This window comes from Capricornis sumatraensis, chromosome 16 (assembly GCF_032405125.1).
Source record: "Capricornis sumatraensis isolate serow.1 chromosome 16, serow.2, whole genome shotgun sequence".
NCBI classification, from domain to species: domain Eukaryota; kingdom Metazoa; phylum Chordata; class Mammalia; order Artiodactyla; family Bovidae; genus Capricornis; species Capricornis sumatraensis.
Window position 1 is genome coordinate 56,769,213 of NC_091084.1, and position 121,896 is coordinate 56,891,108.

Consider the following 121,896-nt stretch of genomic DNA (forward strand, 5'->3'; position numbering starts at 1 on the left):
AGAGGCAGCACCTGTGCCCTCTGGCCTCTGCAGAATGCCTGTGGCTCCAGTGGAAGGGAGTGAGGAGCAGCACGTTACAGTACAATGTACTTGCTGCCCCTTACCAGGCATCCCCGATGGCTCAGCAGTAAAGAACCTGCCTCAGTGCAGGAGACTGAAGAGATCCAGGTTCAGTCCCTGGGTCGAGAAGATCCCCTGGAGGAGGGCATGGTAACCCACTCCAGTATTCTTGCCTGGAGAATGCTATGGACAGAGGAGCCTAGCGGGCTATAGTCCATGGGGTTGCAAAGAGTCGGACATGACTGAAGTGACTTATCACCCACTCACTATTATTCCCTGGTGGCTCAGATGGTGAAGAATCTGTCTACAATGCAGGAAACCCAGGTTCAATCCTTGGGTGGGAAAGATCCCCTGGAGGAGGGCATGGCAACCCACTCCAGTATTCTTGCCTGGAGAATCCCATGCACAGGGGAGCCTGGTGCAGTCCATAGCGTTGCAAAGAGTTGGACATGACTGAAGCGACTGAGCACAGCACAGCACCCTCCTACCTCACCTGCGTTGCCCTCAGAGAAGGCTGTGGGATCGCGGAGGACAGAGGACAAAGGGAAGAGCCCAACTGCAAGGCAGGCACCAGCTCTCCAAGAATTTGCTTCTTTTGACCTCCTAAAATGCGATGTGTAAATTCCTCATCTGCAGAAATAGTCTGACTGGTGACAAACACCCAGTGATATTTATCAACCTATCACCTTGGGCTTCCTTGGCAGCTCAGATGGTAAAGAGTCTGCCTGCAATGCAGGAGACCTAGGTTTGACCCCTGGGTGGGGAAGATACCCTGGAGAAGGAAATGGCAACAGAGGGCATGGCAACAACCCACTCCAGTATTCTTGCCTGGAGAATTCGGTGGCAGAGGAGCCTGGCCAGCTACAGTCCATGGGGTCGCAAAGAGTGGGACACTGAGCGACTAACACTTTCACTTCACCTCTAACCGGCTCAGAATGGGAAGAGTCTCCATGCTTGGTGACAAGAGGGAGGTTGAGCCAATCGTGGTGCCCACATGCTGCAATCCCGATGCTATAAGAATGAGTGTGTATGTAAAGTGCTCTGAATAATACAGTAGGGCGCTCAGGACGCTGAGCAGAGAACACAGACCAGAATGAGAAGTTATGGAGACAGAATGATCTCATTCATGAAAAACCTCCCAGAAACAGGCTGGCAGGAACCACACTGAAGTACTAACAGCAGCTGTCTCTCAGGAGTGGAAAGACGGAGATTATTTAGTCATGAAACAATCCTGTATTTTCCAAGTTTTCCACACTAGGCAGGTAATACCTTTATAATTAGAAAAATAACAAGTGTCAAATTTCAAACAAAAGAGGCCAAGCTTTGGGGGGAAATTCCTCTTACTCACCCTGGTTTGATGTCCAGAGGTGTGGGGAGGGTCTGGGGAAGCCCGCCTGCCCCACCAGCCCTTCCCCTGGAAGAGAGAGGAAAGAAGCTTAGCAGACCTCCTCAAGCAGAGAGCAAGGGCAGAGGCGTGATTCCCACTGCTGGGAGAGCAGCCTAGAGCCTGGAGGCAGACTGTCTGGGTCCAAATCCTAGCTCTGTCACCTGCTAGCTGTGTGACTTTGACCAACTTACACTCACCTCTTTGTGCCTCCATTTCCTAAATACTTTACAGAGTTGTTGTGAGGATTCAATGAATTTATGTTTATCCACTAGATAAGTAAATAAATCATGAAATTTGAATTCTATAACCAGCAGACATGGAATGCTAAGATCCCAGGATTCTGTGATCTATGAGTCTCTCGAACAGCCAAAGTTTCCGGTGATCTTCCCTGGGGTGGGGGTGCAGCTGCCTGGAGGTTAGGAGTGGAGGGGCCATGAGGGGTACAGGGATCAGGGCTGGCTGTCCTAGAAGTTTCATATCCCGCCTGGCCCAGGGATGGGTATAGACCCCTGGATCCCTCAGGTCAGGCCGCAGAACCTGAGGTTGGCATGCTGCCCTCCCCAGTCCCACTCTGTGTCCCCTCCTGTCATCAGAATCCTCCGCTCCTCAGGACTTCTAGCACCCACTCCCCTGAACAAGACATGCCTGCCCTTACTCCAGCTCACTGTCTCATAACCTCAGCCTCCAGAGCAAAGTGTTCCACTCACACTGGCCCTCTCAGGCTACGTGACCCAGGGCAAGTTACTGTTCATCTCTGAGCTGCCCTCTCCTGCTCTGACATCTCACTGTGTAATGAAGTCAGTCCCATGGGGCACCCAATTGCTGGGGCCCAGTCTCAGCCCTCAGCCTTTAAAGGCCTTGGCTGCTTCAGTCACTCAGTAGGCCCGGCTCTACCTGACGAACTGGGGAAATGAAAGGGGATAGGGTAGGAAGAAAAGTCATTCACAGGGTGGTACCATTATTGAATGTGAATATTAAAAAAAAAAGAATACAGAGGTGACAGACCAATCCCTGCCTTTTCAGAGCTGATGGGCAGGGACAACCCAGCATCACTCTACAACATCAGAGGGTCAGCCGGGGACTGGTGGGCGCACAGAGAAGACAGGATAGTTATTGTTGGGGGAAAGGAAGAAGAAGAGTATTCCTCGGTCAGGGCAGGCTTCAGTGAGAGCTGAGGTCTGTGCTCAGGTTCTGAAGGATGAGTAGGAGCCCAACAGTGCTATGGAGAAGGCACAGGCTTTGGAGCCACCAGATCTAAGATCAACTCTGTGACTTTGGACAAATCTCTTTGCATCTCTAATTTAATTTCCTCAACTATACAGTAGGGACATGGATCCTTCTTTCATCATTCCTGTGGTAATAAATATGTTAATATCTGTTGGGCATCAGTATGCTGCCCAGGTAGGCCATCAGTAGAAGTAACTTCTCTGCCCTGGCACTTCTCCTCATGAGGAGCCACATGAGGGTGGCTCCCAGGAAGAAACGTTTCCGCAGAACTAGGGGAGTCAGAAGGACACGGAAGGCGATCAGCTCCCAGGCTGGCCTTGCTTCAGCGACATCAGTCAGGTGAGAATCTCTCCCACTGCCCACAGAAACTGGACCTCTAGAGACATTTCCAATCAATCCCAGGAAAGAAAGTCTCTCATCTTTATCTCAGTCTGCCCTCTGATGTCAATTTTGTAGCCTTCATCAAGGCTGAGCAGTGCCTCGAAGGTGCTTCTGCTGACATGAATTCTGTATGCAGAGGAGAAAGGTAATAGTCAAGTTACTACCTGGTGAGAGCATACCTAGAGTTTGGTAAAATCACCGAGCGCCTGTAACGGCCCCCAGTTCCAGCCAGCAAAGCACACAGTTCTGATTCATGCAATGCCCTTTGCCTGGCCCTCTTGTCCCCCAGTAGATTGTTGGGCACTAAAGCAGCAGTCTCATGGAAAAGCAAATTACGTGCATTGAGGTTAAGAAGAACACAAGCTGAAGTCAAAACACAAGCTGAAGTCGGGACATAATCTCTTCTTGTAGGGAAGTCTTTGAAGGCTGAACAGTGCAGATAAGCAGTTATTTCACTTTTAAGGGCAGGACTCCCTACTAAGGCCACCACATCTGGTTAAGCGAGATGCGTATGGAACGACATCAGAGCGCACACAGTCTATGCGGCCAGAGCAGAGGCTGGGCTTTTTCACTGGTATAATCAGCCATCAGAGTGGCTCCTGATGCCAGAAGCGGCTAAAATGGCATCTCAAAAAATCGAAAGGGGTCCACTCACTGCGTGTGTGTGTGTGTGTGTGTGTGTGTGTGTGTGTGTGGTTTCTGACTCTACGCGACGCTATGGGCTGTACCCTCCTGGCTCCCCTGTCCGTGGGATTTTCCAGGTAAGAATACTGGAGTGGGTTGCCATTTCCTTCTCCAGGGGATCTTCTTGATCCCTGGATCTAACCCACATCTCCTGCAGTGCAGGCAGATTCTTTACCACTGAGCCACCTGGGAAGCCCATTCATTTTAAAGATGGGGAAACCAAGACCTAGAGGAAGAGCATTTTGGATCAAGGACACTGTGCATGCTGGGTCCAGCGGAGGACCCAGGTTTCCTGCCCCTCACGTCATTATTTTCCCTGCTAATTCTCTCATGAGATCATCACAAAAGCCCTGTGCTAAGTTTAAAAAAAAAAAAAGTAAGCGACATACATCATCTCCTTATACCATAGTGGCTTTACTGGTAACTAGGGTACGCTGCCATCCGGTGGTGGGTTGGTTACTAAGCACTGGTTCAAACAGCCAGGCTGTAGCTGGAGAAGGCAATGGCACCCCACTCCAGTACTCTTGCCTGGAAAATCCCATGGATGGAGGAGCCTAGTAGGCTGCAGTCCATGGGGTCGCTAAGAGTCGGACACGACTGAGCAACTTCAATTTCACTTTTCACTTTCATGCATTGGAGAGGGAAATGGCAACCCACTCCAGTGTTCTTGCCTGGAGAATCCCAGGGACGGGGGAGCCTGGTGGGCTTCCGTCTCTGGGGTCACACAGAGTCGGACACGACTGAAGCGACTTAGCAGCAGAAGCAGCGGTTATTGAGAGAGTTCCTCCCTGGACAGAATAGAAGTATGAGACACTCACGCAGCCCTGTAGACTCCATCCGGGATGTGGTGTTAAGAGTGTCCTCAAAGAGGCAATACCGAGGCATGGTGACACCCACGACCCCTGCCACGCAGGGCCCTGAAACTCAAATGTGCCCAGTGAGCTCCTAGACCCAAGAGAAGTCCCTGCAACAGTGTAGTCCTTCTCACCCTTCCCCCTAAACTGCTGTCCCCAGCCTACATTTTGGGCCCCAGCTACAGGGTGAGGATGAAGCTGTGTGGCGTCTCCAGCAACACCAAGAGAAGAGGTGACATCTGTGCCTGGCTCTGGGCTGGGGGTAAGAGGACACAGAAGAATCTAGGCTCTGCTCTTAGGGAGCCCTCAGCCTGGCAGGGGGAGATGTGTAAACTATAACCAATGTCATGAAGAGCGAAGCACCAGAGCTGTGCCAGTCCAGAAAGGGGACTCTGACCCAACCCTGAAGACTTCCTGGAGGAGGAGGTATATCAACTGAGTCTTGAAGGATAAGAAAATGAGTGGGCAGGGAACAGCAGGTGCAAAGCCACAGAAGCAGAGAGCCCACATGCCTGTGGGAAATTGCAAGTGGCTGAGTATAGATGGAATACCAAGTGGGACATGAGGCTGCAGAGATTAGCAAGGGTCTTGGAGGCTGTGTGGAGAGTTTGGACTTTATGGGGTAGGGGCATGAAAAGGATATACTATAGTAAAGACCCTGAGGCATCTCCTAGTCCCCACCCCACAGATATTTAGTTGTCTGCTTGACCACAGAAGGTCTCTGTCCTGCCTCTTCTATCAGCTTCTCACCAGGGACTTAGATGCCCTTGACAGATGCTGAGACCGAAAAAAAAAAAAGTGAATCTAAGCAAAACAGATTCTTTGATTTATAATATCTTAGAAGCTTAAAATAATAGAAGAAAATTATTTTAAAAAATTATATTATGGAGTTTTAGAATCTCAGAATTTCATAACCCATTGGGTTGCCCCAGCCAGTGCCTCAGGCAGGGCTGGGAGGCTCCCACAGCCCCAAGCCCTTACCTGAGTGAGGGCCAGCCCTGATGCAAATCAGCACAGTTGGCACACGCCTCATCAGGAAGTCACCCACAGAGCTGAGGGTGTCCAGGGCCATGTTGGCGATCTCAGCCGCGTGCCGGCTCCCGTTGCACCTGGACAGTCCCAAGGCCACCACGTAAGCATCCCCGATGGTCTCCACCTGGAAGTCACAGCCTTCATGCTCCAGTACAAGCACTCCCCTCCCTGGACTGATCCATGTGCCACACAAGGCCGCCTCTCGGGAACCCCTGGCCCACCCCTCGAGTCTCTGGCCCACAGTGGCATCTTTCCCAGCCTCTCTGGCAATGATTAAATCTGCATGTTTAAGATCACCTTTGTCTGAATTGAAGGTAACCATGCCTGTCTCATCTTCTTTGAGCCCAGGCCATGAGCATCTTGGCAGCAGAGCTGGGTGTCCCAACTGCACAATGCTGCAGCAGCAGACCAGGGCTTCATCTGGAGAGAAGCGCACGTATATTGGCTACATAGCCTCCTTCCCCAACCCTTGATCTTCCAAGGTGTACTCCAAGAATGTGGAGTTTGAAATCCAATAGATGGATATACACCCTGGGTCTGCCATTTACCTGAGTCTGGCCGCTTCACTTGTGTGAGCCTCTGTTCCTCTTATAGGAAATGCATATTAAAGATAAAGTAGTAAGGGGGCAGTTTCATCATAGATGTTCAATAAGCAGAGACTTCAGTCTTTACCATCATCACCATCACCACCATCACCATCACCACCACCATCATCTCCTGCACTAACAGTTTTGGAGACAACAGAATCCCAGAGTCTTGGAACCAGGAGGGGCTTTAAAAGGCCACCCATCTGCCTCCCCAGTGGCTGTCTGGGCCTGTTCACATCTCCTTCTTGAGGTGGCTGCTTCTCCTTCTGCTGCTGCTGCTGCTAAGTCGCTTCAGTCGAGTCCAACTCTGTGCGACCCCATAGACGGCGCAACTCTAATTTACAAAAGTTGAGTTGAATGGCAACTACCTTTCCCCTGCTGGCTCCAGCTCTACCTTCGGAACTCAAGCCACAAACCTTTCCTATTCTCAAGCTCCTTCTCTATTCTGAAGATATCGTTTCAGTTCACATGGCACACAGATGTGTGCCATGGCCTTCTCCCCTGTCACAGGCCAGGCCAGCCAAGCTTGAAGGTAGCCACTCTACTTCTTGAATCTTCCCATTTGCAAGTTAAAGAGCCCCGCTCCTGCACTGCCCCTCCTTCAGCGGGCACCTGCCAGCATCACGGGACCTGAAGAGCAGAGCCTTCTCTCCAGTCAAGCACGTGCACTCTCCCTTAACACCTGGAACATGGAATAACAGACTGGTTCCAAATCAGGAAAGGAGTACATCAAGGCTGTACATTGTCGCCAGGCTTATTTAACTTATATGCAGAGTACATCATGTGAAACACTGGGCTGGATGAAGCACAAGCTGGAGTCAAGATTGCCGGCAGAAATATCAATGACCTCAGATATGCTCATGACACCACCCTTATGGCAGAAAGTAAAGAAGAACTAAAGAGCCACTTGATAAAAGTCAAAGAGGAGAGTGAAAAAGCTGGCTTAAAACTCAACATTCAGAAAACTGAGATCATAGCATCCAGTCCCATCACTTCATGGCAAATAGGTGGGGAAACAATGGAAACAGTGAGAGGCTTTACTTTTGGGGGCTCCAAAATCACTGCAAATGGTGGCTGCAGCTGTGAAATTAAAAGACGCTTGCTCCTTGGAAGAAAAATTATGACCAACCTAGATAGCATATTAAAAAGCAGAGATGTTCCTTTGCCAACAAAAGTCCATCTAATCAAAGCTATGGTTTCTCCAATAGTCATGTATGGATATGAGAGTTGGACTATAAAGAAAGCTAAGCACCAAAGAATTGATGCTTTTGAGCTGTGATGTTGGAGAAGACTCTTGAGAGTCCCTTGGACTGCAAAGAGATCCAACCAGTCCATCCTAAAGGAAATCAGTCCTGAATATTCTCTGGAAGGACTGATGCTAAAGCTGAAACTCCAATACTTTGGCCACCTGATGTGAAGAGCTGACTCAGTGGAAAAGACCCTGATGCTAGGAAAGATTGAGGGCAGGAGGAGAAGGGGATGACAGAGGATGAGATGGTTGGATGGCATCATTGGCTCGATGGACATGGGTTTTGGTGGACTCCGGGAGTTGGTGATGTATGGGGAGGCCTAGTGTGCTGCAGTCCATGGGGTCACAAAGAGTCGGACACACCTGAGCGACTGAACTGAACCGAACTGAGACAGTGATAATAATGATGATGCTTCTCATGCCCACAGGGGGTGCTGTAACTCAGTACATCTCCTTCCCCATCATTAGCCGTGGACCCACTCCAGTACTGTTGCCTGGAAAATCCCATGGACAGAGGAACCTGGTAGGCTGCAGTCCATGGGGTCGCTAAGAGTCGGACACGACTGAGCAACTTCACTTTCACTTTTCACTTTCATGCATTGGAGAAGGAAATGGCAACCCACTCCAGTGTTCTTGCCTGGAGAATCCCAGGGATGGGGGAGCCTGGTTGGCTTCCGTCTATGGGGTTGCATAGAATCAGACACGACTGAAGCGACAGCAGCAGCAGCAGCAGTGCCCTCCTAGCTCTGTCCCCCAACTTTCCCTCTCCCTCACTTGGGATATCTCTGCCCCGGTACCCAGAAGTGATCTGCCCTAATCACGCCCTATTGAGCTCAGATACTTAAATTTGCTCCCTACAGCCAATGGCTTAAAATTCACTCCCCATGGAGCTAGCGAGCAGGGATTCCCATGATTTGTGGAATTCCCTGACTTACTCCCAACAATTGCTACTGGTTTTCCATGCTTCAGCCAAATGGGAACCTTTCTGCTCTCCGCAAAAACACTCAGCGCTTGCTCACCTCCAGGCCCTGATCGCCCCCGAAATGTTCTCTATCTGCTGAGATCTCTATCTGTTGAGATCTGGGCCCTCCATCAGCCCAGTTCACATCATATTGAGACCATAAAGTCTTCCTCATCATCAGCTGGGAAACATGTTTCCTTCCTTGGGGCTGTGCCCTCCATCTCCCTTCCATCATTCACTGTCGCCCAGCACTTACTTGTGGGCTGGCATGAATGCGGCAGGGACAGGACACAGCTGCCCCCCTACTGTGTACATTTCCACAGAGGAGAGCCCTCCCACCTCACAGCCCATAGGGAAGAATATGAGCAAGCCCTGGCTTTCCCTCTGCCCACACTCTTCTTCCTCACAGGAGGACGAGCGCATTATCTGACTGGCAAGATGGGAAGAAGCACTAAGTAAGTGCTCCTTTAAATACTTATACAGCAGTCATTACATGCCAGACACAATTCCAAACCCTTTACAAATATTAATGCTTTTGATCTTCACAAAAATTCTGTGAGGCAGGTACTAGTGCCATTTTGCAAACAGAAAACTGGGCCAGAGAGGTTAAGTCACTTGCCACCATCACACGGCACAGATGTGAGCGTGTGCAGTGCAAATCCAGAGCCCATGTTCTATGCTGCCTCTTGATGCACATGGCTTGGGCCCTTTCTCTCTCTCTCTTGCGGGGAGAATCTGCCTGCTATGCGGGGTTCCCTCTTTCCTGCCCTGCACATGGTTAGCACGGATGTCTGGGCCAAGTCCTGCCTCCCCGAGGCAGCCCAAGAGTCCTACTGCTCGCTGGCCCCACTCCCAGCTCACCAGGTGTGCCGGGGCAGTTCAGGAACAGTACACTCGCTCTAGGTACCCAGCGCTGCCTCAGATGGGTGACCCAAGGTCCAAACTGGCGCGGAGGAGCAGGAGAAAGCCCCGAGGTGGCCGCACATCCAGCCTACATTCTCCAAGCTGCTAAGCTGAATTCTAGCCCTCCACCTGCCTGCTACCTGAGCGAGAAGGGAGAGTTTGATGTAATTAATAACCATCGTACAACTCCAGCAGCAGAAAGGTGACCAGGCACAGGCTCTGCTCTCTAGAAGCTCAGACTCCCAAAGACGATCACCAGAGACTTCTGTTGCTGGGGGCACTCAGCTGCAACTGAGAGCTGCAGCTCCTTGTACCCAGGTGTGGTCCTTTAGCAGCGGACAGAATACAGCCAGAGGAGAGGCTTCCATACCAACAGACACAGACCTGAACTGCTGTGTGACCTTGGGTGAGTCACCTACCTCTCTGAGCCTGTATCCTTATCTGTACAGTAGGGATAATAATCCATCCCTCTGAGGGGCACTGCGAGGATTAAATGAGATATCCTGTGACAATCCCTAGGCCAGGTCAGTCCTCTGTTGATGCTTAACTTGTGCGTCTGTGTGAGTTCAGTTGCTCAGTCACGTCTGACTCTTTGCGACTCCATGGATTATAGTTCACCAATCTCCTCTGCCCATGGGATTCTCCAGGCAAGAATACTGGAGTGGGTTGCCCTGCCCTCCTCCACAAGAGCTTCCCAATCCAGGGATAGAACCCGCATCTCCTGCATGCCCTGCACTGGCAGGCAGATTCTTCGCCACTGGCGCCACCTCCCCCTATTCTGTGCTTTCAGGAGGAGGCCTCAATGCCAGAACATGCTGTGCTCGTCATCGTGTTGGCGTGAACGAGCACCTTCTCTCACATTCTGCTCGATCTGCAGGGCCACCCTAAGCCAGAGTCACTTTCACCTCTCCTTTACAAATGGAAGCTTGAGGCTCAGAGAGGTGAAGTGATGTGCTCAGAGTGACTCAGCCATGTGGGCGGGGCTAGGCTTACCCTCTGGGCGAAGGTAAAAGCTGAGGACTGGAGTAAAAGCCCTTTCCTCCCCACTCTCCCTCCATACCTCCGCGTGGAACCCCCCGCCACCCCCCAGCCACCCCACCCCCAACCCGGCAGCCCACAGGGCCCTGCTGTGGAGTTCTGTCCATGAAAGTGCTCTTTCAGTATCTGCTGGGAGGGAATCGCAGACCCCTGGGGAACCAGGAAATGATCCCCTGGCTGCCTCCCAGCCCAGACCGGATTAAAGAGCAGTAACCAGATCCTGCTGGAATGGAGGGGAATCCAAGGCAGCTGAGTGAGCGATGAGAGAGGCGCCTGCACTTGGGAAGGACCTGGCCTCCCATTTCCCCACATCTGGACGGGTGTGCAGGCCTTGTTTTATTTCATTCCGCTCTGCCAGAAAGATGCAGACCTCCTGGCCAGAGTTCAGAGCAGATCAGTAAGCGTGATTCAGAGCTGAGAGGGACGCATGTGTGAGAAAAGACTAGCAGGAGAGGAAGAGACAAGGCCAGGGGTGACTCAGGGCACATCAAAGCTGCAGGGCCCCGCAAGACGGGATGAGGAATCTTTTCCTAGGCTCTGGAGGCAAGCAGGGAACACAGCCAGCATGACAGAGAATGCCTCAGGCTCTGGGCTGGGGCAGGAACGTGGAGTCCTGAATAGGAAATGGGAGGGAAGCTGTGTGCTAGGAATGTCAGCAGCTCAGGTCTCCGCTGGCCAGTGTGGGGCAGTGGACAGATCTGGGCAGTGGAGGTGGACTTGGCAGGCTCCTGTCCGGGCTCTGTCACCTATCAGCTGTGTGATCTCGGGCAAGTCGCTTCCCTCTCTGGGCCTTAGTGAGCTCCTCATTTAGTCAACACATATTTTCTGAGGACCCACCACATGTTGGACATTGCCAAACACTGGGGACACAGTGGTTTAGGTTGGAACCGACACGTCCAGGGGTTGTTCTGCGAGCCTCACACAAGTGCTCCTAACCATGTGTGCGAGGGCAGGAAAGCTAACCTGACACCAGGAGGGAGCAGAAGGGGAGAGTGAGCAGGGTTCCAGGAGGAGGGAACAGCATGTGTGAAGACCTCGTGGCTAGAGAGAGCAAGAGAGCAAAGCCTGGGTGAGGAATGCAGAGGGCACAGAGGCAGAGAGAGAGTCGCTGGGGAGGGAGGCGGGGCCCATGCCTGGAGGGCCACCTGTGACCCTGTGGCTTTATCCTGAGGAGGTCTGGGTCCTGGGAGGACCATGAGCCCTGAGGAAGCTAGTTTTCAGGACCAGAATGTCCAAGTTCAAGTCTCAGCTTCACGTCCTGCTGAGAACAGCTGCTCAACCCCTTGTTTCTTCATCTGTAAATTAGGGGTGCTAGTACCTACCTCACAGCTTGTTATGTTGTTATGATGATCAAATGGTACAATACATATAAGGCATCTAGACTGCATACCAGTGTGTGGTATACAGTAAGCACTCAGTAAATACTGGTGACTACCGCTGCCTGGATACTGTGTGTAATGCTATCAGCAGGTTACCTGGCACCTCGAAGAGTGAGTTCTCACCTCTGAAACTTCCCACCCATGCATGCTTCCCTTCCTGGCTTCAGCTCAGCCCAGGGCCTGCCCCTCTCCAGCCCCAGTCTTCCTGGAGGGCTGTGGCAGGAAGGGGGCTGACAGGTCACAAATGAAGGCGAAGGACTGGGATCCAGGGTATGGCTGTCTCCTGGGAGCTCCCCCCCACCTCCTCCACCATGTCTGAGGCTGATCTGGGACCCCAAACAATGGGATCCGAATAGCGGCAGGGTTGGGTTGGGAAGGCCCTCGTGGCGGGCAGAGAGGACAGAAGGCTATTCACTTTCACAGGCTCACAGCTTTACACAGAATTTCTACCAGGGGGAGACAATCTGCCCATCGTCTATGAACCCCCTGGGACATGAACCATTATTCCTGTTTTATATTAATAGATAAGCAAACAGAAGCCCAGAGAGGGGAAAGTCCCTGTGTCACCAAAGTGACACAGAAGCTGGTGTCTCAAACCCAGGACTGAGAGATGACTAGATCTTGGAGGAGGTTGATGACTCTGCCAAGGCCCCTGCTGCCCCCTCCAGGGTCTCCCACCCACTTCCACTGATAGCCCACTTCATGTCCGGCCATCAAAGCCCATTTAGCGTTTCTCACACTTACTAGGGCCACCCTCTCAAGCCTCAAAATTTAGTACATTATTACCCATTGCTTGCCCTGAGCAACCACACCCAGGATGGACAATGCTAGGAAGACAGCACCTCTTCCAGGAAGCCTTCCTTGCCTTCCTTTACTCTAAACATCTACTCCTAGCTGGATTAGAGACCCTCTCAGCCTCCTCTGCCTCCCCAGATCATCAATTTCATAGTGGGTTGTCTTCCTCTTTTACCGACAGCACTGAGAGCTCCCTGTGGGCAGGCACAGAAGCTGATTCATCTGTCGACCCTCACCTGGAACAAGTAGAATTTATTTTCCTACTTCTTGAATCTGGGCTGGCCTTTTGACTTACCTTGACCAATAGAATATGTCAGAAATAATGTACCCAATTTCAGCTTAGACTTCAAGAGACTTCTGGACTTCTGCCTTCTCTCTCAGAACTCTGCCACACCTTTTAAATAATACCAACTCGCCTGTTGGAGGGTGAGGTACCATATGGACCAGAACTGAGTTGTCTCAGCCAAGGCACCCAGAGTCCAGCCAAAATCAGCAGAGCTGCCTCTCACCCACACTGACCACAGATGTGGATGTATGAGTGAGCCCAGCCGAATCCAGAGAATTTTCTAGCTGGACCTATAGACTTGTGGGCAAGAATAGATGCGTACTGTTTTACACTATTGGGTTTGGGGGTTGTTAGTTACACAGCAATAGCTTATTGATAAAAGATGCATAAGTAAATGACTGGAAATATAGGTACGATGCAAACACAGTGTAGAAGAGAGAAAGAGATGGAATGCCTGCCTCACAGTCCTCTTACTTTATACACGTCATGGTTGCCCAGAACCTCATCAAACAGTGTGTAGAGGTCATTGAGCAAGCCCACCACCTCAACGGGCTCACTCAGGGATGCGATGGTGGTAAAGCCCACGTCACTGAAGTATATGGTAACCTGATCAAAGGACTCTGGCTCCACAGCTGCCCCCATCTTCAGGGCTTCAGTCACAGACTTGAAGGGATAGAAAGGGCCAGAGTCACAAGGTGGGAGGACCCTCTTTCCACAGTTGGAAGTGAGGGAGGGATATCTGTGGGAAAGTCCTGGGATGAGTGTCAGGGGGTCTGGGACAGGTCTGCTGTGTGCTGGCTCCCCTGCCCCTCTCTGGACATTACTTCCTCTGAAGTCAGATGGGGGACACTGCACTTCGTCCTTGTTCCCAAAGGAAAGAGGCAGCAGAAGTTCAACACTCATGTGCACAGCACAGTGCCCAATGCATGCAAGGGCTCTATGAAAATATGATGGGTAAATAAACAACAAATGAACTGAATCTATTCATGGAACCCAGCTTTACTGGGTACCTGCTGTGTCCCAGCTCCCCAGGTCCCATGCTCAGAGGCACTGAGGCTAGAGGCACAATCAAGTCCACTCACAGGGGCAGCATCCGAGAGAGCAACCTTTCTATCCTCTCTCTCTCCAGCTCCAGCTCCTCAGTCCGCTCCCGGATCAGGTCCTCCAGGCTTTAGGAATACTTCTCCAGCATCTGCAGCATAGGGTCAGCAACACTGGTCTTCTTGCCTTGGTTGATGCTTATGAACTGAAAATGGAATGAAAATCCCAATTTAGTGCTCGCTTCGGCAGCACATATACTAAAATTGGAACGATACAGAGAAGATTAGCATGGCCCCTGCGCAAGGATGACACGCAAATTCGTGAAGCGTTCCATATTTTTTAAAAGCTTCTGCACAACAAAGGAAAATATACGCAAGGTGAAAAGACAGCCTTCTGAATGGGAGAAAATAATAGCAAATGAAGCAACTGACAAACAACTAATCTCAAAAATATACAAGCAACTTACGCAGCTCAATTCCAGAAAAATAAACGACCCAATCAAAAAATGGGCCAAAGAACTAAATAGACATTTCTCCAAAGAAGACATACGGATGGCTAACAAACACATGAAAAGATGCTCAACATCACTCATTATCAGAGAAATGCAAATCAAAACCACAATGAGGTACCACTTCACACCAGTCAGAATGGCTGCGATCCAAAAATCTGCAAGCAATAAATGCTGGAGAGGGTGTGGAGAAAAGGGAACCCTCCTACACTGTTGGTGGGAATGCAAACTAGTACAGCCACTATGGAGAACAGTGTGGAGATTCCTTAAAAAATTGCAAATAGAACTACCTTATGACCCAGCAATCCCACTGCTGGGTATACACACCGAGGAAACCAGAATTGAAAGAGACACATGTACCCCAATGTTCATCGCAGCACTGTTTATAATAGCCAGGACATGGAAACAACCTAGATGTCCATCAGCAGATGAATGGATAAGAAAGCTTTGGTACATGTACACAATGGAGTATTACTCAGCCGTTAAAAAGAATTCATTTGAATCAGTTCTGATGAGATGGATGAAACTGGAGCCGATTATACAGAGTGAAGTAAGCCAGAAAGAAAAACACCAATACAGTATACTAACACATATATATGGAATTTAGAAAGATGGCAATGACGACCCTGTATGCAAGACAGGAAAAAAGACACAGCTGTGTATAACGGACTTTTGGACTCAGAGAGAGAGGGAGAGGGCGGGATGATTTGGGAGACTGGCATTCTATCATGTATACTATCATGTAAGAATTGAATCGCCAGTCTATGTCTGACGCAGGATACAGCATGCTTGGGGCTGGTGCATGGGGATCACCCACAGAGATGTTATGGGGAGGGAGGTGGGAGGGGGTTTCATGTTTGGGAACACATGTAAGAATTAAAGATTTTAAAATTTAATAAAAAAAAAAAGAAAGAAAATCCCAATTTATCCATGAAGATCAGCAGAGCACTTGGCCCTCAGGTTGAGAATCTAGGCCACAGGAGTGAACCAGATATAGCCCCTTCCTGGAAGAGTTGGATGGTGGGGAGCAGGTAGGTAATAGGCAAAGAGTGGCAGCTCTGACAAGGGAAAGCAGAGACAGCAGGGAGGGAAAATGGGCTAGTTCTCTGTGAGGCAGACAGGCATGGAGAGGACTTTGCAAAGGAACCCGTGCCCAGCATTGTATCACCATTAACAAACACTTTGGTTCTTACAGAAACACTGTGGAATAGGCATTCTTTATCTCAAAGATAAGTTGGTTGGGTGAATAGATAGATGGGTAGATACATAGAAACGTTATTGTAGGTTGTTCATGTATATAATCTATTTCTACCTCTTTATTTCTGTCTTTGTTAAAAAATTTTTTTTACAAAACAAAATTATAAATATGTAGGGGCACTGAGACCAAAGGAAAGCAAAAGCTAAAGAAGTCAATCCAGGAGTGAGGTCTATATGTAAAATGCAGGCTCTCATTTGGTCACAATTTTGGATATAAGCTCCCTAGCAACAAAGAAAGGAGAAGGCAGTGGCACCCCACTCCAGTGCTCTTGCCTGGAAAATTCCATGGACGGAGGAGCCTGGTGGGCTGCAGTCCATGGGGTCACTAAGAGTCAGGTATGACTGAGCGACTTCAATTTCCCCTTTCACTTTCATGCAGTGGAGAAGGAAATGGCGACCCACTCCATTATTCTTGCCTGGAGAATCCCAGGGACGGGGGAGCCTGGTGGGCTGCCGCCTATGGGGTCGCACAGAGTCGGACACGACTGAAGTGACTTAGCAGCAGCAGCAAAGAAAAGAGGGAAACAGCGATTACATAATATATGGAGTCCATGAGACAACGGCGCATTAAACTAGTTTCCCAGAAGGAACAGAATAACTGCTGGTGCTGAGCAAAGATAAGTACCTCTCCTAGGTCTTTGTAGGATGATGTTATAAACTGTACCTTCAACAACAACTTTAGAGGAAACTTTGTTTCCTAAGGAGACTTACTACAACTTTCCCTAGTGTGGTTTGTACCTTACCAAAGTGCAATCAGTAGGAAAATCAAATTAATGATAATCAAAGTGGAAGAGTTTATTCCTGTCTAAATCCAGCATCTTGACGTGTGTGTGTGTGTGTGTGTGTGTGTGTGTGTGTGTGTAGGTGTTTATTCCAGCCTTCATTAATACTGCTTTTCTCAGGCAAATGTCTGTAAGGTGGGGAGTGTCAGCAGCCCCTGAAAAGCACATATTTTGTACTGGCCACTAGAAGCAGAGGCACAAGCTTTAGGCCGCTTGCCATGGGTGTGACAGCTGCTGACCCTGAGACAGCAACATGGACAAGAAGCTGACTGTAAGATCAACTCTGCAAGGGGGGCTCCCATTTTATAATGAAGAAACAAAGGATCTGAGAAGTACAACTTGCTGAGAACAACATAATGGTGGAACTGAGTTTCAAACAGAGGTCTGTTATATATCAATTTTATCACCAGCCACCCCACTGAATTATTTTATCCTTTGGAGTGTGTTTTCCATTGTTTCCCTTGCATTGCCCAGGAACAAAATCATAGGATATGCAAACACAGTTATTTTTTTCTTTGTTGTTGTTGTTTAGCTTCTCAGTCACGTCAGGTTCTTGTAATCCCATGGACTGTAACCCGCCAGGCTCCCCTGTCCATGGGACTTCCCAGGCAAGGGGGTTGCCATTTCCTTCTCCAAGGGATCTTCCTGACCCAGGGATCGAACCCGAGTTTCCTGCATTGGCAGGCAGATTCTTTACCACTAAACCACGAGGAAGCCCATTTTCTTCTTCCTTTACGACGTTCATTTTCTTGCTTAGTTACATTGGCTGATACTCCCAGAACACTCTTCTATGAACACGGTTTAAGTCTTTCAACTCCCAGGTCAGTGCTCTTTCTCCTCATTCTCTCCTCAGAAAAAATACATTTTTAAAATTTCTTAGTTATTTCACTTGATGGCCCCACCAGTGTGTCCAGTTGGATCAGAGTTAGTCCTTTTAGACGTCACCTAAGGAGATCTGAGGCTCAACGGTGGAATTGATTTGGCCAAGGTCAAGTAGTAGATAAGTGGAAGCACAGATCTGAATGCAGGCTCTCGCCTCCCCACAGTGTGGTATGGTTCTCATCTTCTGCGTGTGGAGTACATCCTATACCAGTCTCTGCCTTCTCTGCCGCTGAACCTGAGGCGGGCTTTCCCCACAGTCGCCCCTCTCAGGGTAAGAGCCTTCTTCCCCACCTCACTAGCCACGGCAATCTCTAACCCTGGAAAGATTCTAGGCTGGTGTTTTGAGAACTGTGCTTTTGGAATAGGTCTGCCACCCACCCTCACAGGGGCCACTGAGAGCCCATTCACTCTGAGGTCCAGATTTCCCATAGGATGCCTGTGCGCTTCTCCTGGCTTCCTATCTCTTGCTCCCTTATCACCTGTCTGGATGCCCCTCCGGCTCATTGAACCCCTCCTTGGCAAAATTCCACTGTGGCTGGGGAGCAGAGGGCAGGAAATAGGAGGCACAAAAGCTGTCACTGCAGGCTTGATGAGTTGGCCCTGTGAGAGCCATTAGCCACTCAGTCAGGTCCACACACACCATGTCCACCCAGCAAACTCCAGGCTTGCCTCACCCCTCCCGGTGCAGTCCCCAAGGCAGGTCAGGGGTAGAAGGGGCACCCCCCACCACACCTTCCACTCCCTGATGCAGGAACCAGTGCTGCCTCCGTGGCTGAAAATGGCCCCTCTGCTCTGGTGCCAGGAGGCCTGGCATGGGGTCGGGGTTCCTAGCATCAGTGCTGCAGAGACAAACGTGGGTCTATGTTCCAGCCCCACCTTTCACTTCCTTGGTTACCTTTGGCAAGTCCCATCACCTTGCCATGCCTCAGTTTCTCTCTTGTAGACCCCAGATAATAGCAATGCTTCTTTGGAGGGCTATCAGGGGGGTATAAAATATAAACACAGGACTTAGCATGGAGCTTGGGACTCAGGAAGGGAGTGTTTATGAACCCGGAGTTCTGAGAAAGATTCCCTCAGATGGTAGACCTCGGGTTCCACCCTCAGGAGTGATGATGCTGGCCCATTGCCCGCTCTATGCACAGGGTTTCCAGGCCCCGGGATAGGGGGGCCCTCACTGGGCAAAGTGAGGTGAACTGATTGGCTGTTTCTTGTGAGTAGCCAGCTCCTCTGGTGGCACTGACCTGGCTATAGATCTGGTCCAGACTGGGTCTGTCCTCTGGAGCCTCCTCCCAGCACTGCTCCATTAGCTGGATGCACTCAGGTGGCCCGTGGCCAGGGGACATCAGGGGCTGGCACAGGGGACGGGGAGATACCACCTTCCTGATGATTTCTGCAATAAACACAGACCGGCCAGTGGGGCTGAGGTCCCCAGGACGGCTGGTGGTAAGGCACTGGCCTGGGATCCTGAGATGGAGGGCAGGGTGGGCCTGTGGGGTGTGGGTATCAGGCTGTGAGAGTGTTCCTTAGCCGCTTGTTCTCTGCTCTAGGGCATGCTGGCCAGCGGTCCAGGATTGCTGTTTTCCTGGGCCCATTCCACAGTGTGGCGGGGGAGAGGGTCTCAGCTCGGAGCCTGGAGACCGGGGCTTGAATTCTGGATCCACCACCACCTCTCCATGAGATGGTGAACAACACAGCCATCTCTCTGAGCCTTGCTCTCCCCATCTATGGAGTGAGCTTAACAAACTGCCTTCGTGAGATGAGTGCTAAGGAAGGAAATGACAGGTGCTAGATATTGGGGTGCGAAGTTCACCCCAGCCCGTGAACCCTGCACGACTTGCTGCTGCTCTGATGCCAGCAATGTCCGAGAATGGTCCCGACCTGGGCACTGCACGTCTGTCTGGCAGTCCCACCACCCGGAGGCCAGCTGGGGTGGACTCTGCACGACTGTGAGGCAAGACTCTCTGCCCTGCATGTTCGCCATCATCATGACTCTTTCCCCAGGACAATCCCTGCTGTGGCTCTTCCCGTGCCCATCCCACATGATAAAGACCGCAGACTGAGTCGCGATCTGATGGATCAGCGATCCAGCTCTGTCTCTGTCACTTGCTGTCACTCTGTGCCTTGGTTTTCCCACCTCGGGCAGCCCTAAGGGTGCCTCAGGGAGCTGAGAGATTCATGGGCACACCGGGAGGAGGAGAGGCTGGGTACAAAGCTCAGGCCTTCAGCAGCACAGGAGGAGATGTCAAGATTATCCTTCTAATCCTGTGCAAGCTAAGCCATATCTCTGAACCTCAATCTCCTCACCTAATGATAATAGGACAGACCTCACAGGCCATTAGGGGTGGAACAGGGTGACCTCTGAGGAGGGCTGGGACCCTCCTCAGAGGAGGCAAAGAGGTGAGTTCCTTGGAGAGAAAGTTCCTTGGAGAGTGAAGAGAAGCTTTTCTCTGAATTTCCCTTTGCCAACCTCCTTGTTGGGGGAAGACCATGATTCACTGTCCCATTTTACAGACAGGGAAACTGAGGTTCCGAGGAGGTGGTAACATCGGTCAACTGAGCCATAGGGCCAGTAAAAAGTAGATGCTAGTACTGGGCCTGATAGCCTCCCGGCCTGCACTTTTTTCTCTGCCCAGAGGCTCCCAGTCTGCAGGCGTCAGACCCTGAGGGCCTCTCAGTAGAGGATCTAAGAAGCTGTATGTGCTTATAAAGGAGTGTGCACAGATGGAACCCATAATATCACACACACACACACACACACACATGTCCAGCTCTTTTTCAAAAGCATTCTAATGGTGTTGTGATGAATAAAATACAGATCCATTTCAAAGTGTTGCATATTTCAGAGCAGATTTTTGTTTCTGGGTATTTTCTCAGTCACCAGATACTAAAAGTCAGATAGTAGCATGTGAGGCTCCAAACTTTTTTGTCATTAAAGTGGAGTTCTCACAGGTGGTCATGTTGGGAACCCATAGGCCAAGCCAGGCCAGATCTCTTTTTTCCCTCCCCATGCTGAGCCCACTGTCCACATCCAACCCATCACTGGGATGGATCAGTCCTGCTGACAAGAGGCTGTATATCCTCCGTGGAAAAGATGCTTTCTGGATGACTCCAGGAGATTTTAGGGCAACACTGAGTGCACTGGGATCCAGACCCACAGCTTCCTGCTGGGGAGTCTTGCCCCTCTCTGAACCTCACTGCTTTCATCTCTGAAAAGAGTGCACTTACCACCTCACAGCATTGTCCATTGGCATAACACAAATGACAGTGCTTAGGAAACCACAAGTGTCCACCCCCGCCACAGAATCTTAAAAAGATGCTATTTCTGGGACTTCCTTGGTGGTCTGGTGGTTAAGAATCTGCTAGCCATTGCAGAGGACAGGGGTTCCATCCCTGGTCAGGGAAGATACCACATGCTGCAGAACAGTTAAGCCCAAGCACCACGACTGCTGAGCCCAAGCTCTAGAGCCCGTGAGTCACAATTACTGAGCACCCCAACAAAGAGTAGTCCCCCACTCACTGCAGCTAGAGACAAGCCCACTCACAGCAACGAAGACCCAGCACAGCCAAAAATATATAAATAAAAATTAATTAATCATTTTTTTTCAAAGATGCTATTTCTTAGAGCAAGGAGGTCCGCTTCTCAGTAGGAGAGTGGAAAGAACCTGGGCTCTTCCTCACTCGCATACCCCTAAAACCACCCAGGGTCTAGCATGTGCCAGGCTCTTGTCTAAAGCATTTCACTGAATCCTCACAAATACTCTTGGAGCTAGGCATCATGGTCCCTATTTTACAAATGAAAAAGACTGAAGCTCAGAGTCTGAAAGAGATTTACTCAGAGTCATGAGGTGAATTGGTGTAGAGCTGGGTTCACGTCCATGTCCCCCAGAAGCTGTGCTCTGGACATTTCACTCTCTGAGACCAGGAAAAGTGCAGCCAGGAAGCAGCAGGTCCGGGATTGACAGCCCAATGCAGGGGTGACCCTGGGGTCCCCGAAGTCTGAAGAGCACTGGCCTGAAGTGCCCTGCATGGCAGCATGACTCACAGACCCCATCTGGCTGTTCACCTTCCCACCCCCTCAGCAGGCAGATGTCAGCGAGTTGGTGGGGGCGGAGCAGCCAAGGAGAGCTGAACAAATGGTGTGATCAAGCCCTTCCCCTTCCCACTCCTCCACCCCATAAATTTGGGACCCGGAATGCTCATGATTCATGGAGCAATACTTCCGTGGAGAAAAGAAGTGAGGCCAGGCGTCCCTGTGAGGTAGATTCTCCATCTGGGGTGGGAGGAAAGTGGGCTCCATCACTCCATCACTGCCTGTGCTGCGGGCTGAAATGCAGGGTATCCGTGGGCCAGGTCCCCGGGACTGGACCGAAGCAGCTGGGGTGGAGGGGGTGCCGCAGGCTACTGAAAGAGCAGCACAGAGCCCAGGGAGCCCTGAGAGGGAGTACAGACGCAGCGTTTCTGAAGTTGGGCCCTGGCACTGGGGTCTGAAGAGGAAGGAATGTGCAAGACCAGGTGATGACGGGGAAGGTGTGAGTGATTACCCCAGAAGCACAAAGATATGTGCTGAGGGGGTGGGAAGGTGAACAGCCAGATGGGGTCTGTGAGTCATGCTGCCATGCAGGGCCCTTCAGGACGGTGCTCTTCAGACTTCGGGGACCCCAGGGTCACCCCTGCATTGGGCTGTCAATCCCGGACCTGCTGCTTCCTGGCTGCACTTTTCCTGGTCTCAGAGAGTGAAATGTCCAGAGCACAGCCTTTGGGGGACATGGACTTGAGCCCAGCTCTATACCAATTCACCTCATGACTCTGAGTAAACCTCTTTCAGACTCTGAGCTTCCCCACTCAAGCAGAAGACCAAGTCTCCAAACACCCAGCAGACTGGTGACATCAGACAAGGATTGGATGCCTGACACATTTTAAAATTGATCCCCACTCTAAAGATAGGAAAACTGGGGCTGAGAGAAGGTAAGTAACTAGTGTAAGGTCATGCAGTAACTGATCCAGGGGAAGAACTGAGGTTTCCTTAGACACAAAGTCTGTGCTGGGCAGCCGGATGGTTAGGGCATAACGACCTCTGGACATGGCAATAACATTGGGAGAGGAAGAAAGGGGTTGGGCTTTTACCCAGAAACCAATGTTTTTAGTTCTAGCGATGGTGAGCTGCCATTTTGGTAGTTGCTAAAGGCTGCTTGGCTTAAGCCAAAGAAACCCATTTCTCATCAAATCAGGCATGTGTGTCTCTGTGGTTATTTTCAGGCCCTGATTTCCTGATGCTCACAAAGCTACTCAACTATGTGAGGACTCTCCCAGAGACAGGCTGAGGAAGGAGGAGAAGGATGGTGTACGTTCTGCTGGGAGCCCCGAGGAACCGTAAGGCGGGCCTCGAGTCAGCGCCTCCTGCCGGGTAATGCCGTTGCTGAAGGCGCCTCCTCTGAAGGTGCCCCGCCTGGGTGCTCCGGGCCCCTGCAGCAGCTCTGGAGCCATCCACAGCAGCTCTGCAACCACAAGGCAGGGCCACCAAGCTGGCCAAGCTGGCTGGGTGCTTCATAAAGTTGTGTCATTGCCCTGTCCCAACAGTCCCAGAGGAGGGAGGTGCTTCTGCCCTCCCCCATTCACAGGTAAGGGTCCTGAGGCTCAGAGAGAAAAAGCCATCCACCCCAGGTCACACCACAGGAAGTGCTGGAGGACCAGGCATCTCCCCCTCTCCCCTTCCCTCCAAGCGCCTGGCTTAAACAGAGGCCTCAGCACCTACTGGCAGCCCCCTGCCCACCGGTGAGCTGACCCTCTGGGGCTGGCTGGGGCGGGGAGCCCTCTGAGCCTCCAGGAGCTCCGCATAACCGTGGTCAGTGACCTTCAGCACAAAGTGCCCATCCACCACGCAGTTTCGGGACTTGAGGCGGCCATGAGGGAAATGCTGATGGTGTAGATACCGCTCCCCCTAGTAGAGCGGAATCATGAGGGTCCCTTAGGCCTGTGGTGAATGAGAAGGACTCCTGCTTCTTTCAGAATTCCCAGGAAATCTTCCTGCGTCCCTTCACCCTTTGCCACACTGTTCAGATTTTTCTCAATAAGACTAAGTGGAAAATGAAGCCTGGGAAATGAGCCTCTCTTGTCTCCCTTCCATCCCTGTTGCCCCCACAGCTCCAGGCCTGGGAAGGGTTCTCACATGGATCAAATCCAGCAGCAGGGAGGCCTTGAAGGTCCAGTCCAGCCACAGAGCCTCATTCCTCAGCGGGTCCTCCAGGTTGCCCTGAGCGCAGTGCTCCAACACCAGAGCTCTAACCCAGCGGCCATGAAGAAGCCCCGGAAGGTGGTGATGTTCTCATGCCGCAGCTCCCGCATCTTCCAGCACAAGAGCACCTTAGCAGCCCCTGGGGACTCTCAAAGGGTGGACATCTGGCCCCTGTACTTAGAACCCAGCACAGGGCTGAACACAGAGAGGCCTCAGAAATGTTGGATGGAAGTGATGGGTGGACGGATGGATGAATGGATGGGGTAGATAAAGGATGAGTGGATGGATGGGTGGATGATGGATGGACAGATGGATGAGCCAGTGAAATGAGGGCATGGAAGCATCATGGATGAATAACTCAATACACCACAGAATATGGATCTAGGCCTATTCTCCACCTGAGTGACATCATGGCCCGTAAAACTGTAAAATCTCCCCCCAAGACTCAGAGACAGATGAGGAGAAGAACCGAAGGGATCAGGAACAAGCAGAAAGCAGCCCAGCAGGTCAGAGAACTCGAGCCCCGCCAGCTAGGCTAGCATTTGCCCAAGCAGGAAAGAGGGAAACACTGTCTGGCATGGCTTTCCTCTCAGATACAGTTCAGGAGTCAGCTAAGTGAGGGAACCTGAATGCTCTCCCTACCTCCCTAGAGGTTTGCATGCTGACTAGTATATGTGGTGAGGTAAGAATGGCTTCAAATCCTTTAACCCTGCTGCCATCAAGAGGTTGGGCCTCTGACCCCTCCCTTTGAATCTGCGTTGGCCACTAGAATATGGTGGAAGTGAACTTGTGTGTTTTGGGTCCGGGTCTTAAGAGACTGACAGCTTCCATTTCCTGTTTCTTGGAGCCCTCTTTGTTGGAGGACTGAGTGTTCACAAGAAGTCCCTCCATCCCAAGTCACCCCACTGGTGAGATCATATGGAGAGGCCCTGAGACTATACTGAGTGGAGAAGCAAGTTCTGTTGAGTACACTTTTCTAACCATCCAGCCTAGGCATCAAGAACCCACTGAGTAACCCCCAGTCAAGGCCAAGTGGAACAGAAGAACAGCTTGGTTGAGCCCTGCTCAAATTTCCTACCACAAAATTGTAAGATATTATAAAATGGTTGATGTTTTAAGCCACTAATTTTGGGATAAGTTGTTACACAGTCATAGATAACCAAAACAGACTTATTAAATGTTCTGAGAAGTCCTGTGCCTAAGCCAAGCAATTTCTAAACTCATTTGACCACATATAGGACCTTCTCTTTTAAGAAGCATCTACATGTCTCAGTTGTAAGATACCCACTGGGGAATGTCTAACCTAATCTCTAATCACTTAATCTCTCTGAATCTGATTTCAGATGACATGATGTTGGAAATAATAATAAAATTCACCATTTACTAAAGGCACTCTTCTTGCCAGAGACAGTTCTAGGTTATTCTATATACTTTCTCTCTGTGTGCTAAGTCGCTTCAGTTGTATCTGACTCTTTGTGACCCCAAGGACTGTAGCCTGCCAGGCTCCACTGTCCATGGATTCTCCAGGCAAGAATATTGGAGTGGGTTGCCATTCCCTTCTCTAGGGGATCTTCTTGACCCAGGGATTGAACCTAGGACTCCTGCATTTTTTACTGTCTGAACCACCAGGGAAGCCCTCCTAACTCCCATTTCATTAGCTCCATTTTACAGGAAAACTAAGTGTCCTAGGGAGGCAGAATCCCATCTGGGATCTTCCTGACTCAAATATCATGCTCTGCCCTCCATCCCACAGTGCTTCTCAGGATGGTGATAATCTCAGAGGTGAAGGGGCTTATGTGAGTAGTGATGACAAGTGGCTGGAAGTTCCCCGAGGGAAGGGATCCTGTCTCTCTTCTCCACTGCTGTGTCCCCAAAGCCCAGAGCATAGAAGGTGCTCAAAAAACAGTGGACGGATGAACGGATGCATGGAGGGATGAAAGGTACAAGATGAGGTCCTTCAGCAGTGCTGATCGTACCCTGTGATGATAGCGGTGGAGATGTCTGTGCCCCTGGTAGTCACGGTGATGATCATATGGGGTGGGGGTATGACATGGGGGATGCTGGTGTGGGATGCTGAAGTGATGGTGCATATCTGTCATGACAACGGGCCAGTGATCATGATAATAGTAAGCCCTTCCTTTTTGGAGGCTAGAAGCTTCTGCATTGAGTAGGGACCAATCCACATTGGTAGGGGTCTCCTGACAGCACCCCTCTGCAGCCCACCCTCCATGCCCTCTGCCCTACCTTTCTCAGGACCCTAAGGCAGCTTGGCTGCAGCTCAGGGGCTGTTTCACCTTCAAATCTCTTCAGCCGCACCCACTCTCCCGGTTTAAGAAAAGACAGCAAAAGTTTATCCACTGCTGGTTCCCAGCTGGAGTCAACTCCTCCACCTCTCTCAGCCTCAGCTTCTTCCCCATACGTGTGCGCTTTCTGTGTGCTCCAAGCCAGGAAGAGCCTGGGCATCAGAAACAAAAAGTCAGACTTTGTCTCCTTCGGCTGACAGACCCGAGATCCAGTCCTTACTCCACCACTCTCTAGCTCTGTGACCTTGGACAAGGGACTTCAGTTCTCTGAGCCTCATGTTCCAGTTCTGTAAAGCCAGGATGATATTTTCACCTACATGAAGAAGGCTAACAAGATTGTGGAGAGAAAACATGTTAGCTCCTGGCCTTGGGCACCTGCAACATTCCAAACCCAGCGAAGCGAGGGGGGCTCTGTGACCCAGAGACCCTAGGGGAAGAGGGGAGGGTGAGAGAGGCAGAGCCCCTCAGGCTGGGGCTCAGTCCTCGCCCAGAACTTTCTGTAACCTCCGCCCTCTCTCCTCTCATCACTGGTGGATTCCTGCCTCCTCAGCCTGGCCCGAAGTGCTTTCCGTGGAGCAGTCCACACATGTTTTGTACATCCTGAAAGCCTCCTTTCAGCAGAAGAGAAAAAAGATGGGATTCTCCAAGGGAGAAGCTGGAAAGAAGGAGCACGAGCCTCATGTGGCTTCCTGTAGAAACTATTAACCCGCTTCATCCACCGTGAGACAGAGAACAGGAGAGTCAGAGATCAGTTAATCGCTGGATTTGAGAAGCCAGCTCTGGAGAAATCAGTGTCCTCAGCAACTTTAGTATCTGATTGGTCTCACCTCTGTCCTGTCAGCTGGTGACCCAGGCTCTGTCCAGAGGCTGTCCTGGGCCCGGGTGCTGCCCCACACTCAAGGCCTAGGGGACCCCGGACCGCACCACCCCTTTCCAAAGCCCAGTTGGCCCAGTGCTGAGAGAGGTCCCGGGCCAGACTCACACCAGCAATGCCCGGGTCCAAGTGGCCGGGGACTGGTTGTTTCCCAAGGTCAGGTCACAAAACATGGGTAACTGGGAGTTGGGAGCCTGCTTCCCACTTCTAGCGCTGCCGCGGACTTGCTGTGAGACCCAGAAAAGTCACTGTCTGTCCCTCAGCCTCAGTTTCCTATGTCATAGCAGGAGTGGGGCATACAGAGATGCTGGGTTCCCTCAGCTTCTTCCAAACTGACAAGAGCTCTCAAAACCTGGGCCTGGGGGTGGCAGAGGCCCTCACCTGGTACAGAGCCATGTTGGCAGGCTCCTGGAGGGCCGGTAGGCTCCTTGCTGACCACTGAGCCACATACCTCAGACTCCCGCCATCTGCCATATTTCTTGATTCACTCACACTGTCCATCTGCAGCCTCTGGAGGCGATAGGTGTGGTCAACAGCTAGAGCAGCTCTGTCCATGCCCTGCCCACCCCCCCAGCCTGGTGCCTGCCCCTCAACCAAGACCGGTGCCTGGCCCCCCCAGCCTGGTTCCTAGCGCCCCCCCCCCCCCAAGCTTGGTGCCTGCTGCGGCAGCCTGGTGCCTGCCTACCCACCTGTCTGCTCAGGGGCTGCTGGATGAAAGTGCAAGGCCTCCCGGTGGGGGCCCTGCACCAGCTGCAGCTGCCAGATGCTCCATCTGGAGGTAAGCAAAGTGTAGCACAGAGAAGATGGAGCTGTCGTCACTCCCCCCATCTGGCTCCTCAGAGCTGTCTCTGACCCAGAGCCCTCCTGGTCCTCCCCATTTCCCTGCCTGTCCCCCCCATCAGTCCCTACTGGGCTGAGAGGGCAACCACTGAGCACTACCCCTCGGAGCCCCTCAGTCTGGCTCTGAGCTGGATGGACCCCAGGCCTGATGTGTCTTCTGGTCCCCAGCCTCGGTGTTTCCAACCCGCCTGGGGGCAGAGGGCTGTCCCTCTTGGATGTAGCTGAGGCTCAGGGAGCACAGAGGACTTCAGACGCAGATGATCGTTTTCAAAGCTGAAGAATTCTGGGGTCATCCTGACCAAGCCCTCAATACATAGGTGTGTAGCCCAAACTTCAGGAAGGATGGAGTCTTGTCCAAGGCCCCAGGCTTCTTCCTCAGGTCTTTCTAAATCCCAAGAGGCATGCCAACTTTGACAGGGCCCTGACCGAGGCTCTAAGATGGACAGGAGGGTGGGTTGTCCTGAGGTCGGGATGAAGATTGGGATGAAGCTCCCTGCAGATGCCAGGGCTGTATACACAGCCGGGAGGCCCAGCAGGGTTGGGGGCACAGAGGGCAGAGCAAGGCTCAGGAGACCAGGATCTTACCTGGGCCCTGCCGGCCAGCCCCAGGACACAGGCCAGGGCCAGTACAAGGAGGCCTCCGGCGGGCTGCTCACCTGTGCGGGAAGCAGGGGCGGCATGAGTCCCAACAGTAATTAACAACCACACAGGCGCTCAGCCGCTTCACTCAGCTCCTGCACCTACTGGCGCATGGGGACACACTCCTGTCCAGTGCCAGCCCTCCAGGGGAAGGCAGAGAATGGCCCTGGACTGTGGCCTGGCCATCACACACGCAGTTGATTCCCAGCACTGCTCTTAGGGTTCTCACTTCAGGCTCCTGGCCGCAGGGGCCCCACAGACCCTGCACAGACCCCATGACTGTCCTACACTCTGACCCTCATCTGCCAGGATGCTGGGCTCTTCCCACTAGACAGAGCAGCTGGACAGCAAGGCCTGTTTCTTATTCAACTTGGGGCCCCTGGGCACTTTACACAGGGGCTAGACAGGCAAGATACTGAATAAAAATGGTAGATCCCTATCAATGATTACTCTGCTTCTTACATAACCCCCACCATGCGCTGCTCATTACCTATTTCAGCAGCCATGTTCAGTGTCATTCACTTTGACTTTTAGAAGAGCCTGAATCTTACACTGAATCTTAATCTCTCTAGCTCTCATATCAGGATTGGGTGTGTAAAGTCTTCTTGGGACTGCTGGGCAGGGTGGGGAGGCCCACTTGGGCAACTCCAGCATCAGCTTGGGCTGGCAAGGTGGCAAAATGCCAGGCCCTGTTCTGGAGAGAGGATAATGATCTCCACTGTCACATAAGTGGGGGACTATCTCTTCTTCCTTCCTTGCCTCCCTCCCTTCCTTCCTTTTGCTGAAGGACAGCACTGTCCGTATGCCCTCTGATGAGATGAGCCTCCTCCAGTTTTAGTCCTGATAATAATAACAGCAGCAAATAGCTTGTAGCACTTATTATTCTGTTGTCTAGTTGCTAAGTTTTGTCCAACACTTTTGCGACCCCATGGACTGTAGCCTGTCAGGCTCTTCTGTTCATGGGATTCTCCAGGCAAGAATACTGAAGTGGGTTTCCATTTCTTTGTCCAGGGGAATCTTCCTGACCCAGGGACTGAACCTGCATCTCTAGTATTTACAGGTGGATTCTTTACCACTGAGCCACCAGGGAAGCCCATTTATTATACTCCTGTGTATTATACTGCGCTAAACACCTGTTCTAAGGATGTCACATATTTCAACTCAGTTATTCTGCACAGTGACCTCTGGCAGTATGTATGGTCATGATCACAATTCCATGGAAGAGGAAATAGAAAGACAGGCAACTGTCTCTGAGTGGCAGAGCCTAGGTTCCCAACCACCATCCGTCCTGCCCCTCACCCAGGAAGGAGGCTTGACTCCTGATCTGGAGGAGGTAAGAGAGGAAGCATAGACAGGAAAGCCTTCCAGGTCTAGGGAGAAGCAAACACAAAGAAACAGGAGCGTGGCTGGTGTGTTCAATGGGAGGAAGATGGAGGGCAGGGAGCCGAGGGTGGCAAGGGTTCTGGCCATACTCTAGGCGAGGCGAGCCTCTGCAGGCTCTGAGCAGGGGAAAGCCAGATCTATTAAAATATTTTCCAAAGATCCTCCAACTGCCATTGTGAGGTCCAGAGACAAGGGCAGAAGCACAGAGGCCTGTTGGGAGGCTGCTGTGGTAATCCAGCAAGAGATGATGGGGTCTGGACCAGGGAGGAGGCAGGGGAGTGGTGAGCAGGGCTCTGCTTCTGGGCAAATCCTAAAGATGGAGCCCCCAGGGTGTTCTGCTAGGCTGGGCCTGGGGGTGGGGAGATGAGGGTACCTGAGCCTTAGGGAGGATGGGGTTGCCGTCACCTGCAGTGGGAAATGCTGGGGAGGAAAATGGGAGGAGGCTGGGGGCAGATCCGGAGTTCAGTTTCAGACAATGTCAAGTGGAAGACGCCGTCTAGGCATCCAGGCAAGAGGGGCTGCTGAGCGGTAGCAGAAACCTGAATGAAGCATCATCCCTGCCCTCCTAGAGCTGGTGTTCTTGAAGACCAGCCCCAGGCTACACTCTCCGGGGACTTCCGTCTGGTGGCAGAGACAAGGACAGCAGAGATAACACCATACAATGTGGCCAAAACTTTGACAGGGGCAGCCAGAGGCTGATGGCGATCTTCATAAACACCTCCACCAGCCCTGGCTCACAGACTTTACCCTCTGCCAGGAGTTTTCTCATTCATTCAATGAATCAATCCCTCAGCAAACATTTCTAGAGTGCTGTGTGCTGCGTTCAGTGCCAAGAACTGAAGATACAACAGCGGATAAGATCCAGAGTCACTGCCAGCACCGTGATGGAGCTTACCGTGTCCTGGGGGTGGAGGGCAGGTGCTCTAAGCCAGTGCAGGGACAATGTTTCATTCATTCCTCCTTCCCTGGGGCTGAGCACCGTGCCTGATGCCCAGTAAATCCTCAGTCAATATTTGTAGAAGAAAAGAGAGGCAAAGAAACAACTGGGTGAAAGTTTCTTTGTGTGACCTCCTATGATTAGTTTGGGGACAGATGGTACTGGTCTCCCCAACACGGGACACACACCCTAGGAAGCTATGCCCCCAGGAACTGTGGGGAGCACAGTGGTTGCACACACACCGCACCCCCTGCCCCCCTGCCCCATGGCTCAGACTGGAGAGTTATTCTGGAAGGAAAACAAGGATTTAGCCAGGCAAGGCCAGAGCATTCCAGGATGAGGAAAACACACATGCTCAGGGAGGCTGGAAAGGGTGTCATGTGTTTTGGGGGAAAGACAAAGAGGAACAGTGTCAGGAGATGGGGCAGGAAGGACAGCAGGGTCTGGGTTATGGGGTAGGGGGGTGGCTGCTGAAGGTTTGGGGCAGACAGGGATGTAAGCAAGCCTGGTTGACCTGAACTTACCCCCCAACAGCAGTCACCGCAACTAAGTGTGCATAAGGAAATGTGGGTGCATTTGGTATACATGTAGGAGTGTGCTCATCTCCACCTGTACATTTGTGTGTCAGTGTAATTTCATCAGAGATCAAAGCCTGGGTGGATGAATGTGAGAAATGAGAATGTGTGGGTCTCATGTCTCACACGCCCCAGTGGTCATAAGCTAAAGGGAATCTTGCCCTTGGAGTTGATAGACTTGGGGCCCCCCGGGTAACCTTAGGCAAGTTACCTAAACTTTCTGAGCTTCAGTTCTCCACTGGGGCCCTTAGAGGATAGTGTCCTTGTCACAAAACTGTGGTGAAGTTTAGGAGAGCTGAGAGGTGGGAACGTGCTCTATGAATGCTTTAGCTTGCTGGGCTGAGGGGTGGCCTTGCTAGGCTTCCCTGGAGCTTCACAACACCTGGTTCAGTCTTTTCAGTGGCAGGTCAAGTCTCTTCCTTGCTCCTGCTCCTCACATGACTGTCCACATGGAGAGCCTTGATGAATGATGGATGGATGGATGAGTGAATGAATGATGGATAGACAGATTATGGAGAAATGGATGAATGGATGGACAGATGGACAGATGGGTGGATGGGTGGATGGGTGGATAGGTAAATGATGAATTACCTCTTTGCATAGTGTATTAGGGTCAAACCAGCAGCTGGAGTTGCAAGCTGGAGGGGCTCCTCCTGGAAAGTGGATAGCTCTGTTCAGGGGCTTCACTTGCCATGGGTCTGTGTCCAGGATGTGGGTGGGAACCAGCTGGCTTCCCCGACCACCTGGGTCCAAAATGACGTACTGAGCCAGCCTCCTCCCCTTCTCATCTGTTCAGATCCTCTGGCTAAAGCCAGCCACATCCACAGGCCCTGTGTGGTCCCCCAAGTGGGCCCCTGAGAGTCCTGCCCCATGGCTCTCAGAGTGGCTCAGGGCGTGGGCCAGCAGGACAACAGCATCCCAGATGGTTCCAAAGAATGGGGACACCTGAGGAAGAGGGCCTTTCAGCTCCATAACCCCCGGCATAGGCTCCCAGACGTTCTGAGTCCTGGCTCTCCTGCCCTCAGTAATTGTTTGAATCGCCACCCCCTTCCCATCCACAACACAGTCCTCTCTCTTTAGTCCCATGACCTCAGTCCCCACTCAGAAGCCTCACCATCTCCACCGCCACCACCACCACCCTCGCCACTTACCTGATGCTTCTAAAACAAACTCCCAGGTCTGCAAGGTTCTTCGTGGCTCTGCTGCACCAAACCCCATTCCTCCCAAATTTGGAGAACTGGAACTACCACCTGTCCAGTTTTGCAAGCCTAGGCTTGATTCCCAGTTCCTCTCTCTCTTTCTCTTCAGTTTGTCATCGAATCTTTTTAGGTTTATATCAGAATTTGTTCCCAATCTAACTGACTTTTCACCACGTCTACTCCAGCCAGCTGGATCCAAACCCCCTTCACTGTTTACCTGAATGACACAGGAGCCTCCCAAGGGCCTCTCTGCTTCACCCAGCCCTCTTCAGACCACTCGCCACAAAGCAAGCAAACCATGTTTTTTTAAAAAAACATAAATCATTTCTTACTTAAACCTTGTTGGTTGTCTCCCATTTCACTCATGATAACTTCAGATGCCTTACCCACGTTACAAAGCCTCACATGACTGGGCCCCAAGCCCACCCCGGAGCCCTCTCCCCATCACTCATGACAGTCCCCCCACGCCACACTCCCACAGCTGTTTCCCTGGCCACTGTTGCTCACTCTGCCTCTGGGCCTTTGCACTTGCTGTTTCCCCTGCTTGGTTGCTTGCCATGCAGATCTTCACCAGGCTGTCTCCTATCATTCAAAACTCAGCTCAAGTGCCGCCTCCTCCACGTGAGCTTCTCTGCCTGTCCTGTGTCTTGTTGACACTACTCCATCCCAGTTACTCTCTGTCACTTTATCCTGTTTTACTTTCTTGATGACACAGTCACTACTTGAATTTGTTTATTAAGTTGCTTGGTTATTGTCAGTCTCACCCTAACAGAATGGAAACTTCTTGAAGGCCAAGGCTGTCTACCCATCCTCACATCCTTGATGCCTGGCACAGACCATGTGAAAGGGACTCAACCCACATTTGTCAGATGAATGACTGGTTGAATGACCCTCCCTCACCATCCGCATTCCCATCACCACCTCCAGGCACTACTGGCTTCTTATCACCAGGAAGCAGCCATCCTGGGAGAGACTCAGGCAGCTGAGTCCTGTGAATCAAAACTAGCCCGGCAGCCGCATCCCCAACCATTCATACTCTTCAGATCCACAGCAGTGACTTCAGAAAACCTTTCCGCTCTCCCATACTTTCATCACTCTCTCTTTCTGACGTCCACAGTGTGTTAAAGAAGTGTGGGGAAGGGGAGGAAGACGTGTGTGAGAAAGAGCAGATGGACTGGAGATGGGAATCAGAGGAACTGAGATGAAGACAGAAAAATGGGGGCAAGAGAGACACAAGAGAAGGAGAATCAACAAAGTGGCCGAGAGAGAGAGAGATGAGAAAGAATGAGATGGACACACACACACACACATGCTCACATACACACAAACACACACTCACACACACACGCTCACACGCTCACACACTCACACACTCACACATGCTCACACACTCACACACATGCTCACACACACACACACGCTCACACACACACATGCTCACACACTCACACACATGCTCACATACACACACACACATGTTCATACACATGCTCACACACACATGCTCACACACATACACACACACGCTCACACACTCACACACATGCTCACACACACACGCTCACACACATGCTCACACACACTCACACACATGCTCACACACACACATGCTCACACACACACGCTCACACACACATGCTCACATACACACATGCTCACACACTCACACACACATGCTCACACACACACATGCTCACACACACATGCTCACACACATGCTTACACACACACACATGCTTACACACACACACGCTCACACACTCACACCTATAAGAGAACGAGACAGACAGAGCGAGACACTTTGTCAGATAAGGGACAGGCGATGTGCCCACAGCGGAGAAAGAACTGGTTGGCCAGGCGGGTGAGGGACGTTCGCGCTGGCCTGCACCCTTGCCCCTTGGGCCCTGTGAGGCTCTGTGCCGACGCACCTGCTCTGGCTCCAGGTGCCCAGCCGCCTCTCCATCTGCCCCAGAAGCTTCAAAGGCCTTGTCTCTGAGGCTAGACTCCAAGCTGATGGGCAGCGCAGCATCGCATGCCTCCTGCAGGGGCCCGCCAGCGCCCAGGGCCCGATAGGAGCGGTCACGGGAGGGCAAGGTGAAGAGCAGCGTGTCGTAGGGCAGGAAGGCCAGCCTCCCGTCTGTCAGGCCCCGGGCCCATGGCCTGCTCAGCAGGGCGGTCTGCTTGGAGCCGCCAGGAGCGCTGAGAGCATGCACAGCACCACAACCGGGGGAGAGGCCGGGGCTCACCCTCCAGGCCTTCCCCAAGCTTCTGTGGCCCTGCCGAGCAACGGCGACGCGCAGGTCCAGCCGGCCCCCCTTGCTGTCCGTCTCTTCCTCCCACTCCCTCACTCTGGTGCTTAGTTGCTCAGTCATGTCCGACTCTGCGACCTTATGGACTGTAGCCTGCCAGGCTCCTCTGTCCATGGGGATTCTCCAGGCAACAATACTGCAGTGGGTTGCTGTGCCCTCCTCCAGGGGAATCTTCCCAACCCAGGAATCGAACCCAGGTCTCTCATATTGCAGGCGGATTCTTTACCGTCTAAGCCACCAGGGGAGCCTCAGTCTGGGCGAAAGAGGAATTTCCCCTTTATCTGATGCCCCCGCAACAATAACAGCTAAGGTTGATAAACCCAGGTTTAATCTGGTGAAAAAAAGCCCTTCAGCTGAGGATAAATTTATATTAATGTGTACCTTCCAATCTTCCCACCGAGTAATTCTGACCAAATTTTCACCCTCCCTCTGCCACTGGCTCTGAAAATTGCTAATATTTATTGACATCTTATTATGTGTTGTCCTAAAGTACTTTAAAAAACATTTACTCGTTCAGTTAACAACAATATGAAGAAGTATGTTCAGGACTCCCTGGTGGTCCAGTGCCTAAGACGCCGTGATCCCAGTTCAGGCGGCCCAGGTCCTCATAGGCCACAACTAAAGATCCCACACACCACAACTAAGACCCAGCACAGCCAAATAAATAAATAAAAATAAATATTAAAAAAAGAAGTATGTTCATCATTATCTCTACTTTCAGATGAGCAAACCAAGGCACAGAGAGGTTAAGGAGTTTCCCCAGGATACACAGCCACCAGGGTGATAGAACCAGTACTGGAACTCAGGAAGGCTGGCTCCCAACTTGTAATCTTTCTATATTTTAACATTTTCTAAAATGTTAGATAATTCATATATCATAAAATTCACCTTTTAAAAAGGGTATAACTCAGTAGTTTTATATACAAGGTTATGAAACCACTAGCACTATTTAATCCTAGAATGTTTTCATCACCCCAGAAAGAAATCCTATACCCAATACTGGTCACTCCCTATTTCTCTTTCCTCCTAACCCCAGGAAACCACTAATCTTTCTCTGTCTATGAATATGCCTCTTCTGGACATTTCGTGTAAATAGAATTGTACTATATGCAGCCTTTTATGTCTGGCCTCTTTCAGTTAGCATAATGTTTTCCAGGCTCACCCATGTAATAGCCTGTATCAGTACCTCATTCATTTTTACTGCTGCACAATATTCCATTGTATAAGCATTTTGTTTATCCATTTATCACTGGCTTGTAATCTCAACTGTGGCTCTGAGAGGCATCCTCGAGGTCTGAGCAGACATGAATACATTCCCCTTGGCCTATGTAACAGAAACAAAGCCCATGATCATAAAGCAGGCAATTCCATTCCCAAGCACCCAACAGAAGAGAATCCTGACCAAAATAAGGGCCCCACGTAACTGCTCAAGTAAAGGTTTTTGCATCTTGGATTCCTGACAAAAGTTGCAATCCCTGCCAAAAAAGGGCCACCACTTGTTTTGGCTGGGGCCAGGTTCCTACTGAAATTGCTTCTCCAGAAAAATCCAGGAATATGGAGCCATCAAAGAAGACCAAGAGTCTCCATGCTGAGGAGGGATTCCTATCCAGGAATCGGGGGGCCTTCGTAGAGAAGACAGACCAGGAACCCTGGACTCTGCTGACTCCTGGGTGGCCATAATATGCGGGCTATGGCCTCGAGCCACCCTTCTCTGCCCCTCAAATAGTGGGTAGGGCCCTGGGAGAAAGATCCACCAGGACTGAATGGAAACAAAACCGGGACTATCTTGGTCCCCTCCCCTCTGCCGTGCTTCTATTTCAGCGTCTCCTTTCTCTTGAGGCGCTTTTCTTCATTTTGGCCACAAGGGGGACCTAATCCACACAACAGGGGAGGTTAAAAAAATCTAAGTCCATGTTGATTACAGTCAAGCCCTTTATCTGCAATAGTCCATCTTATCTTCACAACCCCAAGAAGTAAGGGCTTTCATTAAAGTCATGTCACTGACAAGGAAACCACAGCACAGAGAGGTTTAGTGGCTTGCCTGAGGTCATGCAGCTGGTAGGAAATGGGTCTAGGAAAGGGATCTGAGTAATCTGATTTCAGAGAATGTGCACCTAAGTACTCTGCCTCCTGGTTACCAGCGTGGCTGGAACTCAACCCCTACAACAGGGGTGCAGCAAGAGTCCACTGAGGTTTCCCCCATCCACCTCTGCCATGCTCCAGCCACACAGAAGAGAACTTGCTCATCCTCTTAACCCTGCTACCAGGCTACCTCCATTACTCTGCCCTAGCTGGCCTCTCTGTCAGCAGTTCCTCTGCCATCAGCTTCCATTTCAGGCCCTCCCCTGGTGTCACCTCCTCTGGGAAGCCCTGCCCACACCCCTGCAGATCATTCCCCCCAGGCTCTGGGTTCCTCTGTTCCCGTATCCACATCTGTCTCCCGCCAGACTCGGCTCGCCCTGCTGGTGCCTGGCCAGTTCCTCTCTGTGTCCCCAGAGCCTAGCAAGGATCATGCTCCGTGACCGTGTAGGAATGAAGTGGATACAGAGCACTCGAGCCTGTGAACTAGGTCTCATTAGCCCATTTCCCCTCCTGCCAAACTGGGCTCAGAGAAGCCTGTCTTGAGGGGCGGTGGGCACATCTAGGCCAGGCCTCCCCCTCCACTCATCTCTAATTCACTACAGGCCTCACGAGCTCAGAGGCTGCCCACCCTGGCCCTCCTCACTGGCACTGGCCTCACATTCCAAACAGACAGAACACAGCGCTTGGTCTTTGTGGCTCTCAAACTGTTGCCAGTGCCACAGTAAGAAGCGCATTTTAGCTTGGTGTGCTCTGAAAGCTGGGTATAGCAAAGGAGTAGCCCAGGAAACTGGAAGTTTCGCAGAGTGACACTTTCCCCAGCTGTCTGCCCTCCATTCTCACCTTCACCACATTTATCCTATCCTAGTCAGTTCCGTTCTTGTCCCTCTCTTTCTATTTCAGTCGCTTCCTCTTTGTGTGTGTGTGTGTAATTTTATCTTTTTTTTTAGATTTTAATTAATTTCTATTAGATTCACTTTTATTATATTTTTTAAAATTATTTTTAAATTTTTTTGTGATGCCACATGGCCTGTGGGACTAGGGATCAAACTCGCATCCCCTGCATTGGAAGCACAATTCTTAATCACTGGACCACCAGGGAAGTCTGCAGTGCTAGGCTTGATTCACTAAATTGGTTTCTTGACCAAATAGGCCATGACCCACAGTTTGAAAAAGCTCTAGTTCAGATGAACACTAAGCATCTTCTGTCTTCCAGAGGCTGCCACTCCCCTATACCCCACCCCACCGTGACTCTCCATGCCCAGCTACTTCCTTAAAGACAGGCCAAATGCCACCTCCTCCAAGAAGCCTCCTCAGATTCCCCCAGGGCCCAGCCGCATACTCCTGTTGTTCTCCAGGCCTCCACTCCCTGGGGTGACCGTGACCTCTGTCATAATCTCCTGCTTATACACCTGTGTCTCCATCACTCTGTTGTCTCCTAGAGAAGGCACTGTCTATCCCGGTCACCAGGCAGCCCAGCTCCCAGCAGAGCAGGGACTTGATGAATGCAGGAAGTCTTCCATCAGTCAACAAATCCATGAAGGTTCTGACTCTAACTTCAAGAAACTAAGAATGGCTCTAACACCCTTCCTGGGGCTCAGGTCCTACTGCACTCTCTTTTTCTTCACTCTACCAGGGAAGAACCAAGAAAGCCCTTGGCCCCCACTCCACAATTGACACGTACACTGGGGCTCAGAATCCAGCTGTGCTGCTTGCCAGCTGTGTGACTTGGGTCTGTTACATACCTTTCCTGAGCTGCAAAGTGCAAACCACGGCAGAACTGTTAATAGCTCACAGGGCTGCTCTGGGGTGAAATGTAGGCCTGTTGTCAAGGGCTCAGCCTACTGTCTGACACAAGAAAACTCCCCATCACCAGCCATGTGAAGTCTGGGCTAGGGTAGGAGGAAGGCACCCACATACACTTACTTTTCAGGCCATCCACACTGCAAAGCTGCTTCGGGACCTCCGTGGCCCCCTGCTCCCCGGGTCCCAGAGAGGTCACCAGCCCCACAGGCAGCCCGTGTGTCCTGAGTCATGGCCACCTGCCGAGCAGTAGCCAGCCAGATGTCCTGATGGGAGGACACGATGGGCACGTGAGCCCAGCCAAAGTGTCTCATGACAGAGAGCAGCACGTGGACAGCCAAAGGCAAGGTGGGCACCAGCTCACCTCCTCCCCCTGCATCCCCACACGCCCAGGAGAAGAGGGTCTTGCCCCAGCCTAGGGCCAGCAGAGCTGCAGCTGGACAGTAACCAGGACTGACAGGACCCACGAAAGCAGCCATGGTGTTCTTGTGGGCCAGGAATGTGGCCAGGGCACTAGGGCTGTCCCAGCCCATGGGAAGAACCATGGAAGCCAGGCGTGAGCCCAGCATCAGTGAGCGGTCCTGGTTGGCCAGTCCACAGCCAGCTGGGCAGCCACACTGGGGAGGGCCTGGGCAAAGATGAGGTCACAGTCCCAGGGACCCAGCACCCCCAGAGTGAAGGTCTCTGTCCCCCAGGCCCGATCAGGGAGGGAGCCAGCCCACCGGAGAGCATCCCAAAGCAGCACAGAGAGAAGTGGCAGGGAAGGGACTGTGCTCGGAAGGCTGAGAGTGGCCCCCCACAGGGCTGGAGAGCCTTTCCATGCAGCAGCATCCGAGACTGATCTTCAGGATAAAGCTGTCCCACAGTCCTGGGAAAGAGGGGTAAGGTCAAGGCATGCTTTCCAGCATTCTCTGCCAGTGTTTCCTGCATGGCTTTGAGGCAGACAGCCCTCCTGCCCCCAGAACATCAGCCTCTTCATTGGTAAAAATGAGGGATTCAGATCCTTGATGCCCAAAGACCCCCAGATCTGGGGACCTAAACCTCCTTCCCAGAACTGGCTCACAGCCTGCAAGGCTCACACTTAGTCCTAGACTGGAGGGTGGACTCCGGAGTCAGAGCCGGCCAGACCCAGTCACTGTTTCCCATCCTTGTGGCCCTAGGCCAATCTCTGAAGTTCCTGAGCTTCATTTTTCTCTTCTGTAGAATTCAGATAATGAAACCTACCTTGTGGAGTTATTGTGATGATTAAATGACGCAAGGTGAGGCACTTAGCACAGTCCCTGGTACTTATACGTTCAATAAATCTTACCTCTTTCAACCTATTATTATTTCTTCCTTCACTCATCCTCCAAAGTGGGCCAAGTTCTCTGTCTGAACCTCCCCTGCCTCTTACCTCTCAAACCCATCCATAGCACTTAACTCTGCAGGACTCCGAGGGCCCCACAGCACAAGCAGCGCCTGGGTCTGGGTAGCATCCCCATTGTGTGTTTGTGGCTCGAGGGGCTACAGTGGGGATGGTCATTGCAGTGAGTGGGTAAGTGAGTAGGCATTTATTAAATGGAATAGTTATCATTATCACCACCACTATCATCACCATCATTGGATCTCTGAGGGGAGGCAAATGTATGGGGTAGAGAGAGTTGGACAAGTGAGTGAAGGCCTGAGTTTCAGTCCTGCCCCTGCCCCATTCAAAACCTCAGCCTCCCCATCTGTAGAAGAAGACAGTTTGCCAGGCTGGCCAGCTCTGAGCCCTTCTGGCTTGTGATGCTACATTTCTCCCATCTCAGAGGCTGGTGACTCGGGGAGGGCTGCTCATCTACCAGTCTCTGAGGGACCCTCTGTACACTCCCTCCTCTGTGATGCTCTAAGTGGTCTCTCTCCTAGCATCCTGCCCCAAGGATGAACCCATCGGAGCAGCTAGCTTGTCCTGGGCTCACAAACAGTGAATCATTTCCGGGTGGAAACATAGACATATGCTTCCAGTACTGATGACAGGCACCTCTGCCTTCAGTCTCTACCTCCCAAAGCACCTGCGATCCACTGTTTTGCCTGATACTTCTACAGGCACTGAGGAGAGATCACTTATCCTCCTTTTGGGTGGGGGTGGGGGACTGACTCTGGGCAGGGCAGCGACTTGCCCAAGTTCTCATCAAAACTTAAGGCTGAGTTGAGACTGGAGCCAGGCTCCCACCTCCCAGTCAAAGACAAAAATCATCTCTTTTATCGAACACTTAGAACATCAGAGCTCAAGAATCCTAGAGATCTAAGCATCTGAAGCAACTCCTCTGTGCACAGACAGGGAACCGGGTACAGAAGGGGTGTGGACTTCTCCATCCCACAGAGCAGCTGCAGGCTCCCCTGGCTGTTCGGCCCTGCTGGCCCTGCTCAGTGTCATGGAAATCCTGCAGCCAGTGGCCTGCAGGGGTCACTGAAGGCTTAGGTCCTTAGTGAGGCGAGCCTCTGGCCAAGGCAGAAGCTGACTTTAGCCCCAGCTCCGCCCCTGACTCATGAGACAGTATTCACATCCTTTTCTGTACCATCTGTACAGGGAGGGCTTAGTCAGATATTTAGGTCTCCAAAGATCCTTCATCGCCAATGTTTTAGTTGTCAGTAGACACCAGGAAACAGGTGACTTTCATCTCTGAAGGCGGCCGCATCCCCTCTCCAAGCTTCCCCCAGGGATGTGTGAGCTGCCAGTGCACCCACCTCTAACAATAGGTTCATGTGCCATCCTCCTAGGGGAATGTCATTTGTAGCTTTAGTCTCAAGGAAGTGGACACCAAGGATTAGCCACAGTGTGGCTCATAGAGCCAAGTATATGAAGCTAGTAAACTCCATACTACCGTAACCTAAAAAGATAAAGATACCTTTAGCTCCATTAACAGACAAGTGGCCAACATATTCCAGGGAAGAGGGGTGGGTGATTCCTGTCAGAGCCGGGGCTTCTTAGACCCCAGTATCCAAAGGTCACCCTCCTGCCTCCAACCTGGTCTTTCTTGCCTTTATTCAGGGAAACTTCCCCAAAGACCCACCTGCCATGCTGTGCTGTTGGGCATGACTCACTGTCTCTTTGCAGACCCTAAGGCTCTTGAATGAGGCCTTCAGATGTCAAGCTGTCCATGCAGGCTGTCCTAGGACACCACCCCACCCCCACCCCTCAGCCCCCCGAATCCCCTCCATTCCGACCTTGGCCTGCACGGTCACACAGTCACCACTCTTGCTTCCTTCCTGTCATCTTTCCAAGACTTCTGCCAGTGGAGAGGGTCTCATATATGGTTCATTCCTTCCTGTCCCCCTCAGGGGCTTGAAGAAGTCACTTGGAAAATTCGATCTGTTCAGACCCTAGGGCTCTGGGGAGCCAAGCACAGAAAGGAAGGAGGGAATGCAGGAGAGAGGACCTGAGGGAGGGAGGCAGGGAGGGAGGCAAGGAGGTAGGGAGGATGTCTTCAGCACTCCGGACAGCTCCACACCTGGCCGGGACTCCCAGGAGGGAAAAAGGATGGGCAAGCACTACAGAAACTGGTCTTACTGAGCATCCACCACGTGCCAAGCCCCGTGCTGGGCACTATTTGTACAACGCACTGAGACAGGTATTATCATTACTATTCCTACTTTATGTATAAGGAAAGGACAGCCTGGAGAGTTTAAGTAATTTGACCAAGGGCACAGAGCTCGTAAGTGGTAAGGCTGCCTATGGGTCCAGGTTTCTGCTCATCATAACACCTGGATTCTTTGGGAATTATAATAGAGGTTTTTCTATCTTCTCTTTTAATGTGGACCTTATGTGGAGATTCTTTACCAAGTGAGCTATCAGAGAAATCCTTGAGAATCTCCAAATAGCTTCCCTGGTGGCTCAGACGGTAAAGCGTCTGCCTGCAATGTGGGAGACCCGGGTTCGATTTCTGGGTCAGGAAGATCCCCTGGAGAAGGAAATGGCAATCCATTCCAGCACTCTTGCCTGGAAAATCCCATGGACGGAGAAGCTTGATAGGCTACAGTCCACGGGGTCGCAAAGAGTCAGACACGACTGAGCGACTTCACTTTCACTTTCTTTTCACTTTCAGATTCAGTGATGCCATCCAGCCATCTCATCCTCTGTCGTCCCCTTCTCCTGTCCCCAATCTCTCCCAGCATCAGAGTCTTTTCCAATGAGTCAATTCTTCACATGAGGTCGCCAAAGTACTGGAGTTTCAGCTTTAGCATCATTCCTTCCAAAGAAATCCCAGGGCTGATCTTCTTCAGAATGGACTGGTTGGATCTCCTTGTAGTCCAAGGGACTCTCAAGAGTCTTCTCCAACACCACAGTTCAAAAGCATCAATTCTTCGGTGCTCAGCTTTCTTCACAGTCCAACTCTCACATCCATACATGACCACTAGAAAAGCCATAGCCTTGACTTGACGGACATTTGTTGGCAAAGTAATGTCTCTGGTTTTCAATATGCTGTCTAGGTTGGTCATAACTTTCCTTCCAAGAAGTAAGCGTCTTTTAATTTCATGGCTGCAATCACCATCTGCAGTGATTTTGGAGCCCCCAAAAGTAAAGTCTGACACTGTTTCCCCATCTATTTCCCATGAAGTGATTTATTAAGAAACTGCTCCCAGGGTGACCGCTGAAAGGCTTTCATGGAGAAGAGGGAGTTTAGGTAGAGAGGGGCTGCCTCTGCTCATGAAGGAGGTTTAGGGGAGTCAGCAGATCAAAATTCCCAGCCCCACCCATGTCTCCTCGTCTCCACCTTCTGTCTTGGAGTCCCAGTCCTTCCCTATTAGTGTCCCTCCTTCAATATAAGAGATTTGGGGCAGAGATTCAGCAACCTTGCAACTTTTGCCATCAGACCCCAAGTTTGGTTCTCAGTTAGACCTTAGTACTCACAGGACAGGAGGGACTCCTTCAGGTTCTTGTGAACATCTTCTGTTGTTCACACACGTTTTCAATTTTATGATCATAATTTTAATTGATTGCATATACATTCTCCTTCTCTCTCTCTCTCTCACAGGCTATAGGAAGAAGCCAAGTGCCTCCACTGTCTTTATAACCAGGACTGTTGCCACCGAGCAAAGCACCACAGCCATCTGATGCGCCAGAGAATGGCCTTCCAACCTGCACTGCCTCCCCTGCTACTACCCGCTGATGAACCGAGTTACTGTGCCGACTGGGCTGCTGCTAGTGCCATGGATTACTTGCATCCTGTTTCCCCCGGCAGGAGATTATCCCTATGTTGTTCAAATACAGGGAAAGTGGAGTCGCTCAGTCGTGTCCGACTCTGCGATCCCCATGGACTGTAGCCTACCAGGCTCCTCAGTCCATGGAAATTTTCCAGGCAAGAGTACTGGAGTGGGTTGCCATTTCCTTCTCCAGGATATCTTCCCAACCCAGGGATCGAACCCAGGTCTCGCACCTTGCAGGCAGACACTTGACCGTCTGAGCCACCAGGGAAGCCCTGCTCAAATACAGGACCAACTCAATTGAAGAATCCTATTTGGAGGATCAGGTTCCTAAAGGCCACTCCTGGCACCAGAGTCCCAGCAGGAAAGCGAGGGCAGACTCAAATTACGGCAATCCCGGGGTGGGGGTGAGGGGTTGCTTGGGGGTTTGGGGTGGTTGTTTACAAAGGCCTGTCCTAAGGTGGGAGCAGGGGTATCTAAAGACTATTGCAGCAACTTGAGAACAATGATAGCAGAACCATTGTCTCCCCAGGCCCAAAGAGATGAAGAAAAGAGTATTCTGGAGCCCAGAAGGCAGCTGGCTGTCTTGAAAGGTGAAAGGACACATCCAGACTATGGCATCCCTAGAGGGAGGAATCCAGGGCAGTAGAAACCCCAGCCCACATGTCTTATTCTCTGACTGCTGCTAGGGTTTCTCATGGGCCAAACCCAACCGGAATCCAGGCTCTCTCCAGGGATGCTGGATGTTTCTCTGCCCCCCAGAGAAACAGAAGCTCTTAGTGAAGAAGGAACTTAAGTTGCTTCCGTGCCACCTCTCAGACAGGACAGGAACTCCACGTACCTCCAACCACGTCTGCACACCTCCACTCATTACTGGCCACTCACTGCTCTCTGGGCCGCTGCCCTGCTGTGAGCCACTCAGCTGCTAAATCTCCTGTCCTGTTGCACTGAGAAACCCATGCCCCTCTGACTTCCACTTCTGTGTTCTACACTTTCTGCCAACAGGGCAAGCCTGCCCCCTCTGGTGGTCATCAAACCCAGACAGTCAAGTTGTTCAGTAGATAAGTTCTGTCTGACTCTTTGTGACCCCTTGGACTGCAGCATGCCAGGCTTCCTTGTCCTTCACTATCTCCTGGAGACAGTCAAGGGGCATCATCAAACACAAAATACTGGTAAATATCATCCACAAAGTCTTTGCAACAACTCGAGATAGTCCTAATAGCAAGCACGTTATGCTCAGGACCATTATAGGTGTCTGGCATATAACGATTCATTGCATCATCACGTTCCTATGAAATAGGACAGGCCTTCCCTGTCTTGTTCATTTCTGAGTCCTTAAGACCCTCCCTGGCACTTATTAGACATATAATAAGTATGTGTTGTATTACTATCTCCATTTTGCTGCTTCAGGTCACAAAGCTCAAAGGGACAGAGCTGGGATTTAGAACCTAGTGATGAAGCTCCAGACCCTATGCCCTCAACCCCATTATGTGCAGCTTTTTTTTTTTTAATATAATGTCAAGGATTTCCTCATCTTTACTTTTCCCAAGAAAGCATCTCCAAATCCTTTCACATTTCTCCCATAGGCAATGACATGAAATGACATAAAGGGCACTTAGGTGGCATTGTGGTATATTCTCACCTCATTTAAGCCTCTTTATAACTTCACAGTGTAAAGCTTGAAGGGGCAGATGCCTCTTCAGTCCGATTCATTGTTGCAGCCCCAAAGCCAAGACTGTCACAGACCATATGCACATTGAATATCAGTTGGGTGAGTTAACTTTACAGAGAAGGAATTGAAGTTCATAAAGCTTAATATACCTTCTGAGGGTGATGCTTCCAGACATTGGTGAAACTGAGATGGTTGGGGGTGAGTGCATGGGTGGATGGGTAGAAGATGGGTGGATGGGTGAATGAAAAAAATAAATGCCATTTTGGAAAAGATGTTAATTTAACAGTGTGGACTCAGACTGGTCTTCCAGTCTTTATCCAGCAGAGGGCACCAAGGCTCCAATAATTGGCCTAGGCAATACTTTGGCCACGTGATGCAAAGAACTAACTGGAAAAGACCCTGATGCTGGGAAAGATTGAAGGCAAGAGAAGGGGACGACAGAGGATGAGATGGTTGGATGACATCACCAACTCCATGGACATGAGTTTGAGCAAGCTCCAGGAGTTGGTGACGGACAGGGAAGCCTGGCATGCTGCACTCCATGGGGTCCATGGGGTCGCAAAGAGTCAGACATGACTGAGCAACTGAACTGAACTGAATTGAAAGCTTCCTGGCAATAAAAACCTCTTGTGGGGTCAGGGCGGGTGCGGACTGTAGCCAGCCCTGGTCGTGGTCTGTGTATCTTGGCAGCTCTGGCAGGTGAAAGAACAGAAGACCAGGTCAGAGACCATGGGGTTCAGGGTGAGGCGCTAAGCGCACAGGCTTAGAGACAAACCCTCACACCTGCATCCAGTAATAGTGGGCCTTGGGGAGAACACTTCACACACAAGAGCCCAGTTGCCTTTTGTGAAACTAGGAAATAAGAGTACCTTTTAGTTGTGTCATGAGGATTAAATGAGGTATAGCAGAGAGTGCTCAGTATGCTGGACGCCCTCAACACTTACAAAGAATGTGTTCACTGCCCAGAATGGTTGTTTCACTTACTCAAGGCCACCCAGCAAGTACAAAATGGGAAACAAACATGATCTTTAAGGACCTTGGGCTTCCCTGGTGGCTAAGAGAGTAAAGACTTTGCCTGCAGTGCAAGAGACCCAGATTCAATCCTGGGTCAGGAAGATCCCCTGGAGGAGGACATGGCAACCCACTCCAGTATTCTTGGCCTGAGAATCCCACGGACAGAGGAGCCTGGCCGGCTACAGTCCACGGGGTCACAAAGAGTCTGATACAACTGAGCAACTAACACCAAGGACCCTGATGTGACTAGGGAAATTTCTGTTAGGATCAATGTGGTTCTGGAGGATGGAGACAGTTCTAGTTGAGAGTGAAAGTCTTGAAGGCAGAAGCTGCTCTGAAGCTGAGGAAGTATTCTTAGAGACAAGGGCTGAGTTAAGTGAACTCATACTGCCACCTGGGGTGGATACCAAATAACCACTTACCCGCCTGCCCAGGAACTCCTGGTGCACCTCTGGAATGTAGGAAATTAACATTTTAATGTGGAACTTGACTTGCATCTCCTCAGGCTGCTGGGTGTAAATGTGCCATCTGTTTCAGAAGGCTGACTTTTTCCCTAGGCATTTATTTTATGTATTGTTGTCATTTGTGATCCTTGCCAGGGATTTATCACAGGGACCAGGCCTGGCTTGAATTACCCTGGAATGAGCTTGTCAGCTGGCGGCAACCTGCAGAAAGCCAAGAGCTTCCAAAAAATGAACAGAAAACCAATGTCGTGTTTCGCTGGATCAAGTGGAGAGTCCTCCATGGAGCACAAAAGAGTGAGAGGTCTTTGATCATGAACTGGCCCCCTGACCCTGATCCTGAGGAGGAAGGTCTAAAGCAGTGCTCCTGTTTAGAAAGTGACTTGTAAAGCGTGGGGCTTCCTTGAGACTGGGTGAGGACCCCAAGGAGAAGAGGGGATGCTTTATTTGCCCTTTTCCTTCCCATAAGGCTATTTGTAAGGCCTACCCGGACAGCCATTTTGCTTTTTTGCATTTCTTTTCCATGGGGATGGTCTTGATCCCTGTCTCCTGTACAATGTCACGAACCTCCGGCCATAGTTCATCAGCCACTCTATCTATCAGATCTAGTCCCTTAAATCTATTACTCACTTCCCCTGTATAATCATAAGGGATTTGATTTAGGTCATACCTGAATGGTCTAGCGGTTTTCCCTACTTTCTTCAATTTAAGTCTGAATTTGGCAATAAGGAGTTCATGATCTGAGCCACAGTCAGCTCCTGGTCTTGTTTTTGTTGACTGTATAGAGCTTCTCCATCTTTGGCTGCAAAGAATATAATCAATCTGATTTCGGTGTTGACCATCTGGTGATGTCCATGTGTAGAGTCTTCTCTTGTGTTGTTGGAAGAGGGTGTTTGCTATGACCAGTGCATTTTCTTGGCAAAACTCTATTAGTCTTTGCCCTGCTTCATTCTGCATTCCAAGGCCAAATTTGCCTGTTACTCCAGGTGTTTCTTGACTTCCTACTTTGCATTCCAGTCCCCTATAATGAAAAGGACATCTTTTTTGGGTGTTAGTTCTAAAAGGTCTTGTAGGTGTTCATAAAACCATTCAACTTCAGCTTCTTCAGCATTACTGGTTGGGGCATAGACTTGGATAACTGTGATATTGAATGGTTTGCCTTGGAGACGAACAGAGATCATTCTGTCGTTTTTGAGATTGCATCCAAGTACTGCATTTCGGCCTCTTTTGTTGACCATGATGGCTACTCTATTTCTTCTGAGGGATTCCTGCCCACAGTAGTAGATATAATGGTCATCTGAGTTAAATTCACCCATTCTAGTCCATTTTAGTTCGCTGATTCTTAGAATGTCGACGTTCACCCTCGCCATCTCTTGTTTGACCACTTCCAATTTGCCTTGATTCATGGACCTAACATTCCAGGTTCCTATGCAATATTGCTCTTTACAGCATCGGATCTTGCTTCTATCACCAGTCACATCCACAGCTGTGTATTGTTTTTGCTTTGGCTCCATCCCTTCATTCTTTCTGGAGTTATTTCTCCACTGATCTCGAGTAGCATATTGGGCACCTAATGACCTGGGGAGTTCCTCTTTTGGTATCCTATCATTTTGCCTTACAAATAGATGTGAAAAGAAGAGAGGTGAAAAGCAAAGGAGAAAAGGAAAGATATAAGCATCTGAATGCAGAGTTCCAAAGAATAGCAAGAAGAGATAAGAAAGCCTTCTTCAGCGATCAGTGCAAAGAAATAGAGGAAAACAACAGAATGGGAAAGACTAGAGATCTCTTCAAGAAAATTAGAGATACCAAGGGAACATTTCATGCAAAAATGGGCTCGATAAAGGACAGAAATGGTATGGACCTAACAGAAGCAGAACATATTAAGAAGAGGTGGCAAGAATACACGGAAAAACTGTACAAAAAAGATCTTCATGACCCAGATAATCATGATGATGTGATCACTAATCTAGAGCCAGACATCTTGGAAAGTGAAGTTAAGTGGGCCTTAGAAAGCATCACTATGAACAAAGCTAGTGGAGATGATGGCATTCCAGTTGAGCTGTTTCAAACCCTGAAAGATGATGCTGTGAAAGTACTGCACTCAATATGCCAGCAAATTTGGAAAACTCAGCAGTGGCCACAGGACTGGAAAAGGTCAGTTTTCATCCCAATCCCAAAGAAAGGCAATGCCAAAGAATGCTCAAACTACTGCACAATTGCACTCATCTCACATGCTAGTAAAGTAATGCTCAAAAGTCTCCAAGCCAGGCTTCAGCAACATGTGAACCGTGAACTCCCTGATGTTCAAGCTGATTTTAGAAAAGGCAGAGGAGCCAGAGATCAAATTGCCAACATCCTCTGGATCATGGAAAAAGCAAGAGAGTTCCAAAAAAACATCTATTTCTGCTTTATTGACTATGCCAAAGCCTTTGACTGTGTGGATCACAATAAACTGTGGAAAATTCTGAAAGAGATGGGAATACCAAACCACCTAACCAGCCTCTTGAGAAATCTGTATGCAGGTCAGGAAGCAACAGTTAGAACTGGACATGAAACAACAGACTGGTTCCAAATAGGAAAAGGAGTACGTCAAGGCTGTATATTGTCACCTTGCTTATTTAACTTCCATGCAGAGTACCTCATGAGAAACGCTGGGCTGGAAGAAGCACAAGCTGGAATCAAGATTGCCAGGAGAAACCTCAGTAGCCTCAGATATGCAGATGACACCACCCTTATGGCAGAAAGTGAAGAGGAGATAAAAAGCCTCTTGATGAAAGTGAAAGAGGAGAGTGAAAAAGTTGGCTTAAAGCTCAACATTCAGAAAACAAAGATCATGGCATCTGGTCCCATCACTTCATGGGAAACAGTAGAAACAGTGTCAGACTTTATTTTTGGGGCTCCAAAATCACTGCAGATGGTGACTGCAGCCATGAAATTAAAAGACGCTTACTGCTTGGAAGAAAAGTTATGACCAACCTAGATATTATATTCAAAAGCAGAGACATTACTTTGCCGACTAAGGTCCGTCTAGTCAAGGCTATGCTTTTTCCAGTGGTCATGTATGGATGTGAGAGTTGGACTGTGAAGAAAGCTGAGCACCGAAGAATTGATGCTTTTGAACTGTGGTGTTGGAGAGTCCCTTGGACAGTAAGGAGATCCAACCAGTCCATTCTGAAGGAGATCAGCCCTGGTATTTCTTTGGAAGGAACGATGCTAAAGCTGAAACTCCAGTACTTTGGCCACTTCATGAGAAGAGTTGACTCATTGGAAAAGACTCTGATGCTGGGAGAGATTCGGGGCAGGAGGAGAAGGGGACAACCGAGGATAAGATGGCTGGATGGCATCACGGACTCGATGGACGTGAGTCTGAGTGAACTCCAGGAGATGGTGATGAACAGGGAGGCCTGGCGTGCTGCGATTCATGGGGTCGCAAAGAGTCAGAAACGACTGAGCGACTGAACTGAACTGAACTGTTCCCATAAGGCAGTATCTAGAACCTGCCAAGGTGCCGCAGGCCAGTGTAGACTTGAGTGGGGCCATACTGAGAAAGTCAGCTCCTAGGTAGGTTGATAAGAAGTCCGGAGTCCCAAGAAGGAAAGAAGGGTCTGGAATTCTTAAGGAAGAGAAAATGTTTGTTTCTACATTGCTTTGTCTTAGCCAATATAGCAATGTATCTTGCTTGAGGACATGTTTCTTCTTAAGACCCTTCTGACTAATCCTATCATCTTAAAATGTAAATTGTGGGAATGAGTCTGGTAAGATCTATCTATTGTTAGTTCTAATCCCATTATCTTAAAATGTAAATTGTGGGAGTGGGTCTGAAGAGACCTTTACAACCTTGAGACATTCTTTTGATTTACTGTAATAACCAATTGAAAAAAGTATATAAAGTCCTTGCTAAGACTTAGCAACGGGGGCACTCTCCGTCCCCCTTCTGATGTCTACGTCAGAAACTTTCTCTGTCCTATTTTACTTTAATAAAACTCTGCTACACAAAAGCTCTTGAGTGATCAAGACTGTTCCCTAGTCCCGAAGCTAAATCTTCTTTGAAGATCCCACCCAACATCATTCGCTGTAAGCTGTCAATACCCACCCTGGTCTGAACCCACTTCTGCAGCCTCCATAGCTGCTCCCAGGATGAGTGACAGGCCCTGCCACCCGAGGGTCTGCCTCTTCCACCAGCAGCTCAGGGCCCCACTCCTCTTCCTGGCTCGTGCAGGATCTTTGCATTTGTCCTTGATAAAGCTCCTCCCATTCATGAATCCATCTTGTTCGGATTCAACCCTTCATCTATCTGTGAGTTCAACTTTTCCTGAGCCCCTACTCTGTGTCAGCTCTGTCCTTGGTACCAGGGGGAACTAGGCTACTAAGTCAGGGCCCTTGCTGTAACCTAGTGGGAGAGGCAGAGGTTTGCAACCTAGTGGAGGGTGTGTGTGGAGATGGGTACGGCAACCCACTCCATTACTCTTGCCTGGAGAATCCCATGGGCAGAGGAGCCTGGTGGGCCACAGTCCATGGGGTCCCACAGAGTCAGAGACGACTGAAGCAACTGAGCGTGCATGCATGTGAAGGATGTGTCGTAGGGAAGAACAAATCTGACTCCATATTAGATCTGTTTCTTTGACTTGAGCCTTGTATTCCATTGCTCTTGCTTCAAATGAGTATAGCCTGAAATAAGCAGGACAGCCCACTGTCAAGGCTCTGACCCTTAAAGGTAGAACGCTCTCCCATTCATGTAGAAACAGAAAGCTGAAGTGCAGAGAATGACATTTGTCTTGTGGTTTACAGGAACATCATGACCTGACCTACGCGGACAGCTGCAGACAAAGAATTCTGGCACCAAGACGTTTGCAACAACCAACCAAGCCCCTCCCTTACCTTGCCTTTAAAAGCGCTTTGCTGAAACCTTTCAAGGAGTTCAGGGTCTTGGGGGTGTGACCCAGCCGTTCTCCTTGCATGGCCTTGCAATATACTTTTCCCTCCTCCACACTCTGATGTTTTGGGTTGTTTGGCCTCACTGTGCTTCAGGCTCACAAACTTGTGTTTGGTAACAAGTGGAGGCACAAAAGGAGATGGAAACAACCCTCTCTGGTATGGATCCTATGGTCTGGTGAATCTCACCCCCTCCCTTCGTCGCACGTGTGCAGGTTGACCCCAATCTCCAGCAAAATGCTTGAGCAGCACAGAGGCAACAGAGGGCGGGTTGGCAGAGAAGCGTCAACTGGTGAAGAACCAGCAGCAAATAGTAGAGAGTAGATGGGAGAAGCCAGAAAACGTGAGCAGCAGCCTGATGAAAAACTGAGCCACGCTTGTTAGATGCCCTGGCAGCAAGCACCCTGAGAGTTTGCTGTCTGAAGTGCTGTCAAAGTCTTCGGCATGGCCCCAAGACCCCAGACAGGGCCAGCCGAGTGCCATGACTGCAGAGCTAGTCACATTCTGAGAGTGGGGCTGAATGCACAGGGCTGACACCAGGCCGTGGAGGCTGCCTCCATGCCAAGAGTCCTGGCAGTGAGTCGGGGGAGGAGACAGCCCCTCCCTGTGCTATCAGACCACCAGCCAGCACCTCCAAACAGGCAGCCTGCCACTTCCGACTCTGATATCTGAGGCCACCCTGTGGGGACATCTTGTTTCCTTTAAAATTGTGCTATCAATATGGCCTAACCCTCAACTCTTTCTGCCATGCGCCCTCCCCACCAAAATGCAGACATCAAGCCTTTGGTCAGAAATCTGGCTATAATATGACACCTCCTGGGACAGAAGATCTGAAACTCTTGTGCCTTTTCCAGAGCTGGAACCAGCTGCTAGTGGTCTGCTCCGGCAGGATCTTTCAGCTCCTCCTCCCACTGTCAAATTTTCATCATCGGGTTCTTACAGTGGGTGGAAGACACTGTAGACAGGTCAGATTCATGCTGGGCTTAAAACTCTGCCTCTGAACTGACCTGCGATCTTGGCAACCAGTCTCCCCATCTATGGAATGAAGGACAATTGTGCCTGCCCCTCAAGGTTGCTGTGAGGCTTGTGTGGGGTGACCGGTGTGCCTAGCAAGGGTTGGGAGGTGGGAGGTGTTCAGCAAATGTCTGTTAGGTAGGGATTTCTGGAAAGCATGGGGCCAGACTGTAAGGTGCAGAACCTGTGGGTCTGATAGGATGGAAGCCAGATCCTAACCCCTGGATGGATCAGAACTCTCCCTCCCTACAGATCCTTGATCTGTGTCTCTATGCGGAACATTCCAAGGGTTGAAAACTTGCACATAAGGCCAGAGTGAAACTGCTAGGAGGTGTTTTGGGGGCTCCGAGGAGCTCTTGTCCTTTCTGATAAGAATTCAACAAGAGGCAAAGTGATAGATAAGAAGTGATTGATTAGAATAAGATGCTTGTGAGGCTTATAAATGGGCAGACAAGTGGGTACCACATCCTGAGAACTTATGGGCTACAGTTTTATAATCAAAGGAAAAGTGGGGAGGGGGGAAAGACCGCCTTCTTCCTCATTTTTTAGTAGACATCACATTTCCATCATCAGTTCCTTGTCAGGACTATCAGCACTATGGAAAAGTTACTTTAGGTCTCAGTAAAATGAAAGTCTTTAAAATTTCACCTTTCCGTAAATTACTGTTTCTTATGTGTGCAGAGAGCACGTCTTGGGGTCATTAACTTGCTGAGCTCACTGGGCAGGATGTGGGCCTCACACCACCATTATTTTATTGTTTTGAGGCATAGCTCCTACTTCTGCTGCGTGGTTTTGTTGCTAAGCAAGCCTGCTTGGTTTTGTGGTTAAGCAAACCTGCTTTCTCAAGTGATCTTTAACTTACTGTGGTCTCCCAATGCCCACTAAAGTTCCCTCTCCATTTACAGTCCCCTAAATGGGGTTTCTGAGCTATTGATTATCCACCTCTATCCCTATCAAGAGTAGACTCCAAGGAGAGGGACACTCTTTCGGCAAACCTGAATGCCCACTCAGTGAGAGATGACTGCCTGTGCTTATGCCCCAGGTGTGTGTGTGAGTATGCATGCGTGTGCATGCACTTGCATAAACATGAGATGGGATTGCTTGTGCAGCCAATGCCTCCTCTCCAGGTTTGGGCTGTGGCAGGACCTGACACCCCATCTGAGCGCTGTGCCTGATTTTGGGAGCCTCCCTTCAAACAGAGGCAGCCAACTGGACCCAATGTGCCTGCTGGAGCCAGCCTCACAGCTGCTGCTTCCATTACAGGGAGGAGCCTGGCTCCAGTAGGGACCTCGTGGCATCAGCTTGAGGTCCCAGCCCCAGGCCAGGGCATGAATGGGAAAAGGGATTCTGGGCAGAGACAGGAGGGGAGGTGGACCCAGAAACACTGGTCTAGGGATAGGCTGAGAAAACAACGCTGGTCAGGGAGTTATGGAGCGGTGATCAAGCAGCGATGGGGTAAGAAGGAGAAACAGTTCAGAACAAAGTTGTCATGGACAGGGAAGAGGTAGAAAGCCAGGGAGAAGGGCGAGAGGGAATGGAGACCACAGCGTTGGAAGCAATAGAAACAGAGAAAGGGAGAGAGGGAGAAAGAAAAAGAAATTCAAGAAAGAAAAATTAAGGTAGGAAGTAGATGTTCAGAGATGGAAATAAAGTCATAGAAAGAGGAAACACTTAAACTAAGAGAATCAGAGGCAAATAGGGAAATAGTTGTGACGAATAAACAAGGAGCAAAGAGCGGTGGCAAATGGAACAATGTGTGCCAGAGACGGGGTAAGGAGGGGGAGAGCTGGGAGGGACCTTCAGACCTACCGCATTCAACCCTCACCCTATTTCCAGATGAGAAAACTGAGGCCCAGCACATCAGTGGCAGAATCAGGTTTCAAATATATAGGTGACAGAGATAGTGAAAGGGGAAAGAAACCTAAAGAAAAGTGGAGAGCCCTGCAGAAAGCCCCAAAGAGAGAGGATCAAAAAGAGAAGGGGAGAGGGTCTGGTGCCTGGGTGGACCTGGGCACCAAAGCAGTGAATACCTGGCCTCTCCTTCAGCTGGGGGGCTGGCATGGGCCCACAGACCCAGGGCCTTCCTACCTGATCCAGGTCGCAGCTGAAGGCAGAGACACGTGGTGGGGGTGGTGCGGGCTGAACAAACACTAACATGGTGAATCCGCGTCCACACATCCTCATCTAGCCCAGTGACTTGGCTCTTCAGACCTCTTCAGATTAAACCAAGAAATCTGAAGGAAGCGCCCTGCGGGTGGGCACATGGGCAGGCCTACGGAACGTCAGCTGACAACCAAGAAGGACGTGGGATGATCGTGAACAATAGACGCCAGAGGTCACCTTTTCTCAGCCAGGGACCAGGCAGAGCAGGAGCGTAAGAACAGTAACACTGAGGGTGCTTAACAGTGAACCATAGTTTTCATGATTGTGTAACCACACTAGTGAATGCTGCTTACAAAGGTGCAGAAGCATAACACACATTTCACAAAAATGGTCTCAGATCCGTGGTCCAGCAATGAATTCTGAGGGTACAAGAATTCTCTGAGAAGTTAACCATGTGTTTTCCTTGTCGCTGTTGTTCAGTCACCCAGTCGTGTCAGACTCTTTGCAACCCATGGACTGCAGCACGCCAGGCCTCCCTGTCCTTCCCCATCCCCCGAAGTTTGCCCGAGTTCATGCCCATTGCATTGATGATGCCATCCCGCCATCCCACCCTCTGGCATGCCCTCTTCTCCTTCTTCCCTCAGTCTTTCCCTTACTTGACATTATTTTTAAAATTATCTTCCCAGTTACAAAAGCAAATGATTTCCTTTTCAGCGACAATTCAAAGTTAAAAGAGGTTTTCATAGAATAAGATTTGAATTTATTGGTCAGTGTTAAGGGCTGACCATTGAGTGGGTCAGCCAAACAAGTGTTGACTTTACCTCCGCTTTGTCAGGCCTGGAGCCCACATGGAGGCTGGCCTAGCATAGGGTATCATAGGACAGAAAGGGTTAGGAAGTTACCCACATGAAGCAGCAGGGCAGCGCCTGTGATGAGAGACTGGTTATATATGATCAACTTCAGCACAATGAAAGCCAGTTTTCTCACTGTGGGATGAGGGAGTTACAACTATGGAAAGAGAGAAATAGAATTTTCTGTGTGATATTGTAGCGGAATTTGAGGTCGTGAGATGAACACATGGTTTTCCGGATAGATAATGCTCTCTAGCTCTCTCCACTGAGAGGAGATGGGAGCAGTAACATTTCAATAGCAATGAGAACAGCCTTAACACTTAGCTTCTAAAAGGAACCGGGGCTCCCTGTAGAAAAGGCTGATTCCAAGCCTGGGACAAGGAAGGAGCAAGATGAGCCCAGAACAGCTTGTTATTTTGGAAAGTAGGGATGTGCTCAAAGAATGATGGGGATATATCAAAAGGACACAGAAGTCACTGGTCAAATCTGGAATATTCTGTGTGTCAAAATAAGTCATAAGAATAACAGACTATAATTCGTTGAATAAAATAAGAAACCAGAAGTCCGGTCAGGGAGGGAGGGAAAGGAGGGAAGGGAGAGAGAATTTGATGTCGAGTCTCGCAATACTTCCCCACAAAATACTTTTTCATCACAAATGGAGAAGGGATCATTTTCTGCAGTAATTTTCTTGTAGAGAAACTTGGCAAGCACCATCAGAGTGATCAAAGTGAACATCACCAGTAATGGAGCAAATGAAATCCACCTGATGGAAGGCACTGCGAAGAACACAGCGTCACTTCTGTGATGTTCCTGCTCAAAATTCTAATCATGAGGGAGGATCAGATGAACCCAAGTTGAATGGCATCCATCCTATGGAATAACTGGCCTGTAATTCTCAGAATATCAAGATCATGAAAGTCAAGGAAGGGCTGGGGGTCCATTTAAGCCTGAAGGAGACAAAGAGGCATGGCACAACACAGGAGTTGGAACTGGATCCTTTGGCTCTAAAGGACATGATTGGTACAATTAGGACTTACCTTGTAGTCCAGTGGTTAAGAATCTGCCTGCCGATGCAGGGGACACAGATTCAGCCCCTGGTCCGGAGGATTCCACATGCTGGAGAGGGAGGGGGGCAGGGGGCAACTAAGCCCACACGCTGCAACTAGACCCTCGTGCCCTAGAGCCTGTACACCACAATGAGAGAAGCCACCGCAACAAGAAGCCAGCGACGGCAACCAGAGAGTCGCCCCTGATCCTGAAGCTAGAGAAAGCCCGAGTGCAGCAACCAAGATCCTACACAGCCAAAAACACGTAAATAAATAAAAGTTAAATGTAAAAAATAAAATAAAGGACATTACTGGGACAATTAGAGAAAGATGAATCAGGTCTAAGGAGTACAGTAATGCATACATGTTCATTTCCTGATTTTGATGGTCTTATAGTGGTTATGTAGAAAAATGGCCTTATTTATAAGAAACATGAAATATTATTTCAAGAGAAAATAAATTATGGGTACTATCAACTTTCCTGTAAGTGTGAGGTTGTTTACAAGTTTTTAAAAAATCTTCCTACAATGAAACTCCCAAATAAAGGGTTTTTCATATGAACAATGCCAAATTTTCAAGGAATAAATAACCCCGAATAAATTCAATACTTCCATACCAAAATCAAAGTTGATGTGATAAAGGAAAATTGTAAGCTTATAGAATATACAAACACGTATGTAAAAATCCCAAATAAAAAATACAAGCTAAATCTAAGGCAACAGACTCCAGGGCCTTTCTTGAAAGCCAACTGTCCGACCCCATGCCCCTCCCTGGTGGGTCCTCCACTCCCTAAGAGGCAGGAGACCCCTTTGAGAGATGATGCAGCCTAGGCCATTGAGGACTTTCCCAGAGCAGGTGGCCAAACTACCCCTGGATTGGCTACTCCAGATTGGTATATGAGAAAGACATGAACGCCTCTTATGTTTACGATGCTATTATTTGGGGGTTTCTGTCATTTACAGTTAAATCTTAACTAATAGTGAGCAATAAATAGCAGATTAAAGGAGAAAAGTCATATTTTCATTAGGTAGACTTAAAGAAAAAGGATTAAGTAAAAGTCAATGTTTGTTCATAGTTTTTTAAAAAAAACTTAAAGCTGACTCAGACAAAAAACCTCCTAAAGCTAATAAAGAACACCTATACAACTCAGATGGTAAAGCGTCTGTCTACAATGCGGGAGACCCAGGTTCGATCCCTGGGTCGAGAAGATCCCCTGGAGAAGGAAACGGCAATCCACTCCAGTACTATTGCCTGGAAAATCCCATGGACAGAGGAGCTTGGTAGGCTAAAGTCCATGGGGTCGCAAAGAGTTGGACACGACTGAGCGACTTCACACCATACAACCCACACAAGCAAATACTATAGTCAGCAGTGAATTGTTTTTTAAGACATCCTCTTTAAAATTAGGAACAGAACAAGGATTCCTGCTGTCACAATTTCTATTGAATCCAGTTCTGGAGCTCCAAGGCAAGGCAATACAGAAAGAGAAGAGATGAGAAGTGTAAAGTTATGAGAGGAAGAAAGTAGGGAATTCCCTGGTGGTTCAGTACTTAGGACTCTGCATTCTCACTGCTGAGGGCTCTGGTTCCATCCCTGGTTGGGCAACTAAGATCCCACAAGCTGTGTAGTGCAGCCAAAAAAATAAAGAGAGGAGGGAAAAAATAAAATTCTCATTGTTTACTTATTGTTTATTGTTACTTTCTACATGGAATCTACAAACAATCCTGAAACATAATTAATATAGTTTAACAAATGAGAGAATATAAGATAAATACATTACAAGTAACTGCAGTTTTATATACTGGCAACATAAAACTCAAAAATGTAATTTTTCTAAAAGATGCATTTATAAACAACAAAACAAAATTTTATGTGTACTTTGAAATAAATTTAACAGAAGATGTCAAGCTCTTTTGTGAAGAAATATTTTATTGAAAACTTTTGTTGAAAAACATTTTAAAAGACTTTTTAAACATAAGGGATAGTGAAGAATCATGGATAAAAAATCATCATTAATTATCAGTGTCAATTATCTCCAAATTAATTCATAGATTCCATATCATTCCTATCAAAATTCCAGCAGACCTTTCGGAGAATTTTGCAAGTTGATTTCATTGTGTTTTTTTTTAATAGGTAAGCCAAAATACTCCACCACCTCCCACCCCAGCAAAATAAAATCAGATGAGGAGCCTGCTCTACTGGCTATTAAGACATCATTAAACCATAGAAATTAAGAAAGTGTGGGTATTGACACAGGTGGTAAACAACTAGAGCAATGAAAAAGAATAGAGACCCCAGAAATAGGTCCTTGGAAACACAGAAACTTGAGCTATGACAGCTGCATTGCAGACAAAGAAAGGACTATTCACAGAGTGGTGTCGATACTGCTGGTTAACTTTCTGCAAAAAAGGAAGTGTGAGCTGCACCTCACACCATACACCGAGATGAATTCCAGATGGATTAAGAACCTAAATTTGAGTGCCAACTTTTCCGTTAATTTTTTGGAAAACATATAGGAACATTGCTTTATGAACTTGAGAGAAGGACTTTTTAAATAAGATGTTAAAAATGCAAACATAAATGGAAAAGTGCAATCAATTTTATTGCTATGGAATTTAGAACTTATGCTCCTCAAAAGATACCAGAAAGAAAGTGGAAAAAAGAAAAAAGAAAGTGAAAACATAAGTTGCAAAGTGGTGTGGCAAATTTTATTTTCCAAAGATGACTGCAATGCTGTCTCCTGTCGTTAAGAAGCAGAGTCCATGTGCTCTGCCCTTGGATCTAACAGGTGTTTGTAACTGCCTTGACCAATAGGGCACAAAGTGAAGATGTGTTGACTTCCGGGTCTAGGTCATAGAAACACAGTATATGTTGACCTCCATCCCCTGCTTCTGGCCTCCTCCCCGACTCCCCACCTGTGCTTTTCAGGTGACACATTGTTGCTTTTTGCTTCAGACCCAGCCTTCACCATATCTGATATGCTGATGTTTCCCTGGGCTTGGTTTCTCCAGCTGTCCCAGCAAGAGCCTCCCCCAGCAGCCCCAGGCCTAGGCCTTACTGTGGGTGTATACTTTCACAGTCTCCATCTCGAGACGTGGAGAGAAGCACAGAAAACAGAAGTCAAAGGCATATCCAACCTCCACTTGTGCTGAGGAATGGGGGTGAGAGGGATGAGCTGGAGTACGCACACATGAGAACACTCAGAGCGAGCAGCCATGTCCCCACCACTGCCTGGCACTATCCTCTGGAGTCATGCCCAGTAAGGGTGGAAAAGGTTGAGACTTAGAGAGTTCAGTCTTATCTCTCCCCCTGATGTGCTATGTGACTCTGTACATGTCAAGTCGTCTTAACACCAAGTTTCCTCTCTTTGTTGTTTTCACGCATACAATAACTAACAGGGGGCCTAACATATGGAGCACATGCTCCATAAACGGAGTTGAAGGAACAGCCTCTTGCTCTGATGCCAGCATATTTCCTACACAGAAAACTTCTACTCATTCATCAAGACCCGTCTCACTTATCACCCTTGCAGAAGTGTCTCCCCGGTGACTCAAAAAGCTCCCCGGGGCTTTCCACACTTCCCTCCATCACAGTATGGAATTCTGTCTCCTATCTCAGCTACTCCTGTGAGCCTCTGCATTTTAATATGCTGTCTAAGTCTGTCATAGCTTTCCTTCCAAGGAGCAAGCCTCTTTTAATTGCGTGGCTGTAGTGCTTTTGAAGGGTGATCCTAGGAGTAAATCAGGCAGTGGGGAAAGTGAGGAGAAAAATTAATAAAGCTCAGTCTCCCTGGGGCCCCTGAAGTGTCCGTAAGGCAGAGCAGGCTAGCAGGCTACTGGGAAAGTCTTTTTCCTGGGCAGAAAATAGAAATCATGTCTGAACCACCTCTGAGTCCCAGGGCCTGGCACAAACAGGTATCAGGAAATGGCCGCTGAACTAATTATTTAATCAACACATGATGAAATTTGTTCCTTAAAGAGGACCCAGAGGGGTCTGCTCTGGCTGCCAGCCACTCAGCTTGCTTTACCAGCCAGACTGAGAAGCGAGCCCCCAGGCTTTGAGATTCCTGTGAGTGACGGCAGTCACCAGGCTATTGGGGAAAGTCCTAAGCTTCCAGACAGCTGTTTTCTCAGTTGATCTCATGATACACATGAGTCTTTCATTTTCCAGCACTGGCAATATTCCAGTAGTGCCATACTTTTTTTTCAAGTAAGAGCAACAGATAAATTTATCCTCTTATATGAGAATATAACAGCGGTGGCTGTGCGGGCGCAGGAGGGCCTAGAAGAGCTACTCCACGTTCAAGGTCAGAAGGGGCGGCCAGTGAGGAGATACCCCTCATCCAAGGTGAGGAGCAGTGGCTGCGCTTTGCTGGAGCAGCCGTGAAGAGATACCCCACTTCCAAGGTAAGAGAAACCCAAGTAAGACAGCAGGTGTTGCAAGAGGGCATCAGGGGGCACACACACTGAAACCATAATCACAGAAAACTAGTCAATCTAATCACACTAGGACCACAGCCTGGTCTAACTCAATGAAACTAAGCCATGCTCTGTGGGGCCACCCAAGACGGGCAGGTCATGGTGGAGAGGTTTGACAGAATGTGGTCCACTGGAGAAGGGAATGGCAAGCCACTTCAGTATTCTTGCCTTGAGAACCCCATGAACAGTATGAAAATGCAAATGATAGGATACTGAAAGAGGAACTCCCCAGGTCGGTAGGTGCCCAATATGCTACTGGAGATCAGTGGAGAAATAACTCCAGAAAGAATGAAGGGATGGAGCCAAAGCAAAAACAATACCCAGCTGTGGATGTGACTGGTGATAGAAGCAAGGCTGGATGCTGTAAAGAGCAATATTGCATAGGAACCTGGAATGTTAGGTCCATGAATCAAGGCAAATTGGAAGTGGTCAAACAGGAGATGGCAAGAGTGAACATTGATATAGCAGGAATCAGCGAACTAAAATGGACTAGAATGGGTGAATTTAACTCAGATGACCATTATATCTACTACTGCGGTCAGGAATCCCTTAGAAGAAATGGAGTAGCCATCATGGTCAACAAAAGAGGCCGAAATGCAGTACTTGGATGCAATCTCAAAAACGACAGAACGATATCTGTTCATTTCCAAGGCAAACCATTCAATATCAAAATAATCCAAGTCTATGCCCCAACCAGTAACGCTGAAGAAGCTGAAGTTGAACAGTTTTATGAAGACCTACAAGACCGTTTAGAACTAACACCCAAAAGAGATGTCCTTTTCATTATAGGGGACTGGAATGCAAAAGTAGGAAATCAAGAAACACCTGGAGTAACAGGCAAATTTGGCCTTGGAATATGGAATGAAGCAGGACAAAGGTAATAGAGTTTTGCCAAGAAAATGCACTGGTCATAGCAAACACCCTCTTCCAACAACACAAGAGAAAACTATACACATGGACATCACCAGATGGTCAACACCAAAATCAGATTGATTCTATTCTTCGCAGCCAAAGATGGAGAAGCTCTATACAGTCAACAAAAACAAGACCAGGAGCTGACTGTGGCTCAGATCATGAACTCCTTATTGCCAAATTCAGACTTAAATTGAAGAAAGTAGGGAAAACCGCTAGACCATTCAGGTATGACCTAAATCAAATCCCTTATGATTATACAGTGGAAATGAGAAATAGATTTAAGGGACTAGATCTGATAGATAGAGTGGCTGATGAACTATGGCCGGAGGTTCGTGACATTGTACAGGAGACAGGGATCAAGACCATCCCCATGGAAAAGAAATGCAAAAAAGCAAAATGGCTGTTCAGGGAGGCCTTACAAATAGCTGTGAAAAGAAGAGAAGTGAAAAGCAAAGGAGAAAAGGAAAGATATAAGCATCTGAATGCAGTGTTCCAAAGAATAGCAAGAAGAGATAAGAAAGCCTTCCTCAGCAATCAATACAAAGAAATAGAGGAAAACAACAGAATGGGAAAGACTAGAGATCTCTTCAAGAAAATTAGAGATACCAAGGGAACATTTCATGCAAAAATGGGCTCGATAAAGGACAGAAATGGTATGGAACTAACAGAAGCAGAAGATATTAAGAAGAGGTGCCAAGAATACACGGAAAAACTGTACAGAAAAGATCTTCACGACCCAGATAATCACGATGGTATGATCACTCACCTCGAGCCAGACATCCTGTAATGTGAAGAAAGCATCACTACGAACAAAGCTAGTGGAGATGATGGCATTCCAGTTGAGCTATTTCAAATCCTGAAAGATGATGCTGTGAAAGTGCTGCACTCAATATACCAGCAAATTTGGAAAACTCAGCAGTGGCCACAGGACTGGAAAAGGTCAGTTTTCATTCCAATCCCAAAGAAAGACAATGCCAAAGAATGCTCAAACTACTGCACGATTGCACTCATCTCATACGCTAGCAAAGTAATGCTCAAAATTCTCCAAGCCAGGCTTCAGCAATATGTGAACCGTGAACTTCCAGATGTTCAAGCTGGTTTTAGAAAAGGCAGAGGAGCCAGAGATCAAATTGCCAACATCCTCTGGATCATGGAAAAAGCAAGAGAGTTACAGAAAAACATCTATTTCTGCTTTATTGACTATGCCAAAGCCTTTGACTGTGTGGATCACAATAAACTGTGGAAAATTCTGAAAGAGATGGGAATACCAGACCACTTGACCTGCCTCTTGAGAAACCTATATGCAGGTCAGGAAGCAACAGTTAGAACTGGACATGGAACAACAGACTGGTTCCAAATAGGAAAAGGAGTACGTCACGGCTGTATATTGTCACCTTGCTTATTTAACTTCCATGCAGAGTACATCATGAGAAGGGCTGGGCTGGAAGAAGCACAAGCTGGAATCAAGATTGCCAGGAGAAATATCAATAACCTCAGATATGCAGATGACACCACCCTTATGGCAGAAAGTGAAGAGGAATTAAAAAACCTCTTGATGAAAGTGAAAGAGGAGAGTGAAAAAGTTGACTTAAAGCTCAACATTCAGAAAACGAAGATCATGGCATCTGGTCCCATCACTTCATGGGAAATAGATGGGAAAACAGTGGAAATAGTATCAGACTTTATTTTGGGGGGCTCCAAAATCACTGCAGATGGTGACTGCAGCCATGAAATTGAAAGACACTTACTCCTTAGAAGAAAAGTTATGACCAACCTGATAGCATATTGGAAAGCAGAGACATTACTTTGCCAACAAAGGTCCGTCTAGTCAAGGCTTGACCTGCCTCTTGAGAAACCTATATGCAGGTCAGGAAGCAATAGTTAGAACTGGACATGGAACAACAGACTGGTTCCAAATAGGAAAAGGACTACGTCAAGGCTTTTTCCAGTAGTCATGTATGGATGTGAGAGTTGGACTATAAAGAAAGCTGAGCACCAAAGAATTGATGCTTTTGAACTGTGGTGTTGGAGAAGACTCTTGAGAGGCCCTTGGACTGCAAGGAGATCTTTGGGAGGAATGAAGCTAAAGCTGAAACTCCAGGACTTTGGCCACCTCATGCGAAGAGTTGACTCATTGGAAAAGACTCTGATACTGGGAGAGATTGAGGGCAGGAGGAAAAGGGACGACAGAGGATGAGATGGCTGGATGGCATCACCGACTCGATGGATGTGAGTTTGAGTGAACTCTGGGAGATGGTAATGGACAGGGAGGCCTGGCGTGTTGCAATTCATGGGGTCTCAAAGAGTCGGACACCACTGAGCAACTGAACTGAACTGACTGATGAGAATATTAGTTATTATCAGTGCTGATTTAAATGCATCTGTGCACTTTTCATGCCTTAGTCAAAATGCACAGGGTAAGCTCTCAGTTCCTGCATGTGGATTGTCCACGGCAAGTGTGGATTCCCAGGGGTCTTGCCTGGGCCTCGGGAGCCACCTGCCCCCCTCATCTGATGCTAAGGACTCAGTCTTTTTATTTAACCTGAACCAAAAGAAATCTGGTGTCTTGAGGCTTGCTTAGTCCAGCCCAGCTCAGTCCAGCTCAACTTGAACTGAACTTAGACACAAGGCAGCCCATGAAGTAAGCTGCAGCCCCTGAACGAGCCCCATTGTGGGAGCCAGTCTGTCCCAGCATCTCTCTGCCTGCTTCCTCATTCTCATACACTTTATCCTGGGACTCTGTGTTTCAGAAAGACCCCTGTGGCTATAGATGAACCAGAGAAAGACAGACTAAGGCCAAAGACCAGTGTCTCAGTTGCTGTGATGTCTGGCCCCAGATCCCTTGGTCCACCCCCCAAGTTCTAGGCACAAGACACCATTCCCATACCTGCTGACAGTTTCCTACTCCAAGAGACATCCTCTATTTTCTGCCCAGGAAAAAGACTTTCCCAGGAGCCTGCTCTGCCTTACAGACACCTCAAAGGCCCCAAGGAGACTGAGTTCTATTGGTTTTTCTCCTCACTTCCCCATTGCCTAATTTACTTCTAGGATCACCCTCCAAAAGCACTGCAATTAAAAGAGGCTATAACAAACCTAGACAGTGTATTAAAATGCAGAGACATCACTTTGCCGACAAAGGTCCTTGAAGTAAAAGCTATGATTTTTTCCCATAGTCATGTATGGATATGAGAGTTGGACCATATAAAAGGCTGAGCACAGAAGAACTGATGCTTTCAAATTGTGCTGCTAGAGAAGATACTTACAAGTCCCTTGGACTGCAAGGAGATCAAACCAGTCAATCTTAAAGGAAGTTAACCCTGAATAATCATTGGAAGGACTGATGCTGAAGCTGAAGCTCCAATTCTTTGGCCACTTGATTTGAAGAGCTGACTCATTGGAAAAGACCCCGATGCTGGGAAAGATTGAAGGCAGGAGGAGAAGGGGGCGGTAGAGGATGAGATGGTTAGATAGCATCACCAACTCAACAGACATGAACTTGAGCAACTTCCAGGAGATAGTGGAGGACAGAGGAGCCCAGAGTGCTTCAGTCCATGGAGCTGCAAACAATCAGACATGACTTAACGATGGAACAACAACAACGACAATAACAACCACATTCCAAAAATTGTGTGTATCCAAGTTCTTATACCAGGATCTGCTTTTGCAGGGACTCCAAAGAAGAGATCCTAGGAGTACACCGGTGCAGTTGTGCAGGGGAGAGATAAAGGCCTAACTAAGGAGAGGAGCTTTGAGAATGCAGAAAACTCACTGGTCCCAGACGTGTTTTAAAGATAGAATGAATGAGACCTGGCAACTGAGGACTGGGTTGGCAAAAGGGAGGAGGCAAGAGTGGCATCCAAATTTCTAATTCAATCATCACCTTTACTGTGATAAGAAATGATGAAGAAGTAAATTTGGGAAAGAAAGGTTTGAACATATTATAATTTCAAATTTTACATATATTATAGCTAATCCTCGTACCACCCTTGTAAGATATTCATAAATATATTGATTTCCTATAATGTCATAAGTAAAAAAAGGATTTAAGATGTCTGGGCTTCCCTGACAGCTCAGTTGGTAAAGAATCCACCTGCAATGCAGGAGACCCTGGTTCAATTCCTGGGTCAGGAAGATCCATGGAGAAAGGATAGGGTACCCACTTCAGTATTCTGGCCTGGAGAATTCCATGGACTGTACAGTCCATGGGGTCACAAAGAGTTGGACACAGCTGAGCGACTTTCACTTTAACTATAGAATATTATAAAAATACATGTGGGTGTGTCTATAGTATTGAACACCAATGGGATGTTAAAGGCAGTTGTAAAAATGGTGATATAGAATATTTAATGCCATGGAAAGATGTTCCCAGCATTTTATTAAGCTAAAAAAATCAGCCCATAAGAGTACTTATAGATGAGTGCTAACTGTGGGAGTATGTGCATGGGTGTATATATAGTGGATTTCAACTGCAGACCACTCAGATTTACCAAAAAGGTGATAACTTTTTTTTGGACTAAATTTAATTTCTATTATGAACTCCCATTATGTGAGGTGGAAACTTAATCTCAGTCATTTCACCCAAACATACCACCCCCATCTCCTTTCACCTGTTATATAATATAAAATATATTTTAATATATATTTAAGATATATTTTAAATGTATATTTTTATATATAATCTGAAAGAGATACTACCAAAAAAGATTAAAAATTATTATCTTTGGGTCATATGTATTTTTTTATGGTGCTTTATATGTCTGCTTCCTAAAATATCTAACATTAACAGGTAAATTTTTTGTAATCGATGAAAAACTTATTCTGAAGAAATTATTTAAAGGGCATAACATTTTAAAAAAACTTTTAAAGTAGGTGTGGGAAGAACCAAGCACAGGAATAAAGCTGCAAGTATCTAAAGATGGACGAGTTTGCTCTGGGCAGGGCACGAGCTTTGCTTTCTGCTTCCCAGCAGCCAGGGAGTGTGAGAAGCCCATGAGATTGAAACAGACCAACTGCTCAGAAGGACTGCTATTCTTAGGCCTAAAAGCAGACAGGCATTTCTGCCAAGATCTGTTAGACACATACTCTTCATCTGCTTTTATACAGAGAGGGAACTGAAACTGAGTGGCAAGATGTCTGGCCCAGTGATGCGGCTACAAAGAGGCGGAGCTGGGATTTGAACTCATAGGAGAACCCGGCAAAGTGAGCCTTCTAAAACGTGAGCCATAGGAGAAGGAGGTCAAAAGCTACAAACTTCCAGCTACAGGATGAAAAGTCCTGGGGACATAATGTTACAGAATGGTGAATATAGTTAATAATTTGTTGTTGCTGTTTGCTGCTACTGCTGGCTAAGTCGCTTCAGTCGTGTCTGACCCCATAGATGGCAGCCCACCAGCCTCCCCCGACCCTGGGATTCTCCAGGCAAGAACACTGGAGTGGGTTGCCATTTTCTTCTCCAATGCATGAATGTGAAAATTGAAAGGGAAGTGGCTCAGTTGTGTCTGACCCTCAGCGACCCCATGGACTGCAGCCTTCCAGGCTCCTCCGTCCATGGGATTTTCCAGGCAAGAGTACTGGAGTGGGATGCCATTGCCTTCTCCTTGTTGCTGTTTAGTCACTTGCTAATAATCAGTGTCCCCCTCTTTTGCAATCCCATGGAACCCTGCCAGGCTCCTCTGTCCATAAGATTTTTCCAGGCAAGAATACTGGAGTGAGTGGCCATTTCCTTCTCCAGAGGATCTTCCCAACCCAGAGACTGAACCTGCATGTCCTGCATAGACAGGTGGATTCTTTACTGCTGTATTGCAAATTTGAAAGTTGCTAAGAGAGTAAATCTTAAAAGTTCTCATCATAAGAAAAAAACAAAACTTATTGTTACCTAAAAACTTATTGTGATTATCATTTATTTTGCAATATATAGTATGTCAAGTCATTACATTGTACAGTTACAACTAATACAGTGTCATATGTCAATTATATCTCAATAAGATAAACCACATCAAATTGTGTCATTCTTAGGCTCAACACCTCCAAGGGCTCCTTTTTTTTTTTTTTTTTTTGATGTGAACCATTGAATTTGTTACAATATTGCTTCTGCCTTATGCTTTGGGGTTTTTTGGTCATGAGGCTTGTGAGATCTTAGCTCCCCGACCAGAGGTCAAACCCACACCCTCTGCACTGGAAGGCAAAGTCTGATTTTTTTTCAATAATTGTATGTATTTATGTATGTTTGGCTGTGCTGGGTCTTTGTTGCTGTGTACAGACTTTCTCTAGTTGTGGCAAGCAGGGGCTACTCTGTAGTTAAGATGTGCAGGCTTCTCATTGCGGTGGTTTCTCTTATTGCCGAGCTCAGGCCCCAGGGCATACAGGCTTCAGTAGTTGCAGCACAGGCTCAGTAGTTGCAGTGCATGGGCTTAGCTGCTCCAAGGCATGTGGGCCCCTCCCAGATCAGGGGTTGAACCTGTGTCTTCTTCATTGGCAGGCAGATTCTTTACCACTGAGCCACCAGGCTGGCCCTGGAGAAATCTTAACCATTGGGTCACCAGGGAAGTCCCTCCAAGGGCTCCTTAACTCATTCAGAGCAAACAAAGTCCTCACAATGGCCTCTTAAGCCTTAGCAAAGTAGCCCAGGAACTGCCCTGCCCTCATATTCCTGTTCGCCTTCTCCACCCCTTCTAGCCAGGTAAGGCCCTGCCTTATGGCCTTTGCCCCAGCTGTTCCCCTGGCCAGGAACACACCGCCCATGGAATTATCTATATGGCCAGCTCTCTCACCTCCTTCAGGCACTGGCTCAAATGTCCTCCTCTAAGGAGTCCTACATTAACCACCCAATTTAAAATTGTAACCCATTCCCCTCCTCGCACCCCACATGCCCCCTTGCACTGCACAATGTTTATCCATAGTGCTTGTTACCATCGAACACTCACTACACTTGCTCTTTGTCACCTGCTCCCTCTGCTAGAAGGCAAGCTCTGCAAGGACAGGATCTGTGACTTTAGTTAACTGGTGTTCCTTAGTGCTACCGACAGTAGAAGCCAACCACTTGTTGGTACTCAAGCGAATGCTCCTCACGTTGCTCGGCACATAGTAAGTGCTCAGAGAGTGTGGCTCTGTCTTGGGGGGGTCAGGGGTGCGGCCACTTCCTACATGTGTTGTGTTGGGTCAGGCACTGCGGATGGGAATAACGTGGTCCTCAGGGACTTGCCATTCTGATGCGGAACATGTGCCAATAGCATAAGGGGAAGAGCAAGATAAATGTTTTAAAATGTCAAGATAAGGGAGAATTTTCATGTGAGTTTTCTCACTAAATGCTCGTAAGACCCAGAGCCAAGTATGAACAGCCTTGCTTTACATATGAATAAACTGAGGCTCCATGAGTCAGGTAACCTGCCTGAAGTCAGCTTAGTGAGTGAATCATTTGGACTCTGGGAGATCTTGGAGGGTTGTAGCAGAGGCTCCAGCTGAAGGGTAGAGTGGGATAATAGAAAGAAAAGACTGGACTGCATATCCTAGGGTGGTGGCCTGGGGGTGTGGGCAGCCAGAATTAGGTAGGGGCTGTTATGTCTGGCTTGCCATGCTGGCCCATGCTTAAGTGGAGCAAGGGTTCAGGGACCCACCTGGAGATAGGGTGTGCCAGGCCCACTATCAAGCTGGGGTGAAGCGTGTAGTCACGGAAACAGCCTCTCCCCTGGACTCAGTCCTCATGGCCAGCACTGGCTCCCTGACCCCGGCCCCCTTGGGTCTGCTCTCCATTGCAGCTTCCCTTGGTTTGGCGTTCTGGCTCCTCGGTAGCCACCTCGGCCACTTGGCCAAGAGCCTGTAAAAGCAACTTCCAGGCCCCTTCACTCAATCTGCTTTGAGCCTGATGTCCACTGGGTCCTTTGCCCAGGCTTCTTAGCCGTTTAGGCTTAAATAGGGCAACTGGCCACATATGTAATGATAAGAATTGATCCTTCTATATTGAATTTTAAAATTTATTAATTTTGTGAATTTATGGCTGTGCTGGGTCTTTGTTACTGCCCTTGTGCTTTCTCAAGCTGCAGCGACCAAGGGCTACTGTAGTTGCAGTGCACAGGCTTCTCGTTGAGATGGCTTCTCTTACTGCAGAGCACAGGCTCTGGGGCCCTGGGGCTCAGTAGCTGTGGCTTGTGGGCTCCAGAGCAAGCGCTTCACAAGGTGCGGCACTTGGGGCTAGTTGCCCCGAAGCATGTGGACTCTTCTGGGACTAGGAATCAAACCTGTGACCCCCTGCGTTGGGAAGTGGATTCTTAACCACTGGACCACCAAGGAAGTCCTTGATTTTTTTCTTTTAATTCTTGTGCTGTGATTGTTATAATTTATATAAGAGCTAAGATTTATCAAGCACTAACTATGCACTTTTAAATTCCTTATTTAGAAGGAGGTGGGAGGGGGTTCTGGATGGGGAACACATATGTGCCCATGGCTGATTCATGTCGATGTCTGGCAAAAACCACTACAATATTGTAAAGTAATTAGCCTCCTATTAAAATAACTAAATTAATTTTCAAAAAATAAATTAAATAAATAAATTCCTTATTTAATTTTATTCTCATAATAACCTTACAAGATAGGAATTACCCCTCCCTTTTCCTGAGGACCCGTGATTTATGCAAAGCCACTATTGATCAGTGCCTGAGATTGAATCATTCACTCCCTCACCTTTTCATTTATTTACTCTTTAACTCATTTTGAGCATCTCATCCTGCTCCCCACCCCCAACCCTGCTCCCAGCCTATGTCAGTCTGAGAAAGTATAGGTGGCATTTGACACAGATCTGATTTTTTTTATCAGGCATTCAGAGTCCACCTCTAGCAGTTTATTGTGAGCCTTCAGTGTTGGGTTTTACCCATGGCTTAGCATTCAATTCTTATAAGAGTGCAGGAGGGAACCTTTTGTCCCATTTTACAAGAAAGAAAACAGAGGCTTACAAAGGGGAAGTGGTTTGTGTCTGACTACCCCACTGTGACGGGCAGAGCCCAGGATCCAACGGGCAGAATCTCACAGGTTCAATTCCCACCTCAGGGTTCACATTCCAGCCTCACATATGCTCCTGGTTCCCTCACATCCCTCTGGCTAGGTCCTGGGGTCTGATCCCTCTCAACTGAAGCAGCCCTGAGATCCAATAGCCCAGCTCCCAGCAGGCTCTGCGGGAGGACGCTAGCAGAGAAAAGCGGCCCCCTTGGGGAAGCCATGAGTGCAGCCCTTGTTTGGGGGCTGCTCCCTGGTCAGGGCACCCCAGGCATCAGGGAGAGGAGGGGGCCCCGGGTGCCTCACACAGGGTCGGGGTGAGGTGTCTCCAGGCTGGAAAAGGCATGAGCAGTCCTCCCCATGGGTCATGGTCATGCCCTCTCCTGCTTCCCCTCAGGAAGACGGTGCTAGGATGCTGTGGGCCCAACATGCTCTCCCTACTGTGCTGGAGTGACTGCCAGACAGAGGGGCAGTGTGGGAACTCAGGCTGGCCAAGGTTTTGGGAGAAACTGAGACCACCCCTAACCTGACCTGCCTCTTGAGAAATCTGTATGCAGGTCAGGAAGCAACAGTTAGAACTGGACATGGAACAACAGACCGGTTCCAAATAGGAAAAGGAGTACGTCAAGGCTGTATATTATCACCTTGCTTATTTAACTTCTATGCAGAGTACATCATGAGAAATGCTGGGCTGGAAGAAACACAAGCTGGAATCAAGATTGCCAAGAGAAATATCAATAACCTCAGATATGCAGATGACACTACCCTTATGGCAGAAAGTGAAGAGGAACTAAAAAGCCTCTTGATGAAAGTGAAAGAGGAGAGTGAAAAAGTTGGCTTAAAGCTCTACATTCAGAAAACGAAGATCATGGCATCTGGTCCATGGGGAAATAGACGGGGAAACAATGGAAACAGTGTCAGACTTTATTTTTTGGAGCTCCAAAATCACTGCAGATGGTGATTGCAGCCATGAAATTAAAAGACACTCACTCCTTGGAAGGAAAGTTATGACCAACCTAGACAGCATATTCAAAAGCAGAGACATTACTTTGCCAACTAAGGTCTGTCTAGTCACGGCTATGGTTTTTCCAGTGGTCATGTATGGATGTGAGAGTTGGTCTGTGAAGAAAGCTGAGCACCAAAGAATTGATGCTTTTAAACTGTGGTGTTGGAGAAGACTCTTGAGAGTCCCTTGGACAGTAAGGAGATCCAACCAGTCCATTCTGAAGGAGATCAGCCCTGGGATTTCTTTGGAAGGAATGACGCTAAAGCTGAAACTCCAGAACTTTGGCCACCTCATGCAAAGAGTTGACTCACTGGAAAAGACTCTGATGCTGGGAGGGATTGGGGTCAGGAGGAGAAGGGGACGACAGAGGATGAGATGGTTGGATGGCATCACCGACTCGATGGATGTGAATTTGAGTGGTGATGGACAGGGAGGCCTGGCGTGCTGCAGTTCATGGGGTCGCAGAGTTGGACATGACTGAGCGACTGAACTGAACTGAACTGAACTGAGACCACCCCTCAGCAGGGTTAAGGGGACTGTGGAAGGCGAGGAGCCTCTCGGATGGGAAAGGGGTCTGGAGAGAAGAAGCTGGAGAGGAGAATGCAGAAAAAGCAAGGAGCGAGGAAGAGAAAGGGAAACATAGATGCAAAGAGCAAGCAGCTGCTGCTGCTGCTGCTAAGTCGCTTCAGTCGTGTCCGACTCTGTGCGACCCCACAGACGGCAGCCCACTAGGCTTCCCCGTCCCTGGGATTCTCCAGGCAGAACGCTGGAGTGGGTTGCCATTTCCTTCTCCAATGCATGAAAGTGAAAAGTGAAAGTGAAGTCGCTCAGTCGTGTCTGACTCTAGCGACCCTATGGACTGCAGCCTACCAGGCTCCATCCATGGGATTTTCCAGGCAAAAGTACTGGAGTGGGGTGCCATTGCCTTCTCCGAAGAGCAAGCAGAGACAGAGAGAAAGGCAGAAGGAGAAAAAAAGACAAAGCCAGAGGCACAGAGGCCAAAAGATGGCCACGGAGAGGGAAACGGGAGAGGGATACAGTGATGGAAGGGAGAAGAGCACACAGAGAGAGAGAGAGAGCTGCCTGAGCAAGAGGGATTCCCCCCAGCCCCCAAGTGTGGGGGCAGGGAGAGGCCTCGGCAGCTCCTCAGCTGGAGCTAGCCAACTGGACTCCAGGAAGGAGGCAGGAAAGCCTGCATCTGGAAGCACTCAGGGTCCCTCCAGAAGGAGGGTGTGGGGAGGGAGTCAGACATGAGCCACATCTGGAAAAAGAAAGCAGCAGAATTTTGCAAAGGCTGAGTTGGCAGTGGGCAGGGAAGTTACACAGACTGGATTCTCTGGTCTGGGATTTCTCGGTGGGCAGAGAGGACAGAGGTCCCGCCCCATCCATCCCATCTGTCTTGGGCTCTGCAGGAGGACTGGGTGGGTCCGGTTGTCAGAGAGAAGCCCGCCCCGCCTCTTTGTGGAAGGAAAACAGGCCCAGGGTGGAGGGTGGGGGCTGGGAACATCTGGCCTGAGGTCACAGAATTTCCAGGTCTTCTATACAGGCAGCCCCTCTCCCTCATTCATCCATGTAGCCATTCATGATTCAGCAGGCATTAACTGAACACCTGCTGTGGGCTAAGATGTACTGTGCCTGGTCCTGGAATTCTCTGATGATTAGCAGAGGCCCCTGCCCCTCAGGCTTCCCTGGTGGCTCAGACAGTAAAGAGCCTGCCTGCAATATGGGAGGCCCGAGGTCAGTCCCTGGGTTGGGAAGATCCCGTGGAGAAGGAAATGACAACCCAACTCCAGTATTCTTTCCTGGAGAATTTCATAGACAGAGGGGCCTGGTGGGCTATGGTCCAAGGGGTCATCAAGAGTCTGAGCAACTGAGCGACTAACACTTGAATTTCTGCTCCCCAGAGCTCACAGTCTGAAGGGGGAAGCAAGCCTGACAACACAGTGGGCTAGATGCTGGGATAAAGGGAAGCTGTGTGGTGTGCAAGCCGGTCTGGGGATCCAAGGGCAGCTCCCTGTGGGGGCCTATCAGGGCATACTGAGAGGTGAGTAGGAGCCATCCACAAGGAGAGAGGAGGGAGAGTGTGCCAGGCATAGGAAACTGAGCGAAAAAAGTACAGATGCACCAGGGTCACAAGCTCAGCTCCCTATGCGCTCCAGTGCACAAGGAAGCTGTAATTATTTTGTTTGTTACTAATCCGACTTTCCTCCCAAACCACTCCTGCCTTGGTCAGTGGGAAAACATTACATAATGTCATCTAATGTGACTTCAAGTTCAGTCTGATCTGATCATTAAACAGTCTCTTTTTGGTAATATTCAGTCTGCCTTGTATGAAAACATTCTATCCCTCAGGTAGCTTTCACCTCTACCTGCCACCCCAGCTGTGTGGGGAGGTATGGGTGTGCAGGCTAAGTCGCTTCAGTCATGTCCGACTCTTTGCAATCCTATGGACTGTAGCCCTCCAGGCTCCTCTGTCCCACAGAATTTCCCAGGCAAGATTACTGCAGTGGGTTGCCATGCCCTCCTCCAGGGAATCTTCCCCATCCAGGGATCAAACCTGTGTCTCCTGCGGCTCCTGCATTGCAGGTGGATTTACTTTACTGCTGGGCCGCCGGGGAAGCCCATGTGGTGAGGAGGCGGACTCAATGGGAGCAACCAGGCAGCTATAGGATTGTCAGGAAGAGGCAGTCACCATCAGTACTGCCTGCTTCTCCAGGGCAAAGCTGGGTTCCTTAAGGGAGGTCTCCAGCCCAGGTCACGCGCCCACTGGTGGCCCTGCCTCATCTGGCTCCACCTTGGCTTGTGGTACCTGCAGAACCACAGTCTCTGCCTTGTTCTCCCTCTAGCCCCCTGCCTGGTACTCTATCCTTCCAGGCCTTTTAGTTCACTGGGTCTTAATTCAGTCTCCAGGTCCCTTGGAGTTCAGGACAGCCCGGGGAAGCACATGTTCAAGCCGTACTCTAAGTTCAAGTTTACGAGTGCACGTGCCTGTTGCTGCTATTGCATAGAATGAATGCACCATCTCCTATCCTTGTGCATTTCCCTTCAATTTTTCACTATTATGAACAACGCTATAATAAATATCTTTGTGCCGTCCTCTCTGTGCACACGTGCTGGTGTTTCACTGGGGTAGATTGCAAGAGTGAAGCATTGGGTCCAATACACCAAGATGGTGTACTTTTATAGTCTGATAGAGTCTGTCTGCTGGGCTCCAGAAAGGCTACACCAGCTTACACTGCCAACAACTCTCATTAACTTTGGATATCATCAATATTTTTAAAAATTTGTCACTTTTATAGGTGAAAATGAATTTCCAGGTCAGCATTCATTTTGAACCGAGGGAGACTGCTCCTGGGGCTGGAGAGGGGGAGCCGGGAGGAGTCAGAGAAAGGAGGACAGAGGGCATGTGGAGCGGGAAGGGCTTGTACCTGTCACTGGACACAGTCAGCTGGACACAGGTGGGGGACCCTTGAGAAGGAGGAGCCCTCAGAGGCAATGAGAAGACGGAGCCTAGGGAAGAGGGAAGAGGCAGCTAGGTGAGGGAAGCCGATCACTGGCATCAGGTGGGGTGTCTGAAGAAGCAGGCTGTGTCTAGAGCACTCAAGAAGATAAGAGGGCCGGCCGGCCAAGGCCGAGTGAGAGGTATTTGGCAAGGAGCTCACGGGGAACCTGTGGAGAGCATGGTCTGTGGCGTGGTGTGTGTGCTAGACTGCACCAGGACAAAGCCGGGGAGAGATCAGGGACAGTAAAAGCACTCGGCTCTGCCTCTGTAAGCATGAGACTGGTCCTACTGAAGTCCACCCACCTGCAGGCCGGGCCCCACCTCCTGCGAGAAGCGGAAGCCATCTTGCTTCTCCCTCTGTCCTCCCCTCTCCCCAGCACCCTCTCAATCCCCAGGGTCAGTGGGAGCTGCCCTGCTGCTCCAACTAATAGGGTTTCTCACGGCCAGCTTTGTGGAGGAAGGGTATGGAGTAGAAGGTGATGACTCGAGATGAAAAATCTGAAGGGCCAGGCAATTCTCCGAACAATTCCACTCTTTATCTGAAAGTTAAAGGTTATTAGAAGGTATAGAAGTGGGAATAGCTTCACGGGGAAAGAACGAGAACAAAGAATTCCCTATGTGTTGTTCCTGACACAGAGCAACTTTGGTCAATGTCCAGGTTCTCTCTTACCTGGGGACACTCTCCTCTTTGCTTTCCCCAGATGTGGCACCCTCATGCCAACCCTGCAGAGATGGGACCTCCTTCCCAACACCAATGATGACAGCCACAAAAGAACATTGGGTCAGGCCCAAATGCTTCTCTCACAGTAGCTCTGTTAACCCCCATAACAATCTGATGAAGAGAGTAAAGGGTATCAGTACCCCCATTCTACAGGTGGGAAAACTGAGACTCTGGGAAGTGAAATGATGAGCCGAAGATCACCCAGCCAGGAGGCTGCAGACACTAACTCCAAAACCTCTGTGTGCTTCTAAATTCCACCTGGTCAGGCTCCCCTAAACCAGGCTCTTCGAATCTTGGAGTCATGTTAACTGCCTGCTCTGTCCTTGGGGCAAGCCCAGGCCTGACCCCTTTCCTCCCTACTTCTTGAGGCAGAGGTTCTGTTGTGCTTAGGGAACAATGTGGCAACATGATAGAATGGAGATTTTTTTACTGGCTGCATGACCTTGGGGAAGTCATTCTCCCTCCGGGGCAATCACTTTTGCTTCTATAAAGTAGGCGTAATAATCTAACCTGCTCGGACCATGGTGACGAGGAACTGAGTTGTACATGAAGACGTCTCTCATCCCAGAGAGTTCCATTCCTTCTTTCCTCCAGTTTCCATTACTTGGCCTTCCCTCAACCATTCCCTGCCACAGGGCTGGTCCTCTGCATGAATCTATCCTGTGATGGTCTTTCTGTGAGGTCTGAGCAAGGATTCATGTTTGCTTTGCGAGACACAGAATGTCTCCTTGGCTCCTGACATTTGACTCTCCCTAACCTTTCAGCCTGAGGAGACCCTCACCCCAAGATGCTGATGGAACCTGCAAAAAAAAAAATAAATAAATAGGGCTGGAGTCTCTTAGTCAACTCCAGGCTAACTGCTGGGCTCTTCATCTGAAACGCACACCTTGACTTGAAGGCTGATGGGCCAGTAGCACTTGCTGGGTCTTTTTTCAATGTTCTCTTGTTCAATTTAAGGAGGTTTCTCATGTGGGCACACATTCTCACACAGAAGCCTCGTTCACACTCTTAACACACACGGTCAAGCCTACAGTCACACATACTCTTTGCCAAGGAGTCGCCTACTACCAATTGAGCAGTGGCAGGAGGGGGTGATTGCTGTCACAGCGGTGGGCAAGGATGAAGAATTTCAGCCCTCACTCCAAAAAGGGTGAGATGCTTTTAGCTGGAAAGGGCTTTGAGCCAATACAGAGGAGAAAACCTCAATGATACAGGCTTGAGCTGGAGAGAGGGATGGCCTACCTCAGCCATGCTCACGTGTGCAGACGTGTAGAAGCAGAAATTCTGCTGTGGGTGGACACAACTCGGGTCAGTTCCGGGTTCTCACAGACACTTGAGGGCTTTCCCCTTCCCCCTCTACCAGGGCACTAGAGTTCTGGAAGTGAGTAGGATTCATAGTGACATGCAAGGATAAGGGCACCTGTCCTTGGTCACTTTCGTTCCACAGTAGCAGTCCCCGCAGCCCCTCATTTTCACTAGTGGCTCTGGTCACCAGCGCCTCTCCCCACTGGCATCCGCTGAAGGGTCCACATTCCCATCTGAACAACGACCATCGTAAATCTGGGCGAAAGGGTCTCCTGCCTGGGTCGTGCACTCTAGAGCCTCCTGCGTATCACAGAGATCAAAATGCAGAATGTCTAGTCTGGTAAGAAATGATTTTGGAACCCTGCTAACTGAGCAAACAAAAAGACCAGACATGGAAGTAAGAGACAAACTGCCCCCATCCCTGGCAGGCCAGGTCCCAGGGCCACAAATGCATCACTGGGTGAGCGTCAAGCATTCCTGTGTCAGAGAGAAGGAGAGGCAGACCCCTCCTCCCACTCTCACATACCCTGGTGGACTCTCAGTTTGCCTCCAGCATGCCTGGACCCCCTGGATCAGCACTACTGGCACCATTAACTTCACAGCAAGCCTGAGTACCCCTCAGAGGGGCTTTGATGTGGTAATTAAATCAGGACCAATGGGAGAGATGGTAATTGAGTGCAAGGAAGTGGGGTGGCAGCTTCAAGGTCTTGAGGGGAAACAGAAGTACAGAGGCATTCACATGGGGCCTGGCCAGAGCTCCAGGGACAGCAAGGGGAAGGGGACAGGAACCCCAGCTTCTTCCCAGACTCACCAAAACTCAGAGCTGGAGGTCCCATCAGCCTCTGTATAGCTGGGAAGGCAGGTCCAGGGAGAAGCTTCACTCCTTCAAGAGCACACAGTTGAGCTGGAGTCCCCAAGCACCATAAGAGCCCTAGAAGTTCTAGGCAGTGACTTGCTCCCCTGTGGCCGGGCTTTGTTTCTTCATCATAGCATAGCAATGTTAAGGAGGCTGAGTCTCGGTCCTAAGCAAGGCCCTTCATTTCTGACTGCAGCCCCCATCCGCAAAAGACGAGTACAGTCTTAAGAACACTTGGTCAAACTAGCGAGTCCACCACATACGCTTCCTGCTGGTTCCTCTCCGTCCATCTCACCTGACCCATCTCCCCGTATCCCCTGACCCACACAAGAGAGCAGGCAGCCCAGGTCACATCGCAGTTTGTGATCCATTCAAGGGCAGGATCTGGGTTCCTCTCCTCCCTGTGTTCTAATATCCAGCGTGGAGCTTCTCACAGAGGCCTACACAGCGCTTGGTGAATGAATGAATCACGTCTCTTTTGCCTGGAATAATCTTCTCCTGTGTGGCAGGGCATGATGCCAGGAGAGACGTGCAGGACAGAGAGTTGGATGGTGTGCAGGGTGTCCTCCCTTCGACCCTCCAGCTCTGTTTTCCACCTTTCCGAGCACCCTGCCCTGGGCCCCAGACCTGAAGGGACTGCATGAGCAGCTCCAGTGTCCTATGGCTTCCAGTTGGGCCAGCTGATGGGGAGCCCAGCAGGAGGGGGAGGAAGAGCAAGGGAGGCAGCTGCTGGGGGCCTTACTCCTCACTGCAGGAGCCTCAGATGGGCCGGTACATCTCTTGACAAAGGGCGTGGCTTCTATCAGGTCCCCTCTTCCCAGGTCCCACTAACATTTCATCCCACATCTCCTCAGGCTCCGACACTAACCATCCCACTGTTCCTAACTCTCAGGCACGACAGGGTCCTGCATACTTTCCCTTCACTCCATCTTTATAAATAGTCCCTTTATGAAGCCCACCTTGAATGATCCTGGCTTTACATGTGAATCTCTTTTCTACTGGCACCTTGTCTGATACAAATGGGTAACTGGGGAGATGATTGGATGGATCGATGGATGAATAGATGGATGGATGGAACTAGTATAATGTAGTCATTAAAAGCCCAAGTCTTGGATTTCCCTGGTAGTCCAATGGTTAAGAATCCACCTGCCAATGCAGGGGATACGGGTTCAATCCCAAGGGTCCAGGAAGATGCCACATGCCTCGGAGCAACTAAACCCGTGTGCTACAGTGACTGAAGCTCACATGGCCTGGAGCCTGTGCTCCCCAACAAGAGAAACTACCATAATGAGGAGCCCACTGGCCTCACCGAGAGAGCAGCCCCTGCTCGCCAAAACTAAAGAAAGCCTGTGTGCAGCAATGAAGACCCAGCGCAGCCAAAAATCAAATAAATAATTTTCTTTTTCAAAGTCCAAGTCTTATAGCCTGGATTTGTATCCTAACTCAACCATTTACTAGATGTCTGAACTTGGACAAGTTATATAATAGCTCTAAGATTTTGTTTACTCAGCTGCAGAGTAGGAATAAAAGCAGTCACTTACAGGGCTGTTGTGAGGTTTGAATGTGATAATAAATGCAGAGAGCTGAGCATCTTGCTTGGCACATAGTCGGTGCTCAATAAATGGTCACTCTTGCTACCATGGTTGGCGGGTCAGGTGGTAAGAAGAGGGCTCATACGCTGCCCTCGGCTTGAGCCACCTGAAGTTCACGAACAAGGTCAAGGCAGGTTTTGGTGTACAGCACCTGTGAGTTCTCTCCCTGGCTGGCTGTGGGCACTCCTAACTCGGTTCTCCCTTCTGCCCTCAGAGCTGGGTGGGCAGACAGCTGTCTTTTCCAGGTGTGCCCATGACTTGGTCTTCTTCCTCTGGAGTTGGGAGCATGGCTGAGTCCTCAGTGACATTAATGACTATGGCAGTTCAGAGGAAGCCTCTGGACACTGCAGTCCCTTGCAAGCTTCCCACTCCCACCTTCAGGAGGCCCAAGAAAGGTCAACAGCTGCAGGTCTTTCTGTTAAGGAGCACCCCAGGGTACGAGTCCCCCAGTGAGGCTGACAGGGGTCCCCAGAGCAAGGCCTGCCTGAAGCAGGGAGCACTCTTCCCCATCAGGGAGACTCCTACCCGAGAGGAATAGTTCTGGAACCCCTTCCCACTCACTTGGAGACTGCAATGCCCACCCACAGAGCGCCCACACATGCTTCCTCCCACCCCAACAGTCAGCGAAAGTTCACGGCGGTCCCCTCTGAGCCAAGGCACCCCAGGCATGGGGAGGGCAGAAGAGGCAGGCGTGGTCCCAGCCCGCCCTGCACACAGCACACATCCAGAGGCGGTCACAGCCGAAATGGGTGCATTCCAGCCCTCCCTTCAGAGATGTGGACAGAGTCCCAGAGAGGGAGGGCCCTGCCACCCAGCACTTGGGAGCAGGGCCTGTTGCAGCTGGGTTTCCCAACCACCAGGCCAGTGTCTTTCCACCTCTTGAGTCAGTATGAGTTGCAGGGAAGGAAACAAAGTGGTTTGTGGCTCGAGGTCAGGAAATTGAAGGGCTTTAGAAACTGACCTGAGTTCAAGGCCTGGCCCCACTACTGATTTGCTGGGCCGTGTTATCGGGTCGCCTAATCTCTCTCAGTTTCAATTTCCTCAGCTTTGAAATCAGGATAATAACTCCTTCCTTGCAGAGGATTCCCATGAGACTATAGAAAGAACATCCCAGGTTGTGCCGGAATAATGTCTTAGGTGGAACTGTAAGAAATTGCCAGTTTTTCAAGTAAGAGTTTCACCTCATAATTATCATTTTGTTAGTATTGGCATCATCAACTCTGTGCATCTTGTACAGGTTATTTTATCTCTCGGCTTCCTCTCCACCAAAAATCTGACATGACATACCAGGCTGTTGAAACCTGGCACACAGTAGGCGCTCATTAAAATTTTCTCCCTCTCCTTCCCCTCTTCATGCAGTTACTTCTTTCGTGGGAGGCTACACAGGAAGCTGTCCTCCTTTCTGAGTATATAGTCCCATGGGGCTAAGGATGAAGCTGTGACTGCGACATGGGAGGAGAGTCAAGATCTAAAATCATCTTCTCAGAAAAGTTTAAGCAGTTAAAACAAAACAAGAAACACACACACCAGGTCATTTTTAAAAAGTGGCACCACACAACCTACCAAGTTATGATGGCCTTGGGGACAGGAGATCAGAGCTCTGTGGCTGGAGCTTCTCTCTCCTCTTCTCCCTCAGCCCAACCCTCTCCCAGCCTCCCCGAGGAGGATTTAGCCAGAAAGTCAGTTCACTGTGTTCTAGGTCACAGCTGAGCAAACAACCAAAATGTCCTTTTGGCAGCTGGATGCCACTTGGATCCAGCAGAATTGAAGATTCCAGATTGAGAAGGTCCCGGCGTCTCTGAGTCCAGCCTCCCGCCTCGACAGGCGTAGCTGTCGCACTCTGCACTCTGAGGGCAAAGGCTGGTGTTCTCCCAGGATGCAGATGCTCCCCCTCTTCTAAAGCCCCTGCAAGACTCTCAGGCCAGCCAGGAGCTCCTTCCGTTTGTCCCGTCATAGCCAGCGCTTGCTTCCATGACCCATTAACCACAGCTCCTGACAGCGCCACTGGTTGGCTTCATATGTGCTGGCAAACGGGACCCAGGTACAAACAGAATGGCCCCTGGACACTCCCCATTTGTCTCACTGGACTGTTTAGCATCAGCCTCCCCACCAGTCTGATCCCAGATGAGGCTGGACCCAGGTAAGCCTGGGATTGTGAAATTGTTAGTCACTCAGTCATGTCTGACTCTTGGCGACCCCATGGACTGTAGCCCACCAGGCTCCTCTGTCCATGGTATTCTCTAGGCAAGAATGCTGGAGTAGGTTGCCACTCCCTTCTCCAGGGGATCTTCCCAGCCTGGGGATCAAACCCACATTTCCCACATGGCAGATTGATTCTTTACCATCTGAGCCACCAATGGTTCAATGTTTAATGAATGGATAAGTGAATAAATGAATAGCTATGTTCCACAGGTGGAGAAGGCAATGGCACCCCACTCCAGTACTCTTGCCTGGAAAATCCCATGGATGGAGGAGCCTGGTAGGCTGCAGTCCATGGGGTTGCTAAGAGTCGGACACGACTGAGTGACTTCACTTTCACTTTTCACTTTCATGCATTGGAGAAGGAAATGGCAACCCACTCCAGTGTTCTTGTCTGGAGAATCCCAGGGACAAGGGAGCCTGGTGGGCTGCCGTCTATGGGGTTGCAGAGTCGGACACGACTAAAGCGACTTAGCAGCAGCATGCTCCACAGAACAAGATGCTCACTGCTTCACAGGGAACCCATGTCCCTGGAGGAACAGGTTGGAGGTGGTGAACAGCTGGCCCTCCTTCTGCCTCTGGGGAGGCACCATCTATTGGAGAGGCCACGAGCCTTCCCACACACGCCTGGGCTCCAAACCAGTTGCTGGGGGATCCCCGGGTCTGGAAATTCCCTGGTGCCTGGCTCTGGGCTTTCTTGTTCCACCCTCCCTCCCCACGAGTCTGGACATTCTCAGCACCATTTCTTGGAAGGAGATCTTGGCTTCTGAACACAAGTTCTGGAATTCAGTACAGGAAGTGGCCATATAAACAAGGCGATAGGACCCTGACCCAAGAGCCAAGATCTGCAGTTTCTGGTTCCCACTTGAGCAATCACAGGCATGGGCTGCAAGATCAGACAGACCTGTTTTTGACTCTAGCTCTACTGTTTAGGAGCTGTCATATTTTTGGCAAGTCATTCACCTCCCTGAGCCCTGGTTTCCTCTTTTTAAGAAGGGATTATAGTATCTGCCTCAGCAGATTCCTATGAGGATTATATGAGGAGCCAGTAGGGCTGATATTCAGCTGACCTGCAAAGATTCTAACTTACTGCTTGGTAAACAGCTGCTACTCAGAGTCCCCTGAGTGCCCCTCCCACCCAGCACATCATCAACCACTGTCCCCATGATTCAGCAACTAAAGGATTAACATCTGGCCCACTAGAGAGTCTCCAGGGCCCTGGTGACCCTTCTAATTGGTTGATGCCCATGTTAAACTAATGGGTGTGAGTAAATGCTTTGTAAACTGCCAGATGCTGGTTAATCCACAGATGTCTTATGGGCAAGGCATGCTCCCCACTCCCAGCCTGAGCTGAGTCCTATTAAATCCATCCCAGGAATTGGCTCCACCTCTGCCCAGATGCTCCAGGCAGCCTCCATACCCAGTTTGTCTCCAATCTGGCAACTGTCTGACTCCCCTGATCAACCCCTCATCATTCCTCTGTGAAGTTGGCACAACCTCCGCACTGGCCTCTGGACTCTGACGTCTCCCTCCCTTTCATTCTCACACTGACCAGAGCCACTTCCAAAAGCAGGGGTCTCTCTTTGACCCCTAGACAAGATGTCCGCTGTCACTGACCTCCCTCACTGACGGCTGTCCTGGACAGGGTTCCAGGGGAAGAGGTTCTGAGCTGTATATTGGCTAGCAGGAGGTTTATTGAGGATTGACGTCCAGATCAATACCTATCGGGGGAAGGGGCGTTGTAAATGAAGCAGAACTGAGCAGAGGGACAAGTTAGACTGTTATTCAGACCCCATGAATGTCTCAGCCCACTCTCAGGAGCTTTGGAGCCGGAATGATTTTTCACAGGTGTGCCAAATTGGGGCCAGGAGCCCTTTAAACCTCCAAATGGACCAGTCATTGGATACAGGCTGGTCCTGGGAAGGGGAGTGACATTAGATAAGGAGGGTTTCATCAGCCTAACATGAGGGTGGAAACGGGAGTCTCAGTCTCGGGGGCGAGCTGTCAGCCATCAGAAGGATGAGTGAATACTCCAGTCTGAGGGGGAAGGTGCCAGCATTTGGGGAGTGCAACACAGCACCCCCTACAAAGGTGCACTGAGTCAAGTAGATCCTCAGGAATGCTTTTATACACGATGGAAAGAATTACCCTCTGCTGCCTTCAGGACGAATTTGGGATGTCTATTTAGGACACTAGGCTCTTCATGGTCTGCTCCTGACATCCTTTCCACCCCACTCTCTTTTCTCACCCCTCCCCACTTGCTCCCACCTTCTAACCATACTGTGCTTCTTGCAGTTTCCCAAGCTCAACATGCTATTTCACACCTCTCTGCTTTTGCACATGGTATTCCATTTGCCTGGAATGCCTTGAAGTAGAAAAAGAAATCTTTTTCTCTCCTTCCAGCCCATCCCTACTCCTCCATTGAGACTGGTGAAACTCTGCCTTCCCAAGAAAACTTCTACTTCCTCCAAACCTCATGCCCCCGGTGTGCCCAGGGTGCAGGAGTCAGACACGGATTTGCATGAGATCTTGGTCCAAGGTCAGACCCACAGGGCCAGGTACCACCAGAGCCCTCAGTTATTCCAGATGCATTTTGGCACCCGAGTAGGAGAGTCTCTGGGAATGGCAGCCAGTAAGTGCCAAGCCTTGGAAGAGGGAAGAGAAAAGTAGCAGCGTGTTGAGAGAGGGCCCCGCAGCGTCTCACACTGCCCAACGTAACCGTGTCATTCTCCCCTTCACCACCACCATCACTATTATCATGCTGTCATCAAGGCCACACGGTTGAGCACTTACAACATACCAGGCTCTGAGCCAAGTGTTTTTCAGACGCATTTTTCTTTAATCCTTATTGTATCCTCACTATTAATAACCCCCAGTAGTAGATACTATTATTATCATACTTTACAGATATGGAAATTGAAGTTCAGGAAAGTTAAGGGTTCTGCCCAAGGTCACCCAGCTGGTTAATGGCCTGTCTGACCCTAGGACATTATTCGTCTCACCAGCAAGCTGCTGACCACACTGACCTCATTCTTTCCTGCCCCTCCCATCTAACCACTGTCTGCGGAAACTCCTTCCCTATATGAACGGACGTCCCACTGAGAAGACAGCCATAGGGTAGGCCCAGCTGTCGCCCCTAGAGACTTGGGAGGGGTCTTGGGAGGGGCTGGGGGAACACATTCAGAATCACGTGGGCCCCTTCTAGATCAGACCAAGACAGCATTTGATTCAGCTGCAGTTATGAGTGTTGCTTAGAGAGCTTGTTCCCCTCCTCCTGTCTGTGAACACGGAATCTGAAGCCCTGAAGGGGAAGAGTCCCATCCAAGGTCACTCTGTGTGCCAGGGGCCAGCCAGGATATAGCCTGGACTGACTCAAGGCTCCCAGACCAGAGCCCTATCAGGCTACTGCAACAAAGGCCACTTTTAACGGGGAATTTAAGAGGACAAGAGAGAGCCCCTACTCACCCACACAAATGTGTACCTCCTAAGGCTGCAGGCAATACCTAGAATTCCTCCACCGTGATGAGCCCCCTGACTCTCCACTCAGGTCCAAAATCTCCATGCCAGCTGGGAGCCTCCCACCCCACTCCCTTTCCTTAGAAAATGAACTAGCAGCCAGGGTCTGATTCTGGTTCTAACAGACCCCAAACTCGGTCATAACAGGCACAGATGGACAAATAAGAGGCAGCAAAGCCTAGAAAGAGGCTTTTAGCCAGATTCATTCTAATCAGGCTCAAAGTATACTGACCGTGTGAACTTTTAGGGAAGATACCTGGTTGCTCTGGGTCTCAGTTTTCCTATCTATGAAATGGGAATAAGCATTACCACCTGTCAGCATTGTTGTGATGATTCGATGAGCTAGTTACTGAGGGTGGTTGATAAGGCACTGAGGCCTGGTACCCAGGAGATGTAGATGGCAGCCAGGATTATTATTGAACCTGGGGCTGAACAGAGCTGATGGATCTGTATCTCTGCAGTCCTTGCTGGAGAAACAGAGAAGTTTCTTGGCCTGGTACCTGAGACACCCAGCCTGCCTTTTCACTTCTCACTCACTGGTGCTTTTCTCCAGTGGTCCCAGCATTCTCTTTCATGCCCTAAGCTTTTACTGAAATTACAAGTTTACTGGTCTGTCTCCCCAGCTTGACAATGACAGCCTAGAGGACCATGAGCATTTCCAATTCCTCCATGTCTCTGGAATCCAGCACAAGGCCTGGTCAGGTGCCCAGGGCCTAGTCTGTTGAATTGTATGGAGTTTCGCAGCCTCCAGAGGTAGGACTGATCCCAGTGTTTGGGTGATGCCGAAAGGGAGATAAAGAGTATGAGGAGGGCCCTTCTGCTAGAACTGTCCGAGGCAGAAGGAAGCCGCAGATGTGGTGACTCAGGGAAGCACTCCAGCGCACTTGGGCGAGTATATGCCAGTGGTGCGATAGCTAAGAACCAACTGATCCAGAGAATCTATGAGCCTCGGGAGGATGCCTGCGCAGGAAACCCTCTCCCCTGATGACCGATCCCCTCAGCATACAGATGAGAAGACTGAGGCCCCCAAAGGGAGCAGACTTGCCCAAGGTGGGCTGGCACCAAATCCAGGATGAGGAGGGGTAGGTCTCCAGCCTGTTATAACTGTTATAACCTGTCTCACTGTTATAACCTGTCTCACAAAAGATGAGTTTATGTTCCCACTCAGTTGCTCACCTATGTCCCCACGGACAACACCAGGCCAGGCACCTCTGTCCATGGGATTTTCCCAGCAAGAATACTTGAGTGGGATGCCATTTCCTTCTCCAGGGACAAAAGAGGAGACCAAGGTCTAAAAAGAGGGAGAAACTTGCTGGGGTCACCAAGAAAGTCTGTGATAGATCATCTCTCTGGCTTCCGGGCTCCCCCAGGACTGGCTATGCCCAGAGGCTTCTCTGGAGAGCAGGAGTTAGGAGCCTGATCCCCACCCCTAGCGAGACTGAAATGAGTCACGCTTCCTGGGGCCACTGAGGAGGTCTCCTGACTGGAAAAGCCACCACATTGTCCCCAACCCTGCTCCATCTGTCAAAATCCAAAACTCCAGGGAGGGAGGCCTGGAAAGCACTTATTATCCATCCACTGTGAATTTGAGCAGGAAACTGGGCTCAGAAAGGGGAGCAGCTGTTCCAAGACCCCACCACCAGCCCACCCCACCCCACCCCCACACACCGCCTGTCCTTGATGGGCAAGCCTTGACCCCAAGCCTATTCTTTCTCAAGAGAGAGACAGAGAGAGGCTGAGACAGACACCAGCTCAGCGGGGAGAATGTGCTTACCTGGAAGTCAGGCAGTAGGGAGGAAACAGCCACAACTCCTTGGTTAGCAGTGGCAGCCCTACCTTGCAATAGGTGGGAAGGAAGCCTTGAGAACTGGGAGGAGAAACAGCTTGGATTTACACATCCCCCAGCTGTGCTTTCAAACTGTGGTACTAGAGAAGACTCTTGGGAGTCCCTTGGACAGCAAGGAGATCAACCAGTCAATCCTAAAGGAAATCAATCCTGAGTATTCTTTGGAAGGACTGATGCTGAAGCTCCAATACTTTGGCCACCTGATGCGAAGAGCTGACTCATTGGAAAAGACCCTGATGCTGGGAAGGTTGAGGGCAGGAAGAAAAGGGGGCGACAGAGGATGAGATGGTTGGATGGCATCACCGATTCAATGGACATGAGTTTGAGCAAACTCTGTGAGACAGTGAAGGACAGAGAAGACTGGTGTGCTGCAGTCCATGGGGTTGAAAAGAATCGGAAAAGACTTAGCAACTGAACAACAACTGCTGTGCTCCCAACAGACTCCGCTGTTTCCTCGGGTGCCCCTCCCTGCCCCCAGCATCCAGGGTCCCAGTGCTCCTCTGCCTTGCCTGTCTCCACACCAGATGCCTCTAACTCCATGTGACCTCTCTTGCCTTTGTGTCTTTGCGCGTGCTGTTATTGCCTGGAAGGCTGTTCCCTCCTTGTCTCTCTAACTCTGACTGTCTTATTTCTTTAACAGAGGCTGCTCTGAGAGCCTACCCACGTCCTCCTATGTGGCCCTTCCTTCCCCCTGAAGTGGATCGATGTCCCCTGCTCCAGCTTCTCCCAGCCCAGGCACCTCCTGGAAGTGCAAGTCACACCCTGGTCACAGCCTGTGTCCGCCTCCCCATTAAGGCTGGAAGCCTCTAGAAAACAGATTGGGGCTCTGACTGGAGCAACCTCCACAAATGCAGAAAAGAGCTGACCACAAATGATCACCTCATTCATTCCTTCCACACATAATGAGTGAACACTATGCGCCAGGCACTGTTTTAGGTGCGGGAGATAGAGCAGGGAACAACAGAGACAAAATCCCTGCTGGGTGACTATCATTCTATGAGGGGTGGGGAGGGGGAGGGGCAGGCGACAGTGAAAATATCATAGTCCAAAGAAGCCCGGGTGGTGGTAGGTGTTATGAAGCTCACCAGGCTCCGTGGTCCGTGGAACTCTCCAGGCAAGAATACTGGAGTGGGCAGCCATTCCCTTCTTCAGGGTATCTTCCCAACCCAGGGATCAAATTCAAGTCACCTGCGTTGGAGGCAGATTCTTTATTGTCTGAGCCAGCAGGGAAGCCCGTTATAAAGAAAGTAAAAGTGTTTATTGATGGGGAACTGCAGATATGGAGACAGGAGTTCCAGACAGGTACAGTGGGCTGGGGGAGGTAAATTCCAGACCCACCCAGCTGTAAGACCCCACACCCCACCCCACCCCATTACACTCCCTCTCCAGCGCTGCTAGGGGCTGCGGGGAGGAGGCATGTAGGAAGGAAGGCTTGGGCCCCCCTGGAAGTGCCAGACGTCTCTCCCACCCACAGACACATTTCCTGGCTCTCCAGGAATTCAATTCAGCCACAGTTACTGAGCAGTTAGTTATGAAAAAGTCACAATAGCCATCATTTATTGTGAGAGCTCCAGGGGCAGAGCTAGCCGCCCTCTCTCACGAAGCCTCTCGGCGCACTGGTGAGGTGGACCCTTGTCCAGGGTCACAGTGCTGGTTCCGGACCTGGCCAGGATCTGAGCCCTGGGCCGTGACTTCTGGGTCATGTGTTTCCCACACACCCCACAGACCCCCAAAGGCTTGGAGGGCAAGCGAGTGGTCCCCATGGTGCAAGGAGCCAGGGGTTGAGTCTGGATTCCAAGGTCCTAATCCCAACAAGGGTTTGTTGAGTTGGGAAGGACCCCTTAACACTTCTGGGCCTCAGTTTCTCTTTGTGTCAAGAGGAGCCATTAGCCCAGCCCACCTGAAGGGGTTGCTATGAACAGCAGATGAAATACAATATGCAAGTATTTGGGGAAAGGCAATGCAACACAACAGTCAGCTCCTTCACCCTGAGAACACCCCCAGGCCACCTTCCCTACCCCTCCAACCCTGCCCTGGTGTTGGGTAGGGCCTAAACCAAACTGGCCAACAACACACAGCAGGTTTGCAGCTGAACCTGGCCAGGGGCAAAAACCTCTATGAACTCTGATCACCTCATAGCCTGGCAGCCAGAAGGCCAGTGTCAAGGCCAGGGGTGGGGCTGAGAGCAGGACTGCTAGTCTGCGGTCAGGTAAGGGCCAAGTCAAGAGTCAGGTGTCCTGCAGGTTCATGCTGAAGTAGGATGACTCAGGAACATCGCCACCCCCTCTCCTGAAAGAGCCAGCTACCCTTCCCATGCACTGAGGGGAGGCAAAGGTAGCACCTGCTTAAAGCCTACTATGTGCTTGGGCTTTCTCAGGCAGTACCTAATTCAATGTACGACTGAAGCACAGAATAGCTCAATGTTGCGTAGTGAGTGTATTCATTTGCTATAGCTGCGCTGACAAAGCACACAGACTGAATGGTTTAAACCATAGAAATTTGCTTTCTCACGGTCCTGCAGGCTAGAAGTCTGAGGTCAAGGTGTGGGCAGGGTTGGTTCTTGGGCACTCTTCTCCTTGGTTTGTAGGTGACCATCTTCATGTCCACATGGCGCTCCTCTTCTATATGTGTCTGTGTCCAAATTTCCTCTTCTAAGAAGGGCACCAGTCATGTTGGAAATGAATTTGCCCTAGTGACCTCATTTTAATTTAATTACTTCTCTAAAGACCATATCTCTGAATACAGGCATTCAGAGGTACTGGGAGTTAGGACTTGAATGTACGGATTGAAGGGGAACTCATTTCAGCCTGTAATGATGGATAAGTGACAGAACCAGACTGAATTTGGGTCTTTCTGGCTTGAAAATCCACCTCTTTCTATCATACCACATTATCCTTCTTCCTCTCTCCCGAATCCGAGGTTGATTCCTCATCAGTCTGCCAAAAGGCGAGCCAGCGCGCTCTCAGTGTCTGAGTGCTTTGCTCCCTTGACTGCATTTAATACAATGCTGTGAGGTGGGCACCTTGGAGAAACTGAAGCTGAGAGAACAGAAGTGGCTTGATGGCACTCAGACAGTTCATGGCTGAGGCAGGGCATGAACTCTTGTGTCTGACCTGCTCTACCCCACCACACTGCTGCTCACCTGGGGCAATAGTCACACTGCTTGACCACTGTATGGCCACAGAGCAATATGGCAGCATGGATAAGTGGAGGTTGGCACTCCTGGCTAGGACAGGGGCTGCCAGGCACTAACCACTGAGTTGTTGGAGTGTCCGGCAGACTAGGGAGCACTAGAAGAAATGAAGGGAAATGGCTATTTACAAAGCAAATAGAAGTATATCCATCTTTTCACAGTCATTGAAACAGTCCCAATGCACACAATCTGAAGGCCAGGCCTATTCTCTACCATCAGTCATTCCTTTGGTTAGTTCAGTTCAGTTCAGTCACTCAGTTGTGTCCAGCTCTTTGTGATCCCATGGACTGCAGCATACCAGGCTTCCCTGTCCATCAACAACTCCTGGAGCTTATTCAAACTCATGTTCACTGAGGTGGTGACACCATCCAACCATCCCATCCTCTGTTGTCCCCTTCTCCTCCCGCCTTCAATCCTTTCCAGCATCAGAGTCTTTTCCGTTGAGTCAGTTCTTTGCATCAGGTGGCCAAAGTATTGGAGTTTCAGCATCAGCATCAGTCCTTCCAAAGAATATTCAGGACTGATTTCCTTTAGGATGGACTAGTTGGATCTCCTTGTAGTCCAAGGGACTCTCAAGAGTCTTCTCCAACACCACAGTTCAAAAGCATCAATTCTTTGGTGCTCAGCTTTCTTTATAGTCCAACTCTCACATCCATACATGACTACTGGAAAAACCATAGCTTTGACTAGATGGTCATTTGTTGGCAAAGTAATATTTCTGCTTTTTAATATGCTGTCTAGGTTGGTCATAGCTTTTCTTCCAAGGAGCAAGCGTCTTTTAATTTCATGGCTGCAGTCACCATCTGCAGTGATTTTAGAGCCAAAATAAATTAAGTCTCACACTGTTTCTATTGTTTCCCCATTTGCCATGAAGTGATTGGACTGGATGCCATGATCTTAGTTTTCTGAATGTTGAGTTTTAAGCCAACTTTTTCACTCTTCTCTTTCACTTTCATCAAGAGGCTCTTTAGTTCTTTGCTTTCTGCCATAAGAGTGGTGTCATCTGCATATCTGAGTTTATTGGTACTTCCCCCGGCAATCTTGATTCCAGCTTGTGCATCATCCAGCAAGGCATTTCCCATGATGTCCCCTGCATATAAATTAAATAGGCGGGGTGACAATATACAGCCTTGACGTACTCCTTTCCCGATTTGGAACCAGTCTGTTGTTCCATCTCCAGTTCTAACTGTTGCTTCTTGACCTGCATACAGATTTCTCAGGAGGCAAGTCAGGTGGTCTGGTATTCCCATCTCTTTCAGAATTTTCCACAGTTTGTTGTCATCCACACAGTCAAAAGTTTTGGCATAGCCAATAAAGCAGAAGTAGATGTTTTTCTGGAACTCTCTTGCTTTTTTGATGATCCAGAGGATGTTGGCAATTTGATCTCTGGTTCCTCTGCCTTTTCTAAATCCAGCTTGAACATCTGGAAGTTCATGTTTCATGTACTGTTGAAGGCTGGCTTGGAGGATTTCAAGCATTACTTCACTAGCGTGTGAGATGAGTGCAATTGTGCAGTAGTTTGAACATTCTTTGGCTTTGGTTAGGACCATCACTAAAAATCAAGGTGGAAAACTGCCTGGAATTCCTCCTGACCTAGAAGGTGCTTGACAAGAAGGAGTTTCCTTCCTTTGAAAACAAAAGCCATATGTAAGGAGTCATAGCTCAGAGAAGAGGGTCCAGGGCTGGAAGGGACCTGGATGGAAGGGGCCTGAGAAGTTGCACCATCCAAGGCCCTTACTGGGCAGATGGGAGACTGGTGCCAGGGACAAGGATCTGCCTAGTATGTGCAGTGAACTGGGCTAGAGGCAGGGCTGGCACCCCAATCTCCAGCTTTCCTGATCACATGTGCCCAAGTGCCCTGACCCCTCTAGAACCAGCTTTCCACACCCACCCATGACCTCAACCCATGGGAGCTGCATGTAAGTTCAACAGCCTCTTATCTGCTGGTTTCCACCAGAGATAAGAAACCTAGAACAGGGCACCAGAGTTCCTGCAGTGTCATAACCTGCCCTGACCCAAGCTGAGCTAAGTAAGCCTGGCAACCATCCCTAGAAGACGTGCCTCATCCACTTGCCTGTCCCAGGCCAGGCCAGCTGACCATGCTGTTGAACTTGGGGGCTCAATGAGCCCCTATCCACGAGTGAGAGGGCAGGGGCCTCAGGGCACATGTGGAACTTCCTCCACCCTGAACCCCCACATAAGTGCAGTGGTCAAGAACATGGAATGTGGAACCAGAGGGCCTGAATTTAAGTCTGGCTCTACGACTTACTAAGTCTGTGAATCAAACAAGTTATTTAACTTTTGTATGTCTCAGGTGGACTTATCCGGTGGCCCAGTGGTAAAGAATCCACCTGCCGATGCAGGAGGCCTGCACTCGACTCCTGGGTCGGGAAGATCCCCTGGAGAAGGAAATAGTAACCCACTCCAGTATCACTACCTGGAAAATCCCATGGACAAAGGAGACTGGCAGGGTTACAGTCCATGAGGTCACAAAAGAGTCAGGCATGACTTAGTAACTAAACAACAACGTGCCTCAGTTTCCCTTTCTGTAAAATAGGAATGATAACATTAGTGCCTTCCTCATAGAGTTGCGAGGATTAAATGAGTTAAGATCTGTATCTTGCCCATTGGAAGTCTCAGTAAGTTGTTAAGTCTAAGTTTCATTTAGCAGAGCCACCAACACAGGCACCAACAGCACAAAAACTAACTTTAAATCGCAGCTCTGCCTCTTTCTCACAGCACGGCCATGGACAACCTCTCTGAGCCCCAGTCTGTAAAGCAAGGGCTTGAGTCCCACTTTCCAGGGTCCCCATGAGCATCAAAGGTAACCACACCAGGGAACCTGGCAACAGTCTGCATGCGTGCGTGGTCAGTCACTCAGTCGTGTCCGACTCTTTTGCGACCCTATGGACTGTAGCCTGCCAGGCTCCTCTGTTCATGGAATTCCCAGGCAAGAATACTGGAGCAGGTTGCCATTTCCTCCTCCAGGGGATCTTCCTGACCTAGGGATCAAACCTGTGTCTCCTGTGTCTCCTGCATTGGCAGGATTCTTTACCACTGAGTAACCTAAGAAATAGTCTACGGATGTTTAATTCCTGTGACTACCCCCAGTAATGAAAATGAAAACATGTTAACAGACAAATATCCTTTTAGTGTTTGGGTAGGGGACTCACCCTGAAGCTCCAAAGAATAGGACTTGGAGCCTGTTGGGATGGGGAGGAGGACCCCATCTCTGCCATGGACAAGTCACTGATCCTGGCTGCTCACCAAAGGCCGAAGCATTCCTCTCTTGTGCAATTGTTTCCTGGATATTTGCTCTGGAAGCACAGAGCCTGCCGCTGATGAACTCTCTTCACCTGCCCAGGAAGGTGCCTGAGTTCAGTCATGCATTGGCCATGGGCACGCACCATTATGTAAGAGCACCCTGGGTCCTGCCCTGCCCTTTCACCCTCTTCTCTCCCAACCCTCTCTCTTCCTTCACCTCTTCTCTGCTTCCTGCCTCCTCACACTCAGATCATCCTGCTTCCCTACTCAAGCCCTGGTTTTATGGATAGACCTGGACCTCCCAGCTCCTAGGCCTTTATGACAGACATTCAGAATTTCATCTTCAGGTTTAAGGGGAGAGGTTACTAACAATAGAGGAAACAGCCAGAGCAGACCTTTGGAGGATGGAAAGCACTGCAGCGTCTGGGGGCCTGTGTCTGGCGCAGGTGACGATCATCTGTGTATGTGGGTGGGCAGACGTGCAGTGGGAAGGAGCCTGGATGGGCAGGCAGAGCACCCCTCTTGACCTCCCAAGAACACTGAGAGACTGAGGGGAGCAGAGGTGATGGGGCAAAGCCCTAATGATCAGTGTGCGCTTCCCTGGAACCAGAGCCCCCTCAGAGGGTCCAGTGTGGTGGCCGTGCGTGGGGCGTGCACAGGGCACCTCTCAGCAGGTGAGCTAGAGCTGACTCACCTGCTCTGAGGGAGGTTCTGGCAGGTGTGAGCCTGGAGGGGTGTGGCTGAGTGCTCCAGGCTTGCAAGTCCCCAGCCTGAGGTTTAAATCTCCATCTAGCCACTCGCAAGCCATCCAACCCCTCCCTTTTTCTAAGCCTCAGTTTTCCCAGCTCTAAACTCGAATGAACGATCACACCTACTTTGTTGTGCATGTTCACAGAGGTGATGGGGCAATCATGACGTTTAGCCCAGTGCCTGACACACAGCAGGAGTTTCATACATATAAGTCCCCTCCCTTGCCCTCCACTCCTTTACCCTCTGCTCTAAGCTCTGCAGGCAGGTATGTGATCTGAGCACCCCAAATTAATCAACAAGACTTTACCAACCACCTCCCTCTAAAATGTTTATTGTAAGAGATGATTATTTTATTGACCATAATAAACACTTGGTCTTCCCAGATGGCACAGTGGTAAACAATTCACCTCCCAACGCAGAATACACAAGAGACACAGCTTCAATCCCTGGGCTGGGAAGATCCCCTGGAGTAGGAAATGGCAACCCATGCCAGTATTCTTGCTTGGAAAATTCCATGGACAGAGGAGCCTGGCAGGCTACAGTCCACGGGGTCACAAAGAGCTGGATGTGACGGAGCACAGACACACAACACGCAATAAACACTTCCTGCTGCTGCTGCTGCTAAGTCGCTTCAGTCGTGGCCGACTCTGTGTGACCCCAGAGATGGCAGCCCAGCACGCTCCCCCGTCCCTGGGATTCTCCAGGCAAGAACACTGGAGTGGGTTGCCATTTCCTTCTCCAATGCACTGAGCAATATTATATGTCCGGAATCATGTGAACCACTTTACATAAGTGAATCCATTGGATCCCTTCCACTACCTTGCAAGGTAATAATTTCCTTTACTTTACAGAAAAGGAAGTGGAGACTTTAAGGGCTAAAAGGAAGCAGCAGAGCCCAAATTCCATCCCAGGTCTGTATGTCTAAGAGTTGCGCTCTTCCCCACTTTTTCTGGCTGTTCCCACTGAACTCTGTGGTCCATCGTTTTCCCAGCAGCCACCCTGCTCAGTCCACTTCCCAGGGCAGGAGGCAGTGAGTGCCTAAGGGAGGCAGCGTGATGCAGCTGAAACAGTGCGGGCCTCAGAATCAGAGAATCCGGCTGGAGTTCTGGCTCTTCCATCTGTGAGCTGAGTGACAAGCTGTTTTAACTCTCTAAGCCTCAGTTTCCTCATTCAAACAACAGAGGTAAGATGATGTAATGGACGTGTGCACTCAGCCCAGAGCCTAAACTAAATGCCCCTTTCCTTCTCTCCATCTCACACAGGGGTGAGAACCATTTTGTGCACATGACCTTACTGCGGTCACGGAAGGAATAATTAACCAGAACTCTCTGCTCAGCTGGCAGACCCAGAATGTAATGATCTGGAACCATCTGAAGAATGAACCTGGAACACTGCCATCTGCAGAAACCCTAAGCATGGTTCCTATTGTTCTAGACCAAAGGGAATGCCTCCAGATAGTCTAGAACTAGAGACTGGGAATCTAAGAAGGACATTCCCTGATGACTCAGAGCCCAAAGGAGTAGCTTCTAGCTGTGGCCCTGCTCTAACATGCTGTGTGACCCTGGACAAGTTCCCACCCTCTCTGAGCTTCAGTTTCCTCATCTGTAAAATCCAGACTTCGAAGGCAGTTCAGCCTGACTTGATTATAGAGAATTGCTCCTGAAGGATGTTTGTCCTCTCCCCCAGGGCCTAACGCTGGGTTCTGATGCAAGCCAGTCAAAGGCAGGGATTGTCCTGAGTCCCCGGGAAAATAAGCCCCAAAGCACAGAGAGTTTAGGTAAAATAATCCAACCAGGTCTCCCCGTGAAAAGCCCAGGACAGCTGTTTGATTGCAAAGAAACTCAATCAGATTAGAGGGAGCAATATGTGCACACTCATAGTCACGTTCATGGTTTCACGGCTTAAAACCCACAGACTGGACTGGCAGGGACTCTTATCAGCACTTTATAAAAAATGAAACCAAAAATCAGAGAAAGGGCTTCATCAACTTGCTTAATATTGCAACTGGGAAGCGGTGGAACTGAATATCCTTTGGTCCCACAAATCTGTATACTATAAGCCTATATGGACACTATATGGACACTATATGTCCATGATTCCAACATCCTCCGACTCTGTAACAGTTTCTGTCCCAAATGTTGGTTACTGTCCCTAACACTGTGGTTCCAACATTCATTCACTCAAAAAATGCATTCTTTTACAAATTCTCATGGAGTGTCTATGTTATGCCAGAGGCATAGCAACCAACACAGCGGAGTCCCTAGACTCACAGAGCTTACCATCTGGAGGCAGAGAGGAGAAGCATGAGCCCATTATGAGCCTGTGAGGTGAGAAGCGTGATGGAAGAGGCAGAGGGTACTGCAGACCCTCTTAGAGCAGCTCAGAGAAGGCCTCCTGAAGAGCTGCCCAGCTAAGCTGCACACGGAGCCAGCGGTGCACATTAACCAGAGTTCTAGTTCTAGAGAACAGGAGGTACAAAGTTTGGAACAGGGGTAGGGGCACCTTGGCCAAGGAACCAAAGGTGGTTGCTACGTCTGGAACACGAAGACACCGGAGAAATGTGAGGCAGGAGAGGTAAGCTGGGGTCAGATTACCCAGGATTCTTTATATCATGCTGCTGCTGCTGCTAAGTCGCTTCAGTCGTGTCCGACTCTGTGCGACCCCACAGACGGCAGCCCGCTAGGCTCCTCGGTCCCTGGGATTCTCCAGGCAAGAACACCGGAGTGGGTTGCCATTTCCTTCTCCAATACATGAAAATGAGAAGTGAAAGTGAAGTCGCTCAGTCATGCCCAACTCTTAGTGACCCCATGGACTGCAGCCTACCAGGCTCCTCCGTCCATGGGATTTTCCAGGCAAGATTACTGGAGTGGGTTGCCATTTCCTTCTCCAGATTTTGTTTTTAATCAATAGATACACAGAAAGGAAGGAAGGGAGGGAAGGAGAGAGGAAAGAAAGGATAGGAAAAGAAAGAGAAAAATCTGAAAGCCTCTTCAAAGAACTTGTTTGCTTATGGATTAGAAAGATGCTAAGGTTTTCTGAGAGTCAGTTTCTGTGGGGGTAGAATTCTGCAGCTCTGTTTGTCCTGGGACAGATGGTAATAAATTGAGCACACACTCCTTTGCACGCAATAACGTAATTATGTAATGCAAGCCTGATAACAAGTTCCCCAGAGTTCACTGGCCCTCAAGGACTAGACTAGCCAGAAAGGCTGCTGAATGGTGGTGTAGATGAGCCCTCTTCCCCTGTAGAGGGCGCTGTGACAAGGGGGTCAAGGAGACAACAGTCCTCCGACTTTATCAGGGGGAAATGGCCCGGCAGATACATTGTTACCGAGCTGTTCTTGCCCAGGTCAGCTAGTGACAAAGCCAGGCCTGGAATCCCACGTCCTGACCTCCAGTCCGAGGTTCTTTGCCTGCAGAGTGTGGTGGTAAGAGACAGTCTGTTTCTTGTCAGGAAGACTGGACAAAGGGGAAAGGTGGGGAGGGCCCAGATGATGGATAGGACTGACAGGCTAAAAAGAGAGAGAGACAGGGCCAGAGGAGGGAAGGGGGAAGAGGGGAATGACGTGGGGGGATGGGGAGGGACGGAAGGTCTCTGGAAGCTTTGGCCCCAAGGATTGTCACCTCGGCCAACCCATAGGGTCCCATGCCCTGCAACTTGCTCCCCTTCTCTCAGAACTGTCCCTGGCCAGGCCCCCTCAGGTGCTGTAACCCAACAGTACTGAACCGCTTGTTCTATACTCTTCCCTCTGGCCTCTGCTCCCACAAGGGAAATGCCCTTACCTTGCTCCCTAATCCCATATTCCTGATCTCTCTAAACTCAGCAGGGTTCTCTCAAGCATCACCTTCCTGATGACATGTTTCCTCATTGCTCGGACTAGAGCCTGGCCTCTCTGTTTTGAATGCTCTGCACAGGTTTCTACCGGCACCCAAAACTCTTTAGGACCTCAGACACGTCTTTGGGACCCACTCCAAATGTGAGCTCCCAGAGCCCAGCGCCAGATCTGACATATGTCAGAGGTTCAAGAGGTGAAGATTTGTTAGATGGATGATGGGTGGATGGGTGGAGAGTAAAAACCTTAGGAAAGATGACTGGAAGGATGGTCTGGGAGAAGAGGAAGCACGCAGTTGCAAAGAGGTTAAAGGAACTCTTAACTGGGAGTCTAGAAGCCTTGTTGTTCATTAGCTCTGTGACCTGGGACAAGTCACTCCACCTCTCTGGACCTCAGTCTCCTGCCTGTACCATGACAGAGGTGACAGGGCACGATGCCTGATAACTGATCCCCAAGGGCCCTCCAGCTGGCTTGCTGGCTCCATGGTGGCAGATGCATCGCATTCTGTCTGAACACTCAGGTCCACTCAGCTCCTGGATACAGGGATGGGGGCCAAGGTTCTGGGGTCAGAAGAAGCCTGGAAGCCATGATACAAAGGGGCAGCATCTGAGGTGTGGACCCAGCCTCTTGCCACAAGACCACCTCTGGCAGCAAATCATAAACAATTTGTTCCTGACCTGCTACCACCACCACCACCAAACAGCAATTTGGAGGCTGAGGACTTGGCAGACTTGACCCATAGCCATCTGCTCTTTGCAAGCCATGGTCTCCCTGCCCAGAGGATTAACCAGAGACCCAGGGCTCCAGTTGAGGGAGCCTCCTTCTCTACTGTGTCCCCTCTCTTCACTCAAGGTCAAAGCCTCCTCCCATTTTTTTCTCTGCAGTGGGAGAAAAAACCATTGTACCTGCCAAGCTTCCTACACCTCCCACTGTGTTCTCCTAGGCCATGCAATCAGGCTCCTGCCTCAGTTTCCTTGTCCAGTTTTACATGTGTTTTTCTTATGAATTAATAGATCATAATATTAGTTACCCACAGTCATCCAGTGCTCACTAGAGTCAGCCACTATTCGACACGGATTAATTCACTTAATGTTTGCAACAACCTTTGAGCTAGGGACTATTTTACAGATAAGAAAAATAAGGCAGAGAGAAGTTTTAAGAATTTGCCCAGTCTGAAGCTGGGATGCATACTAAGCAGTTTGGCTCCAAAATCTGTGCCTTGCTAGAATGAACGAATTAATGAATAAATGAACAATCCTGTTCACGACAGAGGTATCCTCACTGTACTGTGGAAGCACAGAGGAAGGGCCTCCAATGGCAAAGTTAAGGGTTGGGAAGATCAGAGGAGGCTTCCTGGAGGAAATGATCACCTGAGATGAATTTTGGATGATAAGAAAGAGACAGGGATAGGGCAAGGGGGCACTTCCAAAGGTGGGGCAAAGACATGAAGGCAGCAAGGAACTGAGAGAATGCAGAGAACCACAACAGCTAAAGATGCTAGGGCATCAAGTCGCAGCAAGAGGCAGGGCTAGCAAGCGGGGCTGCACAGAGGCACAAACCAAGTGCTTCCAGGCTCAAAGGAAAGAAACTGTGGGAAATGGAAATGTCTCTGTGGAGGAGGCAGCAGAGCTTGGAAGCTAGCGAAGACTGCAGCTGGTAGATGGGCTGAGAAAGTCATTCCAGGCAGGGGACAAAGTATGGAGGTGGGAGAGTGGGAGAGAAATATTTAGGGAAGCTTCTGATCTGGCAGGAGGGGAGGAATGTTCGTCGTACAGTGACTGCTGAACACCGACAAAGCCCATGCACCGAATCTGGCCCCATGGAGGAATGGCTGGAGTTGTTTTAAAGAGCCACTTGTAGGTCCTATCTGTGTGACCCTGGATGAGTCACTTCAGAGTCTCAGTTTCCACATCTGTAAGATGGAGGTGATACGAGACTATTCAAAATTTTTCTAGGAGGTTTCAAAATGAGACTGTGAAAAGACATTATAAACCCTAAGGCACTCTGCCATGTCCCCCAATCCCTATACTGAGCCACCATAGGTGCTTTTAAAAAACACAGTGTATGGAACTTCCCAGGTGGTCCAGTGGTCATGAATTGCCTATCAATGCAGGGGACACAGGTTTGATTTCCTGCTCTGGGAAGACCCCACATGCCACAGGGCAGCTAAGCCCGCACACCACAACTACTGAGCTGGTGCCCCGGAGCCCACGTGCCCGCGCTCTGCAACAAGAGAAACCAGCATGATGAGAAGCCTGCACACCGCAAGGAGGAGTGGCCCCTGCTCTCCGCAACTAGAGAAAGCCCCTACTGCTGCTGCTGCTTCTGCTAAGTCACTTCAGTCGTGTCCGACTCTGTGCAGCCCACCAGGCTCCCCCGTCCCTGGGATTCTCCAGGCAAGAGTACTAGATTGGGGTGCCATTGCCTTCTCCGAGAGAAAGCTCCTGCGCATCAAAGACCCAGCGCAGTCAAAAATTAAAAATAAATGAATGAATTCGTTTTAAAAAACACAACATACAACAGACTAACCCAGAGCTACAGAATCAGGAGGTTGAACTGGCATTATTTTTCTTCCAGCTCTTCTTTTCCATTGTTTCTTCACAAGGTCTTGGTGCTCCGTTAACTTTCGATCTGCCAGCTTCTGACAACTGCAAAGAAGAAAACACAGCAAGAAGAATAGCCAGAGATCCTGGAGCTTCATGGGCTTCTCTGGTGGCTTAGTTGGTAAAGAATCCACCTGCAACGCGGGAGACATGGGTTCGATCCCTAGGTTGGGAAGATCCCTTGGAGAAGAAAATGGCAGCTCACTCCAGTATTCTTGCCTGGAAAATCCCAAGGACAGAGGAGCCTGGTGTGCTGCAGTCCATGGGGTTGCAAAGAGTCGAACACAACTGAGCGACTAAGCACTAGGCACAGGAGCTTCATGGAAATATATCGGATTTGGATGGTTTTTCTGGTCAGGGCTTGACAAATTTGATAAAAGAGAAAAAAAGAAAGACCTTTCAGCATTCTCAAAATGTGGAAATAAGCAAGGTAGCCAAAGGGGCTAACGGGGCCTTTGATCTCTAATCTGGAGAGTTCTGAGAGAAAAGAGATCCTCAGCCAACACCCCAATTGAAGTACGTCTGGTCAAGAAAAATACACAAAACCCTACAACTTACAACATATTTATATATGTATTAATCCATTTGATCCACTCCATATCTCTGTAAGGTTGTTGTTCAGTCGCTCAGTCGTGTTTGACTCTTTGTGACCCCATGAACTGCAGCATGCCAGGCTTCCCTGTGCTTCACCATCTCCTGGAGATTGCTCAAACTCATGTCCATTGAGTCGGTGATGCCATCCAACCATCTCATCCTCTGTCATCCCTTTCTCCTCCTGCCTAGAGTCTTTTCTAATGAGTTGGCTCTTTGCATCAGGTGGCCAAAGTATCGAAGCTTCAACTTCAGCATCAGTCCTTCCAGTGAATATTCAGGGTTGATTTCCTTTAAGATTAATCGGTTTGATCTCCTTGAAGTCCAAGGGACTCTCAAGAGTCTTCTCCAACCACAGTTCAAAAGCATCAATTCTTCAGTGCTCAGCCTTCTTTATAGTCCAACTCTCACATCCATACATGACTACTAGAAAAACCACAGTTTTGACTTTGTTGGCAAAGTAATGTCTCTGCTTTTTAATACTCTGTCTAGGTTTGTCAAAGCTTTTCTTCTAAGGAGGAAGTCTTTTAATTTCATAGCTGCAGTCACCTTCTGCAGTAATTTTGGAGCCTAAGAAAATAAAGTGTCATTGTTTCCACTATTTCCCCATCTATTTGCCATGAAGTGATGGGACCAGCTGCCGTGATCTTTGCTTTCTGAACGTTGAGTTTTAAGCCAGCTTTTTCACTCTCCTCTTTCACCCTCATCAAGAGGCACTTTAGTTCCTGTGAGGTATGGTTTCTTATTTATTCTCATCTTACAGGTTAGGAATCTGAGGCTCAGGGGGAAAGAGTGACTAGCCCAGGGTCAATAGGTAGCCGGGAACAGAGCAATGGTTTCCACATGGGACTCTTAGGTGCCAAGGCCTCTCTACCATACCACATCCTGCTTCTTGTGTTGATTGTAAGGTAGTAGAAAGAACACTAGAGTCCTAAATATTGTTCCAGCTCTGCAGAAAACATACTGTGTAACCCAAGACAGATCTCTTATCCTCTCTGGGCCTCATCACTATCAATCTAGGGCAGTTGTTACAGGGATTAAATGATGTAATAACCGTAAAAGTATCCAGCACAGTCCCTGGCATGGGATAACAGACAAGACTGTTGCAGCAAAAACGGTAATGAGTGAACAGCCTTTTGTACATACCAGCCAAACAGAACTGCAAGAGTTAAAGAGTCTAGGTTATTCTTTAGCTGTTACTACTAACAAACACTTGTAGCTGGACTTGTCCTTCACAAAACTAATTACTCTCTGACTCTTTATAAATTATACTCTACAGCTGGCACTCTTCTCCCCCTATACTCCCTTGTAGGATTCTGCACCTCCAAAGGAAGAAGCTCACAGTCAATTACTTCAGGGACACCAGAGCAGGTGGTTGAGCTACCTGATGCCAGCTTTTGGCTGTAAACTTGCAGGAAAAAAAAATCATCTACAAGACTTTGGTGAGGATATAAAATCTCTCCCTGTTCCCCATAGAAGCAGGGCACAGGTCTTGAGGCACTAGCCTGCTGTGTACTCCCCTTTGCCAGATGAAGCCATTTATCTATTTCTTCCAAACTCTGTACACATTTTTTATTCAGCCCTGGGTGACAGCGGGTCAAGATTTTGGCAACAATGTGACCACAAGAAGGGGAAGAGAATGGGGAAAGTGATAGTGCATATGTGCAAAGGGTATAGAAGGAGGGACCAAATTCACCAGGCATTGGGTTTCTGGGGGAGGGAAATTTGGACAGAGATTTGAAGAATTCAGAGGCCCTTCCTTCCCTTCCCTCTCTCCCTCTAGTTTCATGTGACTTAGAGGACTGGAGCTTGGGATGTGTAAAAGGGGAGTGACCAGAAGTGAAAAGCTAGGATCCAGGGGAGCATAGTACATGAGCCTTGAATGTGAAGCCAAGGAGTTTGACTTTTGCCATTGTAAGATTTTAAAGGAGCAAGCATTCTGATCCATTTTGCAGATTTGCAGTTTAAAAAGGTCATTTTTACTGCAGCGTGAACAGCAGACAGGAGGAGGAGCCTGGAGGCCAAAGGACCATTGTGGGGGAAGGGGGGAGAGCTGATGGAGATGCCCAATCCAAAGTCTCCAGAGGCCACCTCCCACTGAGAAAAGATCAAGCAAGGGAAATGATGAATGTAGCAGTACACTGAAACTGCCACCAGCTGCCGGCCAAGGTGTGAAAGGTGGTTTGTTATGCTGCTGTTAAGTGAGAGGCCCTTTGGAGGGCGTAGAGCCTCCAGCCTCTGTGGTTAGAGCCTGCAGACGAAGGACAGTGGGAGTTCGAGTTAGTGTTTATCTCCATTGTCAGATGCTGAGCAGGAGCCTCACCCCAGAACTCCACCTTAAGGGAGGGGAGGATACAAGTTCTCCAGCACAAAGGTTGAGGGGGAGGGGTCCTTTGAAAGATGCTCCCTCTCCTCCCCCATGGCCAGCGGGTGGGCTAGCTGAGCAGAGGGTCAGGTGACCATTCCCCTGGCTTCTCCCCTCCAAAGCCAGCTCATCTTTCCAGATTACACACACCATTCCTGATCAGAGACAACTTGGTTTACTAATAATGGTAATAATCCACAATGGCACTTCCTATCAGCTAGCCTAAAGCCTTACTAAGTTACTGTTTACTCCTCACAACAGCTCTATTATAGCTGCAGAAACTCAGGGAGTTTAGGTAACTTCCCTAAAATAACCCAGAGCTGGTAAATGCCAGGGCTGGAACCTGAACCCTGTTCAAGCTGGGGGCCCTCACCAGGCACGAACTGGCAGGTCTCTCCCACCTCCAGGCCAGGAAGAAGTAGGAGCAGGAAGGTCTGACCCTTCTTGACGGCCCCAGGAAGCACAGAGAACCACTAGGGGATGCACGGTTGAATGTCAACAGCATCCTTATTAAGCACGACTGTGAGGAGACTGGGTGCAAAGAGGCCTATGGTACAATTTCAAAGACAGTGTGATGAGACGTCTGAGCTGGTGGCCTCCCAGTTCCAGAAAGCTGGGATTCTAAGGAGGGGAGGACAGTGAGAGGCAGAAAGGAGGGAGGGGAACTTTCCCTGTCCCAGAATGGTAGGACTAGGCTCCCAGCCTTCTCCCTGCACCTCCCTAACTGCCAGGGGCCCCAGGCTTCGCCATCCCAGGGGAGCAGAGTCGCCACCAGCACCACCACCACCACGCAACCACACAGGCTAGTGCCAGTGAGGGCCTGCAAGAGCACTTTGTCCTCAGGGAAGCCGATCTGTTTTTGCTGCTCTGAGGCCCGGGGTAGTGGCCTCTACTCCTCCCTCCCCGTCTCCTTACTTGTCTCTCTCCTTCCCCAGGCAGACAAGCAGACACAGACTCAGAAGCCCAAGCAAATTTTTTTTTTAATTAAAAAAAAAAAAGTAATAAAAGGAACAAAAAGACTGGGTGTGCAAGTCTGGGCTACTGTAAAGGGAACACTGCCCAATCTCTACACAGTAGGAAAGCTCCTGGGAGGTCCAGGGTTCAAGGCCAAAACCTCCCCCAGTCCCCAGGCCATATACTTCTGGGGTGCCTGAGAACTAACACCTCCTTCAACCCCATAGTGTCTGGGTGTGCAGGGAGACTCAAATTCAAGACCCCCAACCAAACACATACACTCCTTGTAGGGAATGCACGCAATAGGCAATTTCTTCCCCCTAACTCTCAAGTGAAAAAGGTTTCTTGGATGCTTTTCTGCACTCTTCACCATAAGGAAGGGTGAGAGAAGATGGGCTGCAGAGGGAGGAATAGATTTAAACTGCTACGTTTCCCTTCTTAGAAATCTAACCAGAAGTCGATGATTCCCTCCAGGAAAAGAAAAAAAAAATTCTGTTTCCCTCTCTCTCTCCTCTCTTGCCAGCTTTTCTGCCTAAGCCTGACTGTCTCTCTGTCGATTCGTCTTACACACACACACACACACACACACACACACACACACACACACACACACACACCGGCGATGTTCCCGACCGTGCGGCCATCTGCTAAGGTTCAGGCGCTCCGAGGAAGCGGGAAGGAACCCCGGGATGCAGAAAGCTAGGAGCAAGGCCGACTAGAGTGGGTGGGAGCGGCATGGGCACTTTTGAGACGCTCCCTAGGGTGGAACCCGGGCTAGGCACGGGCTCCGCCGGCGGGCGTGGGCGCGGAGTGGGGAGCGCTCCGGGAAAGGCCAGCACTTTAGCGACGCTCCCTAAGTCGCTGGGCGGCCGGCCGGAGCCGCCACTGGGCGCCGGGCGGGCGGGGGAGCGCCCTACGGCGGGCGGGGACCGGGGGGCGGGCCGCGCCGCGCCGAGAAAAGCGCCGGCCCGAGGGCCCGCGGCCGGGCCGCCTGGGTGAGCGTGCCGAGGCGGCTGCGGCGCAGGCTTCCAGGTGGGTACGGGTCTCCGGGCAGAGCGGGAGTTCGCGCTGCGGGCGGAGGACCGGAGGCCCCTACCCCAGCCTCGCCGCTCCATCCGGCGGGCGAGCCGCGCTGGACGCAGGGGCGGGGCCGGGGCCCCTCAACTTTTCCCGGACCCAGGGCGTCGGCAGCGGCCGCCTGACGCGCGGGGCTCCGCCAGAGTGAGGAACCCGGACCTAGAAGGGGGGCTTCCAGGAGACAAAGGCTCTGACCCGGGGCCGTGGGCGTCGGCCGGCGCCTCTGGGGTCTTTGTGCGGACACGTGCGTTTGTGGGTCTTTGTGAATTTGGTCCGGGGACATGCATCTGCCCGTGCCTTTGTGTGTCCGTGATTTGGGGAAGGGGGCAAGGACCCGGGATGGGGGCCCGCGTTTGCTTGTGGATGTGGGTGGGCGCATCGTTTTGTCCGCGTACGTGGTCTGTGCCTGTCGACGTGTCTGGGTTGGGTGTCCGCGGAGTATGTGCGCGCCGAGAGCCAGACACCGCCCCAACTCCTCGCTCCCCTCCGTCCACCCGGGCCGACTTAGCTTCAAACTTTTCTCTGCGTTCCTCCTCCCCGCTGCATCCCGGGCCGGGGGGCGAGGGGGCGCTGGCAGTCCTCCCTTCCTACACCTCAGGGGTCTTTAGAGCCGAGAGGGGATGGAATAGGATTGGTGGGTGGGGGGATCGGCAGCGCCTGAAGACCGACCCGAGCCAAGGCTGGGCAGAGCGTGCCGGACACCCCAGGCGAAGCGGCTGAGAGAAGAGAGGTAACAGCGGGTCCTGGCCCCCTGACTTGGGGGCTGAAGAGAGGAGAGGAACGGGCACCGGTGTGCCCCGCCCCACGCTTCTCGGAGAGAGTGTATGTGACCGAGAGAGACTTGTCTGTTCCGCGGAGAGGCCAGCCCCTGGGTACCCCCGTCCCTCCCCCCCTCCTCTTTGAGATCCGCACTCGGTTTGCATCCCGCCCTTGGGGTGAGGGGGTTGAACCCTCCAATCCCAAAGGTGGAAAGGTGATGAGGGCTCCCGGGACCTCCAGCTGGGCTGCTGGCAGTAGGAACCTTGCACACTCTAGTTTCAAATGGGACATCCACTGGCCCACAGTATGGCGCTAGGCAAGTTGCTTAAGCTTTCTGAGTCGCAGTCACCCTGTCCTGGATGGGGTGAAAACTGTCTGGCGAGGGAGAGCCTGCGGTGGGGATGAGCAGCGCAGCCGGGGCCGGCCAGAGTGCAGTGCCCACCCACACTTGCCTGGCGGAGGAGGTGACTCAGGAGCTTCTGATCCTCCTGCCTGCTCTACCCTTCGATAAGTCCAGACTTGCAGAGTTCAGGTCTGATCTGAGAGGGAGGGCTCAGGCTGCCGGGAGCCTGCTCTTTGATCCTGGGTGGCAAAGATAAACCCAACAACCCCCCTCCCTCCCCTACCCCTTGCCAGTCTTTAACCTAGAATTTTGCTAGGTCCTGCAGATGTGAAGGGTGGGTACAAGCCACTCACCTTGGAAGGAGGCAACTGTGGGCGCTTTCCTTTCCCTCTTTGGGCCTCAGTTTCCCCGCTGGAAAAGGGGTTGCTGACAGCCTCGTTCTTCCCTTCCTATTGTGGCTGACTGGTTGAGACCCTAGAACCTGGAAACACTTTGATATTTAACTTCCATTCTGACTTGGCACTAATTTACGCTTTTGAAGAGGGAGAGGGGAGATGGCTGTGAAGTTATGTAGAGATTAAGGCCTTCCTGGAGTCCCTGAAGTCCAGGAAGGCTGAAAAGCAGCACAGTGGGGAAGTGGGGGGAATACACTGGGAAAAGAGGCAGAAAGTGCCTCCCCCCTAGGGAACTGTACTGCATGACTCTGCGTGTCCCGAAACAGCACAGGGGTGGTCAGCATTGTGGACTGCCAGATGCAAGATTGGGGAAGAAGGGATGGAATTCAACCTGAGGCTGGGAGGGATTGCAGGGGCCACAGATGAGGGCCTTGAATGCCATACCTAGGAGCGGAGATCTAGGCAGTGGAGAGCTGCTGGAGGGTTTTTTAAGCTGGCATGATAGGGTGGAGTTGGTAATTCTCAGAAACTGTCCTCTGGCTCGTGGGTGGTGCTGGAGCCTGGGAAGCCAGTCTGGAGGTTTGAGTGCTCCAGCCTCTTAGAATCAGAAGGAGGTTTTCACTTGTTTCATTGCTTCCTAGCTCTGTGACCCTGGGCAAGTGACTACCTCTCTGATTCTCAGTCTCCTCATCTTTCAAATGATAGTAATTCTGGTCTCACTGACTGTAACGGATGTTAAATATGATGACAAACTACCTGTGCTAATACAATGAGAAGAAGTTTGTGGCCTGTATTACATTGTGCAGACATCTGTTGAACTGCACTAACAATAGAAGGCAGAGCCAGTATCTACTATGGGTCCTAAACCTTAGTTCACCACCTGGCAAAAGCCCTCAGTATCCTGCAAGCTTGGACCAACTGGTACCCTCCTAGCAGAGGGAAGCTTTTTGTTCAGGGCATTTCTCCCATCTGGCTTATCCACTTCACATGGCCAGGTCCACGCAGGAGAGGAGCTGGACCATCAGATTTGGAGGTAGCCACATATCACAAAGTGTGTTGAACCTTGACAGGGGTGGCCCAGGAGGAGAGTGACCTTTACTGGATGAAGGGCGAGTTAGACTGGGAAAACCTCACAGAGGAGGTGACTTTTTAATCCAATGAGTGAGAATTTGTATGGAGGACAAAGAAAAGGGTGTCTCTATCATCTTCACTGAAGTGCAAAGACGTGGAGCCCAAGGAGAAAGACAGGCCCCTAAACAGGCAAGCTCTCTTGGCAGGAGAGGTTTTAAAGCAGGAGTGGTGGTGCGGTCCTGATCTGTCTGGATGGCATTCTGGTGCCCAGCAAGGCTGGCAGTTGGAGGCAGAGGGCCAGGAATGAGGCTGTTGCAGCAGTCCTGGCCAGGAGGCCTCCTGAACCTGACCGGGGCAAGGCCAAAGGGAGAGGGAGGAGAAGACAGTGAGCCACCCACGCAGGAGTAGCTGCTAAGTCTCAGGTCCTCATTCTGTCACCAGTGACACACCTGCTTCAGCCTCCTTCAGCCTCTGTGATATTTCCACACTCCCTTATCAACTCGCTGGCAGAGCACCTGTAGCCCAAGTGAAGCCCCAGAGGGTGCACTGAGAATCCAGGAAGAGTCCATGTTGGAGTCTTCTCTGTCCTCTGCCCCTGCCTTGCTTTCAGATCTGCTGGTATCACTGTCCCTTTTTCTTTCCTGGTCTCTGAAATCACCCGCTGGTCAGGGGGTGGGGCAGGAACCCACATGCAGTGAGCACCAGTGTGTGCCAGGCCTGGAGCTGAGTCTTCCCTTTACTTCATGTGATCATCAGGGACCTTGTGGGAAGAGCACCAGGTTTCTCACCAGGTTGCAGATGAAGACTTGGCAGGGAGAGGACACACACAGGCCTCCTAGCAGGTGAGGTTCGGTGGGGTGGAGCCCAGTGTGCCTGACTGCAAAAGCCGTTTCCTCCACCCCATACTGCCTGCCCGTGTGCCTGCACATGGCTCAGACCAAAGGGAACTTGCCAAGCTTCAGAATGGAGAAAATAGTATTGGGAGCCTTGTCCATTTCTCTGTAGATTTTTCTCCAGGGATGACGTCATGGAGGAGCGTAGGCACCAGGTGTCAGAACACCTGGATGCTGAGTCCAGCCTCTGACCTCACTGGCTCTGTGACTCTGGGCAGATCACCGCACTTTTCTGGGTCTCTAGGCAGGTGTACAGTAGATACCATGCCATCCAACCTGCTGATCTTGTAGGGTGACCGAGCAGATGAGAGTTGAGGAGGCAGTGGAAAGACTGAGAGGTGTCCTTTGGTGAGGCAGCAATATTCTAAATGCCTGGTGTATCTTCATATAGTACCTACTCTGTGCCAGGCCTAGCAATCAGCTTCCAAGACTGAAAAGTGAATCTAACCCCATGCCTGCCCACAGGAGCAGAGATAGGTAAATGTAATTATAGTCCAGCACAATCCACATGTGCCCATTTGTAAGTTGAGGCACAGTCGTATAAGGACCATTGGATTTAGTTTGAGACTGGTTCCTGTTCTGCCCCACTCAATGTCAGTCTTCCTGTCTGTAGAACAGGGACAGTAGTCCCCATGGTCAAGGGTGGTGGGGAGGCAGAAACAAGCCACTGCTGTAGAAGTGCGTGGTGAGCTGATGTGTTTGCACAGATGTGTGGCATTAGTGGAGAAGGCAATGGCACCCCACTCCAGTACTCTTGCCTGGAAAATCCCATGGGAGAAGCTTGGTAGGCTGCAGTCCATGGGGTCACTAAGAGTCGGACACGACTGAGCAACTTCACTTTCACTTTTCACTTTCGTGCATTGGAGAAGGAAATGGCAACCCACTCCAGTGTTCTTGCCTGGAGAATCCCAGAGATGGGGTAGCCTGGTGGGCTGCTGTCTGTGTGGTTGCACAGAGTCGGACACAACTGAAGCGACTTAGCAGCAGCAGCAGTGGCATTAGTGCCTCTTTTGGGAGAGACAACCCTCAAGGCTCTGGGAGTTTGGCCCTAGGCATTCTTTTTGCCTTGTGTTTCCAGAACTGACTTAAGCAGTTGGGGGCCAGGACACTGATGGAATTTCCACCTGGGGATTTCACTAGTGTCAACTTGTGTGAGGTCACGATGAAGGGTGGGACGTGACTCAGCACTGAGCAGCCAGTGGAGACCAAACCCATCTTGGGTGGATGCTCAGCCCCATGCCCAGCTCGTCCCTTTAAAGAGGCTCCCCGTTAAAAGACGTGGTGAGGAGCTGGCGAATCTGTGGGCCAGAGATGCTGGGGTGCCGGTGACTGGGACCAGGAGGACACGAACTGGAACCCCTGGCCCCGGATAGGCCTCAGAGGAGAAAGGAGATGGGGGCCTTGCCAGCAGACACCAGCGCAGTGACCACAGGCTGTTAGCACAAGTAGTCAAAGCCCTGCCGGGTGCCTGGCCCCTCTTAGGGCAGCTGGGAGGAGAGGAAAAGAACAACAAATAACATGGTCGTGGCTTTCAGAAAGCTTAATAAATCATCCCCGTCCTTGTCTACTATGCATTCAGTACTCAGCTTGTAGCGGTCACACCAAATGTTTCACTCACTGTCCCCTAATGCTTCCACCAACCCTGTGTTGTCACCCGTGTTGAGGACACTGAGCCTCAGCAAGGTTGAGACGTGCCCTAGGCCAATAGGTACAGAGCTGAATTCACAACCAGCTCTGTGTCCTGCAGTTGACTGGGCCTTCCATTCATCCAGCAAGTTTGCCATGCCTGCCAGGCCTGGCTCCGGCCCCAGGTGGGGGAAGGGTTAACAGGTGAAGAAGGCAGGGTCACCGCCCCAAGATGCTTCACACTTCAAGTCAGGAAACAGGCAGGTCAATAAAGGCAGAGAATTTACCTAGTGTGTGTCTGAAGGTGTGTTGACAGTACGGAGTGGAGTGAGAGGCCCCGGGAAGCCAGGAGAGGAGGGGGAGTGGCCCAGGGGCCTGAGTGGACAGAACGGGCTTTGTTGCACTGGCAGGGCTGGGGCAGGCCAGGGGGATTCGGCTGTCCTGGCAGTGGTGTGAGGCATCCAGACCCAGGTCCCAGGTTTCCTTGCCATCACAGTCCCTCTCTGGGCCTCAGTTACCGTGATCTCGGAGGGGCCTTCCAGTTCTTCCAGCCCTGGAATCCTCTTGAGTTTGGGGAAGTGTGCGCTAAGGCTGAGACTTGTTTTGAGGCCACCACCATAGGTTCAGATCAAGATGGGACTTTCAACCCAAGGAGGGAGGACCATGGGGGCAGATCTGCACAAAGGTGCAGATACCTGTGTGCCAGAGAGAACTTGGTTTCTGTAAGTAAAGTGGAAGTCAGGAGGTTTCCAAGAAGGGGCATGATCTAGCCAGAGCTGCTTGAGAGGCTCTCCTAGCAGGGTCTGGGGTGTTGCAGTGGGGAGACCTGCCTGGGGACCTCTTAGGGTCCCACCACTGACACTGTAACTATCCTTAGAGTCCCGACGGACCCATCAAGGAATCACTCATGGCCCCTGCCCAGCGGACCTCATGCCGCTAAGCCTTTGTCCGGCTGCCGTTATGTTCTGTAACCTGGATCATCAGATTACTTTGATCTGCAGGTTAGGGTTTGGAGAGTAGGTGAGGTATCCTCTATTCGCCTTCCATGGTGAATACCTGCCTGCCTTTCCCTTTCTCCCGAGTGTAGATCACAGGGTCTCGAGAGAAGGAAGGAGGCAGAATAAGTTCCACAAGACAAGAAAACTGAGGCTCCAAGAAAGAAAACTCTAAAGTTCACACAGTTAGTAGCAGGGCTGGGACTAGAGTCCTGGTCTCCTGGATCTAAGGCAGGTGCTAGTGATCTTGATACGAGTTGGTCTCCTGTCCCCAACTGGGTTGCTGGTTTGTAAGCCTCATGGGGACAGAGGCCCTGGGATCTCCCGCCCTGACCCCGGCATGCACCTCACAGGGCCTAACAGACTGCCTTGCCCTCTGCAATTTAGTGCTGTGGTTGATTGTGTCTGCAGTGGATATGGGTAGAGGTGGAATGAAAAGACACAGTCTTTCAATTATATGGCTTCCACCCCCTTGGGGCCCCATTTCTCTATAGGGATGTTGGTCTTCTGAGTCTCATCTTCACAGCCATCTTCTCTGCGGCTGATGGAACCATCATTAGTACCCCAGAATCACAGCTGAAGGAACTGGTCCAGAGAGGCTGTGACTTGCTCAGCCCTACTGCAAGTTGATGTCGAGAGCCTTCTCAGTCCCTGTGCAGGCCTTTCCTCTCCGTATGAGCTGAGGCTAGCGGGCTTTGTGAAGAGGGACTCACGTTAGTCATCCCTTCCCAGGCCCAGCAGCCCTGTTGAGAAACAGCCTAGCTTGGCTTCCCGGGGAGAACTGCTTTCCTGGAGGGCAGTAGTAAGACCTTTGTCGTGTTGGATAGTGTCTGCTGAAGGAAGAGAAATCCCCACCCCAGCCACTCCCTGTCTGTGGAGGAGGGCAGGGGAGCCCCCACTGTACCCTCCCCCGTGCGGGGAACCATGCTCAGGTGCCCCCCCCCCGCCACAAGTCCGTTTCATCCTCTTGACAGGCCTGTGAGATGGCTATTAACACCTGTATTTGACACATGAGGAGGCTGAGGCTTGGAGATTGTGGCTAGCCAAGGTCAGAGAAAGCAGAGATGGCCATGAGACAGTTCTATGAGTCTTCATTACTCAGTCTGTTATATATATATATATATAGTTATAAGAGAGGAAATAAGAGGGGGAAAAGGAGATTAAGACATGGTGAAACCACCCGAAGTTCTGCCATCTAAAGGAAGACCGTTACCGGGTTGACAGATTTTCTTCTAGACTTTCTAAAATTATGATTTAGGTTGGTTTTTTTTTTTTTTTTTTTATTGTATAGTTTTCTTAGCATGAAATTTACCCTCATGATCCTTAGCATTATGGCATCAGCCCCCTCCTACATGAGGTTGCAGACTCTTCTGAGCACTATTTTTATTGACTCCATAAGATCCCTAGGAGAGTTCCACAGGCATCTTGAGGGGACTGGGAAGTGCTGGGCCTGGAGTCAGAAGGGCAGAGCCTGAGCATCCGCTGCCGTCACCTCACTGGGACCCAGGGACAAGATGAGGGACCTCAGCTTTCTCATCTAGAAAGTGAGGGATTGCACGCCCTGCTCTGCAGCCCTCACAGCTCAAATAAGCAAAAGTCTTTTGGAAAATATCAAGGGCTGTGCCCTTGGCAGGGGTTTTCCTTATCTTTCCTCAGTTTCCTCCTGGGAAAGTTCTGCCCTGCCTTTGGCTCCTGGGCCTTTTGCTCCAAGCAGCAAAACCAGACCTCAGCATCTCTGAGTCACTCACACAAAGGCACTCCTCCTTACGTTACCCAAAAGGGGACATGACCTCTGAGCAGAGCAGGGGTACCAACCCTCAAAGACCACTAGCCCACATCTCTACCTTTGCCCCCTGCTGGCTCCAAAGTTGAGAGACCTTCCATAAATTTCTCTCTTCTTTTTTTCTTCTCCTAGGAAAAGATAAGGAAAACCCCTACCAAGGGCACAGCCCTTGATGTTTTCCAAAAGACCTTTGCTTATTTGACCTTGTGAGGGCTGCAGAGCCTGGGGTGTAATCCCTCACTTTCCAGATGAGAAAGCTGAGATACTTCATCTTGTCCCTGGGTCCCCAGTGAGGTGATAGCAGCTGATCCTCAGGCTCTGACCTTCTGATTCCAGGCCCAGGGCTTCCCAGTCCCAGCCGTGTGGGACAACCCTGTGAGACCTCTGGGCTCTGCTGTGACCTCAGGAACACCCAAGAACCACTGAGTATTAGGAAGCTGGGCACTGACGGTCACAGCGGCCAACAGGAGCTGGAGTCTGGCCGTGGGACCCTGGACGCTTAGCTCTTTCCCCAGCAACACACAGAAGTGCATGTTCCACCTGAACCTAGCCAGTTACAAGGTTACAAAGGCCTGAGTTCACATGCTGGTCTCTGGCACCTGGCACCTTCCTTTGCCATCCTCAGTTTCCTCCACTGTAACACGGACATAAGACTGACCTGGAGCGACCGAGAATGACCTAAGGGGACATGTGACTGGCACGTAGTGAGGACAGGCTAAGTTACTGTCAGCACTTTCCACTCAATGTCCAGGCCTGGCCCAGAACAGGGGCCCACGGAGAGGTGTCCACAGTGCAGGCTCAGCAGGGACCTTGTTGGGGTGTCCTGGGAGCATCACAAGTAGTTTTCCAGGCGGGTCTCCATGCACACTCCTGCTCCTCTGTGGCCCAGTGATGACCACCCAGCACATGTGCACAGTGCTTCACAGTTTGCATTGCACTGTATGTGACTTGCATCAGTGTGTATGAGGTGGGCAGAAATTACTGCCTTGTGGTACAGAGGACAAAGCTGAGGGCTGGAGAGGCCCCTCGTGGCAGGGGAGGGTGGGTAGGGGAGCCCTGAGCTGAGTTACATAAGCAGGAGCTCATGAGGGGCCTTTTGGCACTTGAGAGGCACATTGTATAATCACCTTTGGGAATGAAGGGTAATCTTAGGCCTTTTTGTGTGCATTTGGTGTTTGTTTAAACCCCAGGAAGGGGTGGGTGTGAGCAGATCAGCTTAGCAGGGAAGGTGAGGCCCTAGGTAGTAATGAACTCCTGCTGTGAGAAGCTCACCCGGGGAACAAAAGGGGTGTGAAGCAACTTAATATTTTCCTTTTGGTTCCAGACATTGGAACACTCTGTCCAGCCTCAATTGGGCCCGAGCCCAGGATGCACCTGGGCTGGGTTTAATCCTCAAATTGGACTCTACGAAAGAAAGGGGTGGGAGAGGAGGGGCCTGCAGAGGGAGGCCCAGGGAGAAGAGCCCAAGTGCAGATCAAGTGGCTGCCCCTTTAAAGTTTCATGTAGAACTGGTAATGTGATCCTGCTGCTCCCCCATCCACCCTCCCTAAAGGCCAGGGGGAGGAAGGTGGGGGGACGGTGGGGCAGGGGTGCAGAGCGGGGAGCTGGGCCACTCCAGCTGAAGGATCTGCTGGCGTGAGGCTTGGTGTCTTCTGTCTCTGGGCTGAGTAGTTGCTCTTCTAGGGGGAGAGGGTGATCGCAGACTGTCCAGTTAGAAGCTTTCTTTCACTGCTCAGCCTTCTCTCTCACCCTCCAGGAGCTACAGATGTGTGTGGGGATGAGTGTTGAAGGTGGCAGTGTACAGGTGGTGCTTGGCATCAATGGCAGCTGCTGTTATCCAGGGAGAGACGATGAAGCCAGGGGAGGGGCAGTGGCTTGCACTGTAGCCCCCGTCGGTGGGAAGAGGCCCTCTTGGATCGCATCTCTCCTGCCAGTCCTGGAGGCAGCAGAGGAAAGTAGAATTAGGACTGAGCAGGCCTGGGTTCTAATCCTGCCCTGCTTTTTATGTATGGGTTTTAGGTAAAACCCTTTTTGTCTCTGAGCCTCTATTTATTTATCTGTATAATAGGGGGCACAGCCCAGCTGCCTGCCGTGGGTTAAAGGAAGGGCCAGAGAAGTGTAATCACTCTAACAGCTTGGGGGTCAAGGTGGGCAAGGGGAAGGGACTCAGCAGAGTGGTCCCCAGGGCCCATCTGGAAGTCTAGACGCAGGGTCCCCTGTTGGAATGAAGGATCTTGTCCCTAGAGGCCAGGCCAGGGGAGAGGGCTTATGACTGTGAACCCAGCCATTGTTACCCACAAAAGGAGTGAGGAGGGGACAGTCGCAGCAGGCCCCCCTTGCAGGAGAGGCCTCGGTCGGGGAAGCTGGAGCAGGGGTCTCAGGCACAGCTCAGCACAACAGTGAGCCAGGCCCTTTGAGCACCGTTCAGATCCGCTCCCACTCACGCGTGGCTGTGCATGGCTTTCTGAACCTGAGTCAGTTCCCTCTTCGTGAAGTGCTGACAAGATTGCTGCCGTGCGGCTTCTGTGGCTGTGAGGGCTGAGTGAGGCTGTGCAGGGAGCTGGCGAGCACAGCACCAAGCCCGTAGCACAGGCTCCGCAGAGGTGAGGGGAGCACTCCCCCAAAGCACCTGCCCTTCACATCCCACGGCAGGACAGTGAACACGCACGGAAGACTCAGGCTCCCACCTTCACCCCAGAATAGGCCCACTGTCACCTGCAGTCTTATTCAAGAAAGGGTTCGCACACTTGCAGTTTAAAACCCAGCCATCTAGCCTAACTCGCCATATCATACAGATGGGGAGACTGAGGCCAGAGAGGAACAGGGACTAGGAATTATTTGAGGAAGGGGTATTCAGGGAAAGCGTCTAGGGGCACTGAGGGGCATGTGGCTATTTTCAGCTGTGCCTACACTCATTGGCTGGTGTCTTCCAGGGTGGGCGAGAATCATCTGGAATGCGGTGTGTGCGTGCATGCTTATAGTCAGTTCAGTGGTGTCCGATTCCTTGTGACGCTTTGGACTGTAAGCCTCCAGGCTCCTCTGTCCATGGGATTCTCCAGGCAAGAATAGTGGAGTTGGTTGCCATGCCCTTCTCCAGGGGATTCCCCACCCAGGGATTGCTCCTGAATCTCTTACGTCTCCTGCATTAACAGGCAGGTTCTTCACCACTAATGCTGCCTGGGAAGCCCCCGGAACGGGGTACCCACTGCTGACCCTCACCTGTGGCTCTCTTTCCAGCCCCACCATGCCGTGGCCCCTGCTGCCGCTCCTGCTGCTGCTGCTGCTGCTGGCTGCAAGCGGGGCCCAGACCACCCGGCCCTGCTTCCCTGGGTGCCAGTGCGAGGTGGAGACCTTCGGCCTCTTTGACAGCTTCAGCCTGACACGGGTGGATTGCAGCGGCCTGGGCCCCCGTATCGTGCCCGTGCCCATCCCCCTGGACACAGCCCACCTGGACCTGTCCTCAAATCGGCTGGAGACGGTGAACGAGTCCGTGTTGGCAGGGCCGGGCTACACCACGCTGTCTGGCCTGGATCTCAGCCACAACCTGCTCACCAGCCTCTCGCCCACGGCCTTCTCCCGCCTCCGCTACCTGGAGTCGCTTGACCTCAGCCACAACGGCCTGGCCGCCCTGCCCGCCGAGAGCTTCACCAGCTCACCCCTGAGCGACGTGAACCTGAGCCACAACCGGCTCCGCGAGGTCTCCGTGTCTGCCTTCGCCACCCACAGCCAGGGCAGGGCGCTGCACGTGGACCTCTCCCACAACCTCCTCCACCTCCTGCTGCCCCATTCCTCACAGGCTGGCCGGCCGGCGCCCACCATTCAGAGCCTCAACCTGGCCTGGAACCGGCTCCGCGCTGTGCCCGACCTCCGGGGCCTGCCCCTGCGCTACCTGAGCCTGGATGGGAACCCGCTGGCAGCCATCGGCCCCGGCGCCTTTGAGGGGCTGGCGGGCCTCACTCACCTGTCGCTGGGCAGCCTGCAGGGTCTCCCCAGGCTGGCGCCCCACGGCTTCCACGAGCTGCAGGGCCTGCAGGTCCTGGACTTGTCCAGCAACCCCAGGCTCCAGTGGGCAGGGCCTGAGGTGTTCTCAGGCCTGGGCTCCCTGCAGGAGCTGGACCTGTCGGGCACGGGCCTGGTGCCCCTGCCCGAGAAGCTGCTCGTCCACCTCCCTGCACTGCAGAGCATCAGCGTGGGCCAGGGCGTACAGTGCCGGCGCCTGGTGCGGGAGGGCACCTACCCACGGCAGCCTGGCTTCACCCCCAAGGTGGCCCTGCACTGCATAGACACCCAGGAGTTAGGTGCCAGGGGCTCCAATACCTTGTGACGAATAGTGTGGCCTGGGGCCGTGTAACAGACTGTGCCGTGGGTTTCCTCAGGTCCTGGGTAATTTATATTCTAATGTGCCAATGCCCACAGGGACTCTCCGTTCCTGTGTGGCAGCATCATTGAAAGAGAGGCTTTTTTTTTTTTTTAAAAAAAAAAAAAAGAGGCTTTGAACCTGGGACCCACACCCAGGAGCAAAGTTTTGCCCGTCTGTCTATGTTGCTCCCCAGACCATAAGCGGAGGGTCTTCGATGCCAAACCAGACAGCAGCCCCCTGCTGTCCTTCCCCACTTGTCCCCAAAGTGCCTTCCCTGAGGCCTGGACCAACCTGACCTGTGACAGGAGAGGGGCGGGAGGGAGGTCCAGCCACTCGGACGTGGGTTCTTCTGTGACATAAATCTCTCTCTGTTCTGGCCATGTGAGGCCTACCTCATTCTTTTTTAGTCCCCTAGAACTCTGGATAGGACTTCAGTTATAGAAAGGATGGGAGAAAAATGTCAAGCCCACTTCCTCATGTGACAGATGGGGAAACTGAGGCCTAGAGAAGGAAAGATGGTGTTCAGAGGTCTTCCAGCAGCAGAGGCATGAGTGAATCAGTGTCTTGCCTGCCTGCCCACAGGGCCCGTTTGCGCTTTTCTCTCTTCTCTAAATCATGTCCCCCCTCCCCTTTCCGGGCTCCCCCTTGCTTCCAAGACTCACATCCTCCCATTTGCGCCCTTTCCCTGTCATCCCCAGGAGGGCAGGCCAGGGCCTCGAGGGTGGCGCTCTGGGCCCAGTAACTAGCTGTGGCACAAGCTAAGTCAGTTCACCTCGGAGCCTCTGGAAGCCTCAGGGGTGCCAGTCCCAGTTTCCCACTCGGGTGGCATCCCCCAGCATCCAGAATGGAAATGTGCTCCTTGACCCCTGAGGTCCTGCCTCTAGCTGGTTCCCCAGGAGCTGATGCAGTCCTGGAGCCCCACCAGCTCCAAGGGGCCTCCTGGAGTCAGCCCCTACTGGCCTTGTGCCCGACAGCCCAGCTCAGCCTACTGTGAACGCAGCCAAGGAGGCAGGGTAGCCCCCACCCATGTTTATGCTTCACCACCAGGGTGGCATCTCAGCTTCCCAGCCCTGGGCTCTTAGTATCAGTTTCATAAAAGTTGTTGCCTTTTTAATGGACTGTCACTTAGCACCCCCCCCCCCCATCCAGGTCCCTGCTGGCAGGGGATTGGAAATATGTCATTTTTAAAGAAGGAAGACATTGCATTTGTTCACTTTTGTAACACTGTGTCCTGAGGATGAGCTGGGAGAAGAGGCGTTGGGTAGAAGTCAAGCCGTACGTCGCCATGTGGGCATCCGTGGGGCCGGTCCTCAGAGACGCCCACAGGACAATGAGAGCTCTGTCCTCCCCCACGAGCCACACCCAACACCTTGGTTTAATAAACAGTACAAAGAGTCTTCCTCTTGCCATCATTTGACCAGCATCCATTGACATTCCCCAGATGGGTCTCTGGGGCCACAAGGATGAATCAAGCCAAGCTTGTTCCCTCTGAAAAGCCCAATAACCTCCTAGGATTAGCGGAGTGAGGGAGGGAGTTCCTTGGGGTGGAACCGTTCAGTGCAACTTACCCTCTGTCGACCTTCCTTACCTCCTCTCTCCCTGCCTCCCCAGCCCCAGCTGTCAGGCCCTTGCAGGCCTCTGCCTTTGCTCAGGGTGTTACTCTAGGACCGGGCCCTTGCCACCCCCACCCCAGCTTCTCTGCTCCTTCCCGGCCTAATAGACCCAGTTTCTGCCTCGTCTCCGTAGAAGCTTTCCCCAAGGTCTCCACCACCCCTCCCGCCACCTCCCTCTAAGCCCCAGCAGTACTGTGTTCCTTCTTGGCGTCTGAATGCTGTGGTACCCTCTCCTGCTCACACACATCCTGTGACAGGGAACCCACTTCCAGCTCATCTGAATGGCACTGCTGTCAGCAAGTTCCTTCTGACTGGCCAAGATCTGCAGCAATGTATCCGTAACGGTCGCCGCCACCACCAAGCTCGCCCTGTCTGTTCTGGGACTCAAGTTCCTGGGACGGGAGGGGACAGGGCACACCGAAGAGCAGCACCGGGAGCTGCGCAGGCCCTGGGGTGGGGTCAGGGAGGCTTCCTGGAGGAGGCTCACCCGTGGAGTCATGAACAAGCGGACCTGGACAGGGAGCTGGCACTCAGGAAGGGCCGTCGGTGAGCAGCGGCACAGACTCCCCGGACATTCACGCTGTGTGTATGGTTGGGGTGCTTGCCCATCATGAGGCTTAAGCCCCCAGGGCTTGGACTCCCTGAGCCAGAGGCTGGCCACCACCAACATGGGAAAGGCCTGAAGCGAGGGGGACAGGAAAGGATCTGAGTGAGACCGCAGCCTTCACAGTCCTGACTGGTACTTCATCCTCCCACATTCCTTGGGGCAGGAGAGACCTCAAATACAGGGGTGGAGGGAGGGATCCCTAAGACTTTCACCCAAAGCCCCATTTGAAGAAAGCGTTCTTGGGGGAGGGCTATGGAACAAAGGGGTCTTATAGTTAGTGGCGCTGAAATTGGAGGAAAGGTAGCCGGGGATCCTGCTAGTCACCTGGCCCTGAGCTGCAGCTTCTACATCTGCAAAATGGGGCGGGGAGGGAAGCACCGGCAGGAGGGTGGGCTCCTCCTTCCCAGTGGGGGCATCTCCTTGCACACCTCCAGCGCCTGCGTGGCCTCACAGAACCAGGCGTTCCCACGACCACTCCGGTGGCGCATGGCCAGACAACCCAGATCCGAGGGGTCGCCAAGCAAGGCATAGAGCCGCTGAAGGCCAAAGTAGCCCAGTGCAGTTTGCGCAGTCATCCCTACTGCTGTCATCCCGCCACACCCAGCCCTCTTGGAATCCTGGGGCAGAGAACGAGGTCATTGGAACCTTACAGAGTCATAGAGATTAGTGCAAACATTCTGTTTTGGAGTTCCCCAAAAAGGGTTAAAACTGTGTGATTTCGGCCAAGTCTCTTTTCTTCTCTGAGCCTGGAAAATGGGGATGAAAATATCTCCCTGCACAGGACTGTATGAAGAGGAAAGGAAGTAACATTTGTAAACAATCAGGTGCAGTGCCTGGCAGAAAATACAGACTCCAGAAATGCTTGTTTTCTCATTCAACCATAGAATCATGAATTAGATTGTAGAACCACGTGGTCGTAGACTCATATTTTGATATCTGATTTAGAACTGAAGGATTTCATAAAGCTTTAGGATGGTAGACCTGCAGAGCCATAGTGTGGCCCACAGGACTTTTGCTCTGTGCACCTAGGCAGAATAGACCCTCAACACACATGCCAGCTGAGTTGCAGAGGTGGGGAAACAGCTGAGCACAGTTTGTCATCATAGCACAGGCCACAAACATTTCACTGCACTTCATTAATAATTCAGCTGTGATTTACTGGGCACGCGTCCTGGGACA

The 121,896-nt window shown here is 50.4% G+C and overlaps 2 protein-coding genes and 1 non-coding gene across 4 annotated transcripts; 2 read left to right on the top strand and 1 right to left on the bottom strand.

The window, feature by feature from the left end:
- Nucleotides 1-3,066: 3,066 nt before the first annotated feature.
- Nucleotides 3,067-106,310, bottom strand: LOC138092217 (guanylate cyclase D-like). The gene is given in 23 exon segments (XM_068988044.1): nucleotides 3,067-3,188; nucleotides 4,558-4,656; nucleotides 5,575-5,749; nucleotides 13,298-13,486; nucleotides 13,902-14,069; nucleotides 18,535-18,683; nucleotides 22,639-22,788; nucleotides 23,076-23,105; nucleotides 23,108-23,231; nucleotides 23,460-23,572; nucleotides 23,575-23,635; nucleotides 25,770-25,851; nucleotides 27,085-27,212; nucleotides 28,128-28,198; nucleotides 29,481-29,505; nucleotides 31,668-32,021; nucleotides 34,204-34,469; nucleotides 34,472-34,516; nucleotides 38,590-38,696; nucleotides 38,698-39,058; nucleotides 39,061-39,234; nucleotides 104,615-104,714; nucleotides 105,939-106,310. Coding segments are annotated over 23 exon segments (3,465 nt in total).
- LOC138093312 (U6 spliceosomal RNA) lies at nucleotides 14,098-14,204 on the top strand. Its single transcript, XR_011146046.1, has one exon. It is a non-coding gene; the product is annotated as a U6 spliceosomal RNA (small nuclear RNA).
- On the top strand, nucleotides 106,169-119,876 carry TSKU (tsukushi, small leucine rich proteoglycan). 2 transcript variants are annotated; one of them, XM_068988336.1, is made up of 2 exons: nucleotides 106,169-106,227; nucleotides 117,375-119,876. In XM_068988336.1, the coding sequence occupies exon 2, from the start codon at nucleotides 117,382-117,384 to the stop codon at nucleotides 118,459-118,461; it is 1,080 nt and encodes a 359-aa protein (XP_068844437.1). In that variant the 5' UTR covers nucleotides 106,169-106,227; nucleotides 117,375-117,381; the 3' UTR covers nucleotides 118,462-119,876. The 2 variants fall into 2 exon arrangements, with proteins under 2 accessions (XP_068844437.1, XP_068844436.1); XM_068988335.1 differs by lacking the exon at nucleotides 106,169-106,227 and adding an exon at nucleotides 109,632-109,682.
- Nucleotides 119,877-121,896: the final 2,020 nt, after the last annotated feature.

Excerpts from the sequence above, each read along its gene's own strand:
- TSKU (XM_068988335.1), top strand. The coding sequence starts at position 109,639 with ATGAAGACTTGGCAGGGAGAGGACACACACAGGCCTCCTAGCAG. Across the intron at positions 109,683-117,374 it reads ACACACAGGCCTCCTAGCAG|CCCCACCATGCCGTGGCCCC; the intron begins GTGAGGTTCGGT and ends CTCTCTTTCCAG.